This window comes from Ipomoea nil, unplaced genomic scaffold, assembly GCF_001879475.1.
Source record: "Ipomoea nil cultivar Tokyo-kokei standard unplaced genomic scaffold, Asagao_1.1 scaffold2833, whole genome shotgun sequence".
Taxonomy (NCBI): domain Eukaryota; kingdom Viridiplantae; phylum Streptophyta; class Magnoliopsida; order Solanales; family Convolvulaceae; genus Ipomoea; species Ipomoea nil.
Genome location: NW_017619261.1, coordinates 1,630,484 through 1,752,797, shown reverse-complemented (window position 1 = coordinate 1,752,797; position 122,314 = coordinate 1,630,484). Strand labels below are relative to the sequence as shown.

Genomic DNA, 122,314 nt, shown 5'->3' with positions numbered 1-122,314 from the left:
CACTAATACACCTGTGTCATCTTTGGATACTTTTTTGGAGGTGGAGATCGGTGTCCTGGATGGTTTACATGATTCCAGATCAAACTTCTTGACTAAATTCTTAGCGTACTTTTCTTGTGAGATAAAGTACCCTTCAGGACTTTGCTTAACTTGCAGTCCTAGGAAATACGTCAGTTGACCAACCATGGACATCTCAAATTCTTCCTTCATGACTTTTACTAACTCATCTGTGTATTTCTGTAAAGTTGATCCAAACACAATGTCATCCACGTAGATCTGAGCAATGGTGACATGACTTCCAGTGGTTTTTACGAACAATGTTTTGTTAACACTTCCTCGTTTATAACCATGCTGTAGCAGATACTGTGCCAGGCGTTCATACCATGCCTGTGGGGCTTGTTTAAGGCCACAGAGAGCTTTTCTGAGCTTGTAGACATGTGATGGATGATCTGGATCTTCAAATCCCTTAGATTGTGCCACATAGATATCTTCATGCAGATATCCATTCAAAAACGATGTCTTAACATCCATCTGAAACAGTGTGAATCCCAGAATGCATGCAACAGCTAACAGAATTCTGATTGACTCTAGTCTCGCCACAGGACCAAGCGTTTCATCATAGTCAATTCCTTCTATCTGAGTGTATCCTTGTGCCACTAACCGAGCTTTGTTCCTTGCAATATTCCCAGCTTCATCAATTTTATTTTTGAAGATCCACTTTGTTCCAATTATGTTGACACGATCAGGTCTTGGTACTAGATCCCAAACATGATTTCGGTCAAACTGATGTAGCTCCTCTTGCATTGCCTTGATCCACAGATCATCCTGTAAAGCTTCTTTTACATTCCTTGGTTCTATCTTTGAGGTATAGCAAGCAGACCCAGATATTTCTATCAGGTTATTTCTTATTCTGCCCCTGGTTTTCATCCCGTCTATTGGATCACCAATGATGTTATCTGATGGATGATTTTTCTGAGTTCTGGTGGGTTTGTCTTTACCTGTATCATTTATAAGAGTTGTCTCATGTTCAGAACTTTCTTGATCTTCATCTGAGGATTCTTGTGATTTGGGCGGACTGTTGTTGTCTGCAGTATTCAGATCACCGAGAGGAACCTCAGTCACTGGATCAGTCATTGTTGTTTCCACTGATTCGTCTGGACTGTCGTCTATAATAACATTTACTGATTCCATTACAGATTGAGTTCTCTTGTTGTAGACTCTGTAGGCACGACTATTTGGAGAGTACCCAAGAAAGATGCTCTCATCACTCTTAGGTTCAAACTTCCCTCTTTGTTCCCTATCAACCAGCACATAACACTTCGTCCCAAACACATGAAAATACTTCAGGTTTGGTTTCTTTCCCTTCCAGATCTCATATGGTGTTTTGGTCGTTCCTGGTCTAAGATAGACTCTATTCACTGTATGACAAGCTGTGTGAACTGCTTCAGCCCAGAAGCGCTGCGGCAGATGAGAATCATGTAACATAACTCTAGCCATTTCTTGTAAGGTTTGATTCTTTCTTTCCACCACACCATTCTGTTGAGCTGTTCTAGGAGCTGAGAAATCTGAGTATAGTGAATTCTCAAATTCTTTTCCATGATCACTTCTCAGTCTCTGAATTTTTATTATAGGTTCGTTCTTTTCCTTTTGAACCCTTATGCACAAGGTTTTAAAGGCCTTGAAGGCTTCAGATTTTTCTCTTAGAAAGTACACCTAGCTGTATCGAGAGAAATCATCTACACACACAAATATGTATTTCTTTCCCCCAATGCTTTCAGTCTGTGTTGGCCCCATGAGGTCTATGTGAACAAGCTCTAGACATTTCTCAGTAGTGATAACTCTTACGGCTTTGTGCGGAGTTCTAATTTGTTTCCCAATGGCACATGCACCACAAACTCTCTCCAGTTCTATTCTGATCTTAGGTACTCCTCTCACAGCTTCTAGTTTGATCAGCTTATCCATATCTCTGAAGTTTATGTGACCCAGTCGTCTATGCCAGAGTTTTGATTCATCAGTTTTAGATAGGTGACAAGCATTTTCGTTTGCCAAGACATAACAATTGTCTGAGGATCGTGTTCCTTCCATGACAAGTTGATCTGCTTTGTCACTAACTCTGCAGCAGTTACGATTGAAGCACACATTCCAATTTTGATCACACAACTAACTGATGCTGATCAGATTTACTTTCAAACCACTGACTAACAGAACCTCTTCTAGGTGAGGTAAACCTGGTACATTCAGGGTACCTTTCCCAACTATTTTCCCTTTTTGCCCGTTGCCATATGTAACAGATCCATTGCTTGGTTGAACAACCATGAGACACTTTACATTTCCAGTCATATGTCTGGAACAACCACTGTCGAAATACCATCTAGCTTCAGTCGTAGATGCAGTCAGAACTATAGTGGGGTAGCATATAACTTCTGACTTTCTGACCCAAACCTGTCTAGTGAATGGTGTAATAGTCTTGTTTTGATATTTTTCCTTCCTTTGATCTCTGTAGAAAAAATAACACTCAGGTCGAGTGTGACCTTTTTGTTTGACAGTAGTGGCAGATGGGAGTGTATTGTCTAACTCTGACAAACTTATTTTTGAACCTTGAATAATGAGATTGATGAGTTACTTTGCCAAAGTCAGTATCTACAGTTCGATCATATATCTTTCTCTTATCATTTTTCTGAACTGATCGGGATGACTGTCCTTGTTCAAAACTGTGAGCTGCTGTGGCCTTAGACATACCCTCTTTGACAAACATAGGAGCATTATTCGAAGATTCACCTCGTTCAAATCCTAGACCCTTTTTATCATTAGGATTTCTGCCAGAGTCCAGAATTTTGTCTAATGTTGATGTGGTGTCCATCATCTGGATATTTTTCTTCAGACCTTCCAATTCCTTTATCAGTTTTCCTTCTCTGGATCTTATCTGAGTGATAAGATCTTCTTTTATGACAAGATCTGTATTTAGTTTTTTTAGAAGATCATCCCTTTGCTTCAGCTCGTCATTTAGATTTTTATTGACTTTCACTAGTTGTTCCCAGCTTGCAACAAGTTTAGCAAATTCCATTTCAAGTTGAGTATGCCTCTCTTCAAAATCATCTATTGATATATAAGATTCTCCATCTGATTCATTTCCGTCTGACTGAATCTCTGTAGCTGTAAAGAAAGCTACAAAGTTTCCCACATTATCATTTGACTGATCATTAGATGCTTCCTCCTCATCATCACTTAGTGTAGCCACTGACATAGCCTTTTTCCTCTTGAGATACGTTGCACATTCTGCCTGTATGTGTCCATAACCTTCACACTCTCTACACTGCACTGACCGGTTGAGAGACCTCCCTGTATCTGTGGAACTATTTCTGTTCTGTCTTGTTCGGCCAGTTTGGGGTTGATTGTTCTGTGAAAAAGGTGTTGTTTCGGCTTTTTGATATGATGAGTTATTGCCTTTGTATTGTGTCCTGGTGGGCTGACCTTGACTCTTTTTGTTAAATCCTTTCAATATTTTCTTAAAATTCTTGGTTAGAAGTGCCAAGGTTTCATCATCTATGTCGTCTGTGTCAGATTCTCGATCAGCTTCAGCCACAAAAGCCACTGACTTTCCTTTTCTGTTGCCAGCAAGATCATCATCAGCAAGCACTTCAAGTTCATATGTGTGTAAACTTCCCATAAATTCTCCTACAGTCTTCTTTTCCCAGCCTGTGTGTTCCTGAATAGCAGTAACTTTCATCCGGAAGCGTTTAGGTAAAGATCGAAGGATCTTTTTGACTACTCTCTCATCAGTGAATGGTTCACCAAGAATTGAGGCTCTGTTCATCAGATTCTGAACCCGACTGTGAAAGGCTGAAATGGTTTCCTCTTCATTCATTCTAAGGGCTTCAAATTCTGATAACACCATTTGTAGCTTTGACTGCTTGACATCACTAGTTCCCTCAAACCTGGTTTCAAGAATTTTCCATACACGTTTAGCTTCTTTTACCCCTGTGACTAGGGTAAAGACAGATTCATGCAGAGATCCTACAATAGAGTTCAACGCTTTGTTGTTTAGATCAGAGGCATTCATTTCATCGTCTGTCCAAGTCTCCATGGGCTTATCCCCAGTGGTTTCATCAGCATTCTGAACAGTTGGACGACTCCACCCAGATAGGACAGTACGATAAACCCTGGTACCTTGTGCTTGGAGATAGATCTCCATACGAGCTTTCCAGAAGGAATAGTTGTGACCATCTAGTTCTGGTGGTTTCATACTTGCATCCATCCTGAACAAAGACAACCAGCCAACGAACACACAGAGGCACTTCCAAAAGACAGAGAACAATGCAAAACTAAAAACCCGTACGGATCAAGTCACTATGTAGACTTAAAAGCTTTGATACCACATGTAATTTTGCATTTCCTCATTTTTAATCAGATTAACTGGATTAACCAACTGATGAAATGGACTGACTGATTCAGCGATGAAGTCAGTCAGTAAAAACAAATCATAGAGATGTTTAAAGAAAGAGATAACAGCACAAAGCAAAACACACGATGTTTACCCAGTTCGATACAGTGTGTATCTACGTCTGGGGGACGATCACATAGGCGTCCAATCCACTAAATCATAATCCAATGTACAAAGGTAGAGAAACAATAATCTCACCCAAGTGTCCCACACAAGGTACGTACCCAGTCTACACAGGTTTAGTGGATTGTTGAAGGTGGAGAGCCATGCATACAGAAGTCCAATGAAATCCCTTCACTTGGAGAACCAACTCTGATGCAGTCCACTTCAATGACGCTCTTTACGGTTGTTCCCACAACAGTGTGATCACAGTGTCCTTTCGTTTAAGCAGCAGTGATTCTTCTCAAGTTCTTCATCTTAATCACCATGAACATGTTGTATTGAGAAGAGGCATAGTAATCAAAGATCTGATCTCATAAAACTGATAAGGAGTGTTTCTTCTCTCTTGAAAAGCGTAACCCTAATTCTCGTCGAATGAGGATACTTATAGTTCCATAGTTAGAACACTCTCTCCATAGATATCTTTGATTGTAGATGGTAGGACAATATTTGAAGAATGTAATCTTAAGGATTCGGTCCATACCTTTCCAAAGCAGATACGCTGATCTTCTTTCCAAATCTGTCTTCTGTAAAACCGCGTACAGCTTTTAAGTAAACAGCTTCCTAAAACAGATCTTCAGTGTCAGTCCCTCTGTTGTTGTATCTGATTGATCAGTCCTCTGTAAAACAAAACTGACACTAAGCTAATCCTATCTTAGTATGCCATAGTAATATTGCCAATTATAAGTTGGGGTTTTTGAGCAATTGAAACACTAACAGATTGCATATGAGTATATTTATAATATTGCACGAGATTGCATGTGAGTAGAGTATTGCTTGAGATTGCATAATGAGAATGTTGATTTAAGATTGTATATCGAGCATGATTGTTTAGTTACATTTGAAGTCTCGTATATCCGGTTACATGATGAGAACTTGAGAGCATGAGAATAACTTTCGTATGGTTTATTAGTGTGATATTACTTGTAAGCATGAGTTACTTGATAAGTTTGTTGTGACGTTTACACGTTGAAATATCTATGTTGTTAAGTCTTTCGTCTTGAAGCATGCCTGTTGATATTATAGGTTGCAAGTATATAGAAAGTATGTAGCGTGATTATAGTTACGTTGCCTATGAGATGAGATTGTTGTATACGAATGTTATCCAATGTTTTTCCAAAGTATATTCTATAGTACTTTACAGGGTTGAGTGTAGTTATACTTAGCTTCGTGCTAACGAGTGTTTTCCTATTTGTCTATGTGTTGCTTGTAAAACCCCTTTCAGGTGGGCCCAGCAATGAGAAGTGATCGAGTTAGACTAGTCTTTTAGTTTGAGATGTCTAAACTCTTTATGTCTTGTTTATGTTTTTATCTATCGGATTTTAGACCTATGATGTTTGGGTGTGTTTTGATGATGTAGACATTGCGGTGTGTTTATTCCCCTTATGCTTTATTTAAGTTGATGGATGATTAGTTATTTGTATTTTGATAGTACAAATTGTAGAATAAATTGTATAGAGTCCGTATGAATCTAGAAAGAAAAAGCCAGAAATCAGCTCAAGAATCCTCTTTTATTCCCATCTTGTAGAGAGAGTTGAGAGGAATTATTCTAGTCTTGTCTAGGGAGAGAAGAAAAGAGAGGCCCCCATAAAGAAGGGCTAGGGCCCTTTATATAGGGACCTGATCGTACTCTGATGTGAGCTTAATTGTGCATATTTCTAGTGTTAATTTGAATCATAGTGCATATTTTAGTGCATCTTCCCTTGTTTTCCAATTAAGATATGATTTACACTTGTTTTGAATGTTTTATGGTGTTTGTTAGCGTTTTGGAACCATTGTAGGTCAATTCTAAAAGCAATGGAAGTTCTAGGACAAGTTTGGAGCAAAAGTGGACACTAGGTGATTAAATACTTGAATCCCAAAAATCTCATTCTCTCCTTATTGTTTTCACAAACCTGCATACTTTGTTTTAATTAGGTTTTGTCATTGCTCAATCATGTCTTTCATTAGGATTAGCTTCATAAGAATAAATTAATAGCTAGTGCTTAATATGTCTCACTTCCCTGTGGATCGATAACTCGTTTACTCCGAGAAATTATTTGTTTGAGAAATATACTACAACCATACTCGATACCGAATATGTATAGAAAATACGTAGGGCGGTATACTCAGGGTATATTCCCTATCAAGTAGCCCCAGTTCATGCCCTGACGTCAAGCTAACAAGGAAGGGTTTGGGCTGGAAGATCCGAGTACACAGTCCATGACGAGTAGGAGTGTTAGCGAACAGAGCTTTCGGCAAACTACTCGTGTTCGTGTTCGGTAAGCGTTCGTTTATGTTCGTTTGTTAAGGTAAACGAACATTAACAAACAAAATTTAGAGCTCGGTTAATAAACGAATAGAGCTTGAACAGTTTTAATCTCGTTTGCTAAGAGATCGTGAACAAGATCGTTTGTGTTCGTTTACTAATGTTCGTGAACAAGCTCGTTTATGTTTTTTTAATAATGTTCATGAACAAGCTCGTTTGTCTTCGTTTAATAATGTTCGCGAACATGTTCACAAACATATATATTATATTATATTATATTATATTATATATTATATTAGTTTTGTAGTTGTGTTGTTTGTTTGATTATTGTTCGTGAACGTAGATGATTTATTGTTCACGAACGAATTGTGATCATGAACATGTGCATGTGTTTGTTTATTAAGTGTTCATGAACGTAAATGAATATGTTCGTGAACGTGGTTGTTAAGGAACATGTTTGTGAACGTGTTTGTTAACGTTAATGAACACGTTTGCGAACGTGTTCACGAACGTTAACAAACACGTTCGCGAACATGTTCGTTAACGTTAACGAACACGTTCGTGAACATGTTCGCGAACGTTAACGAACACTAACAAACGCTTAACAAACGAACACGAACATGATTTTCAAAAACCTTAACAAACGAACACGAACACGAACACGATCACTCCAAATTCCTTAACAAACGAACACGAACAACCTCCGTTCGTTTATGTTCGGTTCGTTAACAGCCCTAATGACGAGCTCATCGAGTCTGAGTTGAGCATATGGGCACGATTTGCATTGGTTGCTTCGTTAAAAAACCTTAAACTATGAAAAACCCAATGGGAAAAAAACTTAGCTAAGGGAAAAAGATTACAACCGCAAGTGCAATCTTTCGGACTATCGAGGGATTGAACTAACTGCGATCTAGAGATCCAATTTTGCCAATTAAGGGATTTGATTTACTCACAATTTAGGGATCGAATTTTAGCATGACTAAGAGATCAAGTTTTAGCGATCTAGGGATCGGGTTTTACCAACCAGGAGATTGAATTTTTGGTGAGATCTAGTGATCAAGTCTTACCAATCAAGAGATTGGATTTATTCACGGTCTAGGGACCTCTACTGATCTTACCGTTCACAAGCGGGAACACTTTTCCCAATGCCCTTTACTTGGGCTAACCGGTCGCAACTAGTTTGTACTTGATCAAACTTTGACCCAGATTACCTGATTTTAAGATCGTTATTAGTCGATCACGTGTGGTTAGTTTTGATTACCACGTTAATCATTATGACGGGTTTTTGAAAACCAAAATCATTTGAACGGGACATTTTCCCCCTTCAATTGCACTTTTTTGCCATTACTTTTAATTTTAATTTCCCCATTGTGAATATCTTCTTTCCATCTTGAATCACTGCAAATTTTACATGAACCAAACTCATCATCATCTTCCCAATACAACATACAATTATTAACACATGCATCTATTTTTTCATAAGAGAGACCAAGATCTCTAATAATTTTTTTGGCATCATAATATGTTCCTGGCAAAGATGAACTTGATGGGATTATGTATTTTTGTTGGAAATTTCATTGGTAAAAACCCAAATAATAATCCTACGAGAAGATTATTATTTTATGGAAAAGTTGGGAAGGAAAGAGTGAAGAGAAATGGGTCGGGTTTGGTGTAGGTTATTAACACGAGTCGAACGAATCACTCTTTCCTTAAAACCTTATTTGCTACCTCCCACAAGTGCTAGAAGCGTTGTAGTCTAAGTTTCCCAGGATAAGACGTGCTACGGTTCAACGTTTGAGCACCCAAACTTTGAACCCGACGAACAAGAGCAATGCTTATAACACAGTAGGCTAAAGAAATTAAAGGAGTAGAACTGTAGAAGCCGAAATTTTGGAGCTGAAAACTATGTTTTCTTGTTCTTATGTAAATGTTGCTGCTCTATCCCTTCTTATATAGGGTTGAAGGAGTGAATAGCTCCATTATGACATTTAAAAATGACATAAAGCCAAATTTTTGTAACACCTGAAACAACAGCCCACTAACTGAGATTAAATTCAAAATTTAAAATTGGAATTAATGCAAAATTAATTCCGTAATGGATGAATTTAATCTCACAACAGTCCAGAATGATTTTGGTTGGCCGAGCCAACAAATGGCTCGTGGTGTTTCAGCTCTCGTGCTCCAGTTTTGGCCTCCTAAGGCTGAGCCATGAGCACGAGAGTTCAGTTCGGCCCTAGGCCGAACTCGCTTGCTGGCTCCAGTCAGATTCGGCATCATAAGACCGAACCATCAGCACCGAGAGTGAACTCTCGTGCTGGTCAGATTCGAATCTAGTGGCTGTGTTTGAAAATGATACCGAAGTTTGGCATAACTTAGCCCGCAAGGCTTGCCAATTTCCGTTCCGAACGACATTCGTGACCGTAGGTGCCGGTGTACACGACTTCTAGTGGCTCTGTTGGAAAATGATACCGAAGTTTGGCATAACTTAACCGAGTAAACTCTCGGTTCTGGCTCCAGTTAGATTCAACCTTATACGTGCCGGCAGGTGCCGAAGTGCCCACGAGTTCAAGATTGCACCACCTTGTGCGCGAAAGAAAGCCTTTATGCTATACAATTCAATAAGCTTTAGAAGAGCTCTTGTATAAATAGTGGCGCAAATCCACTTCCCAAACCAATGTGGGACAAAAGCTACTCCCAAGCTTTTTCCCTTCACTTTTCCAACTCAAATGGGTCTACTTTGAGAATCAATATCTCATTCACCCATTATCCGTTTTGAGTGTACAATATATCAGTCTCTTCGTCTCACTACGAAGAACCCGAATCCACTTTGACCCGACCCAAATCGGAAGTGGACTCCACTAATAATTGTACCACAAAATAGCCACTTAATATGCCATTTTAAGCTATTTTCTAACACTTTTAACATTTGTAGCAACATATCAAATGATTCATTACTCCATCGACAATGCTCTTGATATATAGCAATTTGACAATGATAGATAACTTAGAGGTATCACAACCTGGGTAAACCGGTTGCTCAAAGTCCTTTAACAGCCTGTAAAATGCATTTGCTTCCTCATTTGGTTCCTCTCTATGCTCAATATGACTTGAAGTACCAATATTAGACCCACCCTTACCAAAGTTATAATAATCAGGATATACATCTTGTAATAATTCATGAATCTCCTCATCATTTTCACTTTCTTCTTCTTCTTCTTCTTCTTCTTCTTCTTCTTCTTCTTCTTCTTCTTCTTCATTATCAGATTGTGGTTCACCACGCCTTTCACCATGGTGTACCAGAATGTATAATTTGGCAAAATTCCATACACATATAGATGCATTTCAACCACTTCACGAGATCTATAACCACTATTCTTACACTTGACACATAGACATCGTATTTTATGCTCTTCACCAATCTTGAGAAATGCATAATTCAGAAATTTTTTAACACCAACTTTATATTGTTCATTCAACCGATCATTGAAAACACTCATCAATTTCTTGCTAGGTGCCATTATAAATAGAATAATGGAAGTTTTATAGCAAAAATTGAAACCTAAATTTAATATAAATGATATTTTATTAACTATAAAATTATATATATATATATATATATATATATATATATATATATATATATATATATATATATATATATATATATATATATAAAGTATTCTAAAAAAATAATGTAATATATCCAAATCTACATGATTTTCAAGAATTAAATTGTCTTCTTTTATATACCTTTCTTCAACCAAATTCCCATGAATTAGTTTTTTTTTTTTCAAGATACATACAAGAAAACAAAGAACTTTATGATTTAATTAAAAATTAAATTATATGTTCCTAAATATATAATGCATAATTACAATTTAGAAAATTCCTCATAAAATTCACCCAAAACTAGAATATCCTCAAAGAGAAAACAAAGCCCACGTACATTCAAACTAGATAAATTCTGTTTCATTCAAGCATATCATAGAGAGTAAGGAGAGAGTACTTATTTACCGACCAAAACGAAATGAAAGATTCAAAGGCGAGTTGCTATAGTATATTCTCACATATGCACTAAACACTAAATCTTGTCATGGCTAACACTAACAATTTCTCTGTATTTTGTTTAATTTGTCATAGTTAACAATTTAACACTAACAAGAAAAACTAATGTGATTAAAAATATAAGTTTAACCAAATTTCTAGTAGTGTTGCTTTTGTATAACTAAAGGTTCCCATCACCTTTACACTCTCCTCACACACTTCAATGAGATCAAAGTGCACATTTAGAAGTTGAACCAAATAATTACTAGTATTATAAAATTTATCAATTGCTTAAGAATGTCAGTGTACTATTGTTATGGTAAAAGTATAAAAACTCAATCTCATAAAACATCAGCATAATCTAGTGATCATCCAGTAAGATCTTTTAATACTTGTACAGAATAAATAATTTATAGAAAGTCAACTTAAATATACAGATAAATACATTTACCGATACAATTCATAAAGATTTGTATATACAAATCTAAATAATAACCAGTGCTACATATTTAGATCAAGATAGTCAAAAATTATAAATCAAAACACAAATATCAATTTACCCAACCGAAACAGATAAAAAATTTCAAAAAAAAATTAGTGAAATTGAAAACTAACACTTTATAATAATGCTATTTTTTCCTTGTTGGCTGGGCTATAGGGTTCTCAAAGGTTTTCTCAATAGCAAGAACCTTACTAGAGTTTTGGTAATAGGAAAAGCTCTATGGACTATTAGCTATAGCCCTACCATGTAAGATAGAAATCTAGCCCAAAGGTACATCTCTTTTTCTTCCGAACCTACAATCTAGTTCGAATTCTGAAGAAAAGATATCTCTTAGCGTCAACCTATAGCCAGTCCAGTATGAAATCCAAAGGCCTATGAGACTCTTAATTTGTATGGGTTTAAGCACAAAGGCTTTTTGAGCCCTAACATCAAGATAATAGAGAAATACTGCAAAAAAAAAAAAAAAAAAAAAAAAAAAAAAAAAAAAAAAACCTAAGAAATTACCTTGTGACTATTTGGTGATGATATTTGAGAAAACTCACAATGACTTATTGGTGAAGTGAAGGGAAGTAGAGAGTGAAGAGAATAGAGAGATAGGGAGATATTGTACAGAGATGGTGAGTGCTAGTGAGATGCAAGTAGGTGGAAAGAGAAGAGAACTAGATTACTAGAAGAAGGTGTCTGGTGGCTGTAAATTATATTTAGTAAAATAATTAGATTTTAGAGGGAAGAGATGTAAGGCGCTAATAAAAAAAGTTTTGGTGGGAACAATTTTTGACTAAAACAATTTTCATGCATCAATAGCGAGAGTAACAAAATTTTTCATACCAATAACGAGAGTATAATTTAAAATTAAATATAAAATCAAAATTTAATCAAAAATCTTTAGCTATAGTAATTTTTAACCCTCACAAAAAAATATGTAAATAACACATTTAGTGAGGGGTTTCTCTAGCTGTCACTAATTTTTGTCTTTTTTTTTTTTTTTTTTGGCTTAAGTGTCAATCCGCACCATGAACTATAAGCGATTATTCATCCCGGACCCTGAACTTTTATAAGTGCTGATTCGATACACAAACCAATTTTTTTTCCATCTAGCCTTTTTTTATAGGTTGCAATCAGGTAGCCTTTACAAGTTGCTGATGTGGAGGTGCTTAGGCGTTGACGTGGAGAATTATTTGAGGTGGCAGCCATTTCATCAATTGGTTTTCAAATAACCCCTAAATTGACAATTGAAATCAAACCCTAAATTAACTAAGAACGCAAAGTGAAATAGCGGAGGAAGTAGCAGGAGAGTAAACCCAATCGAAAATCCCAAAAATCCGACGAATAGACGACATCCCTACATCCCAGAAGAGTCGACGGTGAACAAAAAGAACACTGGGCGACATCCCTACATCCCAGAAGAGTGCACGGTGAAGGAAAAGAACACTGGGCGACATCCCTACATCCCTCTGCAGTGGACGAGTAAGGTATTCAAATTTATTTATGTATATGTAGATTGTAGAACAATGCAAATGCTCCTAGTGTAGGGATTTCTTATGAAAGCATCATCCACTTTCACCCTCTGCCCAGTGTAATATTTGAACAATGTATATGCGAATGGTTATAGTAAGGTGGGGTACACTGTGCTTTGAATATGATGTGGTGTGGTCTTGATACACTGTGCTTTTGCTTTTATTTTGTATTGGATAGTTGCTTTGTGTATAAATATGTATAAACGTGGGGTACACTGTGCTTTTAAAGGTGGGGTACAATGCTTCTTTGTGTATAAATGTGCATTGAATTTCTGACAGCAGCTTTGTGCTTTGTGTACTGCATTTTTGTTTGAATATGCTTATATAAAGTGTGGTCCTGCATTTCATTATTCTTGTTTTTGACATTTGCTTTGTCTATAAATGATTAAATGTGCATTGAATTTCTGACAGTACTTTGTGCTTTGTGTTTAAATTTGTGCCTTTAATTTTTTGTTTGTGTCAGGATGAATGAAAGAGTAGAATTAATTATTCATCATGGTGGTAATTTTGTGCAAAAACCTAGGTTCAAGTATTTGAATGGTGAGACAGCAGTAGTGGATGTGGACCCTGACTTAATATGTTATCCCCACTTAGTGAAGTATATAGCAGACCAAAGGTATGGGAAAATAGCCTCACTGACATATAAGTTGACCAATGAACCCTTTACAACTTTAAAACTACTTCATAATGATGCTAGTAGTCTCCACTTTATTACAATGATAAGTACACTAAGTACAATCCTAAATCGGATCCACCCTTTATTGAAATAGGTATGTACTTTGATGACAATGTGCAATTCAAGATGGCTATGATTAGTTATGTTGTACACACAAAGAGGGATCTATTTTGGAAAAAGAATGGTTTAAAGTATGTTAGGGTTGAGTGTCTTGGAAAGGGTTGTGATTTTCATGTTAGTGCAGGGTGGGAAGAAAGAACAAGGTGTTTTCAGGTGAAGGCAATCTTGTTGGAACATAAATGCAATAATCAATTTACCTTAGGGATAGTTAGTCAGAAATGGTTGGAATGGAAATTTGAAGAAAAGGTGAGGCAAAATCCAACTATTGGTTATTCAGAGTTGAGCAAAGACATAAAATCTGAAATGAACTTGAATGTTACTGTTAGTATGTGTAGAAGGGCAATAACAGGGATATTGAAGAACTTGGATATTGGGTATGAAAGTCAGTTCAAAAGACTTAGGGATTATGCTCAAGAGTGCTTGAATTCAAATTTGGGTTCCACAGTGAAGATACATACAACCAGCACAGTGGAAAACTCACCATTGGTGTTTCAGAGGATATATGTGTGTTTTAATGCCATGAAGAAGGGTTTTGTAGAGGGTTGCAGGAGGTTTATTGGACTAGATGGATGTTTTTTAAAAGGAAAACTGAAGGGTGAAATACTGACTGCTGTGGGTAGAGATGAGAACAATCAAATGTACCCAATTGCTTGGGTTGTAGTAGAGATTGAAAATAACTCATCATGGAAATGGTTTCTGGAACTTTTAAAGTCAGATTTGGGAATTCTGGATAACACTCAATGGACCTTAATGAGTGATCAACAGAAGGTAAATCCACTTGAATTGTTTACTTAATTAAATATGTTATTAGTTTACAGAAATTGTCAAAGAACATATTGTTATTTAATTAACTTGAATTTTATTGCGCAGGGGTTAGCTAATGTCATACAGGAGCTATTTCCTGGAGTTGAGCATAGAAATTGTGCAAGGCATGTCCATGCCAACTGGAGTAAGAATCACAGAGGGAAGGTACTGAAGGCTCACTTTTGGCAGATTGCAAAGACACCTACTCAAGAACTACTTGCAGAGAAGTTGAAAGCTTTGGAAAAGGTTGATGCTACAGCACTTCATGATCTTAACAAGTATCCAATGCAGTTCTGGTGCAAAGCATTCTTCAAAGAAGAAGTTAAATGTGACTTGGTGGACAACAATCTTAGTGAGGCAAGGTCCAAAAACATTATTCCAATGCTAGAAGATATAAGACTTTTTGTGATGAAGAGGGTTGCAAAGAAGAAAGCATTTGCTGAAAGATGGAATGGGACTTATGGGCCATGTGTGATGAAGAAATTGAATGAGAACATACTTGGCAGTGCTAGTTGGGAGGTTATCTACAATGGAGCTGATGGATATGAGGTTAAAAAGGGTAGATTCCAATTTAAGATCAATTTAGAGTTGAAGACATGTTCTTGTAGACTATGACAGTTGACTGGTTTGTCATGTTCTCATTCCATTTGTGCTATATTTCACAAGGGGCATCAGCCAGATTAGTACATCTATCAATGTTACAGTAATGACATGTACTTGAAGACTTATGAGCATGCAATAGAGCCAATGAATGGAGAAATGTTTTGGCCAAGAACTCAAGGAGATGAGATACATGCCCCAGTGCCAAGGAAGATGACTGGTAGGCCCAAGAAAAAAAGAAATCTTGAAGATGATGAAAAAAACAAGGATAAAAACATATTGAGTTTACAGGTTAGAAAGCTATCAAGGAAAGGAAGAATAATGACCTGTCAACTGTGCAAGGGGAAGGGGCATAACCAGAGATTTTGTCCTACCCAACAAGGACAATCTGGTACTTCTACTGGTGTTAGAGGAAGAGGAAGGGCTCCTACTGGTGTTAGAGGAAGAGGAAGGTCAGCTACAAGGATAATATTAACTCAAGAAAGCACTCTTGGGACCTCAGGTAATTAGATTAAGCTAACAATATCTATAGTGGTTCTAGGACTGTTGGATTATGATAATAAAGTTTCATTAATGTTTGTAGATTGCACACAACATTGAAGAGTTAGAAGATGGTTGGATGAAGGGTTACAGTACAAGACTTTTTGGGAGCACTATTTCCAGCATTTGGCTACTGTTAATTGGCAGCAATTGGCTACACTTTTTGTGCATGTATATTGGCAGCCCTGTTAATGTACTCTAGGAAGTTTGGATATTTAGTTTTGGCTACTGAATTTATGTGCTAATGTTTTGGCACTGTCTAAGGTGAATGCAAACTGAAATTGGCAGTGAAGTTTAATATGTATTTTGACAATGTCTTAAGGTTAATGCAAACTGATTTTAGCAATTTTTGTTTCAAGTTTATGCATGTGGTTTATGTTGATTCTGGAATATGTATGTGGTTTATGTTGATTCTGGAAAATTGGGACTAAGTAGCCAATTATCATTCTGCAACACTAAATGATCTGTCATTCTGATCTGCAACACTAAATTGGGGTTTCAGTAGCCATTCTGATCTGCCAATAAATGATCTGCAACTCTAAATTGGGGTTGCAGTAGCCATTCTGATCTGCCAGTAGCCAAAATTGGGGCTCAGTGGCCAATTAAATTAAATAGCCAAAATTAAATGCAAACTGGATTTCATTCTGTAACACTAAATATTTCATTCTTCAACACTAAATGCAAAAAGCAAAATGTAACATGGAATCTCAAACTACAAACTGGTCATTTTCATTACAAGGTCAAAAAACGATTACAATTTCTGACTACAAATTTTGGATACAAGCACCACAATAACAATTAACAGAACAGCATAGCCCCTCCTCAACACTTCATTTTGTTTTTTCATAGTACTGTTGTGACACCCCGTAATCCAAATTCAATTAAGGGATTAATTGAGTAATTAATCCTAATCCAATTGATAATTTAATCCCTTAAATTCCTGAAAATTCAATAGTCGGGGACTAGTATTGACTAGTCAACCCAAAGTCAAGTGTTGTACCTAAAGCTTTGTGAATTGTTCCCTTGTTCCCTTACACCTCTTCATTTTAGTAAGGGTAAATTGGACATTTCATTTGTGATTGCATTCCAAGCTAACCTAGAAGATATCTTTCATTTCTATCCTTACACTTTCAAAGCAAAGAGCTCTTTCTTCTCTCTAAAAACCTAACTAGCTTTCTCTCCAAGCTAAGTTTAGACTTTCCAAGATCTTCAAAGTTTGTCTCCAAGATTCCACCTTTCCTACCTTTGAGCATCTAGGAGGGTAAGATCTATGTTTCTTTTGTGTTTTTAGTATTTTCTAAGGTGTCTTTTCTTAAAGGTGAAATCTTTATGATCTTTTGGTGTGTTCTTGAAGTGGGTGTGGAAGGTGAACCTTGTTAGGGGCTTTGAGAAGTGTTAAGTGAAGGCTTTTGTCTACAAGAGGTAACCCATGCTCTACAAAATCTATTTTGCTTACCTATATGATGATTTATTGGATTCTACATGTGATTTTGCTATGAAATGTGAGTGTTGATGCATTGTCTTGTGAAAATGCATATCTAGAGCTTGTTATTAGGGTTCATGTATGCCATTGTTTGGCTATTCCTTTGGTTCAAGTCATTTTGTTGTATTTGGTGAGATTTGGCATGTTTTGGACTTGAATTTGAGCTTGGAGTTGAAAATCTCCGAAGGGATTATTTGGTACAGGGTTGTGTACCCGCGGGCGGAACGGCGGGTAGGGGTTCACCCGCCGCCCCACCCGCGGGGTACGTGGGTTGTGGAACTTGGTTCCCGCGGGCAGAACCACGGGTGGGGGTCCACCCGTGGGCCCACCGGCGGGGTATATATGTGGCTTGTGAGGGGATTTGTTCCCCGTGATTCTTTTGACTCGGTAATTGATGTTTTGACTTCCCGATGTTCTTTTGTTGGGCTTTTGAGTGTCTTCTTAATGTTTCGTATGTCTAGAACTATATGGTAGGATTCCATGTAGGTTTTGGTGTCTTGAATCGTGCTAAGTGTTCAACCTTGTGATTCGTTGAACCATGATGAGTCTTGTGTGTTCTTCGGAACTGCTTTCGGTTTACCCGTTTGATAAGCATGCTAGTTCGGTGTTTAAATGCTAGTGTGCATGTTGTTTGTCCCTTCCTATTGTGGATGATGACTTGTGTTAATCATCGTTGTTGTCGGATTGTGATCCATTCCTTGATTGATTATGGTTTCATATCTTCGTTGTGATCCGTTGATTGATTCCTATTGTGGTGTGGTGTGTGTGGCTGTACCTGGATTGCACAATTAATGGTGATTCGAACCTGGTTTGCCCGATCTTCTCTTCACACTATGACTAAAATAATCTTTCAGAACAGTTTTTTAGGCTAGGTGAAATCTGATTAAAAGGTTTAATTTAGGCTGGGTATAAGGGTTTGTTTTTGTGGTTTTTGATAAGTCCTCGGCCACACTGGGTTATAAGGTGATACGTAGGATTTGGAATGACGCCACAAGTGAGGTTTCACACTTGATAAGTCAGGATCACCATGACTTGATCATGGTTGAACTCTCCCGAGTTCTAGAAAACACTCAGTTTCCTATCTCAAAAATTCTCAACTCTATATTTCATTTAGAATGCAATGACCTTAAATAGCCATTAACAACCAAATTACAACCACATGAATAGGATAGTTATTAAGAATAGGATAAACTAATCCTGACCAACCAACTAAGATAAACATTAATAATAATATAATACTAACAAATTTAAATCTAAGATAATTTTAAGATAATCATCCTAATTAAATAATAAAACTAATTCTAAAATATTCTAATATTCTAACAATCAATTGTTGATTCCCGTGCCCACAACAAAAGGTATGGGACATTAGTCACCAAGGTACGACAGTGGTCCTCGTGGTGGCCATGACGTGATTATGGAGGATGTGACCCGAGTGATGGATTCACGTGTTCTGGAGAGGCATGTGTGCCATGTGCGTGATTTGTACCCTCGTGTACTGTGAATTGGTGGAATTTCGTTGGTGGTTTGTTGGTGGATGGGGACGAGGGTCCTCGGAGGGAAAAGGTTGGACTTGGTGTACAGGGGTCCTGGAGGTAAATGTTGTATAGGTGGGGGGTAGCCATAAGGTTGAAACCGGGCATAAGGAAGTCATCTCAATTCGTGATGGGTGATGTCACGAAGGCATGTGTTGCCATTGTTGTGTATTTCTCTATTTGTGACATGTGTTGTCATAAAGGCATGTGTTGCCAATGGTTGTGTCCTTATTCTCTTGTGTTATGCATGTCGGGTGTTATTCTACTAAGTGATGGTAGAATACGCCTTGAGCCGTTCTTATGAGTCGTTATTGCTTCTTGATGTCTTGGGATGTGTTCCCTTATCTTTGTTGTGAGTGCATAAAGTCTTGTATTTGACTTCTACTCTTGGCTTTGAACTTATATATATACTATATCCCGTTTCGCAAATGATTTTGTATATATATATATATATATATATATATATATATATATATATATATATATATATATATATATATATATATATATATATCCTATCTATGTATGATATTTCACATGTATTGGTGGGTTACCAGCATCATTCGCTGACCGGGCGTCGTCCCATATATTTATGTGTTTCTTTCAGGTGCTGAGTAGAGGCGAGTGCGGTCTAGAGACAGATAGTATAGATCCCTCGAACCTTGTAATGGTTTTGGTCTGTGTGCCTTTGTTAGACTTTAGACTTGTTGTCGTTGGCTTTGTTCTTGGATAGACAGATTATGTTGATGTGGTTTACGCCTGTGTGTTCACCGTTGTGTGGGCGTGGCATAACACTCTACGTTTTCCATCTATTTCATATTTAGTCTTCCGTTGTGTCTGCTTTTATGGTTAGATTATCTGCATGATTAAGCTTTAAATTAGTATGGAAATCGGGGGTGTTACAACTATAGTCATTAACAATTAGTTCTCTCACACTTTCAATTTCACACTTCAAAGACACCAACAACTTCTTTAGGTCTTCTTGCTCACTTTCGCCCCTCCTTGCACTGTGATCCTTCCAAAGGAAAAAGCCACAACTATTTCCATCCTATAAAACTCAATTACAATATATGTATATATATATATATATATATATATATATATATATATATATATATATATATATATATATATATTACAAATAAAAAACAAAAAAAAAAAAAGCGAAAAAATTCCAGAAAATGAACAAACCCTAAATTTAATTTTAAAGAAATTGAAAACTCAAATTCAAAATTCATAAATCCATACCTTCCATCTTTGACATCCGAAGAATTACTTTCCCGAGTCTCTACTTGTGCAAATAGGAGCTTTCAACCCACAATTACAATAAACACTAGGCTCGTACTCCATGTTTACTCTCATTCGTAATGAATTCGAGGAAGATGACATCTTGTACCCTTAGTGCGTCGTCGGAATTGGTTGTGCGTCGTCGGAATTGGTTGTGCGTTGTCGTCAAAATTGCTTTGCGAAAGGGAGAAGGGAGAGCAGTGGAGTGGGTCGTGCACAATTTGTGAAATGGAGAAGGGAATAGAATATTAATACTTAAAATTAGGAGGATATATTACAACTAGGCGCCACATAAGCTTATAACCGGGAACATATCATTAGGTTTACCGGACAACCTGTAAAAAAGGCTAGATGGAAAAAAAAAAATTGATTCGTGTATCGAATCAGCACTTATAAAAGTTCAGGGTGCGGGATGAATAATCGCTTATAGTTCGTGGTGCGGATTGACACTTGAGCCTTTTTTTTTGAATGCTACTGACTCTATTACATTGTAGTATATGGCTCGATCTCATAACCTTTCACATGGGAGAGGTCATTACATGCCATTTGAGCACAAGGTGCTTGGCTCGGAATACTATTTCTAAAAATAAAAGAATTATTAAACAATGACATATACCTATTCCGGGATGTTATTCCATTTTCCACCAATTTCATAAATCAAATATGCTTTGATTGTCAAAATGCAAAATGTGATGAACTATAGAAATTAGAAAGTAAAATATCACTAGTGTAGTGTGAAAATTATGTTTAAAATGAACAAATTCCTTTTGCGTATTAATATTGGGAGAAGTAGAAAGTAAAATACTCCGTATCAATTTTAAAAGAGTTTTTTTTTCCAAAATGGTCCCTCGACTATCGCTTATTCACAATTTTGCATTTCGACTTTTAATTGCACCCAATGTGGTCCCTTGACTTTGAAAAACTCCTCCAAATTGGTTCTCCGTTAGAAATTCCATCTATTGAGTGTTAAAATGAAGGGCATTTTCGTTCATTCACCTATTATATGCCTAATATACTCTGAAAAATAATCGAGAGACCATTTTGGGAATAGTCAAGGGATCATTTTGAGAAAAACCCATTTATTTATTTCTATTTTTTAACACTATCAAATTAGAATTTCTATACATTTTTTTCTTACAAATATAAATAGTTAAAATCCACAATCAAATCTCAAAATTGTAAACGTTCTCTACAATTCTTTTTTTCCTTTTGTCTAAACGTACAAATTTTTCCCCTATCCCTATCAAGTTTTACAATAAATTTCGCAACATATATATATATATATATATATATATATATATATATATATATATATATATATATATATATATATATATATATATATAAAAAATCATATAATCATATTAAAACTTCAAAAGACAATCAATCACTATGTATTACATTAAATATTATTTTTATAGTTAAAATAAAATTATTATTTTTTTACGTACTATGGTAAACAAGTTTAAGTTTCAAATTTAAGTTTATTAACATTCATATTTCATATATAAAATACAAACAAACTTCAAAATGACAAGAACTTGTAATATTGGTAAATGATGAGACTTTAGGTTTAGAATTGTTTGTTTTGTGCTAATTATTTTTGCATTTGGTTTATTTTACTTGTCCTTTAAGACATAAAATTGATAGCCATAGTTCTAGACTCTCTTTAGCATGATGTACTTCTGGGTAGATAGGCATTTGGAAATGGTAGCTATGGTTTGTACTAACTTTGGAATGAAACTAATGGCCTTACAGGCTAAGTTAAGCCAACTTTCCAAAAATATTTTCTAAAATTTTGTCATTGACCGAGAAGTGACGCGTACTTCTCAGTTCGAAGAAGTGCCAGAGCATAGCGATTGATTGTAAAAATAATAATTTTATTTTCAAAATAATAATTTTGACCGAGAAGTGACGCGTACTTCTCAGTTCGAAGAAGTGCCAGAGCATAGCGATTGATTGTAAAAATAATAATTTTATTTTCAAAAGGCATTGTGACCGAGAAGTGAAGAGTACATTTTGGGTGTCTAAACAGATAAAAATAGTAATGTTATTTTCAATGGTAAAAATAATATTTAATATGATACATAGTGATTGATTGTCTATTGAAGTTTTAGTATGTGTGTGTGTGTGAACATAAAAAGTATATGAGTATTATATTTTTGAAATTTACAGAACTTATTGTAAAACTTGATAGGCTTAGAGGAAAAGTTTGTATGTTTAGACAGAAGGAACAAATTTGTATAGAAAGTTTAAAATTTTGAGGTTTGATTGTGGATTTTAACTATCTATATTTGTAAAAAAAAAAAAAAAAAAAGTATAGAAACTCTAATTTGATAGTCTTACAAAAATGGAAATAAACAAAAATGAAATAAATAAATGAGTTTTTCTCAAAATGATCCCTCGACTATTCCCAAAATGGTCCCTTGACTATTTTCAGAGTATATTAGGCATATAATAGGTAAATGGACGAAAATGCCCTTCATTTTAACACTCAATAGACGAAATTTCTAACGGAGGACCAATTTGGGAGAGTTTTTAAAAGTCAAGGGACCACATTAGGTGCAATTAAAAGTCGAAATGCAAAATTGAGAATGAGCAATAGTCGAGGGACCATTTTGGAAAAAACTCATTTTAAAACGACAGAACACAACCGTTCTTCAAATTCTCGATTTTACCACCACAATCCTCGATTTTGTACTTCGACCCTTCTGAGTGTCAGCGAGTGCGAAGCGCGGGAAATTTGAACTTCACACCTCTACTCGAGAGAGTGAGTGAGAGAGACTATGGACGATTCAGGTGCGATTCTCTGTCAGATCTCTCAGCTCAAGGATATGCTTGACAAGGTACCTCTATATATAAACATATGTATGTATGAATATATATAGGATGTCAGGGAATTTGGTTGAATTTGCCGTTTTCAGGTGAACGAGGAAATCGAGGCGAACATTCAGATCACCAGAGAAATCGAATCGGAACTCGTCAAGTGTACGGAAACCGAGGTCGGATTGCTGGCTCGAGAATCGGAGCTGATGAAAGCATCGTACACGCTACAGTTCGAAATTAACGGCTTGATGGCAGCCACTGGTAATAAAACCGTGAAATTAAGACAATAGAATTTTGATTCCTCTGAAATCAGTGTACATTTAACTGGAAATTTCTTTTTCTTTTTTCTTTTTTCTTTCATCAATTCGTGATAAGAAATCAAGTTGAACTAAAATGGAATAATCATTTTGACAGAGGAGCTAGAATAATTGGAACAGTAACAATAAATGCAATAATTCACTTCCATAATATCGTTTTTCACATTCCCTTGTCTATAACTCATTCATGAATGGCCTTTCTATAATATTGAATAGGATCAATATCAATGTATCACCGAGTATTTTTTTTTTCTAATAAAATAAATTTTAAAATTTTTTTGGGGTATCTTTTCTTGTATGATAATTTTGTTTTGACCTAAAATTTGAAATTGTTGGTTTGTAAGTATATGTTTGATATATTTTAATAACATTTTAGATTTATTCTTATATGTGATTGTTCTCTATACTGTAGTGCTCTCAATTCTTCTCTTTTCTGTTCTAGCTGATTCAGAAACATCGTGCAAATCCTTGGAGGAAGAGTTACAGTGTCTAGAAAGGAAGAGGGATGAGATACTGACTCGAATGAACAGCAAACGGTACTGATCATAACTCTTTGAATTCTGTATTGATAATAATATAGCTGAAAACAAATTTTTGCAATAAGAAATCTGGAAATTTCACATTAAACATCGTTTAGGCAAAAGAGAAAGGCTAATGGCTTTTAGGATCATTGTTAACATTCCATTTTAAGTATTTTCGTCGTGGGAAAAATATATATTTTCTTTTAACAGATTCCTCTTTAGTTAAGCTTAGACTGACGAATATCACTACTAATGTGTGTTTATAATCAGGCTAGATTGATTTATGATGATCTACAGACTTCAGTGTGTTTCAAATGAGAAATACAGTGTGATTCTTGTTCAAAGAAATTTCCATGTTTTGAGTTGCACAGCAAGAATTAAATACAGTGTATATGGTCCTTAACATGTCCTACCTGGAGAATTAATTTTTTCTTGTTAATATTTTTAGTTTAAGTTCCAATATGAAAATCAAATTTATGAATAACTAAGATTGTTACAGTTATAAATAAAACCTGAGTGTTGTCCTTGAAGTCAAGAACTATGATGCTTTCTCATAAAAATAATACTTCCAAAACCAAAGTAGGCAAAAGCAATTAATTATTCTTGTACAGGGAAGGATTCCTGAGATCTTGCTTGGATTTTCAAAATAACATTGGTAAAAAAGGTAACGATGAAGTTGCAGCTTTGCTCGTGGAGAAAGAGCTTCTAGAAAATGAAGTTCATTCCTTAAACAACAGAAATACTGTTCTACAGAACTCAACAGCTGCATTTGTGGAAGAGGTTCTTGAAGATCTTCATAATTCTATCTATGGTACTTTGCTACTACCAAAATCATCATATTACTTTTCCTTCCATTTGTGGAATAACATGTACTAGCAAGGTCAAGATATTGAGTGGCTTATTTGCTATTGAGCACTCGTTTCCTTTTCCTGAAAAAAGTATTTTGGTAGTCTCATTTTTGTATAGTTCTGTTTTTTTTTCTTTTGCTTTTTAAAATTTTTATTATTGCAGACGCTTTGATATTTTACTATTCTTTACCATCATCTGGTGCTTTTCATGAGAAGAAAAAAAATTTGGAAGGTTATTTGCTAGTAAAAATCTTCTTTTGGTCATGACTGTATCCTATTGTGATTAAGCTCCTATGTTTTTGAGCATATTCTGAATGTACCATGGACAATGTGGATAAGCTCAATAACTTAGCTATAGATTAGTGTAAGGTTAAGGCAGAGTGTACAATGTAAGGAGTAAGTCTTGAGTAAATCTTAAGGTTTGCTGTACTATGGAAGTTTTAGTACCTGGCAAAGTCTGGGAAATTCATTTAGAGTAATTCATGGTATGATTTATGTATGTATGGCTATTTTAACCTTTGCGCTTGCTCTTTTCCTTCATTCTTTTCCTAGATTACTTCAAATGCTTTTTCTATATTTTATGCTGCTCTTAGTTCTTTCTAAGTGTATTACATTGCTATCCTTAATTTGGTTTTGAATATAGAACTAGATGAGACATTCTGTTGGTTGTTGGTATTTTCTGAAGCTTTGAACTTATTTTATTGAATATACAACAATAAAAACATTTACTGAAAACTTTTGCCAATTCTAAATTGTAACTTATTGTGAAATGCAGCTCTAGACGTTGACATAAGAATTCGAAATATTGAGAATGAGAAATTGATGAAGGATATTGATGAATTGAAGAAGACATTACTTTCAACTATGTCTATTGGATAAAATTTATGGTAAGTCTGTACACTTTTAATTTTGAATGGCATTTCCCAATGGGTGTGTTATGATTAATTTTAATTAATATATTTTGATGATGCTAATTAAAATGTCTTAAGAAGTTAGATTCCCAAAATTAGTGTTGAAACACAAAAGTTGTGTCCGTAGAAATATGTCTATTGAGTTGTGTCTGTAGGATTGTGTCCATTGAGTCTGTATATATTTGCTTGTTGTCTCTCCATTGAGTCTGTATATATTTGCTTGTTGTCTCTCCAGTTAGTAAAATTCATTCTCAAAGTGAACCTTTCGGATTTTATAATTCGCAAAACTACTGAGTCTAAGAATAAAAATAATTGGGGACTAAAATTCCTAAGATATTAAGTATCATCAAAATTTAATTTACACTTGTTCCTAATAGAACGTCAAAATGCCAAAATGAATTTTGCTTTTGCTTATTAGCTTACTTGCTTCTAAATATGTGAATTTCAGTTAAACTCCTGTTATTTATTGCCTTATTGGAGATTTTATATTTATTTATACTTGCTTACTTAATTACTTTTTGACCCCCTTAAGACAAAATCCTGGCTCTGCCATTGTAGCTCTATTTTGAAAATATGCCTTTGTTGTGTTAATCCGAAGTGTGCCATTGGTTTTTATGTTTTTATTTGTATTTTTTTTAACTGAATATAACTTCAACTTGAAAACATATTACCTTGACCTAGAAAGGGTTACAAAATTAAGCCTAACAATGGCAAGGACTGCTGAACTCATGAAGGTGTATTTCCTTCCACATTATTGAGTTTGTTTGTACAAAAGCCCTCTCAGTTATGTTCATTGAACTAAGATTTCCTCTCCAGCAGTATCCTTGGTGTAGGCCATTAACATAATTGACACATGTGGAGAAGACTGTCTGAATGGATTTGACACATGGCACCATATATGAATTCTTGTGCTTTTTGAGCTCCTCCTTAGTTGTCACTCTAGCTCTCTAAGGCCTCATCAATGGGCTTTGGAGAATTCATACCCCATGTTTGATTGAATTTCTCATTCATATTTCATACATCTAATCAATGTAATTTCAAATCAATGAATTACTTGTTCATTCATAAAATGATTAACGAAAATGATATAATATTGCTGTTTTCATAGAGCAATGTTACATGTTAGCTATTCTTCACAAAACAGAACTATTTTTACAGATTAGAGAATTAGCAGAGCAACATTTAGTAGCATAATCATATTAGTGTTTCTTGCCTTCTTTGTTATCCGCCTTTGAAAATATCATAAAGTGGGTTTCAGGCCAGGACTTATTTACTATAGCAAAATTTATAGAAACAAGAACTACCTCACTGTTGTAATGAAAATTTAAAGAACTTGCATTCCAGAGTGATAGAGACAATAGAGGCAGGGTTGATGTGGAGTCTCTGGGGCAACAGTTCTAGTTAATTAGATGTGATGTAAAGTGCAATGACCAGTTGGCCACTAGGTTCTTTCTCTTTTTGTCTGGATCATCTATACTTTAGAGGCTATACTTCATTCATTAGAGTGCAATGACCAATAGGTTCTTTCTCTTTTTGTTTGGATCATCAATCCTTAGAGGCTATATTTCATTTAGAATCTGTGGATAAAAAAAATTAGTCATTTTGCTATTTTGGGATGGCAAGAGAGAATTTCCTGGTAATGATAGAACAATGAATAGATGATATGTGTTAATGCTTTACAAATAATAAGAGGATGTGGTTGAGAGGCATTTAATGAACAAAGGTTGTCTTGCTAGCTACAGACATAGACCATGTATGTCTTGTGATCTTCACATGCTCTCTAATCTTTTTGTTGCTTGTAAGTCAGGTCCTTTTCTATTACTACATGGAAAATAAAAAGTCACCATAGGACCCGCCTGCATAATTGAGTTATTTAGTGCAATTAACCTGACTTCCTTCCATTCCTAAATTTAGATGCATGATTACTTAATCATTATACTTTTGAACTAGAATAAAATCTTAATGTGCTTTCCCTGCTTCTATTTCGATATCTGTATAAATATAGTTTGCACAAAGATGTCCTGTAAAATTTACGTTTTTTTATCTGATCAACTTTGACAGTGACAAATCAATTCCACTCCAGTTTTTCTGTTACTTTGCTCCTTTAATTTGGGTTTGGCATGTAGACTTGCACTTTTCAAGTATTGCAAATAAGTTTGTTCAAGGGTAGTAGAAATGATTGTACCCGTGTTTTAAATTTGGTCCATAAATGAATTTGTTCCCTAGTATAGACAGAAGGCGAGTGTGGGGAATAAATATTGGGACCCAAAAACACAGTGCCTGGCTAGCCAGGGTGCCAGGCTGGGGATCCTGGGGACAACCTGATGTCTCTCGATTGTGATAGTTTGGCCTTTATTGACTCTGTTGCAGGAACCAGGTGAGAGTGGTCCATATCCATATAGCTTATCTTCTATTCTCTCCTATAAGTAAGAAGGGCATCTCGTGATTCAATCATTGCCACAAATCTCGAGTCTCGACCACAGTTGCTCAGAGATATGAAGAAGATGATGCAGAGGGATTCTGAGTCCATGGGAGGGGTTAAGAAGAAGGTGTTGTCTAATAAGAGTGTTGGAGTGTATTTTAAAGAGCAAAAAGGTAGGCTGTTTATAATTACAAGATGCATTGTTATGCTCATCTGCTGGCAGGACTAGAGATAGAGAGACAATTATATGTTCTGACTTGTGTGTTTTCTTCACTGTAAATATCAGAGAGCTCAAATGAGAATTGAGTTTTGTTTTATTATTATTACGGAGTATTATTTTTACATTTGTCGCTGTTCATCTGTTCTTTCCCCTTTACCCTTTTCAGAGTGGTTTAAATATTTCGTTAAACAAGATTGATTGGAGGTTTGCTCATCAAATGTTTGGATCCATAGTAGGGGCCAGGGGGAGTAATGGAGCAACAATTCGAGTAGAGCAGTTTCAACAGTTTTAGCAATTACGGAGGGATGGTGTTGGTAGTGAAATCATAAATTTATTTTATGATGGATATGTGTTACACAAAAATGTTGGAGGGGAAATATTATAATAATGTAACATACAAGAATTCGATGAAGTGATGAAACAATATTTTAAAATATTGTAATTAAACACATCAATTTGTTAGGTTGGTACAATTAAATCAAATAGTCAATTATTTAATGGTAACTAATATTGTATGGAGTAATCAATCTCTAGGTCAGTTATCTCATTCAATGGAAGTACTTACTGATGGATATATTGAAAATGACCCAATAATAATAGGGACTCGGGGTTCGAAAATGTATAACCCGAGTAGTCCAAGAAGAGTCTCAAGTCCGGAGACTATATTTGGGCCCAGAATGGTGGGCTTCAACTTAGTCTTGTGGCCCATCGTATGAGGCTGATTTAGTCTCATGGCCCACCACGAATTTAGCCTAAGTGGTTGTGATTCAGTTGTTATATCATAGACCGCGGTGCATAATCGATTATGCACCGCGGCCCAGATACGGCGCCGTTTCATTAATTAGATGAAACGGCGCCCTTTAACGCCGTCGATTACCTTTCAGCGCATCGTTTCCCTTTTCTTTCTTTTATTATTATTATTATTATTATTATTATTATTATTATTATTATTATTATTATTAATTAATTTTAAAATATAAAAACGAAAAAGGGAAGTCTTGTCTCCATTTTCTTCCCAAACAAGCCACACTTACCATCGGCACGTTCTCCTAGCTAGAACTTCAATCGTCATTTTTTACCTCTCGTCTCTATCGTTGTTCTTCTTCGTTTTTCTGCAGATTTCAGTTCGTAACTTCAACAAGAAGGTAATAATACTGTTGTATATAATGCGACGTTCTATTTACCTACAAAAAAAAATATGTTCTACAGTACATTTTAGGTTTTTTTTTTTCAGACATTCCGAAAGCAAACATTCATGTTTTGCATCACAAACATGCATTGAGAAACACATGCAGTCAAAAAAACTAAAATATTATTGTAAACGCTAAATAAGAAACACATGTTTGTCTTTTTCATATAATGTGGTCCCAGATATTTGTGTATAAAATAAAACTGCAAAGTGTGTTTAATAATACGGATTGTGTGGTCCCATATATTCCATATGAAACTACTAGATCCAAATGAAACTCTATTTCTTCTTAAATTAAACTGTAGTTATCCTCAACTGAAAGTGTAATGCATTTCAACTGAAAGTGTAATGCATTTCAACTGAAAGTGTATTGTATATGAACTGAAAGTGCTTATATGTGTCGCGTTTTGTTTTAAAAAATGTTCACACTTTAATATTATTTCAACTGAAAGCGTAGTGTATAAGAACTGAAAGTGTAATGCATTTCAACTGAAAGTGTATAGTATATGAACTGAAAGTGCTTATATGGGTGTCGCATTTTGTTTTAAAAAATGTTCATTGACACTATAATATTACTTCAACTGAAAGCGTAGTGTATAAGAACTGAAAGTGTAATGCATTTCAACTGAAAGTGTATTGTATATGAACTGAAAGTGCTTATATGTGTGTCACATTTTGTTTTAAAAAATGTTCACTAACACTATAATATTATTTCAACTGAAAGCGTAGTGTATAAGAACTGAAAGTGTAATGCATTTCAACTGAAAGTGTATTGTATATGAACTGAAAGTGCTTATATGTGTGTTGCATTTCGTTTTAAAAAATGTTCATCATTAATACTTATGATATTGTTGTACACCATACCTATACAAATGAAGAAAGCCACGAGAAAAAAAAAAAAAACCAAGGCCGTCTTGGACTCACAAGCAGCCAAACCAACGCCACCAGCTCAACCAGCACCTGCTGCAGAAAAAACAGCAAAGAAGAGTAAAGCCACAAAACAACCTGCAAATAAACCACCAATACCTGAAAATGAACCAACAATTCCATCTGAACCAGAACCAACTGTGCAAGAAGAAAAGGGACATGAAAAAGGAGCAGCTGAAAATGAACCAGAACCAACTGTTCCGGGAGAAGAGGGACAGAAAAAAAAGAGCACTCAAACGCAAAGCAACAGCAAAATCACCAAAGAAAGCTAAAGCCGCCAAACAATCTGCTCCTGACGCAAACCCAACTGCACCAAAACCAGCTGCTCAAGGATCAAAAGACCAGGGACCAGCATCGCCCAAACGCAAAGCAACAACAAGCCCCCTTGCTGATAAGAAAATGCACAAGAGGATAAAGAAATCTGCAAAGAAGAGTGAAATAAGTAAAATGCAATATCTACAAACCAGGATGTCACCATAGTATTTTCGGACCCTCATTTCATCTCTATCACCAGATCAACGCAAAGCAGTTGCAGATATTGGGTTTGCTGATATGTTAAACTTGACAATATTTGACTGGGATAGCAGGCTAACTAGGTATCTTGTTGAAAGGTTTGATGTCTATGAATGCATACTGATGTTGGAAAATAATGACATGCAACTGTCAGAGGATGATGTACACAGCACAATGAACCTTCCCCAAGGAAAAATTCCTGTGATTGAGGCTCCCTCTGAGAATGAATCTGGTGAATATAAAAAACTGTTGGCAGCTTGGAGACAGAGGTGGGGAATAACAAAAGGTTCTCCGGTGACAAATACAATGCCAACTGCCATTATTGAGAGAGGAGACAGTGGAGATATGTTCAAAAGAGACTTCGTTGTGCTGCTTGTATCCAGCTTGATAAAAGGCAACCAGAGCACAAAAGCAACATACAAGATTTTATACTCCATGCTTGATGTTTCAAAGCTGAAGGACTTGAATTGGTGTCAATACACATTCAGATCTTTGGTAACTTCTGTTCAACCTTGGAAGAATAACAAAGAAAGCTTTTTCACTGGTCCTTCACTGTTCTTGTTGGTAATATTTTCATATGCACTTATAATAATTTTCTCATTAATCTATACGCTACTACAATTACTGATAAAATAATTGCTAATTATAGTTTTTATTCTTTCAAAAACAGTTAACATACATTGACAGAGTACAATACAAGGGTGAGAAGATTCAAAGGGATTACCCTGCAATAACTACTTGGACTGAAGAAGCAGTTAAACAAAGAATCAAAGCAGAAATATTGTCTGGAAGATTTGGACGGGGAAAAGTACTTGACAGATTTCAAAGGCAAGAACGTTTGACCAGAGAAGAAAACATACCTGAGATGAGCGGTGGTCCTGTGGAAGGCAGTCAATCAAATGAATCACTGGGAAGGATTACATCTGTACTGAATAGGATGGCTGACACGGTTGTTGAGTTTGCTGGTGTGATGGCTGATATAGGAAACACACGGACTGGAGGAGAAATAATTAAGATCACTTTCGGGAACATTGCTGACATGATTACTTCAGTCTCTTCTTCACAACCAGAACGAGATGAGACTTTATTGTATGATGATGAGCTTTACAATCATCGAAGTTTCCTTGATGCAGTCAATGCCCTTGAACAAGCATTCTACCAAACAACCAAAGACTACCCAACTCAAGCTCCTGCTAGATCACAAACACCACATCCGCTTCAAACACCAAGTTTTGATCTTGGAATTAGCCCTAGACAATCATCACAGCCTCAACATATCCCTGAAAAAATGAATGATAAGCAAGCACAAAATGCTACTGAAATCCAGAACATTGCACGTGATATTCAAGAGGACAGTGAGAGGACAGACTCTGATGAACCACAATTGGAAACCCCACCACCTGAAACTGAAAACAATATGTTTGATAGGTATGCTCCAACCTATTATATCTACATTGCTTCCACACATTTTCAATTGAAATGTAATCTTTAATAAATGAAACTGTAATATTTATGAAGTGACACTATATTGTATGCAAACAGACACTGATCAGCATGCCTGACATATATATATATATATATATATATATATATATATATATATATATATATATATATATATATATATATATATATATATATATATATATATATATATATATATATATATATATTTGTTGTATTTTATGAACTGAAACTGTAGTTATAATTAACTGAAACTGTAGATATAGATAACTGAAACTGTAGTGTTTATCAAGTGATACTGCATTATGTGAACTGTATCTCTATGTGCTAATACATGCATGATCCTCCCTAAAACTGCAGTTTGATTGCTGAGCCTGACATTGATGATAACAATGAGGATGTTATAATTGATAAGACCAGGAGAATCAGAAACCTGCCGTTGCGCCTAAGGTCCCCATACTGGACAACAAATGTTGAAAAACTGAAGAATGTCGGTCCAAAGGAAAAGTTGATTTCAGACTATGTTTTTCTTGACCCAACAGAAGAACAACCATTAAGGTATAAAACACACTTAACACACACTCTATTATACAATTTTGAATGCTGACTACTTTATTTATATACATTTTCAAATATGACAACGAACCATTGTTTGGCCATGAGGGATACTACATCAATAGAGAGCAATTCCAAACCTTAAGAAGTGCTGAGATTGAGAGTATATTCTTAGATGTTTGGTGTCTAAGACTGAATATGTTGGATCCAAGCCGTGAGATTGATAAACCAAAGAGAACATTCTTCACGACACAATCTTTCATAAGCAAACACCATTACTATTTTTACATTATGCATATTTACTTATGAATAACATCCTCTAATGTAAAATGTATACTCTACAGCTCCAACTTGACAGTCCAACAGATTGGGCACCGCAACACCAATCACATAGACAAGATGACTTTGAGCAGTGTCTAACCACTGAAATAAAGAACATGGGGAATGTTGATATTAGTGATGCAAAATTGGTAATCATTTCTTTTTCAAATATTATATTTACAGTTAAACATACTACTAATGTTTTTTATTTTTTTTTCTTTAAAAAAACATTAAAAAATCAATACAGGTGTTTTTTCCCATTTACCGGCATCATCACTTCTTTGTCGTGTGCTTCAATTTCATTACATCAAAGCTTGAAATCATTGACAACCTGCCACTCCTCAAAAGTCTGAAAATTCCAGCAAGTATGGTGAATGTCCACAGTTGCTTGTAAGTTATCTAATTACTTACTTCAGTATTCAAAACCAATGCACCTATAATGCATATCTAATTACTTCTGACTTGCAGCAAAATGCATTTGCACTATTCCTTGAAAAAAATGGAATGAAAGATATGCAAGCAAATGTGAAAAAACTGACTGTTGACCTGGTTAAGATGGGTTGGAGATCATCAGCTAACAAGATTGACTATGGTTTGTATGCAATGAGACATATGGAAACCTACCTGGGGGATCAAAACTGGAAATGTGGATTTGTTCCAAAGAAACAGAATCAAAATGTATGTACATATAATACTTTAGATATTTGTACTACTCAAATTCTCTGACACAAAACAGAGTTAACTAATGTGTACCAACAAACTGCAGGATCTCTACTTGATGTCTCTACGGGCAACATATGCAGCAAGAATTATCATGATGCCAACCAATCAATACAAGGAGGAAGTCCTGAAGAACGCCAAGGCAGTGTTTGAAGGCAACAAATAGATGACTATGATAAACGGAAAAGCTAAAAAATGTGCATGTTTGTTTTGATATGACAAGAACAAAAATCACTTAAAAAGTGACAATATTTTTGGGAACCAAATGACAGGTTCCATTGATATTTTGGGTAGATGTGCATCTTATTTAAAAGTTTGTTGATTGAAGACAATGTTGGTTGGTTGTAAAGTTTGCTCACTGAACACAATGATGGTTCTTAACTTGAAGTTTTTTTATTAATCAATATAATGATGCAATTCCATTTGAATGTTTTTTTAGTTTCAGTATATTACACGTACACTTTCAGTCCGTAACCAATACAGTATCATTTCATTACACTTATAGTTTCATTTACAAAGATATGAAAATATTAAAGACATTCTATTTAGTTTCCTTTTGCATAAACTAGAGTTTCATTTATTAAACACTACAGTATCAGTTCATTACACTTACAGTTACATTGTAATATGGATGAAAATATTAGAGACATGCTGTTTAGTTTCATTTTTCATACACTGTAGTATCATTCTATATACACTACAGTATCATTTAAAAATAACTAGGACTTCATTTAAAAACATAAAAAATAATATGTCAAACGTGCATCTCAATTTCATACTGCAAAAAACTATGCTACCATAACAACACACAGACTATCTAAGATCCAATCCAATCCAATATTACAATTATTGGAATTCACCTATCAACTAGATTTAACCAGACCTAACTCATAACTGCCGCTAGAAGGATGAACAAAATACCCACTGCCAACAATATTAGCAACAACTCCTTCAACAGATGCCTGCACTGCAGCCTTTGTACTCATTTCAGCAACCTTGACACCCAACTTCCGCCCTCTCACTTGGTTATACTTTTTTTCGATTGTGCTAATATGCCTCCTATTGCGTTCACCTTTCGCCCTATTACGTGCTGGATTTTGAATTATACCAGCTGTCCGTTGTTCACCATCTTCAATGACAAGAGGACCAATTTCACCTTCAACCTTCCTTCTAGCATTCTCAAAAGCATTTTCACACTTCCCGAGCCTTGCAATTTGCTTGACTAGATAAAACTAACTGCTGAAACTTCATACCCATTTGAATAACCCAAACAGATGACGCAATGCTAAAAATATTCGAGGAACAATCACTGCTTATGATTCATCTTCAATAACCTTTTTAGTCCATATTTTGATAATGTACTTATCCGGTATTGCTGCAACACAGTGAACATTAAAAATGCGTAAAGAATGGGAGCATAAAATACCCATCTCTGAAAACAACTTACAGCTACAAGATATATCCAAATCATCCACTTTGAAACACACTTCGTGACGAATGAGATCAACGTCAGGATGCCACACATGATACTTTATCTCGTTACCACTTTCCCCAACAGATTCTTGATGGCATGAAGTCCCTTTCACAAACTGTTCCTCAAAAAGATAATATATCTCAATAGTGTATATGTCTCTAGCATGTGAAAGGAGCTTCACATAATTCATCGCCATAGGTGCCAACCCTTGTGAACAACGCACGTTTTCACCATTTTCCCTACTTCTCCACTCAGAAACTACACTAACAAATGAATTATAAAAATCACACAACTCAGCTGTTTTTGATAATCTTCTAGATATTGAATGATTCGTAGACTCACTCCTTTGAGATGATAGAATATTACCAAAGAAATATTCTTTACTAAATGCAGGACACCATTTCTCCCTATTAGAATATAGCTTATTTAACCAAACATTTTTATGGCACCCATATTATGTCATCATCCTGAAAAAAATATAAAGAAAAAAAAAACATGAATTTAAACCTATACTCTATATTTCTAAATTGATGATCATATTTCTAAGTAGAGGGGATAAGGGGAATGCCGAATAAATCCAGCTGAGCTCTACAAACAAATACAATCATCAACTATTAAACACTGACACAATATCATTTCATCACATAAGCAGTATAATTTCATAACACCTATAATATCATTTAATAGATAAGGTATTGTCAATCAAAATACAGAAACAATTCAACAAAAATATAAAACACTAACATAATATCATTGTGAACAATCAGTAAAAATACCTTGTCCAATAAAATTCAAATTCAGCTTCGGTGTCAGTGTACTTCAACAGAAAATTGAAAAGCTCTAAGAAACCCTTTTTATTTCTCAGACCTTTTATGTGCTTCTTCGAATTCTCCCCGATGTGCCATATACACAGCCTATGATTTGAATTCGAAAATACTTGTGCGATTGCAGCAGCCATGTCAGCACACTGATCAGTCATTATTGTTTGAGTATGCTTACCACCCATTGATCGTACAAATACGTTGAACAACCAGACAAACGACTCTATCCTCTCATTGAGTAAAAACCCACAACCAAACATCACATTCATGCAATGATGATTCATGCCTACAAAAGGGGCACATATCATATCATACCTATTTGTACGGTATGTTGTATCATGTACAACTAAATCACCAAACAAATCATAATCAGCCTTCATTTGACCATCCCTCCAAAAAAAGTTACACAGCCTTGCATCCTCATCAAGTTCAAATTCAAAATAGAAATCAGATTCATCCATTTGTCTCCTTCTAAATATCTCAATCAAACTATTAGAATCAGTACCATCTAAATGCTTTACCGAATCTGAAGATATCATGTTATACACATCCCTAGGAGTAAATCCAACAAACGGTGACCCTCCTGACTGACGTTTTAAAAAGCGAATACCATCCGATAAGGGGACACCACTCCTCTTCATGTTTTTTAAACATGTCAACTGATTCTCGAACACTTTCCTATGCGACCTAAGCATATAACTTGATGAAGCCGGACACAGGTCATGGTTATGCTCCTTCACATGTTTAGTAACAACCCAATTCCCATTTGAATCTATATCAAACTGACAGATTGCATTACATCCAGATCTAGTAACTATCTTTGAGTAACACTTATTAGGAGTACCTGGTATTATTCTAAAACCAGACTTAGAACAACAAAACATTTTCGTCTTCAAAATCCGAGTTCCAGTAACATAATATTGTTTGCCCTTTCTAGCACTAAATCCCATACGAAACGCATAATCATTGTATATGACAAATGCATCTTCTATTGATCCAACAGAAAGTCCCAACAATTCTTCATTATCTGTGATTTTATTAAAACAACCCTTTAATATTTCTAATGAAACTATAGATACTACATTGTTATTCTAATGAAACTAATGTGCATTAAGAATGAAACTGACTACCATGATTTTGAAAACACAACAAATTCAAAATCAGTTAAGAATCGAACTAAACATATAACCTGGAATAGCTGACTCTTCAACAATAACATGTTCAGATGTACCATCAACACCAATCGAATGGTCAAAATCATCCGCAACAAAATAAAAAATATAAATTGATACTTCAGGTCACTAAAACTGAAACTATATTGTTCCATAAACGAAACTACTGTGATGTCAACATCAAGCTGAATACCATGAGCCTGAATAATGTATAACTCAAATAAGAACATGAACAAGAACATTAATACAGTTAATACTTGTAATATACTCATTATCGTCGACAACATTTGTACACGGAACATCAAATGCAATCGGCGAAATCCATTCACCGGCGACCGGAATATCATCTTTACCTGCAACACAAAAAAAAACCATAACATATATACCAATTACACTCAAACAATATACATAATAAGATGATATACACCTGGAATTACTGAACTGTTCTCATCAACGATCTTTGAATTCGAATCAATCTCATCAATCCTATTTGTAACTACTATCACATTCATGTTTCCGAATATAGAGAACAATACAATAATTCGAACGATACCAAAACTATAGCAATTCGAACGAATCGAAAAAGGAACAGATCGAAGAATCTGAAGAAAAAGAAAAAGAAAAAGGAAAGAACGACAAATCTGATAAAAGGAAAGAAATACGAATTCAAAATAAGGAAATAACGACGAATGATAGGAATTAGCCGTCCGGAAACAATTAACGGCGAAGTCTGAAACGCGCCCTAATTAATGATAAAACGACGTCGTTTCATACCCTCGGTGCATAATCGATCATGCACCGCGGTGCATGATATAATTTGCCGTTGTGATTCCTTTGTATAAATACGCATTATACGATTATTACAACGTCTCATCTTCACTATGTTCACCTTATTCTACTCACTATTGTCCTAATCAAGCGTTGTAATAGCTTATTAGCGATATTCAATACAATATTAGGTCCCCGCGACCTTGCAACGACATCGTTTTCCTATCTATCTATTTATTATATACATTCTTATTGGGTTTAGTAATTCGGGTTCATCCCGGATAATTAAATCCATCATTGGTGCTCTTATTGAGAGCGGCTGTATAAGCTCGAGCCTGCTTCTATTTTAATAGCGAGGTTCAACTCTCGCGATTCCTATAACAAACGTATTACCTCGCTTCACCCTCAAGTAATCACCACCATAACCACCTTCCCGTCGACCATATCCGCGTCTGCCTCTGCCATCACGGCGACCACCATGGTACCCAACCGGTCTCGTCACATCATAATTTCGCGCTACAGATTCATGAAATTGAAATCCAACATGTTTCTCAATTCTGCTTGCCATCTCTATCAATCATTAAGAGCTGCTGTACCAGCTCAAACCTGATCCTTATTTTTCTAATCTTCAATTACAATGACTGGATCCTATTCTCGCAATTCTTCGATCGAGGAACAACCACCATACTCGTAACCATACGCCATCACTTTCCTAGCTTCATCTAATAACTCACGGCGACGCTGGCAAACAAATCGTAACGCAACTTGTTCCGATCCCCTGCCTACGAACATCGTAGAAAGAGAGGATTATATTGCAGATAAAAATGGGTTAGTATATATTAATCCTGCCCAATGCATGCAGACAACTAGCAGACAGATCAAGATATATGTTTGAAGGAAAAACAATCGGATCGGACCCGTCCTGAAGGTGTGTGGCAGCTAGTTAATGGCGCGGTGAGGGTTTGGTTTAAGGAGGGGAGGGACAGGCAGCTTGTTGCCGCCGCCTCCGAACCTCGCGTCGATCATCTGCTTCACCGTCTGCCTAAAATTCACGGCGTTGAAGGTGAGGTACGTGGTGGTTTCACGCTCCATCGCACGAGATTTGTGTTTTATGCATGATCTACTTGTTGGAACCCACGTTCTGCCGCTACTGTACGAGCCCGTTGTCTCGTTCTCTAATCCGTTGGAAACGGCAGGCATGGGCGTGACACGTGAGGGGGTTTTGAACCGGTGTCATCGATCTCAGGCCCCATAACAAGAAGCATCATCTACGCGGGGAGGTTCTCTGATCTGCTGCCACAGCTATAACACCCCCGATTTTTCAACATTTTTAAAAACTTAATATAAAAGGTATACATCTAATCATCAAGCCAAGATTCAAGCGGAAGCTATATAGAAATCGGTAAGCGTTATGCCACACCCATAAACCATGGGTGCACAGGCTAGTCAACAACAATCTATCAAAGCAACAACGATACTAAGGCACACAGGCCAACAAAGGGTAAATGTCTAGCATGGGATCTATACTATCTAAGTCCACATCTAGCGCACTCGGCATATACTCAAAACCTGTAAAAATCAAGGGATAACACCCGGTCAGCGAATAATGCTGGTAACCCATCAATACGCGTTAAATAGCATAGTATAGATAGATATAATCAAAATCATTTGGAACGGGAATACAATATATATCATTTTAAAACCAAAGAGAGAAGTCAACACCAAAGACTCATCAATCACTCTCAAAAGAAACGAGGATCATCATCCTCACAATAACCACAAGACCACAAACATGAAAGACAACACAACTCAGGATGCATCCTACTGATCACAAAGTAGATTACATCAAGACATGCTCATAAGCAAGGAAATCACATTCACACGGTGACAACTACATGTCACAAGTTTCATAGTTCCAACCTTATGGCTACCCCCGACCTTATTTCGGTTCCAATCATTACCTCCTAGTGCCACCCTGTACTTCTGAGTCCAACCTTTTGCCTCCGGGAACCGTCGTTCCCCCACCTGCACCGCTTGCTTTTCCGCCGAACTCTCAGTACACGAGGGTACCATTAAATTCATAATCACAAAACCGCCGAACTCGTGAGCAAAGCTCAAGTAACAAACCACCAATCTCAATCATAGTCACACAAGGTCATCATCATTACCAAGAGGACTAAGACTCAACAATAGTCTTAATCAAGTATCAACAAATGGTACAACGATTTACATACGATCATATCATAGGAATCAATCAAGAGATCACAATAAAGACATGAGACCATACTCAACAATCATAGGGTCACAACCCAACACCAAATGATTGTGAACACAAGTTGCCAATCTCAATACGAAGGAACAAACCACACATACTAGCATATCAACATCAAACTAGCATGCTTGTCAAACGGGTAAACCAAAATTAGTTCCAAAGAACATTCAAGACTCACATTAGCCCAACGAATCACAAAGTTGGACCCTTAGCACGATTCAAAACACCAAATCCTACATGGATTCCTAACACACCGTTCTAGACATACGAAACATCAAGAAGACTCACAAATAGCCCAATAAAACAACATTGAGAGGTCAAAGCATCAATACCGAGACGAAAGAATCACGGGGAACAAATCCCCGGCCAACAACCACAGTGTACCCCGCGGGTGGACCACCACCCGTGGTTCCGCCCGCGGGTACATGCACCCACGAGACCACGTACCCCGCGAGTGGGGCGTAGGGCCCTTCCCGCCGTTCCGCCCGCGGGTACAACCTGTACTCCAACAATTCCATTCGGGGAAAATCAACAACAAGGCCAAGTTCAAGTCCAAAACACCCAAAATCTCACACACAACAATAATATGACTTGAACCCAAGAAATATCCAAGCAATGACATTCAAGAACCCTAAGAACAAGCTTTAAACATGCATTACCACAAGATCATGCATCAAATCTCACAAATCAACATAAGAATCACAAATAGAAGCCAAGAATCATCATATAAGTAAGAAAATAGGTTTTGTAAAGCATGGGTTACCTTTGTAGCCTAACAACTTCCTCTTTTCACCCTTAAAAGCCTTTCCTAGAGCTCCTCTTCCACACCAACTTCTTACACACAACAAAACACAACAAAGATCCTAACTTTATAAAAAGACACCTAAAAGAAGATTAAAAACACCAAAAAGCTAAGGTCCTTACCATTTCCTATGCTCAAGATGAAGAAAGTAAGAATCTTGGAAGAAAATCTTGCAAGGCTTGGATTGAGAATTTCTAGCTTGGAGAAGAAGCTAAATCATTTTAGAGGGAGGCTAGAGTTTTTGAGTTTTAGGTTGAAGGGTGAATGAAATGAGAGAGTCTTACTAGGTTAGCTTGAATCACAAATCTTAGGTAGAAAGACATTCCTACCCTTACTAATGTTGGAAAGACAAGGGAACAAGGGCATCACTCAAGAAGCACAAGGTACAACCTTTTAATTTAAGTGACTAGTCAAAATCTAGTCCCTCGACTATTAAATTTCAGGATTTTTAGAAATAGATTAACAAGAAAACTTGGATTAATTCTTCAATTAATCCTCAATTAGTGTTTGGATTTACGGGGTGTCACATCCTCTCCCCTTAATAAAACTAGTAAAAACTAAGTGGAAAGCATAGGTGCGAACTTATATAGATAGCTTTTCTAATTTAGTAGTAAAGTAGTGTCAATAAATGTGTTTTTGAATTTAGAAGATTTTTTTTTTTTTAAAGGTGTTTTCCGAATCCCTTTGCTAAATTAAAAAGAAAACTATTTTAAAATGAAAAAAATAAAAAATAATGTAAAAATATACATTTTAAAAATTTGATGGTTTCTACTTTTTCGAGAAAAAAAAAAAACAGGTACTAAATGCACCCCAAGTCTTTCAAGTGATAGTATACCCGGCAAATTATATCTTGCACCAGGGCGCACAATGTATTGTGCACCCTGGTCTAAAATGATATCGTTTTGTCTTTTTTTTTTTTTTTTTTTTTTTTTTTGAAAATTATGTTTCTCGTGTCTGCTGTTAATTTCTTAAAAAATATACTCATGTTTCTGATGTACATAATTGTGTAATAGAATTTACATAATTGTATATAATAGAATGTACATAATTGTATAACAGAATACACATAATCTTTTGTGAAAGGATAATACACATAATCTAACATAATACATAATACACATAAACTCTTAAAATAATACACATAAAATCTTAACATCATACACTTAAATTCTTAACTCTGAAAAAAATCCTCTGTTTCGAATTGACATAATTGTATAATAGAATGTACATAATTGTATAACAGAATACACATAATCTTCGTCGCGTCAACTCTCCACACAACTTAACAAAACGACGTCGTTTTGGACAGGACGGGACGCACAATGCATTGTGCGCCGTGCTGCACGATATAACGATTGAGTATAGCCGTATAGGGCCGAGGAGGTTGGGCCAGAGAAGCTAGAGGCATTCCCTGGTGACTGGGTACCCAATAACTGAAATGGGAAGCTTTAAATATGCAAGGACAAAAATAGGAAGTTAAAAAAAAATGTATAATATTGAGAAAAAATCATTTGGGACATGCGTTTATTGTTAGGAACGCATCTCCCAAATGAGGTTTAGAAAAAATTTTAAACCATTTTTTTTGTTCAAAAAAATACGTCAATTGTAAGTGGCACTTGCGTCTCACATATTATACGATCTCAGGCATATATATACGAAGATGAAAATGTAACACCCCCAATTTTTACAACACAGAAAGCCAAACGAAATTACGGAAGCGAATTCAAACTTTAAACTCAATGGGGTGTTATGCCACACTTAGGTTATTCTAAACCCAAATGCACAGGCTACAAAGGTTTTCTACTCAAATTCAAATACAAAGCTTTTATCTAATACAAATGTTCTATCTAATCAACTATACCATAATCGGGGTACAAATTCTACGTCACACTCTCGACTAGCCACAAGATCCAGATCCTGAAATCACATTTTACAAAATTAGCAAATAATGCTAAGTAAACCTACTCCAACACGTAAAACTACGTACATATACTTTTATATCCAAAATAAGTTTTGCAACGGTATGACTATATATATATATATATATATATATATATATATATATATATATATATATATATATATATATATATATATATATAGATTTTGGTTCCTGTGAGGTCAGGTCTTCCCGTGCGGTCAGTGCGACATACACCATTAGGAATGCATAAATGCACCATACAGTGTTCGAAAATACACCATAATGAAATGCCAAAAAATGCACCACAAAAAAAAAAAAAAAATACACCACACATATAGTGTATTTACAAACACTGTGTGGTGCATTTATGCATACCTAATGGTGTATGCCGCACTGACCGCACGGGAAGACCTAACCTCACAGGAACCTAACCCATATATATATATATATATATATATATATATATATATATATATATATATATATATATATATATATATATATATATATATATATATATATATATATATAGAACGGGGTAGGCAAAGAATAATTTTATTATCCGGGGCGCTAGGCCCAAAATAATACTAATAAATGAAATAAAATTAAATATGTTACCAATAAGACTCGAACCCAGGTGTGATAGATGAAACAAAACTAAATATATTACCAATAGGACTCGAATCCTAGTGTGAGGGAAGGGTGCCTATTTATATTTTTGAGGGATTTACGGATGGTTGACAAATGGACGACATCTGACACCTTCATTCTGAACCACACTACCTTGCTTTCAGCACACTCCCATGCATAAGTGGAGCTTCCGTCCCATACCCCATAATAATAATATTTTATTCCAAGCTTCCTTCTTTTCTTAGTCCAATAAAATTTCATTATTCTTATTAGGCCAATACCTCACCCACAAAGATGGACACCCAGACGATTGGACCAAAACTTTTCCAATAAAATGGACCCCTAAGATCGCATATTTCCATCAGTAACAGAGTCCATAATACTTAAAAAAAAAAAAAAAATAACAAAGGTAAAAATATAAAATAATCATGCCAACTCATTTTTTCTTCCCACTCTGGTTGAAAACAAAATCACATATTCACATATCGATCCTATCTAGGATTTTGTGTTTCCTCAAATGTAAGAATGAAAAATGAATTTCATAAAACAAATGCCAAACAACATTTTTTTCCACTTTTAAGAAAATATTTTCCTTTGAAAAAACACATCCCCTAAAATAGGAAAGAAACTTCCTTAGCTGAGGTAAGTAAGCGAGCAGCTCCTAAGATGGCGGAATGGGCAATGCTACACACCCAATGCAAAAGCAAATAACCGGAAGACGTACAATTTCACATTTCATACCAAACCAACAATATAATCTATCTATCTATGCATAAATAATAACAAAACTTAAAACTGCCATTGTCTTCTCTAATGAATGTGCAGAGCTCCAAGCCTTCCCATCTATCTTCTCAGGTTCGTTTCCCCCTTCCTCATAAAGTTTCGTTCCTTTTGTTCAAAACGCTGTCTTTCTTGCAGGATTTTGAAGAATTTCATTTGTAGGTATGCTTTATTTGCTCTGCATGATATCAATGATCATGTTACCGTTCTTGATTTTGAACTTCTGCATGTGGGTTTGCTCTTCATGCGCAAATTTGGGCTTTCAGGATTCTTGTGATTATGAATGTTTGTAAGCTTGATATGAGTTTTCTAATTGGAAATTGAGGTGACTTTAATTGTGGATGCATTCAATTTGCCTGATAGTAGCAAGTATATATGTATACTTAAGGATATTAATTTCGCATAAAGTTATCAATTTCCTTTGAATCCCACAAATTTTCTCTTAAAGCAAGAACCTGGATTTGAAAGTTCTATTATTTTGTTTTGTTTTATTTTTTTTCCATTTATGAATTTATATAACTCTTCTCTGGACTTTTTTCATGTTTTTCTGTTCAATGAAGTTCATCTTTCTATTTAGCATTGCTCCTGCTTTTGGGTTGTCCTATACAGATGTACACTAGTTTTCCACCATGAACTCTGTAGCAACTCCCCTGATCAAAGACTATGGAAGACTCAATGACTCAAATATATCTATTAGCTGTCGTGTATTTGAGCCCTCTTCAAGTAGTAATGGTGAGCTCAAATGTGCAAAGCACCATAGTTTCTTTTTAATATAATCTCTTGATTAGACTAAGTTTCTTCTTCTTCTTCTTTTTCCCCTATTCCCTCTTAATGCAGCAAAGCAACGAGCCGCGGTGGTGGAATGGATAAACGATACTCTTCTTCATTTGAATTTGCCGGTGAATGCTTCTGACGAGGAACTTCGAGTATTCTTAATTGATGGTAGTGTTTTGTGTCAACTACTGAATAAATTGGAGCCCAATTTGGTGATAGAGGTAATAAAAGAAAATTTGCCGATTTATACAAGGATGTTTAGGAGATGGGTTTGTTTTAGAATGGTCCAATGATACCCTTTTCTTGCCTTCTCGTCTAGGATGGTGGCTCTAGTCATTCCTGGGAATCATGCTCAGGAAACATTGGAAGGTTCTTATCCGGTATGGATAAATTGGGATTGTCCAGGTTTCATCCATCAGATTTAGAATATGTAAGTAGCACTATGATAAAATTTTTAGCTATCTTCACGAGGTAGTTTAGTTGAATATGAACTTGTGAATTTGACAAGGCTCTATTTATGCCCAATAAGAACATTTTGTTCTGCTTCCTTTCTGCGATGGTTAATGTTATTTGCTTTCAACATTTCATCTCTAAAAGTGCTACATGTTCCAGGGGTGTATGAAAATCGTTGTTGATTGCCTTTTAACACTTAAAACACATTATATGCCAAATGTTGGAGCATACAAGAATTTGAATATGCATATATCCAATCTCTCTGGAAATGCTTCTAATATAAGATGGAAGGAAGCGGGAGAACATTTTGGATGCGGTGATGCTCCTCAAAGACAACAATCTTCTCAATCTCATTCTTCATTATCTTCTAGAGAAGAGAGGCAGAACTTAGACTCAAAGTTTAAGCGCACATTGCATACTCCAGTAATGGCCGGTACTGTTAGTTTATATACCTCCCTTTAATTTTCATATCTTCTCATTCAATGTAGTGATCCAATTGTTGTGAATTACATATTTCTAACAGCTCACAAGATGTACTTTGTATCTGTGAAGAGAATAAGTTTCTGCAACTCATGGCCAGTAAAAATTTTGTTTGGCATATATTTTATTTCAATTAATACTTCTTAAATTACTTGAATTCGAGGGTTCCACCAACACTATCATATGTTGATTATTTCCTAGTAGCTACAAAGTACTTTTTTATTATTAATTTCTTCGATTTGCTTATCACTCCTTGGCTCATTTGGCTTTTTTAGATCCATCAGCTGCATCGGGGCATCATGTTGGGCATAGATTCCAGCAAGTATTTCAGGTTAAACAAGGAAGTTATGCTGACCTGCTACCTACAAAAGTTTCAGAAGCGGTGAAATCAAACCGTTTGGATGTGAGTTTAAGACAGCCATTTTGCTGTTGATGAACCTTGTTCTTTTTGGGGTGATGAGGGAAACCCGCAACCAATACCCGAGGGTGTGCACTGGGTAAACCCCGCCTTGTGATCCTAGCCGACAAAGGACCACAAGGAGGTAAACCAGCCTAGGTTGCCCATAGCTGACCGGCTCAAACCAAGAGGGCTGGGATACGAACTCGTGACCTTGTTCTTTTTTGGCACATCTTGATAGGGGATGGAGTGAGGACTTGGGGATTCAAGCCCAATCCTAATGCTTGGAAAGGGGCTTGCTTATCATAAGGCTAAATCTTGAACCCTAGTGATGGAACTTATTTGATCAATTCATTAAAGGTCTACACATGGTTTTTTCAATCAATGACTTTTATCTCATTTACGATCTTGTTTTCAGAATGCTCCAACACACTCTCTTTTAAGTGTTGTGAATGGAATTCTAGATGAAAGCACTGAACGAAAAAATGGAGGAGTGCCAGAAGTATGGAATTTGATATGCGTGTTGATTCCGAGCACTGTGTTTTGTTATATTGTGTTCACAAGTATCATAAAATATAAACTCTTAACACTTTTAGTTGCTTCCATCATCAGCGCGTAGCCTGCCTGTTGAGAAAGGTAATTCAAGAGATAGAAATGCGGATATCTACACAAGCAGAACACTTGAGAATGGTAAACTACTCCATGCTATTTGGCTTTGACCTAATATAAATTCTATATGGAGTTGGAGTTTAACACAAACTTAGTATACTGTTCATTTTTGCTTGAAGCAAAGTGATCTGTTCAAGGCTCGTGAAGATAAATACCAGTCAAGAATTAGAGATCTTGAAGCCCTTGCAACAGGGACGAGAGAAGAGACAGAGGCAGTAAGGAACTTCTCATGTTTCATTAGAGCTAACATACTTTCAAGTCTGTCTGTGTTTCCTTCACAGCTTCCACCCTTCCTTTGCCTAATAAGAAGTTCTTTAATGCAGATATTCATGAACCCAGTTCGGCATATTAAGGTGTGATTTTGTATTTCAGATAACAAAATTAACTGTGTCAAAACAGTAGAGGGAAGAGGAAGAAATGATACTTTATTTCATTCTTGATATATGCTAAGTTCTCCATATTACAACCATATATATAGGCATAAAGAAAAGCTTTTGAAAGGGCATAATAAAAGTTGAAAACTACTCATCTTCTCAAGACAACAACTTCCTAGAGCAGAGTAAATATGACTGCCTATTTCCAACATTTCCAACACTCCTCCTCAAGCTGGAGCATATAAATCAAATGCTCCAAGCTTGTTACAAATGTATTCAATTCTAGGTCCGCGAAGAGGTTTAGTGAGAACATCAGCAAGTTGGTCATTTGATCCAACAAATGTGGTAATGATGTCTCTAGGCAACCTTTTCTCGTATAAAGTGACAATCAACCTCAATATGTTTGGTTCTTTCATGATAGACAGGATTGGAGGCAATATGCAAAGCTGCTTGATTATCACAAATCAATTTCATAGGACCAAGTTTATAGAAATTGAATTCTGTGAGAAGCTGTTTAATCCAAATTAGCTCACATGTTCCAAGTGCCATTGCTCGGTATTTTGCTTTTGCGCTTGAGCGGGCAATAACATTTTGTTTTTTTCTTTTCCAAGAAACGAGATTACCACCAAAAAGAATACAGTATCCTGAAGTTGGTCTTCTATCCCAAGGGCATCCAGCCCAATCTGCATCTGTATATCCAACAACTTCTGTATGTCCATGATCCTTATAAAGTAATCCTATACCTGGAGATCTTTTCAAATATCTTAAGATTCTAATATCTGTAGAAATTGGCTAACTACACTTACAACAAATGAGATATCTGGACGGGTGATCGTCAAGTATAGTAGCTTGCCAACTAATCTTCGGTATCTACATGGATTGAATAGAGGCTCCCCCTGTCTTGGAAGAAGCTTGACATTTGGATCCATGGGTGTGTCAACTGGCTTGCAGTCTATTATACTTGTTTCATCAAGAATATCTAAAAGACTAAAACATATTTCCGTTGGGACACATAGATACCTTTTCTAGATTGAGCAACTTCAATACCAAGAAAATATTTTAATTTCCCAAGGTCTTTTGTCTCAAAATGTTGACACAAATATTTCTTGAGTTGTTCTATTCCTTCTGTATGATCTCCTGTGATGACGATGTCGTCAACATAAACCACAAGATATATGCTTTTTCCAGAAAGTGTTTATAGAAGACAGAATGGTCGGCCTTGCTTTGGATCATGCCAAACTGTTTGACCACATCACTAAATCTCCCAAACCAAGCACGTGGAGATTGCTTCAACCCATAGAGAGACCGTTTGAGACGACAAACAAGATTTGCTCCCGTCTTAGCCACAAAGCCAGGGGGTTGCTCCATATACACTTCCTCCTTCAAATCACCATGCAAGAAAGCATTTTTGATATCCAATTGATATAATGGCCAATGACGATTGGCTGCCATTGAGAGGAAGAGGCGGATAGAAGTGATTTTGGCGACAGGTGAAAGTGTCTATGTAGTCAATGCCAAATACCTGTGTGTATCCTTTAGCAGCGAGTCGAGCTTTAAGTCTATTAACTTGTCCATCTGGACCAACCTTCACATTATACACCCATTTACAACCAACCACAGTTTTACCTGGAGGTAAAGGAACTAACTCCCAAGTTCCAGAAGAATCAAGTGCCTCCATTTCATCAATCATTGCTTGCTTCCATCCTGGATGAGTTAATGCCTCCTTGACAATCTTTGGAACAGAAACAATAGACAAACTAGTAATAAAAGCACAATACGATGGAGAGAGTCGTTTTTGTGTGAGGAAATTGTAGATAGGATAAGGATTCCTAGTGGATCTTTTACCTATCCGACTGGCAATGGGAGAGTCTGTTTCTGTTATGGTTTGGGCCGCGTTAATGGGAAGCAAACATGTAGAACATGAATCAATCTGATTTCCATCCTCTTGGGAGTTTTGACGATTGCGTCGTTGATTGGTGTACATAAATGGTGAAACATGTCATTCCTCTTGAATGGTTAGATTTGGTATAGTTCTTTCAGGAACAGTGTGAGATATAAGCTCTAAAAAAGTAGGCACAGGGAGAATTTCTGTTACCTCAGTTGGTTCTCCTAGGAAGTCAGACTCAATGGAGGTGGAAGAGAAAAAAGGTGCTGTTTCAAAGAATGTAACATCAAAGGAAGTATAGAAACGGTATGTTTTAGGGCAATAACACCTAAAACCTTTTTGGAGGCGAGAATATCCAATGAAAACACACTTTATAGCCTTAGCATCAAGTTTATCACGTCCTGGGGAAGAGTCATGAACGAAACAAGTACACCTAAAGATCCGTAATGGGAGCTTATGGAGAGGTTCCAATGGGCGCAAGATGTGAAGAAGAATTTTTCCTTGCAAAACAAAAGAAGGCATTCGATTTATAAGATAGCAAGAGTGAAGTATAGCATGCCTCAAAAATTCTTAGGAACTTTGTTATGAATAAGCAAAGTACGGGCTGTTTCAACAAGATGACAAATTTTTCGTTCAGCAACTCCATTTTGCTGAGGAGTTCTAGCACATGAAGATTCATGAAGTATTTCATGTGATGAAAAGAGGAATTAAAAAAGTCAGAAAAATACTCTCTTGCATTATCATTGCGTAAGATTTTGAGAGATACCCCAAATTGATTCACAATTTCATTGTAGAATTTCTTAAACACATCAAATAATTCAAAACGGTTCTTCATTAAAAAGACCCAAGTGCACCGAGAGAAATCATCAATGAAGAGAACAAAATATGAGAAACCCAAAGTGGATGAAACCCGACATGGTCCCCAAACATCGGAATGAACTAGAGAGAATGGGGTATTAGCCCTCCTATTCACTCTACTAGGATATGATGCTCTTGAGTGTTTTCCAAGTTGACATGACTCACACTCTATGGCTTTTAGACTTGACAAACTTGGAACAAGTTGTTTTAATTTATTGAGATCAGGATGTCCTAAGCGACAATGGTTAAAAGAGAGGTCAAACAGTAGTAGTGCAAGCTATTTTGGTATTGGTAGGACATAAAAGGGGGTAGAGACCTCGTGATTCATTTCCTACTCCAATTGTCTCCTTTGTTTGACGGTTCTGGATAATTACAGAATCGGAGGAAAAGGTAACTAAACAGTTAAGAGAGTGAGTAAGTTGATTAATTGAGATCAAATTGAAGGGACACCAGGGAATGTAAAGGACATTAGATAAAAATAAAGAATGAACGGTGACTTTTCCAATTCCTATAGCCTTTCCTTTTGACCCATCACCAAATGTAACAGTAGGAAGAGACTGAGAAATTAATATGGGAGAAAAAAGAAGGGTTACCAGAGATGTGATCAGTGGCTCCAGAATCTAAGACCCAAACTGATTCAGATCTTAATGCAAGGGCAGTATGAGAGACAGTGATACTAGCAGCCTTCAATGTATTGTTCAAAATTTTATGTTCTGCCATAATCATCAGAAAAATATGAGAATAACACTTTAGGGTCGCAGAAAGGAAACAAACTGATCTGGAAAATTTGGCCGGAAAAAGCCTCACGCGCCGGCGCGTGGAGGTGCATGGCGTCAAAGGTCAGCCTGCAAGGTGGCGCGTGAGCGCGCGTGTGGCGACGATAGGCGGCCGGAAAAGATGGGCAAGGTCGCCGGAGTTCCTGTTGGAGAGTTGTGGTACCACTTTTGTGAACAAAGCTCCCAATATTGAATAATATAGAAAAAGGAATGATGAATCTGGAGTCTATCCCTGATAGGAAAATCACGGTTCATCCGTGAGAATTTAGCCCGAGTGGCTCTGATACCATTTCATTCTTGATATATGCTAAGTTCTCCATATTACAACCATATATATATGCATAAAGAAAAGCTTTTGAAAGGGCATAATAAAAGCTGAAAACTACTCATCTTCTCAAGACTACAACTTCCTAGAGCAGAGTAAATATGGCTGCCTATTTCCAACATTTCCAACAAACTGAAATAGAGAGATTTACGTTTTAGATCTAATTTCTTGCAGAAATCAACATTCACCTTTGATTGAGGAAGTTTTTACCTACTAGGTACATCTAAGAGACTAAGATCTAACATCCATACCATACAATTAACTATTTTCTTCTCAAGGTGATTACAACCTTCCAATGTTGTTAGAGGCAGCAGCAAATTTCATTTCAAAGTTCTCGATAACATCATTAAATTCTGTTTTCCTGTTTTACATTCTTTTAAAGAATATGTATTTCATTTTTATTAAATCACATTACAGAATGAGAAGAGCAACATACAGGAGAAAATGAAAAGTGGAGAACAAGAGATTCCAGTTTTAAAACAAGAACCGGAAGCAGCTCCAGTAGCTTATGAACTACACTGCTGGCAAATGAGAACAGATGAACATGATGTGGTTCCATTGATGAAGGAAAGGGACGAGGCCAATCAAAAGATTGCAATTTTGCAGCACGAACTCGAAGCATTTCGAAAAGCTTTTGAGAAACACTGCTCACAAATTAAAATCAATGAAGATGATGTGGCTAGATTAATGAAGGAAAACGATGATGCCAGTAAAATGATTGCAATTTTGAAGCTAGAACTTGAAACAGCTCGAAATATGTATGAGCAACAGTTCTCACAAATGAAAACGGATGAACATAGCGTGGTTAAATTGGTGAAGGAAAAAGATGACGTGAATCGAGAGATTGCAGTTTTGAAGGAAGAACTTGAAGCAACTCGAAAAACTTCAGAACACTACTCGGAAATGAATTCAGATGATGATGATCTGGATAGGTTGATGAAAGAAAAGAATGATGCCATGCAAGAGATTGCAGTTCTGAAGAAAGAACTTGAAGCAGTTCAAAACTCATCTGAACAACAATGCTTGGTGATGAAAACAGAAGAGCATGATGTGACTAGGTCGATGAAAGAAAAGAATGATGCCATTCAAGAGATTGCAGTTCTGAAGAAAGAACTCGAAGCACATCAAAACTCATATGAACAACAATGCTTGCTGCTGAAAACAGAAGAGCATGATGTGACTAGGTTGATGAAAGAAAAGAATGATGCCATTCAAGAAATTGCAGCTCTGAAGAAAGAACTTGAAGCAGTTCAAAACTCATCTGAACAACAATGCTTGGTGATGAAAACAGAAGAGCATGATGTGACTAAGTTGATGAAAGAAAAGAATGACGCCATTCAAGAGATTGCAGATCTGAAGAAAGAACTTGAAGCAGTTCAAAAATCATATGAACAACAATGCTTGCAGATGAAAACAGAAAAGCATGATGTGACTAGGTCGATGAAAGAAAATAATGATGCCATTCAAGAGATTACGGTTCTGAAGAAAGAACTTGAAGCAGTTCAAAACTCATCTGAACAACAACGCTTGCTGATGAAAACAGAAGAGCATGATGTGACTAGGTTGATGAAAGAAAAGAATGATGACATTCAAGAGATTGCAGTTCTGAAGAAAGAACTTGAAGCAGTTCAAAACTCATATGAACAACAATGCTTGCTGATGAAAACAGAAGAGCGTGATGTGACTAAGTTGATGAAAGAAAAGAATGATGCCATTCAAGAGATTGCAGATCTGAAGAAAGAACTTGAAGCAGTTCAAAACTCATATGAACAACAATGCTTGGTGATGAAAACAGAAGAGCATGATGTGACTAGGTTGATGAAAGAAAAGAATGATGCCATTCAAGAGATTGCAGATCTGAAGAAAGAACTTGAAGCAGTTCAAAAATCATATGAACAACAATGCTTGCAGATGAAAACAGAAGAACATAATATGGCTAGATTGATGAAAGAAAAGGGTGATGCAGATCAAGAAATTTCCGTTTTGAAACAAGAATTCGAAGAGGCTAAAAAAACTTACGAACAGAACTGCTTGCAAATGAAAACAGAGACCAGTGAAGTTCAACGAAGTCTAGAAGAAAGGTTAAAGGAAATTACGAGCCTTGAGGAAAGATTAAAGGAAGTTTCAAACCATTTTACAGAATCAAGAAATAGGGTACAGGAACTTGAAGAATTTTCAGCAGCAAAGTCTCAGCAGTGGAGCAAGATACAACACATCTACCAAATATTTACAGAATTCCAGCTTGGAGCACTACGTGTATGCTTTGACAATTTTTTCTTCATCTTATATTAACATCTTGCCTATCATTTTCAATTTAAACCTTTTATTGTGCTCAGGAACTAAGGTTTTCATCCCAATCAATAAGGCAAGAAGTTTCTAAAACACAAAAGATCTACTCAGAGGAATTTAATCAGTTAGGTAAATACTGCTGCATGGCATGCTATTGTTAAATTCATTATAACAGGAATTTTTAATTTGTAAGTTACAAGTTATCCATTGCTCTTATGAAAATATATTTCAATGTAGGTGTGAAAATGAGGTCATTAGAAGATGCAGCTGCAAACTATCCTGTAGTTCTTGCTGAAAATAGGAAGCTGCACAATGAGGTCCAGGAGTTAAAAGGTACTACTCTATGTTTCCTTTATAAGTTAACATATATGTGACCCGGAATATTTCTTTTTTGTCCTTTTAATTGATTGTGGTGTATTTCTCTCATAGCTCTTTGATAATTTAGGAAATATTAGAGTATACTGCCGGGTAAGGCCATTTCTTCCTAAACAAAAGGATAAGCAAACAATTGTTGAATATGTTGGCGACAATGGGGAGCTAATTGTTATGAATCCTTCCAAACAAGCAAAAGAAGGCCGCCGGTCATTCAAGTTTAACAGGGTCTATGGTCCATCTGCAACACAAGGTTTTGAAACAAATTTCAATATTGTGTACTAGATTTTTAGTCACTCTTGACTTTTATCATCCCATTTATTTTTAACTGAACTCTTCCACATTATTATCATTGACAGACTTGATGTATGTTCAAAAATTTTGCAGCTCAAGTATTTGCAGATATACAGCCATTGATACAATCAGTTTTGGATGGATATAATGTATGTATATTTGCATATGGCCAGACTGGTTCAGGGAAAACGTACACAATGGTAAGAAATCCATTATATATGATTTTCGTTTTTTTACTCTGTATTTTAAGTATGATGGGGATACTCTACAGACTGGCCCTGACGGAGCAACGGAAGAGAATTGGGGAGTCAATTATCGTGCTTTAAATGATCTTTTCCGAATTTCACAGACGAGAGGAAGTGCTTTCTCATATGAAGTAATAGTTCAAATGGTGGAAATATATAATGAACAAGTTCGTGACTTACTTTCAAGTGATGGCTCTCAGAAAAGATATCCACAAATGAATTATAACCTCTTATGTGGCTAAATTAAAAGCATCAATTAATCACAACAATCTTAGTTCTCTGGCACTAGCTTTTTGTCCTGGTTTTGCACTAGAATTCCACATTTCTATCATTTCCTGGTATTTATATTATGCCTTTTTTTCGGCTTTCCTAATTTTTTTTCAAGTTAACTCTGTAGTATCTCTCAGGTTTACAGTTAAATCATTTATTTTCCTTGATTTGCACACACTTGGGATTTTGAATACCTCCCAACCCAATGGGTTAGCTGTCCCAGATGCTAGCATGTTTCCAGTTAACAAGCCCTCTGACGTGTTGGACCTAATGAATATCGGATTAAAGAGCAGAGCAAAAAGCTCAACTTCCATGAATGAAAGAAGCAGTCGTTCACACAGGTTTCACAATCGAATATTAAGATCTCATCATTCTTAAAGTTCCATGCTGCAATTGTATATTAAGCTAATTGCTAAACTTCCAAACAGCATTTTAACTATTCATGTTCGAGGGATGGATAAGAAAAGTGGTTCATCCATGAACGGCAGCCTTCATTTAGTGGATCTTGCAGGAAGTGAAAGAATAGATCGCTCAGAGGTAACAGGTGACAGATTGAAAGAGGCACAACATATAAACAAGTCTTTAGCCGCCCTTGGAGATGTCATTTCTGCTTTGTCAACAAAAAGTCCTCATGTCCCATACAGAAATAGCAAGCTTACTCAGGTTCTTCAGAGCTCCTTAGGTATATCATTTCCCAAGTATACATCCATACCCCATAAATTTGAATTTCACAGATAGTGTTGATTGGGCTCAGCTAAGTAAGCCTAGTGCTCAATGTTAACTCTTAGATCATGCATTCAAACTCTAAGAAACCTCTTTAAAGGAGATGCCTGCATATCTGTTCCTACTATAACTGTATGATACAAGAGCCCATCATGTGGTTGTTGTTATAGCTAAATGTTGGCTACAAGGTCTATGTTAAGAGTCCCACATCTATAAAATAAGAGAGAACATATGGGTTTATAAGGCCATGGGTTAGACTAGCTAATGGGTTGGATTCAATCTTTTAGTGTGGTTTGGCCCATGTGCTTATAGCCCAGTTGAGTGACCATGGCCTAATCTTAAATTATAACAGTCTACAAGTGAAGAACTGAGTTTGGCTTACTAAGAATTTTCCATTATTTTATTATTACACCTTTTAGCCATTGTTGCTAATTGGAAATTTTCAATTGGAAAAAAATTTAGCAATTTTAAGATTATTTTAAAGCTCTTGGACATGAATTTGAAAATAAACTTTTTCATCCATCTGTTATCATCATTTTATTTTTATTGTATTTTATCTTGATATAGGTGGTCAAGCAAAGACCCTCATGTTTGTGCAGCTGAATCCCGATCATATTTCATTTTCTGAATCCCTAAGCACATTAAAATTTGCTGAAAGGGCATATGGAGTAGAGCTAGGGGCTGCTAAGAGCAGCAAAGATGGCAAGGATGTTAGGGAATTGATGGAGCAGGTATTCTATAATCACTTGACAAATTTTGCAAATCTCGAACTTTTGAGCATTGACCAGTTTGGTAACACTTATAATTTTGTAGTATGTGTTGAGTGCTCGTGCCTCTTGGTATTATGCATATGTTTAATGTATGTCCTTTAATATTTCGTAAGTGTGTGAACAGGTTGATATAACTTATGTGGGTGATATACGCTAGGTTAGCCTATGGGTATATATATGTTTAGTCTTTGTGTGATCCAAGAGTGTGTTCAAGCCATGGCATAAACAAAACCTTTCCAGTTTATTCAACTTGTTATCAGAACCACTCTTGTGGCCTGATTGTTTTTTTATGGCGAAGCTCCGGTGAACCACATGGTCTGTTTTTAGGCTGCTCCCTTTCTACTTCCCACTCTAGTGTACTTTTCCAATTAAAATACTACTTCAATTCTCCTCAGAATAGAAAATCCAGCTGACCCATAATTTCCCAGCCACCAGTTACCACCGTATGCGCCACCCACACTTCGATGACCCCGCTGTCACATGTCTCTGACAGCTTTTTCTAGCAAAACATTCCAATTTCCAGGTTTGCTTACAACCCTCTGGCGACCTTCCGGTGATTTTTCCATATTTTCCTGTCAACCATGGCTGGAAGTGGTGTTGACGATAGTGAAAAGACACCCTCTATTGAATACCCATCATCTGCATTTGTGCCCAATCTGTCTCGTAATCCGTCTATTATTAGTAGTAAATTAGTAGGATCTCAGAATTATTAAGATTGGGTTTGTTTGTTGAAATATGGTTTATGGGCCAAGGAGTTGAAGATCATTTGACTAAGGAAGCTACTGAAATTCAGTATGAACAAGATGTTTGGAAAAAAGGGTAGATGCCAAGTTATGCAGTTTGTTTTGGCAGTCCATTTCACAAGAATTAATACCCATATTTCACCCATTCCAAACTTGTTTTTCAGTATGGAAAGAAGCCAAGTTCCTTTATACAAATGACATCTCTCAATTTTATTCAGTTGTAGATGAGATGCAAAATATTAGAAAATCAGAAATATCAATGGAAACTTTCTTTTGGAAAATCCGAGGGTTGATGATTGAATATCACACCCTCATGCCCATTGATGGATCAGCTGAGCAGCTAGCTCAGTGAGACAAATATTGGGTGGTCTTTACACTTTCCATGCTTGTATCAAAATACAAAGAAATCCAGAATAAAATACTCAATGAAGGAATGACACCAAATACTACAGAAGTCTTCAAACGTCTTCTTCAGATGTCTACAACTCCTAAAGAAATCACCACTTAACATTTAGCTCTTGCTTCCCAATCTCATGGTAGCCATGGAAGGCCAAGGAAGAGATATGTGTTGTATTTTCGATTTCTGTATAAATAGGGGCATGCACGGGAACAATGTTGGGATTTGTATGGAATTGATGGAAAGCCAACTTGTGGTGTCTGCAAAAAAACAAATCCTCAGATGATTCAAAGCTCTCGCATTATCTCAAAAGTTGAGTATGAGGAATTTCTTTGTCTTAATGGTGCTACGACTTCTATCCCTGAAAATTCTACTACAGCTCTTTTCTCACAGTCAAATTCTGTGTGGGCTCTTGACTTAGATTATGTTTACAAAAGATGATTGGTAGGAGGTATAATTATTCGCGTTCAATTGTGTTTAAGTGTTCGTGTTCAAGTGTCTCTATTCACGGGTGCCTGTGTGTAGCAAGCTTGGAGCACATGATGCTCCAACTTGAGGGCGGGGGGTATTGAGTTTACTGCTTGTGCCTCTTGGTATTATGCATGTGTTTAATGTGTGTTCTTTGATATTTCCTGTGTGTTCTTATTATTATTATTATTATTTTTTTGAAACATTAATGATTCTTTACAAAGTAGTATATGTTTTATACTTTCTCAATCTTTTTCAGCCAACAGAATCAATCCCTCACCACCAGGGTTCGATCCTGTGAAATGGTAACAAAGGTGTCATCACACTATATAGTAGTTGGCACAGATTATTTAAATAAGCAAAAAAGTGTTGTATAATACACAATTTGTAATCTTTAACAAACACTACTAGTATTATAGAATTAGAAGCTTCACAATTTTGTGGTCATTTGCTATTCTTATTGAAATTTACAGCCAGTTCTTGAATGAGTAAATAAGCTGGAAAGAAATTTTTTATTTCTACATTCTGATTTTATTTAATTTTGCAGGTCACATCTCTCAGGGACACAATAGCTGCAAAAGATGAAGAGATTGAGAAATTGCAGCAAGATGCCAAAGTCACCAAAGTGTGAAGGGTTAATTTCACTTTGCTCCTCATAATTAGAGGTTGGTATTATTATTGCTTTACCCCTTAAACCTTTAAATTAATATTGCATCAATAAATTATTTTATAGAAGTCTCCTTTTTAAATATAGAAATAAGTATTAAGGAAATTAATTGTTTCTTGTTCTTTCTCCTCTGCACTATCCATAAAGCCACACGGTGGAACTGGATACCCAATAAAGGAACTAAACACTAATGCCTGATTTGTACAAGGCGAGAATCGAACTCCTGACCTCACTTTAACCTGTTAGGCCTAGAGGTAATTGACATATCTTCTTCTTGCTGATTACAATCCACTGGTGACCTGGGGTGTGTTTGGTTCGAACATGGGAATCGGAATCAGATACTTGGTAATTGGAATGGGTTTTGGTTAAAGTATTTTGCATGTTTGGTAGTAGCGTGGAATTGGAATGATTACCTATATTGATGTTTGGTTATTTATGAACCTATAATCAGAATAAAGATTTTAAAAATACAAAAAAAAAAAAAAAAAACAAAAAATCAAGGGAATTGATCTTAAGAGTGGCGATGAGGTGAGTAGGCAATGCAGTGAGGAAGTCAATGAACTAAGGAAACGATGAAATGAGGAGTGATAAGGCTGAATTAGTGGAATGATACCTGATTTCAATTAGGTAATGAGTTTTGTAATTATACGGGTAATCAAATCCTATACTTGTGTTTTAAAAAGTTGTCAACCAAACAGCGTTTTCATTCTCATTCCTTGGGTCTAACCAAACACACCCTTGGTTTCCATTACCCTCATTAATTTTGTATCTATTAAACTGATACAATTTCAGGATTGGTTCATTTTCATCTTACAGACCTAAAAGCAAACCTGAAATTCCCAACTGGTAAGAAGAATTAGTATGTTTGATGATATGTACAGGGGCTGGGGGCATATCTTCAAGTTCTTCATGCAATAATGCAATCCTTTTCCCATTTTATTTTCAGGAATGAGATTCTGCCCAGCAGAACCAATCCAAAGATGAGAACTAGGAAGTAGTGTTAACATGTAGCTCTATCATTTTATTATTTTCTTCTTAAATTTCCTTGTGTAAAACTATTTGGGCTGCCAGGAAATTCTGTCATTTGATTAATTTAATTTATTCAATCTCCTCCCCTTACTGATCCAAGTGCATAATTAATTATCTTTCTTGGTTTATTTTGAGGGGTTGAATGGACACATTTTGCGGTTTAAGATGTCCTCCTGCCGTGTACAAGGATACACTGTTCAATTTTTGTATAGAGTGCTGTTATATCCCAGGGAGCTAATCAAAAATTTAAGGAAAATACGAGATGGGTTGAATACGCAAGAATTAGGAATTAGAGCATTTCGATTTTTTTTTTTTTTTTTTTGGTACAAAATGGGTAATCCCGTTATATTTATATTTTTATTATTTTGTTTGAAAAAATTCCTATTTGAAAACAGAAATGTTATTGTTTTTAACATCATTTCAACGTTTTTGTTGACGGAAAATAAAAAAATGTTCATGTCACAATAATACTGGATCAAAGGGATGTTTTGAAAAAAAAATTAAAAAAAATCTAAAAGTGAACTGCCAGTCTCACCTATAAATCTTCTCATAATTATTACTTAGTGAAAAAAGAAAAAAAAAAAAAAAAACCTAAAAGTGAACTGCCAGTCTCACCTATAAATCTTCTCATAATTATTACTTAGTTTATATTTAATTGAGGAGTTTGTTAATTTTTTGGATTATCGTAGAAAATTTGTGCACTGAATGTATTTGCTTTTCTCTCAATTTCTTCTCCTTTCAATTCTTTGCTCAATCTATAGCAATCCTTAACAAAATGTTGATTTAGAGAAATAGCGAGGGTGTGACACAAATTCTGCTTTAACGGACTAATTTGCCTAAAGGGGAGGATTACTATCACATTAAGAAGCAATTTTCTAGTGGTTTTTTTTTTAGATCACAAGGTGTTCTGAGCTTTTAAACCCGTATCATACTCAGACTAATTTTCGTTTGCACCGGACCGACCCAATTAAGGGCAAAATGCTGACCAAATTAATTTTTCTATACGAAAGGGGGTTTGAACTTCCAATTTCTCTTAAGCATGCAATTAATGAACAAAGAGGAGAGAGAACAGAGTGAATTAAAAGTTAAAACACAAGTGGGGGCATCATTCTTTGATGGTGAGCTGGATTTGGCTTGTAGAGTTGTGTTCTCCATTGATGATCATGATAGGAGACTTAAAGTGACAGCCACCTCACAAACAAAGAGATAAATCAATTGCCAGGGGAGTTTAAACCAAAGGCCATTTTGCAAAGCAGACCCATTCTCCATACTGATTGTGTACCAAACTGTGGTGCCCAACCATGCAGCATATTGCAACTTGCAAGCTTCAGACAGTAAATGTTTTTAGGGGTGGTGTTGGTTTTACGGCGTTTGGTAGCCGTTCGGCGGGTCAACACTACCGTAAAATATTTAGGGTGTTTTGTGAGTGAAAGACTCAGTGAAGCTGAGAGAATAATGTGATATTATTTTGCTAGAGCTTCGGCCGTTCGACCCTTTACATGGTGATCTCGGGGGATATTTATACAATAGTATAAGATTCCTACGAAGAAAGTAGGGCTGACGTGGAGCCAAATCAGTTAAGGAATCCGGCTTCTTTAATGTCATAAATGTCTAAGTTAATAAAGGAAGCTACTCGTATTAAATGAGGAAAGAGATCTCTGTGAAATCTGCTTGTAATCGCCTCTAGGCGAGCACCCAGCCGAGGATGCCCTGACTGCCTAGGAAATGGCTCGAGGAGGGGTTGCGATATTCGCGCGAGGACACCCTGACCGCTGAGCCTAGTCGCCCAGCTGGATTCCCGAGCAGTACTTGGTCGAGGACACGCCGCCCGCGGAGCTTGATCGCCCATCCGGATCCTGGGAGGGTATCCGGTCGGGGACACGCCGACTACCGAGGCTGGTCACCCAACCGAGTTTCATATGCGAACCCAGCCGAGGACACACCGGCTACTGAGCCTAATCGCTTTACCCGAGCCAGCCGAGCTGACCAACCTCCATCTGGGTATGCGTCTATCTTCTGCGCACATAATTATTTATTTATTTTAACTAATATTTTAAATTTGAAAATCTAAACAACAAGTCCACAATGCATATTTCAAATTTCTTAATGACTCGCAGAGAAAAAATTAGGAACAAAGAACAATTGTGAAAATTTAGATTAAGAAATTAAGGATTTAGTACATATATTTGGATAAATTTATAAATAGAGAAAATGGTCAAATAGACCCCTAAACTTTACCCCAAAGGTCAATTAGCCACCTAAACTTTACAAAAGTACAATTAAACCCTCAAACATGTCAAATTGGGTTAATAAAGCCCAAAAACCAGTAAATAACCTGTTATTACAGGTCATTTCAATTCCGACAACGAATTCTGGCGACGAATTTCGGCGACCGGCGAAAAAAATCCGGCCGTCCGGTCGTCTTTCACTGGAGAAGACGACCGGACGGGCGCCTTCTCCAATGGAGAAGAACGACCATCTTCTCCATTGGAGAAGAACGGCCAGATCTGGTCGGTCTTCTCCAATGGAGAAGACGGCCGTCTGGTTGGTCTTCTCCATTGGAGAAGAGCGGCCGTCTTCTCCGGAAGACGACCGGACGACCGAATTTTGTCGTCGGTGACCGGATTTTTTCGTCGATGGCCAGAATTCCTCGCCGGTTGCCGGAATCTGTCGCCGGAATTGAAATGACCTGTAATAACAAGTTATTTACCAATGAAGACGACCGGACGGCCGAATTTTGTCGCCGGTGACCGGATTTTTTCGTCGGTGGCCGGAATTCCTCTCCGATCGCCGAAATTGAAATGACCTGTAATAACAAGTTATTTATCAATTTTTGGGCTTCATTGGACTAATTTGACATGTTTGAGGGTTTAATTGTACTTTTATAAAGTTTAGGGGTTAATTGACATTTGAGTTAAAGTTTAGGGGCCTATTTGACCATTTTTCTCTTATAAATATAAAAACATTTGAATGCAGATAAAATATATACGGTTTTCAAATATAAATATATATTAAAAAACATTCGATTTTTTGGTACAGTTCAATTTTTAACTACCTAACTGTTCAATTCTGTTTCAATTCGACTCAGATAATCCAAATCGAAATGTCCACCCCTCCATGCTTCCATTTTGTAAATAACCTATCAAAGATATTGCGAACTATCTGAGTTGAACCTAAATTTTTTGAATGAAAAGAAAAAGGATGTTACGAACTCAAATTAAACCTTTCAATTCCATCAAACATGGAAACATAGAATCCAAACCCCACTACCACCAAAAAAAATAGAGAACAAAATTTTATCCTAAAAGTTAAAAGAAGAGTGCAACATAAGAAAACCAATCCATCCATGGATTCGACACCTGCTTCCCAATTACTTTAGTTTTCTGCCTAAAACAAATTTGGCATCTTATGCACTTCCAAATAATGCAAACACTACCAAGTGGATATTGACACACCAAAGTGAATAGAAACTCCAGCAACATATATTCTTTAAATAATAGATCATCCATCATCTCCTCTCTTCAAATTCCAATTACAAGTGAGAGGACAGTTCAGAAATATAAAGTTCACAACTCATATTGACTAAGGCAAATACCTAAACAATCCAAAGGGCAGAGATTTCTTTCCCCTTTCTGGCTACGTCTCTTTATTGTGCAGGACTCTTAACATTCCCTGAATCCATCATGCCACAGAAATATACACACAGCATGATTGATTCATTAGAGAAAAACAATGCTCATAACAAGACCCTCATTTTCAGACTTGTTGTCACACTATATACAGAGATAAACAAATTGGTTTAGTTTTCAGGTCGGTTTGCCCCTCGACCAAAAATCTCTATTTCCTGATGTGGTTTTAATCTACATTTCAGCGTCTTCAGGGGCCATTGCAAACTCAAGATTAGTTCTAGGAGACAGCTGAGATGCTGTAATTTTGGCGGCAGTTAAACCCTTCAATTCGCACCTGAGCTGGCTTTTGCCCATACCTCATTCCGCATCCTCCTCCATTCATGCGAGTAGGGGAAGGAGTCAGAGGTGGTGATGGCAATGGCAGCACTACTGTTCGAAGCGGTGATGGGATTGCAACAAAATCATCATGCCCAAAATGTAAATCTTGAATCAGGGGATTCATAGCCCTGCTTGGTGGCGACCCACTGAAAAAAGGTGGCGATGAAGCCATCTGCAAATTGGGGGTTCCAACATGACAGCTCCCCTGTTAACACACAAATAAATATTATTCATTGAACAAACTAGAGAAGTATCAAAAATTGAGTTAATACCGAATTTGGTCCCTTGACTAATAGGACTTCACACCTCGACTTCCAACCTTGCTCAATTTCATCCCCAACTATGCAATTGTTAACCAAAATGTCCTAATCCAGACTATTTTAGGTAAAAATTGCATAATTGGAGATGAAATTGAGCAAGTTTGAGTCGAGGGACCAAATGGATATTAATTCATGAAAAATTCATCATACATTCATACAAACATCAAAAAATCACTAAATCTGATGAAAATTGATCAGTCATAAACACAGACACAGACTACTAGTGACCATCAGCAGTATTTCTAGCATTTAAAGAGAAGAAATTAATTATATTCCATCCATAAACAAAAGAGTATAATTTTATTTTATTTTTTTGCACCCAAAGAGTTTAAAAAAAAAAAAATTTAACCCATTCATGTTGATCAGAAAACACATAAACATACATAAAGAGGAAAATAGGTTTTAAAAATCCCAAATTCCTCCTGATAGGCTTCCTTCAAGTAGAAACCCATAAAAAACCAGGAAGAATTTTTAATCGAACCAAGATCAACAACTAATACAAGAAAGATAGTATTTTTCTAAGAGAAACTTTCATATCTTTTCAGAATTTATTAAGAAACAGAGAACACAATCAACACCAAAAATTCAAAACAGATATTACCTTACTAAGGATGAGTTCCAAAAGCTCAATTCCAGCTTCCGAATCACAAGGCTCCGTCTGTTGACTGCCAATAAAACCCCAAAAAGTTTTAGAAAAACAAAATACACAAATTCCATAGTGGAAAGAGGTATAACCTGATTTAATTTCATAGAGACGAGTTTACAGTGGGAAAACAAAACCTGAACCGCGGCAAGCAAGAAGGCCTGGTGAGTTCATCGACGAGGCCACCAACTCTACGCGGCTTTGGGCAAGCGATGCTGTTGCTCATCGTCATCATCATCCAATTTTCTCTATCCCCCTCCATCTCGCCCTATGTCTTCACAGATCCGACGCCTGCAACAACACGAAACCTATTTCAGATATACGCAACATAACGTATGCATATACGTACCGGTATACAAAACGTATTTGGTAAACAGACATGAGAAGCAGAGAGAGTGTAGAGTGTAGACCTAGGTTTTAGGTGCCGGTATGCGAAAAACTGAGAAGAGAGAGAAAGGGGAAAGATTATAGGGATGAAGAAGAAGAAGAGTGTGAGAGTTAGGAGTGTGGTGGGGATGATATTTCATCGGATTCGGAGGAAAAGAAAGTTTGGAATTTGCAAGTTTGGCCCGGCTGGAATTTGGGTGCAACCCGGTTGGCGTGATGCGCGTGTATTCGGAATTATCGGAGAGTTTTTAAGCATCCAAATAAGGAGATTATGCACAGATTTTAAGAGAAAATTGTCAACATAAAAAGATAATAATAAGGAAAGAGAAGGTTACAATTGGTACTACAAATGTGGAGATTTTGTCGAAAAAGTGGGACCCACCCATTTTAATAATTTTCGAGAAAGGACGTGTGAAGGCCACAAATAGTGCCAAGTGACCGCGTGCAGTGTATGCGCTTGCTGGGCGCGTTAATGACCGTTTTTTTTTTAAATCAACATTTTTTTTTATTTTTTATTTTTCACTTTTCTACCATTTTCTTTTTCCTAATCACACTTACAAAAACTCTTCAAAACCCACACCAAAATCCCTACTAATGAGGATGCCTTTAGTGAGTTAACTGTCATACTCTACAAGAAGCCCGACATTGTGTTCATTATTGAGACTATGGTTGTTGCTAGTAGGTTAGAGCCCATTAAAAATAAGTTGTGTTTTGAAGGCATGTTTGCAGTTGATAGTAGAGGTCAAAGTGGTGGGCTTGTTTGCTTTTGGAAAAAAGGCCCAATGGTCACAATTAAAACTTATTCCAGTAGACACATTGATATGGTCATTGCCAGGAACAACCGGGGCGATGATTGGAGACTTACTGGCTTTTACGGTGTTCCAGACAGGAGTCAAATACACGTGGGGTAGAATCTGCTTAAAACTCTGGCCGTCTCTTCCTTGGGCAGTGATTGGCGATTTCAACGATATCCTTCAACCTTCAGAGAAAAAAGGTGGTAACCCACAACCAAGATGGCTGATAGAAGGGTTTCGAGATGTAGTCGATCAAAGTGAGTTCTCTGATTTCTCCTTCGAGGGGCACCAATACACGTGGGAAGCCAAATTGGATCCAAGCTAAACTCGACAGAGTATTGGTTTCGGATGAATGACGTGACCGCGTGAGAAGTTCGGGGGAGCTAGGCGCAATCCTTTGTATCCTCTAGAAGCGATCATATTCCGTTGTTGTTACAGGTGATTCGGGATCAAGTTCGACAGCTTCCGCAGCGCTTTAAATTTGAAAATCTTTGGTTACAAGAAGCAAGGTGCCGGGAGGTTGTAATTGAAAGTTGGAATTCGTCAATCGGGATGGATTTAATTGACCGAATTGGGTAGTGCATGATTGCGATTTGGAGATGGGGAAAAATTTTCACAAAGAATTTCAGAAGGAGAATTCAATTTTGGGAGAGACGTATGGAGTTGTTGAAGAGAAGAGCAGACATGCATGTGTGTCTTATGTTTCGTGAAGCACAAATTCAGCATCAAAGAGTTATTGAACACCAGAATAGCTACTGGAAACAGAGGGCCAAAGAATTCTGGCTGAAAGATGGGGATCAAAACACAACCTTTTTCTATAATTCAGTCCGGAAGAGGCGACTCAATAACCAAATTTTCAGGCTTAAGAACGAGCAAGGCAAGTGGGAGGAGAAGGGGACTGCTTTGAACAGCCTTATCATAAGGTATTTTCAAAATTTATTCTCTGACCAGGATGGAGAGCCCCATCTAGTAATGGGTTGTCTAGAGTCTAAGATTAACCATGCTCAGAATGAGAGGTTACTTAGAAAATTTTCTAATGAGGAGCTCAGAGTAGCTCTCTTTGATATGAAGCCTGATAAGTCACCTGGCCCCGACGGGCTTCCTCCCGATTTTTTCCAAAACTATTGGGACATTGTTGGGGAGGATGTAGTGTCGTTCTGTAAGAGAGCTAGATTAACCAAAAGATTACCTGATGGTAGTAACTCCACCCATTTTGTTTTGATACAAAAAAATTCCAAACCAACCTCCATGGGAGATTTGAGGCCTATAGCACTGTGTAATGTGCTTTATAAAATATTTGCAAAAGCCCTGGCTAAATGATATCATCTCTGAAGCTCAATGTGCTTTTGTCCCGGGTAGATTGATAACTGATAACCGGCGGAAGCAGCAACGGATTGGCGAAGCGGATCTGTCCTCCCTCTCCCCGGCGACGTCGTCGATCTTCGATCGCCGTTCACGGAAACACACGGCAGGGGCAACGAAAAACGAGAAAAAAAATTAAACAACCAACAATTATATTTGCAGATACTCGATGCTTTAATCTCATGCTTTAGAAATTGAATCAAATAGTAAAAATTAAACAAAATAATCCATGGATTCATATTTGCAGATATGTGCAGATTCATATTAAAAAAATAGGGAGTAATCATATGATATGGTATTTTTTAAAAAACTAAAAATAAAAATTCACAGATTCACGTGGATCAGATTGAAACAGATTCATATTACCGTTCACCGAAGATTTATGTAGAGAAAAAGTGCTGATAACGTGTTGTATTGCAAGTTTGTTTACAGGCCTTTAGCTCGCAAGATCAGTAAAAACAGGAAGAAGAAAATAAAGAACAGAGGAAAGAGATTTCTTATTCATTCATAAACTCTGTACATCACTACATCAATATATATAACAGCTATTACAAGATCATACCATAAATATAAAGCCAACGAACAATTTCCCTATCAATTTTCTTGCAAATTGAATAGTGTTCTTGTGACACCCCGAAATCCAAATTCGGTTAAGGGATTAATTAAGTAATTAATCCTATCTCAATTTGTAATTTAATTCCTTAAATTCCTGAAATTTAATAGTCGTGGACTAGTAATTGACTAGTCAACCCCAAAGTCAAAGTTGTACCTTAAGCTTTGTAAGGAGTTCCCTTATTCTTTACACCTTTCCATGTTAGTAAGGGTATTCTTGACCTTTCACCTTGTGTTAGTATTGTAACCTAACCTTGTGAGAACACCTCATTTCTATCCTTACACTTTCCAAAATCCTAGCTCCATCTTCTCTCTAAAAAGGTGGGTAGCTTTTCTTCCAAGCCAAGTTGAAACCTTGTCAAGACTTCAAGAGTTGCTTCCAAGATTCAACCTTTCATATATTTGGGCATCTAGGAGGGTAAGATCCATATTCATCTTGTGTTTTTAGTGTTATCTTAGGTGTCTTTTCTTAAAGATAGGATCTTTATGATCTTTTGGTGTGTTTTTGAAGTGGGTTTGGAAGGTGGGCTTTGATAGGAGCTTGGTGTGGTGTTAAGTGAAGGTTTTTGGTCTACAAGAGGTAACCCATGCTCTACAAAATCTATTTTGCTTACCTATATGAATATTTCTTGGATTCTACATGTGTTTTGCTATGAAATGTGAGTGTTGATGCATGATCTTGTGAAAATGCATATCTAGAGCTTGTGTTTAGGGTTCTTGTATGTCATTGCTTGGCTATTCCTTTGGTTCAAGTCACTTTGTTGTATTTGGTGAATTTTGACATGTTTTGGACTTGAATTTGAGTTTGGAGATGAAAATCCGCGAAGTGATTTATTGTGGTACAGGAGTGTACCCACGGGCGGAACGGCGGGTAGGGGTCCAACCCGCCGCCCACCTGCGGGGTACATGTTGTGGAAAGGCTTGTACCCGCGGGCAGGACCACGGGTAGGGGCCTACCCGTGGGTCCACCCGCGGGGTACGTTTTGTGGTTGTTTGGGGGATTTGTTCCCCGTGATTCTTTTGACTCGGTATTTGGTCTTTTGACTTCCCGTTGTTCTTTTGTGGAACTATTTGAGTGTCTTCTTGATGTTTCGTATGTCTAGAACTATGTGGTAGGTATCCATGTAGGTTTTGGTGTCGTGAATCGTGCTAAGTGTTCAACATTGTGTTTCGTTGAACCGTGATGAGTCTTGTGTGTTCTTCGGAACTACGTTTGGTTTACCCGTTTGATAAGCATGCTAGTTCGGTATTTAAATGCTAGCTTGTGTGTTGTTTGTACATTCCTATTGGTTGATGATAACTTGTGTTATTCATCGTTGTTGTTGTTGGGCTGTGACCCATTCCTTGATTGAGTATGGTTTCATATCTTCGTTGTGATCTGTTGATTGATTCCTGTTGTGGTGTGCTGCGTGTGTGGCTTTACCTGGATTGCACGATTAGTGGTATGGGACAGTAGTCACCAAGGTATTGCAGTGGTCCTCGTGGTGGCCATGACGTGATTATGGAGTTTGTGGCCTGAGTGATGGGTCCACGTATTTCTTGGGTGGCATGTGTTGCCGTGTGTGTGAACGGTACCCTCGTGTACTATGAAATTGGTGGTCTTGTTGGTAGTTTGTTGGTGGGGGACGACGGTCCTAGGAGGGGAAAAAGGTTGGACTAAGAAGTACAGGGGTCCTGGAGGTAATGGTTGGAAGAAGATACAAGGTTGGGGGTAGCCATAAGGTTGGAACCGGGCATGTAACACCCCCATTTTCCATTAACCAAAATAACTTATAGAAATGAATTTATTTTATTAAAACCAATTTTTAGTTGCGGAAGCTAAACAAAACAAAAGGAAAAAGGGATGCTACCGCCACGTTTAGATAACAACCTATATCCAAACGCACAGGCTAAAAACAATACTACTAAAAACAACCCATAATTTGTTCTATTACAACGCATTAAATACAATTTTCTAAGAATTCACTTCTAGATTTTTCTAAAATAATATAAAACTTCAAAGTTCTAAAAGATGATTCACTCTCATGCTCCAGATACTCGTGCCACATTACCTGCAAAATAACTAAAGGGGGAACAAATTCAGCATACAACAGCTGGTAAAACTTACTCCACCCTGTAAAACATTTTTCATATAACACGTAACACCTTGGAGCACATAATTCCACATTAACCCCTTACTCATATTATATTTGCAATATTCCTTCATACCACTTCTTCACATTTAATTACCAATTATCAATTCAACCACATAATAAATCTAATTTATAATTTCACTTAACATTTCATAATTTACCATAACATCAATTAATTTAACATAAAATACCATAACTTCCACGTTTGACCACTTTTCTCAATATTAGGATTTAATCCTTTATTTACCACCAAGTCAATGAGGAGGAGAAATACAAGGCAAGGACCATTACTTCGGCCCCAGTGACCAAAACCAACCAACCAGACACCAACCCAGTTGGCTCGAGATCAATCCCTTAAGTATGCATACCCCCATTGAGAGACCAACCCCAATAGGTAGAACGAACTCGATTGTGAGAGACCAACCCCACAAGGTATATAATAATATTCCAGAATCAAATGTGAGAGACCAACCCCACAAGATCCATAACCAAAAGTGAGAGACCAACCTCACAATAAAAAATCCAAGTACAAATCCTCCATGACCAAAGTTAATTAAATGTAAGTTTTTATACCAAATATTTCACAAGCAAGCAACTTCTCAATATCTCAAATAAGAAACTGACAAAATTTTTCAGAAACTATGACCTGAATTGCAGAATTTACTGAGAAAAATCGGTAACATATTTTCATATGAAATTCTCCAGATAAGTAGTACAAAGAGTCTAGACTACACACAAAAGGTTTCGAGCCAATCCAAGGCCTAGAAGTATTTTTCCCGAAATATTTCCCAACACTGCGCCAAACAGAAATTAAACTGGCAATACACTGCCTCAACTTTACGAAATTTTTCTGGAAAAACCGAAACATATTTTTAACCAAAACTTTTTATAAACATCAAATATAACAAGTCTAGGTTCTCCATAAAAATTTTCAAGCAAAAAGAAGTTTAGGAAACAATTTTCACGAATTTTTCTTTCCAGCTGTGCCAGTCAGAATTTTCTCAGGCAATAATCAGATTGAGTACAATTTTTCCTTTTTAATCACCACAAAATCACCATATCACATATGCAGGGATTTCAAAACATCTAAACTCATATATCTACTCGCATAATATGATCAAATAACTTACAATACTAAATATCACAAATTCATTAAAATCATGAATCACATAAACACATAGAAAAAGTGATTTTTCTTTGGGGTAAATACATTTTAAGTAGACATAAATCTTACCTCTAATGAAGCTCAATATCTACCACACTCCAACTGCTTTGATTAAAGAATCCTTGACTATTGATGAGAGACCAGATGATGAAGCTAGGGTTTTATTTTACTTTAGGAGAAAAGGAATGGCGATAGTGCAGAGGGGGAAAATATATAGAGTTGGGGTTATATTAGGATAACATATATATATATATATATATATATATATATATATATATATATATATATTTAAGAATAATGTATGTAATTTTTGTGGAATAATATAATAGGACTAGGAAAATATTAAATAATCATATATATATATATATATATATATATATATATATATATATATACACACTAGTACTGACGTGCGCATCTAACTTATATGTTGCTAGTCGGATTAAGAAGATTTTGAGGAAATAACTAATAACATACATATACATATGTTACTTAGAAAACCGCAAAGCACTTTACATAAATATCTACTATCTACTATATCTATCTACTATATATATATATATATATATATATATATATATATATATATATATACACTAATATAAGAGCCCAAGAGAGTTAGGGCTATAATGGGTAGAAAAAATGGCGGTCACATATTTTAATCAAATGTATGGCTCAGATTGATTAAAAGATTGATCAGATTTAAATTATACACTAAAATTTCTTAAAATACCTACACACCGTTACTAATTCCGTTAAAATTTTAAGAATTGCCGTTAGTTCACCGTTAACTTACTCATTGATTTCAATAAAAAAAAAGGTCTTAGATTCGAACCTCATCTCAATCAAAGTTGGCATAATTAGTACTCTATTTTACTCTTATTAAATTATATAAATAATAATTTAGTAGTTACAACGAAAAATAATACATATGCATTTCTTTAATTTAGAATTATGTGTCCACAATGTCTTTATTCAAAAAAAAAAAATATTCATTATCAATAAATTAAATAAGAGAAATAATTTTATTAGTTATATTGTCTTTATTTTTCTTCAATATAAAAATTCTTTATATTCAAATTTATTAATTGATTATATTCGCTACATTATCCTTACAATGTCTTTATTCAGTGAAAAAAAATTATTAATTATCAATAAATTAATTAAAATAAATATTTTCATTAGTTATATTGTCTTTATTTTTCTCAAATGTAAAAATTTTTACATTCAAATTCATCAATTGATTATATTCACTACATTATCTATTATCTTTTTGTGCACTATTTTTCTAATTAAATATCAAAGTTATAATACAAAATAATGCTATATATTTATATACCAAGTATTTTATTAATACCATGAAATTTTTTTTAAAAAATATAATTAATAAAGCCAACCATATTAACTACTTGAGAGATTTTGTGACAAAGAAAGTATTCAAATCACACAACAAATTGAAGTGAGAACTACCTCGCAATGTCCTTGTTTGACAATCAACAATTAGCGGTTAGCGTTAGCGGATTTGACCAGCGAATTTATTTAATTATTAACATTGGGTAGAAAAAATGACCTCTAAATTATTAAATCAAATGAATGGTTCATATTCTTCAGGTTTTAATTTTTTTCTTTTAAGATTTTATAATTTATCCTTAATTATATGATTATCCATTTAACTTTTCCGTTAATTCACCGTTAGTCTAATTCTAATATTAAAGTCTAATATAAAATTATAACTACACCATTAATCTAATTCTAATATTAAAGTCTTAATAGAACTTAACCACAAATCCTAATGTCGGAATCTCCTCAAACAATATTAGTATATATTTAATATTTTATGCCCTAATTTTTATTTGTTTTCCCTTATGTCCCGTATTTGGTTTCAACCATACCTATACAATTATTTTATTGACAATTATAATCAATCTTGACTATATTATCTTGCATTTGTAAACTTAGAATTACCTATTTAACCCGCACGGGCTTAGCTCAATGATTTAGTGGGTAGTATTTGGGAGAAGAGACCAAGGTTTGAACCTCGGCAGCGGCAGTGCGGGAATTATGTCCAAAGTGGGCAAATTCCTTGTGCGTGTCAGCATTTGGCCCTGTCTGCTGAACCATTGAGTCACCGTGATTTACAACTTCCCACAATGCTCTGTCGGGTCGGAGTGTGGGGGGCCCTTGGGGTTGGGGACTCAACCTTTGGGAGAAGAATTACCTATTTAAATATGCAAATTCAACCTTCAATTATCTATGCATGAACAATTTCAATATAATCCTGCCTTAATATACTTTAAAGTACTTATTTAAAAAAAAAAAAAGCATTGGGCATTATCCCAATCGCGCAATGCGCATAAAAAACTAGTATAAGATATAAGGAAGATGATGAGGGTGAGTAAATATACATATGTAAGGAGTCCGTGTGCTCATATACATATACTACGAACAAATAATATTAGGCTCAATATAATAATAGAGTTTAGAAAGATATTAGGTCAGACTTAGAGTCCAAGAAATAAAATAAAATTAGGAAATATAGATACAATGCCCAAAAATTTGGGGTGTCACAGGGCATAAGGAAGGCATATCAACTCGTGATGGGTGATGCCACGAGGGCTTGTGTAGCCGTTGTTGTGAGTTCTCTTCTTGTGACGTGTGTAGTCACAAGGGCATGTATTGCCTTGGCATGTGTTGCCATTTGTCGTGTCTTATTCCTTTGAGTTATGCATGTCGGGTGTTGGTCTATTGTGTGATGATAGACCAAACCTTGAGACTTCTTGTGAGTTGTTGTTGCTCTTTGTGGTCTTGGGATGTGTTCCCGTGTTCTTGTTGAGAGTGTTGAGTCTTGTGTTAACTATTACTCTTGGTTTTTGACTTATATATATGTATTCCGTTACAAATGATTTTACAAATGTATATCTTACCTATGTATGATATTTCACATGTATTGGTGGGTTACCAGCATTATTTGTTGACCGGGCGTCGTCCCATGTTTATTGTGTTCTTTCAGGTGATATCTAGACGAGTGCGCAGTCTAGTGCTTGCTAGTATAGCTTCTCCCTTACGTTTTGTGGCCTGTGAGCCAGCTTAGATGTAGAACAATGAAACATTTGGTTTAGATTTAAACATTGCAGATGTTGCCTGTGCGTCCATCTCTTTGGTGAACGTGGCATAGCACCCCGTATTCCAGTTTATTTATATCTATCTATCTTTCAGTCTTCCGCTGTGTTAGCTGTTTGGTTTAGTTATCTGCATGTTTAAGGTTTTAAATTAGCATGTTTTTTTTGGGTGTTACAGTTCTATTTATTTTATTTTAATTTAAGAGCATATTAAAAAAATATAATACTAATAAATATTAAAAGGAGAAATCAATATTTCGGTCCCTCAATTGTTTCTCAACTATCAATGCAGTTTCTAATTTTCAATTTCAACTAATTTGATGCTCGAATTGTTTAAAATTTCGTCAATTAACCCTTCGAGAATCAAATTGACGAAATTTTAAAAATGAGAAAATCACCATTTTGGTTACTTATAAGGATTTAATTGACAAAACTTTGAATAATTCGATGATCAAATTATTTAAAATTGAAAATTACGGACTATATTGACAATTAAAAAATAATTGAGGAACCAACTGGTGATTTTCCTATATTAAAATATCACAAACTATTAAAATTGATGATAAAGTATTCAAAGATTCAAATACATATATTTAGTCAATAAATCAAAATATTAAATTCAAATACATCTTAGCCAATGATGCAAAGTATTCAAAAATTATCTAGAGTACTCAAATATTCAAACAGTTCCAAACATGTGATGAAACAATCAACGAGGGGATGACTGCTGAGTAGATGAGCAAGCACTCAATCTTTCATTAATCAAAACACGAAGCTGATCCTACGAATTCTAACTAACATCATTTATTTGTTGTTGCTCTTCTACAATCTGTTGTAACTTTTTAATCTCGGCTTGTAAATGATCAGTATCAAAATTCTGAGTCTGTCGTGCCCAAGTATAAGTTTCAAAAGAGTTATTGAAATTCTAATTACAAATATAGGAATTGAATTATCATATGAGCGAAGTCCATACAATTTTCTCTTTTGGTCTTACCTGTTAGATCTAAATATAGTCTAATCATACAAAGTATAATCTATAAGAAATCTAACCTCGTAGTAGCAGAAGCGGAAGTAGTGTATTGATCTCCAGCCATAGTTGATACCTTGTTATTTTGATAGTTAGACATACTAAAATAATAAAATACACCTTCCAAAATCAATTTGAAATTTGGTTCAAAAGATACATTTTAATTAGTCTTGGAATCCAAAAAGGTATATCATATCACATAACTTACTATCGTTATTAGTCCAAATAACCAAGTTTCGAGAAACAATTAATAAAGGTGGTAAATTTTGGTAAGTAAATAAATCCATGTAACACCCCCAATTTTACCAACACTTTTAAAACTTAAAAGGCAAGATAAGTAAACTAATCATTCAATAAACATTAAGTGGAAGCAAGTATAAACGGGGATATTATGCCACATCTTAAAGTACTAAAGATGCACAGGCGAAACATAACAACTAATCCAACATTCAGAGTCTACGGCTCACAGGCCAAGCAACAACTAAGAAAAGGTAAAGCTACACTAGCTAAGAGTCTTCACTAGCGCGCTCGTCATCTACTCAAAACCTGTAAAAGATAAGGGATAACACCCGGTCAGCGAATAAAGCTGGTAACCCACCAATACGCGTTAAGTATCAATATAATTACGTAGTTATAAACAAAACCATTTGGAACTGAGGAATACAGTATATAGCATTTGAAAACCATGAGGGGAGACAACAATCAATCATAACACACTCTCAACAAGGATCAAGACCCACAACTCAATCAAATCAATAGAGACCACAAACTCAAGCGACATACCACAACTCTAGATGCAACCTACCATTCATAAGGTAGAGTTCATCATAGACATGCACATACGCAAGGAAATGCATCAATCACATGATGACAAGTTTATGTTCCAACCTTATACCTTATGTGACACCCCGTAAATCCAAACACTAATCAGGGATTAATTAGAGAATTAATCCAAGTCTCTTTGCTAATATATTCCTAAAAATCCTGAAATTTAATAGTCGAGGGACTAGATTTTGACTAGTTACTTAAGTCAAAGGGTGGTGGTACCTTGTGCTTCTTGAGTTGTGTCTTTGTTCCCTTGTTTTTCCAACATTAGTAAGGGTAGGAATGTCTTGCTACCTAAGGTTTGTGATTCAAGCTAACCTAGCAATACCCTTTCATTTCATTCACCCTTCAATCTAAACACAAAAACCTCTAGCCTCTCTCTAAAAAGGTTTAGCTTCTTCTCCAAGTTAGGATTTGAGCATCCAAGTCTTGCAAGTTTGTCTTCCAAGATTCATACTTTTTTCATCTTGAGCATAGGTGAGGGTAAGATCCTTGGTCCTTTGGTGTTTTTAACCTTCTTTTAGGTGTCTTTTTCTAAAGATAGGATCTTTGTTGTGTTTTGGTTTGTGTATGAAGTTGGTGTGGAAGAGGAGCTTTAGGAAAGGCTTTCTAAGGGTGAAAAGAGGAAGTTATTAGGCTACAAAGGTAACTCATGCTTTACAAAACCTATTTTATTACTTATATGATGATTCTTGGCTTCTACTTGTGATTCTTGTGTTGATTTGTGAGATTTGATGCATTGTCTTGTGGTGATGCATGTTTAGAGCTTGTTCTTAGGGTTCTTGAATGCCATTGCTTGACTATTTCTTGGGTTCAAGTCATATTGTTGTTGTGTGTGAGATTTTGGGTGTTTTGGACTTGAACTTGACATTTTTGTTGAAAATCCCCGAAGGGATAATTTTGGTGTACAGGGTGTACCCGCGGGCGGAACGGCGGGCAGGGCCCTACCCGTCGCCCCACCCGCGGGGAACAAGTGGTCTCGTGGGTATGTACCCGCGGGCGGAACCGCGGGTGGTTGTCCACCCGTGGCCCCACCCGCGGGGAACGTGTATGGTGGTTGGTGGGGATTTGTTCCCCGTGATTCTTTTGACTCGGTATTTATGTCTTGACCTCCCGATGTTGTTTTATTGGGCTATTTGTGAGTCTTCTTGATGTTTTGTATGTCTAGAATGGTGTGTTAGGAATCCATGTAGGATTTGGTGTCTTGAATCGTGCTAAGAGTCCAACTTTGTGTTTCGTTGGGCTAATTGTGAGTCTTGAATTTTCTTTGGAACTACTTTTGGTTTACCCATTGTTAAGATTGCTAGTTTGATGTTGAAATGCTAGTATGTGTGGTTTGTTCCTTCTTATTGTGATTGGCAACTTGTGTTGACAATCATTTGGTGTTGGATTGTAATCCTTTGTTGATTGAGTATGGGCTCATGTCTTCATTGTGATCTCTTGATTGATTCCTATGATGTGAACGTATACAAATCGTTGTACCCTTTTGTTGATACTTGATTGAGGCTATTGTTGAGCCTTAGTCATCTTGGTAATGATGATGACTTGTGTGACTATAATTTAAATGTGGGTGGTTGTTACTTGAGCTTTGCTCACATGTAGGTGGTTGTGTGAAATGAATATTACCCTCGTGTACTGATATGTAGGTGGAAATGTTGGTGGATGTTGGTGGGGGGGACGACGTTCCCCGGAGGCATAAGGTTGGACTCAGAAGTACAGGGGTTACTCGGAGGTAATGGTTGGAACTGAAATAAGGCCGGGGGTAGCCATAAGGTTGGAACAGGGCATAAGGTTGGAACTATGCAACTTGTGACATGTAGTTGTCACCGTGTGAAAGTGAATTCCTTGCTTTTGAGCATGTCTTGATGTACTCTACTTTGTGATCAGTAGAATGCATCCTGAGTTGTTTGTCTTTCATGTTTGATGTCTTATCGTTGTTGTGAGGATGGTAATTCCCTTTTTGTTGAGAGTGTTTGATGAGTCTTTGAAGTTGACTTCTCTTTATGGTTTTGAAATGCTATATACCGTATTCCGTTTCGAAATGGTTTTGCATATACTTATCTATATATGTTATTTAACGCGTATTGATGGGTTACCAGCAATATTCGCTGACCGGATGTTATCCCCATGTTTTTCCCTTGTTCTACAGGTTAAGAGTAGATGTCCGAGAGCGCTAGACTTGGATCGCTAGTTAGATTAGCTGTCCTGTGTAGACGTTATGTTTTGGTTGGCCTGTGAGCCTAGTTAGCGGCCTGTGTGCCTTGACTCTTTATGTTCTGTTTGAATTTATAGTTTTTCCCGCCAGTGCACCTATGTCTGAGATAGGTGTGGCATAATATACCCTGATTTTATATAGCTTCCGTTGCTTTATGTCTTGATGATTAGATGTTTTCCTGTGCATTTAAGTTTTAAAAATGTGGTAAAAATCGGGGGTGTTACACCTTAGTACCACCCTTATGGCTACCCCCAACCTTATCACAGTTCCAACCTGTACCTCCGAGTGCCACCCTGTACTTCTGAGTCCAACCTTTTCCCGGTATGGGACCGTCGTCCCCCACCAATCTACACCACCAATCAGAATACCACTGATCTCAAGTACACGAGGGTACTGTTCAATTCATAGTAACATACCACTGATCTCATGAGCAAAACTCGAGTAACAAAACCACCATACTCATTCATATTCCCACACAGTCATCATCATCAAAAGGACTAAGGCTCATCAATAGCCCCAATCAAGTATCAACAAAGGGTACACCGATTTGTACAAGATAACTTCATAAGAATCAATCAAGAGATCTCAACAAAGACATGAGTAATACTTAACAACAAAGGACTACCATCCAACATCAAGATGATTGGCAACACGAGTTGCCAATCTTCAACAAGAAGGAACAAACCATAGATACTAGCATAACAACATCAAACTAGCATGCTCATCAAAACTGGTAAACCAAAATGGTTCCAACGGACCTTCAAGACTCACATTAGCCCAACGAATCACAATGTTAGACGATTAGCACGATTCAACACACCAAACCCTAACATGGATTCCTAACTCATCGTTCTAGACATACGAAACATCAAGAAGACTCACAAAGAGCTCAATAATTCAACAACGAAAGGTCAAAACATCAAATACCAAGAAGAAAAGGATCACGGGTACAAATCCCCGCAACCCACATATGTTCCCCGCGGGTGGGGCCACGGGTAGGCCCCCACTCGTGGGCCTGCCCGCGGGGTACAACCCGAGAAGAACCACGTTCCCCGCGGGTGGGGCGGCGGGTAGGCCACTGCCCGCCGTTCCGCCCGCGGGGTACACCTCCTGTACACATTTTTCCCTTCGGGGAAATTCATCAACAAAGCTAAGTTCAAGTCCAAAACACCCAAAATCTCATGCATAACAAAGATATGACTTGAACCCAAGAATAAGCCAAGCAATGGCATTCAAGAAACCTAAATACAAGCTCTACACATGCATCATCACAAGATCATGCATCAAATCTCACAAATCACATCAAGAACATCAATAGAAGCCAAGAAATATCAATAGCAAGCATAAAATAGGTTTTGTAGAGCATGGCTTACCTTTTTAGACTACAACTTCTTCCTTTTCACTCTCCTAAGCCTCCTCTTGGAGTTCTTCTTCTCCACCAACTTCTTACACAAGCCAAAACACAAGAAAGATTCTAACTTAGATAAAGACACCCAAAAGATGGTTAAAAACACTAAATATCTATGAATCTTACCCTTTCCTATGCTTGGGAAGAAGAAAGTAGGAATCTTGGGGTGTGATCTTGCAAAGCTAGCAGGTCCTCCTTTTCGCTTGAAGAATAAGCAAGGTTTCTTTTTAGAGAAATGATGGAGTGTTTGGAACTGTGGCTAGCATGAGAAATGAATGGAATGTCTTGCTAGGGATAGCTTGAACAACAAAACATGTGAGGAAAGGTCAAATTTACCCTTACTAAGGTTGGAAAGACAAAAGGGTTGAGGTACAAAACATAAGGCAAAAGGTACACTTGGTTGACTAAAGAGACTAGTCAAATTCTAGTCTCTCAACTATTAAATTTCATGATTTTTAGAAAGAAATTATCAAAGGAAAGCTAGGATTAATTCCTCAATTAATCACAATTAGGAGTTAGATTTATGGGGTGTCACATCCTCTCCCCCTAACAATAAGCTTTGTCCCCGAAGCTTGGGCACAACGAGTTATCAAAAAGGATAGCAATGATCAAAGGTGTGACAAGAGAAAGCAAAGAGTGGCAAACAAGAGTTCCAAAAATATATCAAGAGCAAAGGCAAGGCTTCAAAGCAACGGAGATTTCTCCCAAGCAACTTAACAACTAACAAAACTTAAGATTAACATCCAACCGTCTACGCTAGGCCTAAACTTTACTAGGCTAAGCACCAAGCAAACAAACAACTAAGCGAACAATTACCAACGAGCCAACTACCAAACGAGCAAGGAACACACTCACAAAACAACTACGCAAACAACTACCAACGAGCCAACAACCAAAACAAGCAAGGGACGCAACGGGGTTACCTCAAACTCCAGCCTAGGAGGAATCATCCTCCGCATCCTCAGTATCCTCGTCAGAAGCTTCCTCGGCTCCACCCCGACTAGAGCTAGCTTCCAGCATATCCAACCTTTGATTCACGGTGACCAACTGAGCCTTCATGAAGGAAAAGCCTTCTTCGATCATCTGGTTTTGCTGTCGAAGAAGGGCCACCACACGCTCCTCGTGGGTCATGGCATCGTGCTCTTTCTTCATCCTCAACTCTTTTCTTCTCAAGCTCTCCTCGCTCTCGGGGTCACTTTCTTCTGCCTCTTCTCCTTCCTCTTCTTCTTCCTCTTCTTCTTCTTCTTCATGTCCTCCCAAACTTTGCACTACCTGATTCAACTTCCTAACAGGAATCTCAAGCTGATCAACCAAAGAGCTCCTCTCGGCAGGGGATTTCTTTGCTACTTCCTCCAAGGTGATGTAGTCATTATTTTCCAGCTGAAACAGATTGCAACTCCGGAGATTCACGGCATCCAAAACCATCTTGCCAACAGGCTTGGGCACATAGTCATCCACTTTCACCCCTTTCCTCAAGAAAATCCAACTCAAAATCATACCATATGGGAGGCTTTTATGGTCATGATCTCTACAATAATCCATGTGCTGCAACATCAGGGAGGGCAAATTAAAATTCACTTTGTTCTTTAGGCAGAAGGCAAAAGTGCACTCCAATTTTCCCAACAGGTTACTCTTGTTGTTGTTAGGCAGCAAGCAATCAGAGACAAGCATCACCAAAATCTTCTACTCAGCAGAGAGCCACTTCCTTTATGGCCTCATGGCCTGGGTAAAACCACTTGTCCTACTTGGCAAGAAACTAAAATAATTCTGATAGCCCATATTATCCATCTCAATCCAAGAATCACCATTGTATTGTGAGACCCCGGTGGTCGTCAAACTCAAAAGCTGAGCTAATCGTTTCTCGGTCAAGGAAATCTTTACACCTCCCACTTTCGAGGTGATTTCCAATTTCCCTCCATCCTTAGTCACACTCATGTGACGCTAGAACTCTTTTACCAAGCTCGGGTAGGTCTCGGTTCTAACCGCAAGATACCCATCTAACAAGCCTTGATAATTCAACAAATCCAACATAGAACTTGAAAAAGATTCGGGGTCAAAAGCTTTACCTTCCAAAACTGAGTAATGGGCATCCACCCATTCCATTCTTCTCGCGGTTTTTGACCTTTTAGGCACGGTGCAAGATGTCCAAGGTGAGGTAGACCCAAAGCTTCTTCCTTTTCCCTATTCTTTTCCCTTTTCTTCTTTTTTCCCCCTTTCTTCTTCTTTTCCTCTTTCTTCTTCTTGACAACGCTTCTTCGGCGATGCAGCGGCGAAGGGACGGCGACGGCTGGCGGCTGGCGGGACATCGCTGGCACGGCGACGGGCGGTGACCGGTGGGCGTCTGGAGGTCGACAGGCAGAGGAGATGCGACAGGTAGGGGGGTTTTCTCTTCAGCTGCTGCGTATGGGTGAAAGAAAAGAAAGAGAAGAAAGAGAAGGGAGGGTTTGGGGAAAAATTGGGAAAAAGGAGAATTTAATTTGGGGATTTTAGGATAGGTTTAGAGGAAAAAGGTTAAAAGGAATTTAGTTGGGAAAAGGTTTGAGAAATATAATTGGTCTAGATGGTTTAAGGGATAGCTTAGAGACTTTGAGGCTTGAGTTTGAATCTCACTAACTATAATTCAAATTTTCCTAGGCTTTTTAAGCTTATCTTTTAAGGGATTTCCTAAAAATTAACCCATTCTAAGCTTTTAAGATGAAGGAATAGGCTTTAGGTGACACAAAATGGTGAAGTCCTAATTATATATACATTTTAAAACCCCAGCAACTATAAACTAAGGTTGACAACACGAAAAAGGAACAATCAAACCACCAAGGTAATTTCACTCAAAGAAAGGTAACAATGGAAACACACGAAAAAGGGTACAACTCAAAGGTAAAGAGGTTTGCTTAAGAATGATACCTGCAGCCTCCTCCTCCAATATGCCCTCACCTCAGCTTGCGACCTGCTCATCACAAACACACTGCCCGAAGACTTCGTCCCTCCCGAGCCACGACTTGAACTCCCTCTTGGTGGTCCCCCGAGTCTGGTGCTAGATGGTAGAGCTCCGTGGTCAGACTGGAGGTGGCACTCATAAGCTTTGTGGCCTCTCCTTCCACCCTTGAAGCACTGGAGCAGATTACCTTGACAATCCTTCCCGATGTGTTCCTTTCCACATCTCCTACATTTGAAGGATTTCCCTTTCTCTCCACTATCGGCCCGAGCCGATCCCTGAGTCTGAGGAGGAGCGGGTCTTGCCCTAAAATCTTGTCTCGGTCTCTTGAAACTTTGCGGCCCACCCCCTTCACTTCTCTTCCTAGCCAACTCATTGGATCCTCTTTGAAGCTGCTGCACTCGGTACAAATCCGCCGCACTCAGATAGGCTTCATTGAGCGTTCTTGGCTTGATCACCGTCAGGGCCTTCCTGGCTTCGTAGTTGAGCCCCGCAACGAACTTCTCCACCTTAGCCAACTCGGTGGGGACCAACATCCGCGCGAAGCGAGCCAACTCGAGGACACGTTTGTGGTATTCCACCACCGTTGATGCCCCTTGCTGAAGGTGAAGGAACTCTTCGTACATGGCTGCCCTCACGTGAGACGGGTATAACCTTTCTCGCAGCTTATCCTTCAACGCCAACCAATCAAACCCTGGTTCCTCGAGGTACGCCGGGCCTTCATGCACCCACCAAAGATCCGCCTCATGGCTGAAGTAGAACGTAGTCCACTCGACACGGCAGTCTTCAGGGCAACCAACCACCGCGAAATCTTGTCCAAAGATCGGATCCATTCCTCAAGAAGGACGGGGTCTTCTTCCCCAGCGAAGACGGGCAGTCTATGACCTGAAACTAGGCGGCCCACGTCACGGTCCCCAACAGGTGGCGGCGGAGGGTTGTTATTGTTGTGCAAGAGGGCGTTGCTTAACGTCTGCATCGTCTGAGTCAGGTGCTGCAGGTTCTGGGCCAGCTGCTCATTTGTAGGCGTCTCAGGCATCCGAGCACGGTGGCGAGGCGGTGTCATTACAAGATTCTACAGAAACAACACAGTTACGGCAAAACACGAGGAAGTTGCGCACCCTTACCCGGCGCTAAAAACGAAAAACTAAGGCTAAACAAGAACAACAAGGTAAACACAACAAACGATAAAGAAACTCACATCTCACCACGCGTCCTAAGCACCTTAAGTCCTAGCACTAAGCACTTAGAGGTCAACATAGCGTCTTAAATCACACTTAGCTTCTTAAGGCTCAACTCTTAACATCCTAGGCTCAAACCTAGGCTCTGATACCAACTGTAACACCCCCGATTTTAACAACATTTTTAAAACTTAAAAGGCAAGATAAGTAAACTAATCATTCAATAAACATTAAGAGGAATCAAGTCTAAACGGGGATATTATGCCACATCTTAAAGTACTAAAGATGCACAGGCGAAACATAACAACTAATCCAACATTCAGAGTCTACGGCTCACAGGCCAAGCAACAACTAAGAAAAGGTAAAGCTACACTAGCTAAGAGTCTTCACTAGCGCGCTCGCCATCTACTCAAAACCTGTAAAAGATAAGGGATAACACCCGGTCAGCGAATAAAGCTGGTAACCCACCAATACACGTTAAGTATCAATATAATTCCGTAGTTATAAACAAAACAATTTGGAACTGAGGAATACAGTATATAGCATTTGAAAACCATGAGGCGAAACAACAATCAATCATAACACACTCTCATGAGTCTACACGTCATGAGCAAAGCTCGAGTGACAAAACCACCAATCTCATTCATATTCACACACAGTCATCATCATCAAGAGGACTAAGACTCATCAATAGCCCCAATCAAGTATCAACAAAAGGGTACACCGATTTGTACAAGATAACTTCATTAGAATCAATCAAGAGATCTCAACAAAGACATGAGCAATACTCAACAACAAAGGACTACCATCCAACATCAAGATGATTGGCAACACGAGTTGCCAATCTTCAACAAGAAGGAACAAACCATACATACTAGCATGACAACATCAAACTAGCATGCTCATCAAAACTGGTAAACAAAAATGGTTCCAACGAACCTTCAAGACTCACATTAGCCCAACGAATCACAATGTTGGACGATTAGCACGATTCAACACACCAAACCCTAACATGGATTCCTAACTCATCGTTCTAGACATACGAAACATCAAGAAGACTCACAAAGAGCTCAATAATTCAACAACGAAAGGTCAAAACATCAAATACCAAGAAGAAAAGGATCACGGGTACAAATCCCTGCAACCCACATATGTTCCCCGCGGGTGGGGCCACGGGTAGGCTGTGACACCCCGTAAATTTAAATACTAATTGAGGAATAATTGAAGAATTAATCCAAGCTTTCTTTGCTAATCCATTTCTAAAAATCCTGAAATTTAATAGTCGAGGGACTAGATTTTGACTAGTCACTTAAATCTATTGAGTGTACCTTGTGCTTCATGAGTTGTGCCCTTGTCCCTTGTCTTTCCAACCTTAGTAAGGGTAAAAGAGGCTTTTCACCCATGAATTGTTGTTCAAGCTACCCTAGCAAGACATTTCATTTCATTCATTCATCATTCAAGCCTAAGTCTAAAAAACTCTAGTCTCTCTCTAAAATAGCCTAGCTTATTCTTCAAGCAAGAAGGTGAACCTCCAAGCCTTGCAAGATCTTTCACCAAGATTCCTACTTTCTTCTTCTTGAGCATAGGAAAGGGTAAGATTCTTAGCTTTTTGGTGTTTTTAGCCATCTTTTGGGTGTCTTTATCTAAGTTAGAACCTTTCTTGTGTTTTGGCTTGTGTAAGAAGTTGGTGTGGAAGAAGAGCTCTAGGAGAAGGCTTAAGAGAGTGAAAAGGAGAAGTTGTTAGACTACAAAGGTAACCCATGCTATACAAAACCTATTTTCGTACTTAAATGATGATTATTGGCTTCTATTTGATGTTCTTGATGTGATTTGTGAGATTTGATGCATGATCTTGTGATGATGCATGTTTAGAGCTTGTATTTAGGTTTCTTGAATGCCATTGCTTGGCTATTTCTTGGGTTCAAGTCATATCTTTGTTGTGTGTGAGATTTTGGGTGTTTTGGACTTGAACTTGATCTTGATGATGAATTTCCCCGAAGGGAAAATTGGTGTACACGTAGTGTACACTGCGGGCGGAACGGCGGGCAGTGGCCTACCCGTCACCCCACCCGCGGGGAACGTGTGGCTGGTGTGTTGTACCCCGCGGGCAGGCCCACGGGTGGGGGCCTACCTGTAGCCCCACCCGCGGGGAACACTTGTGGTTGATGCGGGGATTTGTTCCCCGTGATTCTTTTCTTCTTGGTATTGATGTTTTGACCTCCCGTTGTTGAATTATTGAGCTATTTGTGTGTCTTCTTGATGTTTCGTATGTCTAGAACGGTGTGTTAGGAATCCATGTTAGGATTTGGTGTCTTGAATCGTGCTAAGGGTCCAGCTTTGTGATTCGTTGGGCTAATATGAGTCTTGAAGGTTCGTTGGAGCCGTTTTGGTTTACCCGCTTGTTGAACATGCTAGTTTGATGTTGTTATGCTAGTATATGTGGTTTGTTCCTTCTTATTGGGGTTGGCAACTTGTGTTGTCAATCATTTGACGTTGGATTGTATCCTTCGTTGTTGAGTATTGTCTCATGTCTTTGTTGTGATCTCTTGATTGATTCTTATGGTATGATCTTGTACAAATCGTTGTACCTTTGTTGATACTTTTTTGGGGCCATTGATGGGCCTTAGTGTAACACCCCTAAAATTTAAAACTTTGAATACTTATGAAATAAAGGAAATACTATCATTAATCCCGAAACAGAGCATTACTAAACATAAGTGTTTGGGGTGCTATGCCACATCTGAGCTGGAGAACTCAGATGCACAGGCTATACTATCTAAATATCCTCAAAACAGTGTCATTACATCATCATGGCACACAGGCCGATAGGGGAACTAACTAACTAAACTTCGGGTCCTCTAGCGCGCTCCGGAGCTATTCGTCTGTGCCTGAAAGTCAAATATATCTGTTCAGTGAATAATGCTGGTAACCCACTCCAACGCGTTAAAATACGATAAAGGTATATATATATATATATATATATATATATATATATATATATATATATATATATATATATATATATATATATATATATATATATATATATATATATATATATATATATATATATATATATATATGAAAACCATTTTGAAGCCGGAAGATATATATACTTAGGAGACTCTAATTTAAAAACGAGAATAGACTCAACAAGTAAGGATAAGCACATTCATCAGTTATAATCACGCATATAAGATACTAGCATACACCCTAAGGTCACAAGATTATTCCACATCCAACACATCAGTATTCAATCATTATCTCAACACATAAGCACACTTTGGTGGTGCCGCAGGACCAATCGCATGCCCATACATGAGGGTCAGCGCATATAGCGCTAACACGGCCCCGAAGCACCCTGCCTCGTACCGCAGCACGAAGAGATTGATCGCAACCAACCGATGAACCGCAGCTCATTTATAATGTTTGATCGCAACCAAACGGTGGACCGCAGCCCGAATAGTGTGTATTTCTGATCGCAACCAGATTATGAACCGCAGCTCATTTATAACGTTTGATCACAACCAAACGGTGGACCGCGGCCCTATATATATTTATATACCTGACCGATGCAACCGGCCTGGTTAACAGCCGATGGTTCTCAACCCATCCAACTGCCCGTATAGCCAATTGATCGCAACCAATTGGGGTATCATGCACACATTACACATAGCAATCACATGCAACCCACATTAGCACATAGGGAGGGGGAAACATATAAATAAAACTTATGCGTGGTCAACCACATTACTAGGAATACGCCTAAGGGGTTCATACATCTTTCACTTAGGCCAACGGGATACCAATTCAACTAGCATGCAATACCTAAGACTCTTTTATCTTACGAACGGTACCCGAAACATCAGGCTAGACTCAGGCACGACAAACGGGGTCCAATGGGACACCACGGGACACGGGGAAACATCAAACGGGAAAAACCACCAAGTCCCACTTTGGGAAAACCAGCGGGTGGACCGTCGGCGGCCCTATTTGGGGCAACGGGTAGGTGGCGGGTTCCCCTGCCCCCCACCTACCCCCCACTGACTCTTTTGTAATAATTTGGTCCCGGGATCTTTTGTAACACCCCCCAAACAAGACCTATATAAAAGCCTTAACACATGCAGTTTAAACAACAAAACTAGCACAGCGGAAGATAAAACGAGACTGGATAAAAGAAATCCAACGGGGTGTCACGCCACGTCTTCCAAACACGGTAAACGCTACGGCAAACAATCTGCAAGTGTATACATCTATCCCAAAACATCAGTCTAACTACATTGGCGCACAGGCCACAAAAGCAAGGATAAAGGTGCTAAGCTACCAGGCTCTAGACATCGCGCTCGTCTAAACATCACCTGAAAGATACAAAGATAAACATTGGGACGACGCCCGGTCAGCGAATAATACTGGTAGCCCACCAATACCATTAAGTATCATAAATAGATAGATATAAGTCATAAAAACCATTTTCGAAACGGAATACATATATATAAGTCAAAACCAAGATTAACTGTCAACACAAGACTCATCACTCTCAAGGATAACACGGGAACACATCCCAAACCACAAAGGTTAACCACACGCAAGGATAAAGACTCACCCAACGGCAACACATGCCAAAACAACACAAGCCTCCGTGACTACACACGTCACGAGAGAAGATCACACAACGACGGCTTTACAAGCCCTCGCAATATCACCCATCACGAGTTGGTATGCCTTCCTTATGCCCTGTTCCAACCTTATGGCTACCCCCAACCTTGTACCTTCTTTCCAACCATTACCTCCAGGACCCCTGTACTTCTTAGTCCAACCTTATTCCCCCGGGACCGTCGTCCCCCACCAACAACCACCAACGAAAACCACCAATCATGGCAACACATGCCCGGATAACACATGTTATCCCCCAAAGACGTGGACCCATCACTCAGGCCACAACTCCATAATCACGTCACGGCCACCACAAGGACCGCTGCAATACCTTGGTGACTAGTGTCCCATACCACTAATCGTGCAATCTAGGTAGAGCCACACACGCACCACAACTCAACAAGAATCAAACAACGGATCACAACGAAGGTATGAAACATACTCAATCAAGGAACGGGTCACAGCCCAACGACAACAGCGATGGATAACACAAGTTATCATCAACCAAACGGAAGGTACAAACAACACACACGCTAGCATTAAGATAACAAACTAGCATGCTTATCAACGAGGAAACTCAAGATAGTTCCGAGGAACACACAAGACACCTCTTGGTCCAACGAAACACAATGTTGAACACTTAGCATGATTCAAGACACCAAAGTCCTACATGGATACCTACCATATAGTTCTAGACATACGAAACATCAAGAAGACACTCAAATAGTTCCACAAAAGAACAACGGGAAGCCAAAAGACCAAATACCGAGCCAAACAAATCACGGGGAACAAATCCCGAACGAACACCACCGTGTTCCCCGCGGGCGGGACCGCGGGTAGGCCGGCAGGTGGTGCCCCGCCCGCCGTTTTGCCCGCGGGAACATCCCAGTTCCACAACAAATCCCTTCGGGGATTTTCTTCTCCAAACACAAATTCAAGTCCAAAACATGCCAAATCTCACCAAACACAACAAAATGACTTGAACCATTGAAAATGCCAAGCAATGGCACAAAGGAACCCTAAACACAAGCTCTAGATATGCAATATCACAAGACAAATGCATAAACCCTCACATTTCATAGCAAAACACAAGTAGAATCCAAGAAATCACATATAGGTAAGCAAAATAGGTTTTGTAGAGCATGAGTTACCTCTTGAAGACCAAAAGACTTCACTTTACACCACAAAAAGCTCTCCACAAGGCTTACTTTCCAAACCCACTTCAAGATTAAACCAAAAGATCATAAAGATCCTACCTTTAAGAAAAAGACAACTAAGATGGAACCAAAAACACAAGATGAACTTAGATCTTACCCTCCTAGATGCCCAAATAGGTTAAAGGTTGAATCTTGGAAGCAAATCTTGGAATCTTGACAAGGGTCTCAACTTGGCTTGGAGAATAAGCTACACTTCTTTTCTAGAGAGAAGGTAGAACTATTTTCTAAGAATTGTAGGGAATGAAATGAAGAAGTCTTCTAGGTTAGGTTACAATACTAACTCTTGGTGAAAAGACAAGAATACCCTTACTAACCCTTAGAAAGTGTAAGGAACAAGGGAACTCCCCTCAAAGCACAAGGTACAACACAACTTAAAGGTTGACTAGTCAAATTCTAGTCCTTGAGTATTAAAAATCAGGATTTTAGGAATGAGTTCCACAAATAAAAATAGGATTAATTACTCAATTAATTCATGGATTGAATGTGGATTTTTGGGGTGTCACATCTTTCGTGGAACCCGAAACCATGTCCAAACACATTTAAACACAAACGACAACACCACGTAATCAAGTAATGGATTAAAACCACGAATCACATTAAATACATCCTAACATGACTTCTAAACATAAACAAGACTCAATACCCGAACATGCAAAATCCCACCCAAATATACCAAGAATATCATAATACGAAATGCACGATTTAACCTAGGGCTCTAATCATATTTAAAGCACAAGATCATAACTTTATCTTAAATCAAGAACACCAAGATTATCAAAATCAACACACAATTATCAAGATCTTCTCATAATCATCAAAATTATCAAGATCAACACATAAGATCATCTCATAAACATCAAGATAATATCATAATCATCATAAAAGCCTTATCAAGACACAAGCATAGAATTGCATATCAAAGGAGCCAATGAAGAAGATTATAGCAAGGAAAATAGGTTTTGTTGAGACATGGGTTACCTTTTAGCCTTAATTAGAATCTTTGGCTATTAAGGTTCTTTCTCTAAGATCTCCTCTTTCTTGATTTCTCCTACGTTTGGTGATAGGGGAATTCTTGAGAATTCTTGTGTGGTGAAATCTATTGTGGTGTGAATTCTAGGTGCCTCCTATGTCCTTATATATATCTAAGAGTCCTAATTAGGGTCTGAATGGTAGGGATTTACTAATTCTATTCCTTATAGGACTAAGGGTTTGGTTTAGGGATAAGGGTCCATGGTCTATGGTGGACCCTTCCTAATTAATTAAGGGAATTCAATTCTCTTTTAAGGGTAAGTAATTAAATAATTAGTTTGGGTTAGAGGCTGTAACACGGGGTGTTACACCACCCCCCCCCCCTTACAAGAGGCTTCGTCCCCGAAGCCTGTGCGTGGATCCATTCTTTCACCCCTGGACATCACGTATTTGGCCTCCTGAATTTAGGAAATGTGGCCCCACATGTCGTTTGCTGGGGGTAGAGTGGAGCTTGGAGAGGTAGTGTTTGGAAAGTTTGGGTCTACCTTGGTTTCCTGCTCCCGAGCTAGATGCCCCGTGCGTGCCCAGTATGGCCTCGATTGCCGCTACTCTCCGATCCAATGAGTGCGTTGCGAGGATTAGGGATGAGAACCCTTCATCCATGATTTGGTTTTGCCGGGTGAGTTGCGCGAGGATGCGCTCATTGACGGACCTTTCATCTTAGCTTTCCGGATTCCCTCTTTCTTGTACGGGTGCAGGTGGGTTAGGCTCGCCATCTTCTTCCTGTTCTTCTTGTCCCCACGCTCTTGCTTTGCCCGTCTCAGTTTCTTGTTGGAGATTTCCAACTGGTCAACCAACTCTCGCCGTTCTTCCGTGGGTTTCAGGCAAACCTCCTCGAGGGTGATGTACTGTCCCTCTCCGATATGGTAGATGTCATTGCGGCGGAGGTTCTGGGAATTGAAAATCATTCCACTTGCGGGTTTGGTTTCCGTGTGGCTTAGGTCCACCCCTTTTCTTTCCATGATCCAACTTAGGATCATCCCATTGGGTAAGCTAAGCCGGTTGCTAGACTTGCAGAATTCCATGTGTTTCAGCATAAGGGCGGGTAGATTGAACTTGACCTTGTGTTTCAGAAAATAGGCAAAGGTGCACTCTAAGCTCCCCACGTCCTTGCTCTTGTTGTTCATGGGTAACAGGCTGTCAGTTACAATCTTGACTAGAAACTTCTGTTCGGCGGTTAGCCATTTCCTATTTGGCCGGGTGGTCGAGGTGAAGCCATCTTCCTTTCCTAGTAGGTACCCGAGGTAATCCTTGTACCCCGTGCCTTGGGTACCGATCCATGCCTTTCAGTCAAAGTCTAACACACCTGTGGTGGTCAGTTTCAGGAGTTTGGCCAAGCGGCCTTCGGAGAGCACTATTTCTTTGCCCCGGACCTTGGAGGTGACTTCCAACTTGTCCCCCCGTTTGATGGCTATTAAGTGGCGATAGAATTCCTTCACCAACTCGGGTACGTATCTCCTTTGATTGTGAGATAGGTATCTAAAAGCCTTTGGAAGTTAAGCATATCGACCAACTCCGGAGAGAATTGGTCGGGTTCGAGGGCTTTACTTCCGATCACCGTGTAGTCGGCGTTGTTCCACTCCGGGGTTCGGATACCAACGGCCTTTTTTGGCATTGCGAGACTTTTCCAAGAAGTGGTATTTTTTTTTTCGGTGATGCTTCGGTGTGGTTCCGACGTGATTCGGGCGGGATTTTGGCGACGAGGCGGCGGTGTGGCTTGACTTCGGCGGCGAGGGAGCGTCGATCCTGGGCGGAGCAGGAGGCTGTGAGTGGCAGCGGGAGTCGGTCGGGCGTACGACGGTGGAGGTGAGCGTGTGGTGGTGTGCGGCTCGGTCGCGGTGGGGTGCGGTCCGGTCGCGGCGGGTGACGGCGTTGCGCTGGGGTCGTCGGTTGGTGTGATGGCGGCGACGGGTCTCCGGCGGAAGCTAGAAGGCCGAACGTCGGGTGGTGGACGGCGGTTGTGCGACGGGTGTTTCTTCGGCGATGTGGAGGGGGAAGAGAGTGAGAGAGGGAGAGATTGTGTGGGAGGAAGAAGAAGAAGGGTTTTTGATTTGGGGATTTTGTGGGTTTTAGGGATTTAGAGGGGTTTAAGAAGGGAGTGTTCCCTTAAAGTTTCAAGAAATACGTATAGCCTAGTGATTAAGGCTTTAATCTTATATGTGAGAGGTCTAAGGTTCTATTCCCATTGGTAACATTTAATCCCTTTTGTTGTACATCCCTCTGGTTTCTTTTCCTATCCTCCTTTTAACCCAAAGTGGCAAGTGGTTTGACCGGATCCCCTTGTCGGACTTTTTTGCCCCAAAGTGGCAAGTGGTTTGACCGGATCCCCTTGTCGGACTTTTTTGCCTCCACCGTGTGTTGGGTTTGTGAATCGTGGTTTTATGAGGGATGTTAATCCTCCTTCTTATGCTAATTTAATTGACTTTGTCTTTTATTTATAAAAATTTCTAAATAACTAAAATAAACAAGCGGTTTTACTAAGAGGGTGGTTTACAGGGGTTCACTGATCATCCTAAGCAGAATTCTTCTCCCTGATTTTCTTCTGATTGATTTGCGGGGTCCTCGTCTCCTGGGGCCACGTTTTCTTCGTCGAAGTTGCCCTCGTTTTCGAGATCAGCCTGAGTGCGGCTCATGACGAATACCTTTCCGGAGACACCGTAACTCCTTTGGTTGCTTGCGCCACCTTGTTGTCCCATGACTGTAGGGCGTGAGTTTGGGGGTTGAGTGCACTAGAAGGACTTGAGTCCTTCTCCTCCGCAGTTGAAGCATCGCCAGGGGTTTCCAAGACAGTCCTTGCCTCTATGGTCCTTGTTGCATCTTCGGCAAAGGAAGGGCCTTGCATTTGCTTCGTTGTTCCTCGGGGGCGGCCCTTGGCCAGCTGGGTTGCCTGGCCTTGTGTTAGCGTCGTTTCTAATCCTTTTTACAGGTGGCGCCCCACCTCCTGTGTTCCTTTTATGGATCTGCTCCTTAACTTCCCGTTGTAGTAGTTGAATTCGATAGAGGTTCGCGGCGCTGGTGTAAGCTTCATTGAGGGTTCGTGGTCTGCTCACGATTAGGGCCTTTTGGGCTTTGAAATTGAGGCCTGACACAAACTTTTCTATCTTGGTTGTCTCCGTAGGAACTAATTCGGGGGCGAAACGGGCCAACTCGAGAAATCGTTTGTGGTATTCCATGACGGTGGCCATCCCTTGTTTTTAGTGGAGGAATTCCTCGTACATGGTTACTCTTACGTCTGTGGGATAGAACCGTTCTCGCAGCCGTGTTTTTAGGCTTTCCCAGTTGAATCCCGGTTCTTGCCTATAAGTGGGTCCCTCGTGGATCCACCAAAGGTCAGCCTCGTGTCGAAAGTAGAATGAGGCTATCTCTACGCGGCGCTCTTCTGGGCATTCCACTAACCCAAGAATTTTGTCGAAGGTTCGGATCCATTCTTCGAGGATTGTGGGGTCCTCTTCCCCGGAGAAGGTGGGTGGCCGATGGTTTGAGACTTGTCGAGTGACATCCGAGTTTCCATTTGGTGGTGGTGGTGGTGGTTGGTTGTTGTTACGGAGGACTACGTTGCTCAGTGCCTGAGCGACCCGAGTTAGCTACTGTAGATTCTGAGCTAGAGGATCGTGAGTGGAGGGTTCGGGGGTCTTTGATTGCCTTCTGTTTGGTGCCATGCTGATGGTCTACAAGGCCAATGTTTATTGTAATGATGAGTTAGTGTGTTGCACCCTTACCTTGATGCAATAAGCGTAGGGGGGGGGGGGGGGTTCTTTTAAATTAAGTGCAGAATAGAGTGAGGGGAGAGTTATGTGATGATAGGTAGGCACACAATCTCACCGTGCGTCCTAAGTTTCCTGAATCCTATGTTCCAAGATACCTAGAGTTCAAGCTTAATGTCCTAAAGTCTTGTCTTAAGAGTCTTATCCTAGGGTCAAACTTAGGCTCTGATACCAACTGTAACACCCCTAAAATTTAAAACTTTGAATACTTATGAAATAAAGGCAATACTATCATTAATCCCGAAACAGAGCATTACTAAACATAAGTGTTTGGGGTGCTATGCCACATCTGAGCTGGAGAACTCAGATGCACAGGTTATACTATCTAAATATCCTCAAAATAGTGTCATTACATCATCATGGAACGCAGGCCGATAGGGGAACTAACTAACTAAACTTCGGGTCCTCTAGCGCGCTCCGGAGCTATTCGTCTGTGCGTGAAAGCCAAATATATCTGTTCAGCGAATAATTCTGGTAACCCACTCCAACGCGTTAAAATACAATATAGGTATATATATATATATATATATATATATATATATATATATATATATATATATATATATATATATATATATATATATATATATATATATATATATATATAGATATATATATAGATATATAGATATATGAAAACCATTTTGAAGCCGAAAGATATATATACTTAGGAGACTCTAATTTAAAACTGAGAATACACTCAACAAGTAAGGATAGACACATTCATCAGTTATAATCACGCATATAAGATATTAGCATACACCCTAAGGTCACAAGATTTGTCCACATCCAACACATCAGCATTCAATCATTATCTCAACACATAAGCACACTTTGGTGGTGCCGCTGGACCAATCGCATGCCCATACATGAGGGTCAGTGCATATAGCGCTAACACAGCCCCGAAGCACCCTGCCTCGTACCGCAGCAAGAAGGGATTGATCACAACCAACTGATGAACCGTAGCTCATTTATAACGTTTGATCGCAACCAAACGGTCGACCGCAGCCCGAATAGTGTGTATTTCTGATCGCAACCAGATTATGAACCGCAACTCATTTATAACCTTTGGTCGCAACCAAACGGTGGACCGCAGCCATATATATATTTATATACCTGACCGATCGCAACCGGCCTGGTTAACAGCCGATGGTTCTCAACCCATCCAACTGCCCGTATAGCCAATTGATCGCAACCAATTGGGGTATCGCGCACACATAACACATAGCAAGCACATGCAATCCACATTAGCACATAGGGAGGGGGAAACACATAAACAAAACTTATGCGTGGTCAACCACATTGCTAGGAATATGCCTAAGGGGTTCATACATATTTCGATCACCTAGGCCAGCGGGGTACCAATTCAACTAGCATGCAATACCTAAGACTCTTTTATCCTACGAATGGTACCCGAAACATCAAACTAGACTCAGGCACGACAAACGGGGTCCAATGGGACACCACGGGACATGGGGAAACATCAAACGGGAAAAACCACCAGGTCCACTCTGGGAAAACCAGAGGGTGGAGGACCACCCGCCGGCAGCGCTACAATGGGCAGCGGGTAATCAAGTAATTGGCGAAAACCAAGAATCATGTTAAATACATCCTAACATGACTTCTAAACATAAATAAGACTCAATACCCGAACATGCAAAATCCCGCCCAAATATACCAAGAATATCGTAACACAAAATCCACAATTTACCCTAGGGCTCTAATCATATTTAAAGCACAAGATCATGTTTTCATCTTTAAAATCAAGAACATCAAGATTATCAAGGTCAACACATAATTATCAAGATCACCTTATAAACATCAAGGTTATCAAGTTCACATAAACATCAAGATCATCTTATCAACATCAAAAGCCTTATAGCGATCCTAAGTTTGACCCTAGGATAAGACTCTTAACACAAGACCTTAGGACATTAAGCTTGAACTCTAGGTATTTAAGTACTTAGGACTTAAGAATCTTAGGACGCACGGTGAGGTTGTGAGTTCATTTATCGCTTTCAATTAAGTTTCCTATACCTGTTCCTTGCTCAGCTTTAGTCCTTTTAGTTAAAACACCAGGTAAGTAGGAAAATTTACCTCCGTAACCGAGTAGTGTACACTTACTCGGTAAAAACCCTCGTTCTGGTTCCCTCTAAAGACCTGACCAAGACTTAGTAAAGACTGTGACTAAGAAGAAGGAAGACTCGGATGTCTGTTAAAGCAGAGCAGTTAAGATGTGGCGTTTACATCTGGACATGCGGTCAAACCGAAGAAGATAAACTGCTTCACTTACAACCTGAATCCAATCACCACGACCCCCGATTCGAGTAAGCGGCATACATCCCACGGTAAGCTGATTTATCTCGATACGAAAAGATTACGACAGAGATGAAAAGGGAAAAGAGAACTAGGACGTCTATTGATACAAGGAAATGAAGCAACGGATGAACAGACGTTGTTGGTTAATCCTTGGAGTAAGTTGAGCCTATTCCGTCCCTTGCCTCGTTTGAACTATTAAACTCCAAATCCCATTCGCCTGATATTTCTATTTCATTAGAATCGTGTCTTATGACCCTTGGTTATTCTTGGGAAAGAACAACATCCATTATGCCTTTGCGTACCCTTCGTTGTACCCAACTCGAATTCCCTGTTGTAGAAGTTGGATACTTACCTCTCATGGGATGGTATCAGAGCCCAGGGGCCACGCATATAGCATAATGAGCTGCGGTTCAAACATACCAAGATGAACACACTTCTACGCACAATGTGATCCTAAGTTTAACCCTAGGCACAAGGGTGATCTCTTGATTGATTCTTATGGTGTGATCTTGTACAAATCGTTGTACCCTTTGTTGATATTTGATTGGGGCCATTGATGGGCCTTAGTCTTCTTGATGATGATGATGACTATGTGTGATTATGAATGAGATTGGTGGTGTGTGACTTGAGCTTTGCTCACATGATCGGTGGTGTGTGAATATGATATTTAATGGTACCCTCGTGTACTGAGAGTTCGGCGGTGAATGATTGGTGGTGTAGGTGGGGAACGACGGTCCCAGGCGGAATAAGGTTGGACTCAGAAGTACAAGGTGGCACTAGGAGGTAACGGTTGGAACTGTGATACGGCCGGGGGTTGCCATAAGGTTGGAACAGGGCATAAGGTTAGAACTATGAAATGTGAAACATGAATGTGTCATTATGTGATTGTATGATTCCCTTGCTTATGAGCATGTCCTGATGTACTCTACCTTGTGAATGGTAGGTTGCATCCTGAGTTGTGTTGTCTATGATGTTTGTGGTCTTGTTGTTGTTGTGAGGTTGATGATCCTCGTTCTTATTGAGAGTGTGATGAGTCTTTGATGTTGACTTCCTTCCTTGGTTTTAAAATGATATATACGGTATTCCTCAGTTTCAAATGACTTTGATTATATCTATCTATACTATGCTATTTAACGCGTATTGATGGGTTACCAGCATTATTCGCTGACCGGGTGTTATCCCTATGTTTTACAGGTCTTGAGTAGATGACGAGCGCGCTAGTCGTTGTGGTAGCTAGTGTAGTTCCCTCCTTTCTAGTTGCTTCGTTTCAGGCCTGTGAGCCTTTGTTAGACATGGCCTGTGTGCCTTAGACTTGATATTTTTTTGAAGGATAGTTGTAGACTTAGCCTGTGCACCCATGGTTTATGGGTGTGGCATAATGCTTCCCGGTTTTAATTAGCTTCCGCCTTTGATTGCTTGATGATTAGTTGTTTATCGTTTGAATTTAAATTTTAAAATGTTGATAAAATCGGGGATGTTACATAGGCCCCCACCCGTGGGCCTGCCCGCAGGGTACAACTCGAGAAGAACCATGTTCCCCGCGGGTGGGGCGGCGGGTAGGCCACTGCCCGCCGTTCCGCCCGCGGGGTACACCTCCTATACACATTTTCCCTTCGGGAAAATTCATCAACAAAGCCAAGTTCAAGTCCAAAACACCCAAAATCTCACACACAACAAAGATATGACTTGAACCCAAGAATAAGCCAAGCAATAGCATTCAAGAAACCTAAATACAAGCTCTACACATGCATTATCACAAGATCATGCATCAAATCTCACAAATCGCATCAAGAACATTAATAGAAGCCAAGAAATATCAATAGCAAGCATAAAATAGGTTTTGTAGAGCATGGATTACCTTTGTAGACTACAACTTCTTCCTTTTCACTCTCCTAAGCCTCCTCTTGGAGTTCTTCTTCTCCACCAACTTCTTACACAAGCCAAAACACAAGAAAGATTCTAACTTAGATAAAACACCCAAAAGATGGCTAAAACACTAAATAGCTATGAATCTTACCCTTTCCTATGCTTGGGAAGAAGAAAGTAGGAATCTTGGGGTGGGATCTTGCAAAGCTAGAAGGTCCTCTTTTTCGCTTGAAGAATAAGCAAGGATTCTTTTTAGAGAAAGGATGGAGTGTTTGGAACTTTGGCTAGCATGAGAAATGAATGGAATTTCTTGCTAGGGATAGCTTGAACAACAAAACATGTGAGGAAAGGTCAAATTTACCCTTACTAAGGTTGGAAAGACAAAAGGGTTGAGGTACAAAACATAAGGCAAAAGGTACACTTGGTTGACTAAAGAGACTAGTCAAATTCTAGTCCCTCGACTATTAAATTTCAGGATTTTTAGAAAGAAATTATCAAAGGAAAGCTAGGATTAATTCCTCAATTAATCACAATTAGGAGTTAGATATACGGGGTGTCACGATTCATGTTTTGCCAATGCAAACCATGAAACTTAGAATTATAATTGAACTAAATTTATAAATTCTCTAAGAAATTGAGATAAAATCATTATCTAATGGGTTGATAAATTTATTGACATAAAACTTGTCTGTAGACATAAGTTTTAATTCTATTAAATCCAATTAAACCCTTATGATAATATTTTATCTCAATTACTAAATGGACAGAAGAATCTAGTGACATAATACTTGCTTGTGGGCTAAAGTTTTACTCAATTAGATCCAACTGAAATTTTATGATGAAACAATTATCAAATGAGTTGAAGAATCAAGTCACATAAAATTTGGCTGTAGGCTAAAGTTTTACTCAATAAGATTGATTACAACTATTATGATAAAAACTTAAGAAATCATGTCCCTTTAATTTCCTTAATCCCTGTGGGTAAATGAAGAAATATGATCTAAAGATTACATCATAAAATTAAACTTTATGATAGATATGGAAATTATTTACAAATAAGTCAAATAACCATAAAGTAAATAAAATTGATGTATTTCTATCATCAATAAAACTACTAAACTACATTCCGATACATAATTGCCTTTGGGCTAAATTATGATCATAGTTCAGTATTTCATCCTAATTAATCATACAAATATAACGAAATTGCCTATGGGCTAAATTCCATCATATTACCTACAATTAATCACATTTGATATGTCTAAAACTTTATGTGACCCAACAACTCAATATATGATTTTAATTTATTAAGGATGCTGTGACTACTCCCCAACTAATTAAAATTATAAGATCACTAGACAATAATCATTGCCATCTTTATGTAATTTAAACTTTAGACAATTTTAGTAAATTAAAGATGATGTGGGTATTCTTTAATTAATCTAAAATTGTAATCACTTGGCAAAAGAAGAATTTAAAGCCTAACAAACAAATTAAACCAACACATGATAGACAATTATTAAGTATACTTCCAGGAAAGTTGGTCGAGATGAAGCTCGGTTAAATACCAACTCCTTAGACAGAGTAGCGTCGCAAGGGGACTAGTATCAACCAGGCTTTTAAGCTAGGGCCATAAAACTAGTATTCCTCCCAAAAAACTTCCCTAAGTCATGCGTTCTCATGTTTGAAGTAAAATCGCTTGGAAGATCTAAAGATTGTAGATTCACCTATGGATAATAAGGCTTTAAATTGATGAACTAAATTAACGGACTAAACATGCTTAAATTGATGTACCAGTATGCTGTCTTCTTCAAGGTATTGCCGGTGAGACTACCAGTCGTCCGTCTTCACACCATTGTCACCGGAAATCTAGCAACACCACCGACAGCCTTAAGGAGGGGAGAACGCGAAGGAGGAGAGGGAGAGAGAGAGAGAGAGAGAGAGAGCCAACACCAAGACAGTATTGTCGCAAATTCGTAGCGGCGAGGACGAAGGGTTCTTCCCCTTCTCCACTGCAGCCCGATGAAGAAGAAAAACAGCAACAGTTGGACCGGGATGCAACCATGGAAGCCGGCGAATAGTAGTGCCCCTCGACAACCGCCACCATGCATCTAGTGCCTCCTTCCATTGCTAGCCAGAACCACAAACCCCCATGGCGCCGTCCTTCCAACGGCGAAGCTCACAGCTCAATGGCGTCGCGTTGATGGCGATGTCCTCCCAGCAGCAAGGTTCACAACGGAGAATTCGTCAACATCACCCTCGTAGTCCATGAACCAATCGCCGTTGTCAGATGACGATCCCACGCCGTACGTAGTTCTCAACAGCAGCCATCCCACGGTGACTCGTAGAATAGCAAAAATTTTGCAACAAATTATATCCAAAAACAATGTAATTCCTGGCAAAATTTTTGAAAAAATAAATCATGTACAACTATGTACACGAAATTAAAATTGCTTAATGCCAAAAAAAAATTAAAAAAAATTTCAGCAATCCAAAAATCATATACAAAATCTTGATGTATATGAAAAAATTAATATTATTTTTAGGCAAAACAATCAACTAGACAGAGATTGATAAAGGCTCTGATACCAAATGTTAGATCTAAATATAGTCTAACCATACAGAGTATAATCTACGAGAAACCTAATCTCGTAGTAGCGAAAGCAAAAGTAGTGTATTGATCTTCAGCCATAGTTGATGCCTTGTTATGTTGCCTCTTGAACGGTAGACCTGCAGGGTGTTAGCCGTTTTGTCTCATACTTGACTCAGAACCCTAGATGGTGTACTGGTATTTTCTGAGTAGTATGAGTACCATATAATGAATAATATATCATGTATCCCATCAATACAGCAGGCTTTATATAGGCATATTGGTGGAATACAGACTTAAATCCAAACATCCAGTCCAACCAATTACTTAATGGGTCTAGTCCACTTGCACCACATAATTAAGACTCATAATATATAATATATATATTATACGGGAAGGTCTTACATTTCCCACCAACAACATCAAAACACAATTGACTATCATTTATGTGTTCTCTAGAATGAGTCAATTGCTCACAACATGACCTAATTTCTTACTATAACAATTTATTATAATTAGTATAAGATTAATATAAATTTATGTAGTCTTATGAAAGGATTGTAGTATGTGGTGTAGTGGATGGAAAATAGGTTGGGAAAGTGATTTTTCAGGGTTGTTGTTCTCACCGGATGACAAATTTGGAGGTGTAATGTGTAGCAAGATCAACAAGAAGAACTAGCTAGAATTCATGATCCAAGATGTGTACAAGTGTAAAGTGCAAAGTAGCAAGTGTTCAAGTGCAAAGAAGAACAAAGGTCAAAGCAAATCAACTAACAATGAAGATGAGGTGGGGTATGAATTAGCCTTCTGTAACACCCCCGATTTTAAACACAATTTAAAGCTTAAGTGTAAAGATAAGTCTAATCATTAAATTAAAACTTAGCGAAAGCTAACAGTAAAGTACGAGGGAGTTATGCCACATTTATCTAACTATAGATGCACAGGTTAGAATCTAAGACCAAAATCCAACATAAGTTAATATTCAATAATTCTAGGCTCACATGCCACAAGTCTAGAGTAAACAATAAGGGGAAGCTACGCTATCTATGCCTTCAACTAGCGCGCTCTCAACGATCTACTCATCACCTGAAAAACAAGGGTAGCACCCGTCAGCGGATAATGCTGGTAACCCACCAATACGCATTAAGTACCATATAATATAGATATAGAGAAAACATTTGAGACTTGGAATACAATATATAATCCTTTAAAACGAGGGTGAGATACAAAGGAATCTCTCTCAATCAAAGATCATCTTCAACAATTACTCAATAAGGATAACAGAAGCAACAAGCTTAACAATAAGGGACATCGTACGATAATCAATCAATGAATAACATTAATCATACTCATAAACCATGAGAGACAAGATTCACATTCAATGATACGTTTCAAGTTCCAACCTTATACCCTGTTCCAACCTTATGGCTACCCCCAACCTTATCTCAGTTCCAACAATTTCCTCCTAGTGCCACCCTGTACACCAAGTCCAACCTTATCCCTCCGAAGCCTTTACATTGCTCCCCGCCTGCATCTGCCAGCTTGCCATCGAACGTAGACATTCACAATGTCATTAATCATTTAGTACTAATCACGTGATAGTAATACCGCCAACATGTGAGCAAAACTCAATAACATTACCACCAATCTCATAACGTTCACATAGTCATTGTCATAGAGGATTGGGGCTCATCAATAGCCCAATCAAGTATCAATAAACGGGTACATCATATGTACAAGATCATATCAAAGAATTCAATCGATAGATTTCAATGAAAGACATGAATCAACAATCAAGACAACGATACAACAACGATAGACTTTAATCTTAAGATTACCATGATTGGCAACACAAGTTGCCAATCCTCATTGGGAACAAATGAACAACACATTCTAGCATCAATAACATCATAACTAGCATATACATCAAAAGGATAAACATAACGGTTGAATCGTACATTGACAACTTCACATTAGTCCAAAGAATCACAAGGTTGGACCTTAAGCACGATTCAAAACTCATAATCCTATCATGGATACTTAGGACACCGTTCTAGACGTACGAAATATCAAAGGAGACACACAATTGCACAACAACCCAACACAACGGAGGCCAAAGCATCACGTACCAGTGGGCGGAACGGTGGGTGGACAACCACCCGCCAACCCCCTTACAATGTACCAGCAGGTGGAACCACAGGTGGACCTCCACCCGCGGCTCCACCCACCGGTCCATCTCCTTCCACCCGCGGGTGGAACGGCGGGTGGACAGCCACCCGCTGTTCCGCCCGTGAGTACACACCTGTACCCTCAAAATTCCCTTCGGGGGAAAACATCAACATTGCCAAGTTCAAGTCCAAAACACCCAAAACCTCACATTCAACAAGGAAATTACTTGAACACATGAATAGCTCAAAGAATAGCAGTTATGAACCCTAGATACAAGCTCTAACATGCATAAACACAAGATTATGCATCGAATCACTCAAGAACAACAAGAACATCAATAGAGCATCAAGAATCATCATAGCAAGTGTAAATAGGTTTTGTAAAGCATGGGTTACCTTTGTAGTCCAAAATACTTCTTCCTCAACTCCTAGACTTCTTCTTGAAGCTCCTCCTCAACAAGGTCTTCCCAAAACAACCCAACCACACAAAAACCACAACTTAGATAAAGATTAGGCGGAACCAACTAAAAATACTATCTAAGCTAAGATCTTACCTTTTCTAGAGTCTTGGTGGAGGAAAGGTGAAATCTTGGAGGACTTCTTGCAAGGATGAAGGAAGATTTGTTTTGGCTTGGAGAGTAAGCTAACTTCTAGAGAGAAGGTAGAGAGTCTAGTATTTCTTGCCAAATGTGGGAAATGAAATGTGTTCTTGTTAGGGTAAAGGCTTGAATAACAAGTAAGGGTGAAAAGTCTAGGATATCCTCCCTTACTCTAAAAAGGCTAGGAAGACATCAAAAGGCTAGGTACAACCTATAAAACTCAAGGTCTTCTTCTTTGACTAATCCAATTGACCAAGGAGTTGGTCAATTTAAGTCCTCCGACTATTCATTTAGGAAATTGGAAGGAGAACTCACAAGGAAGGTTTAGAATTAATTACATAATTAATTCCATTCAAAGAATTGGATTTTTCGGGTGTCACACCTTCCTTTGTATTAGTGATTCTAGTGTCTAAGCTAGAAATTATAAATTGTGCTTATAGGACTTCAAGTTAGGTATGTTCTATTGCCATATCCACTTATGTCGTTATGGCCTATCATGGTGTAAAAGAGCACCTAAGGGTGACAATGTTACGCCTATGAGTCATTTCATCAAACACTTTGCCTACACCTCATTTCAAACTTTTCCCTCTCGAATCTAATGCGGGAAATGCAAGTGAAATTTATGCTTTAGCATGTAGTAATCTCGAGTTAATTCCAGATGTCCTTTGTCTTTGGTGGCAATTTCAAATTTAGTCCCAGACTATCGTTTTTGCCATTTAACATCCCTGACTATTATTTTTTGGATACTTTTTAGTCCTTCTCATGACTTTTCTTATTTTTAGTAGGGGCATTGTTGTCTCTTCATATTTTTCTTTTGTTATTTTTCTGGTTCCAACCGGTTTAGGACTTTACTAAAAACCAGTTGAAAAATGGTTAATAAAAATCATAGGCTACCTAAAGTTCTAAACCAATTTGATAAGTGTCAAAGACACTTACTTCTTAGGGTCATTTTTGGGTCGTTTTGTACTTAGGGTGTGTGTGGTTTGCACACGGAAATCGAAATCGGAATGGTATCAAATACTTGGTAATGGTAATGGGTTTTAGTGAAAGTATTTTGCATGTTTGGTAGTAGGGTGGATTGAGAATGATTATCAATAATGTTGTTTGGTTATGTATGATCCTATAATGAGAATAAAGATTTTAAAAATACAAGAACACAAAATCAAGACAATTGATTCTAATATAAAGACATTCAAAACACCAATATGAACAAAAAATATAAAAACAAAAATCTAAACGCACTAATCAAAGGTGATGAGAAGGAATAGGGGAATAAAGAAAGGGGATGATACCCTTATTTTATTTGGGTATGAATTTTTCAATTAAGAGTTATTTATTTATTTATTTATTTATTTATTTTTTTAACAAGCCCAAGTCTCCTCATTAGGAATTAAATTCCCAATCAGCAATTAAGAGTTATTTGAAACTCATAGTAGTGTTTCAACCAAACACTAGAATCAGGCATTCACTTTGATACACATTCCTTAATGCTAAAGTTGTCAACCTGTTTGGTTCATGGGTTTACATACTAGGAATGTAAATCAAAATCATAGTTAATGTTTAGTTGACAACTCGATCTTTAAAACATAACTAATGGGGTTTGATTACCCCTTCAATTAAAAATTTCATTCCTTTTTTTTTTTTAAACAATTCTTAGGGCGTGTTTGGCTCATGGGTTTAGCTATCAGGAATGAGAATCAAAATCATTATTATTGTTTGGTTGACAGGTATCTAGAGCACTACTATGAGATTTGATTACCCCCTTAATTAGAAAACCAATTCCCTAAATCCCTAATAAAATAAGAGTTTCATTCCATTATTCCCCCACCTAATTGGTAATTTGATTTTTAAGTTTGGATTAATGCTTTTAGATTTTTTTTTTTTTTTTTTTTTTTGTTCATATTGGTGCTTTGGATGTCTTTATTTTTGAAATATATGTGGTACTTCATTAGAAATAAGCTGAAATAATGTCAGGTGGGAGAAGATCCCAGTACATAGCAGCAGGTTGCTGGTAAGCCGAAGTAACTAAAGCATGAGCTAAATAATTGTTTAGTTTAGTAATAAAATTAAACGAACAAGACTGAAATAAAGATGCAGCTGCTCTGTAGCTGTCAATGGCATAGCCGACGTAAGAGCGAAATGCAACAGGTGGTGTAGTAAGATAGCGATGTAGTGTCAAACAATCTGTATATACCTCGATGTTTTGTTCTCCCCGATCCTTCAACCATGACAAGGCTTCCTTGCATGCCAACGCCTCGGCCATAAGCGGTGAGAAGCAATCCGGGAGAGGCGCACTAAAGGCCGAGACATATCCTCCATTCATGTCGAGGAGAATTGCCCCAACTGTGGCCTTTCCCGTGTCGTGTATATATCCGGCGTCGACTCGACAAAGTCTTTGGGGAGGTGCGGACTGTACAGCAGCGTGAGGGCCGACCTCCCTTTGCGGCTGTGGCGATGTGGGCGGCAGAGCGTGGCCTCGGGCAGCAGTCGGCGGGCGCACCCGTATCCATGCATGCATAATAGCAGCCGTAGCCGCGAGCAAGGACGATGGCCGCGGTAGGAATGCGTCCCAAACCGCCCCGTTTCGTGCTCTCCAAATATTGTATAGAATTGATGCTGCATATAATACCCCATCAAAGTCTAAAACATTTAGGAGTTCACCAAACCAAATATGAAAAATATTTGTCACAATATTGGGGATTGGAAGGTTGGATTGTTCCCATATGTTCTTTGCAAATTCGCACAACACTAAGGCATGCATAGTATCCTCCTGAGATATTCCACACATGGCACAATGTAGATCCACATCAACCCTCTTTATAAGCAAGTTTGTAGTGGTAGGCAAAATATCACAAATGGCTCTCCAAAGGAACATTTTCCATTTTGGGGGGATTTTGAGTTTCCATAGGGTCAACCACTTTGTAAAGGTCCCATTACCACTCTCATAATTTCCAACTATTAACCTGTACCCACACTTCACAGAATAAATTCCTCTCGGGTCTCCATTCCAATACCAAGTATCATCACATTCCGGGGAAACTGGTATTTTTAAAATATTTGCCACATCATTAGGTTGAAATAAATCAGTTAGAATTGAATGGTCCCATGTACCAGTCTGTTGATCTATCAAACCCACCACTTTGGCACCTTCTAATTGTATTGGCATCTCCGTTTGTATCATGGGGTCTTGTTCATCATGTATCCAGGGATGAGTCCATATGAGTGTAGATTTCCCGTTTCCAATTCTGCGTCTTACCCCACTACGAATTATACTCTTGGCTGCTATAATGCTCTGCCAACAGAAACTGAGGTTAGTCCCTATCTGTGCATCAAAAAATGAACCTTTGGCATAATATCGGGCCTTATAGACACGAGCCACTAGGGACTCAGGCTTAGTAAGCATTCGCCATGTCTGCTTCCCTAACATAGCTAGGTTAAAAGCACGCAAATCCTTAAAACCCAACCCTCCATATTTCTTAGGGACACACAACTTATCTCATGCCTTCCAATGTATCCGCCTATCAGTTCCAGAGTCCCACCAGTAGCGATTCATAGTTTTTCAATCGTTGTGCACACAGACATTGGCAGCAGAAAGACACTCATTGAGAAGGTAGGCATATATTGTGCTACACTTTTCAATAAAATTTCTTTACCTACTTGTGATAGTAATCTCTTGTTCCATGACCCAATTCTTTGCCGGATTTTATCCTCAATATATGAGAAAGCTGCTTTTTTGTTACTTCCAACAAAAGAGGGAAGTCACAAACACTTGCCAAAATTAGGAGCCTGCCCTACTCCCAAAACTTGCGCCACAACTTCCCTGTCTGTGTTATTTGTATTTCTTCTATAACATATGCTTGACTTGTGGTAATTAACCACTTGCCCAGATAAATCCTCATAAACTGATAGGCATCTCTTTATCTCATTGGCCTCCTCCACATTAGCCTTAAAAAATAAAAGACTATCATCAGCAAAAAACAAATGAAAGATTGGGGGAGCACCTCTTGCTACTCTGCAGCCATGAATCGACCCCGTATTGTGCGCCTGCTGTAATAATAGGGAAAGACCCTCTGCACAAATAATAAATAGATATGGGGATAATGGATCCCCTTTCCTTAAACCACGCGTGGGTATAATGGGGTCACTTCGAGAGCCATTCACCAATAAATTATACGAGACTGTAGTTACACATTTCATGATTAACTCCACCCATCTATCATCAAAACCCAGAGCCAACATCATGCTTCTAAGAAAAGACCACTCCATCCGGTCATAGGCCTTTGCCATGTCTAGCTTGAGAGCACTCCACCCCACCGTACCACACTGTTTTCTGTTCAAAAAATGTCCCACTTCCGCAGCTAATAAAATATTATCCGTTATTAGTCTATCTAGGATAAAGGCACTCTGTGACTCCGATATTATTTCTTCCATTAGCGGTTTCATTCTATTAGTTATCATCTTAGCCATAATCCTATAGACCACATTACTGAGAGCTATAGGACGCAAATTAGTGACTAATTCAGGGGTATTCTTCCGGGATCAAAACAACATCCGTACTATTCAAACCAGGTGGTAAATTGCGAGAGTCAAGGCAACCTATTACAAAACTCGCGACATCCCCCCTACCACATCCCAAAAATGCTGATAGAAGCCCGGATTCATTCCATTCGGGCCCGGTGCCTTGTCAGGAAACATTGCAAACAGTGTCGTTTTAACCTCCTCTAATTCAAAAGTCCGTAATGATGATTCATTCTGTGCCTGAGTAACCCGCGGGACAATCCCTTCAAAGAAACCCTCCCCAGATCCCGGATTTCCAGAGCAAAAAATATGATTGAAATATTCCAAAATAACATTTTTCATGGGCTCCCCTTCCACCCAATCCCCATTATCATTCATTAGTCTAGATATAGTATTCTTCGTTTTACGATGAGAAGCATACCTGTGAAAGAACTTTGTATTGGCATCGACCTCCTTCAGCCAGTGTTGCTTGCCTCTCTGCCTCCAGTAGGCATCCTATTGGGCTTCAGTGCGGCTTAGAAGTTGTTCTAAGTGCTGAAACTCTGCAAGCGAGGTCGGGCCAGTGCACCCCCTCAATCGTTGCTGATCCTTCTTTAGGTCTATAATCTGTTTACCATACTTATGGTACCAATCTCTACCTCATCGTGTTAACCGGCTACCGCAGTACTCAATACAGGTTTGCAAACCTTGCCCCCTTCCTTCCTACCACGACTGCTCAACCACTCCTCTACACCCCTCCTCATATAACCATGCCATCTCAAAACGAAATCCCCTATTTCCAGCCCCACTCCTCCCTAAGGATTCATGGATTCCCAGAAAGATAGTCGAATGATAAGATTTTCGGGTTCTCAAATTCGTCACCCTGGCCCTCGCCACCATATTGCGCCACTCATCTGTTACTAGGACCTTATCGAGCTTCTCCTCAATCCAATTAACTGTTCCCTTCCCCTTTTCCCAAGTATACGGATATCCAGCTTTGGATGTCTTTATAATAGAATAATATTTTTGATTTTTTGTTCTTGTATTTTTTAAACCTTTATTCCCATTATATAGGATCATACATAACCAAACAGCAATATTGGTAATCCTTTCAATTTCACCATGCATAATACTAAACATGCAAAATACTTTCACCAAAGCTCATTACCATTACTAAGTATTTGATTCAATTCACATTCCGATTCCGATTCCGATTCCCATGTGCGAACCAAACACATTCTTAATTTTACCAACTATTATATAGTGTGATAACATCTCTATTACCATTCCAAATGAGATACTACATTATATTGTAAAGAATCATCATTAGTATTTCACCCAAAAAACATTTAATTTTCTGGGCAATAACTAAAAGTTAACATTTAAATTTTGTCAATAAAAATATCAAAAATTATACTTAACATAGGATTTTTCTATGATTCCCATCGATAATATTAAATAGAATCATATATGATATATTTACTTCATATTATTGACACTATAAAAAGAAAAAAGTTGTATACGTATAATTACATAACATAATCATATATATCTTTTTAGTGCATATTAATCATCAATTATATAGATGCATAAATAAGAATAGCAATATCTACTATCTATCTATCTACTATACTAATAAAGCCCAAGAGAGTTAGGTCTATAATGAGTAGAAAAAATGGCGGTTAAATTTTTTAATCAAATAAATGGCAATGAATGGCTCAGATTGATCAGATTTTAATATTTCCTTAAGATTTCCTAATTTATCCTTAATGAATATTGTTAGGAATATAGCGGAATAATGCGGAAGCGAAGAATCGAAAATTGAGAATTATAGAAGTTGAATAATAGGAAAATATATAAATGACAAAAGTAGGAAATTAATAAATTGGGAAAATATAATATATATATATATATATATATATATATATATATATATATATATATATATATATATTAAACTCTAAAAGAGTATAAAGAAAACAAATATATATATATAAATATATATGTATTCTACGTGGGGACAAAAAGAAAGAAGAAGGAATTCAATAGTATTGATGTAAGAATGAGTACATTGAAAACAAGGAAATTAAGGCTATTTATACATTGAAAGAAGAGTAAATAGCGCATGCAAACAAGGGAAAATGGAAGAACATGTCATGATGTGCGCAGTTCGTGAACACTGGAGTGCAACGTGGTGAGAGGAAGACGCGAACATAGTCAAATGGTCCATGTGTAAATATTTGAGCCACACAATCTCAACAATCTCCACCTTGGATCAAATTCATTGTAGAATTAACAACTGGAACAGCCGACTAAACACAAGTACTGCTTGAACTTAGCAACAGGAAGAGCCTCATAATAGCAGGATGGATCACCATCAACTTCCTGTGTGACTGAAAGTGCATAAGCAACCATATTGGTTTCATCGTCACTAGCGTACCTAGCAGGTTTTTTAATTGTCCTCCTAGAACGATCCATAGCAATGGAATACTCTCGTTGTGGCTCGACGAGAGGTGCGGTGCTAGTAGATGCATCATCCTTAGTATTACCATCAGCAGTAGTAACACTATCAATAGGCCTGAACTCAAACTCCACCTTCTCACCAGTACTTTGCGTCTCACCTGTACTGGGAACTTTTACAGAAGAAAGTAGTGCATTTTCATCAAAAGTGATATCTCGACTCAGAATGATTTTCCGAGAATCAGGAGACCATAGACGATACCCTTTTGACTCAGAAGCATAACCAAGGAAAATGCATTTGACAGCTCTCGGGTTTAATTTACCCGTACTGGAATGAGCATAAGCAGGACATCCAAAAACTCTTAAGATAGAGTAGTCAACAGGATTACCTGACCACACTTCCTCTGGAATTTTGAAATCAAGGGATGAATGTGGAGATCTATTTACCAAATAGCAAGCAGTAGAAACGGCCTCGGCCCAAAAATCACGCCGTTTCCATAACCCAGCATTAGAGAGCATACAACGAGCTCTTTCCAATAGAGTCCTGTTCAAACGTTCGGCAACACCATTCTGTTGGGGTTTACCAGGCAAGGTCTTGTGCCTGGCAATTCCATTTGCCGCGCAAAAGTCATTGAAATCTGACTCACAGAACTCAAGCCATTGTCTGTCCTGAGCTTCTTGACTTTTTTACCTGTCTGAGTCTCAACAAGTATTTTCCACTTCTTGAAAATAGAAAATGCCTGATTTTTGTGTTTCAGGAAATAGACCCAGACTTTGCGAGAAAAGTCATCAATAATAGACATAAAATATCTACAGCCTCCCAGGGACTGGAATTTAGTTGGTCCCCATAAATCGGAATGTATATATTCCAAAACATCTTTGGTACGGTGTGTAGCAGTAGAGAAACTAACCCTCTTTTGTTTCCCAAAAATACAATGCTCACAAAATTGTAATTTACCCGTACCTGAACCACCAAGGAGGCCTTTTTTGCTCAGGAGATGCATGCCTTTCTCACTCATATGCCCAGACGCATATGCCATAATTGAGTGAGATCCGCATCAGACATCGATGAGGATACCGCTACTGAACCCGTCACAGTACTGCCATGCAAGACATACAAGCTTCCAGAACGAGAAGCTTTCATAAGAATAAGAGAGCCTTTTATGACCTTCAAAACTCCACCTTCAGCTGTGTACTTGCACCCCAGAGATTCCAAGGTGCCCAATGATATCAGATTGCGTTTCAAATCAGGAATATACCGAACATTGGTAAGAGTCCTGACAACGTTATCATGAGTTTTAATCTGAACACTTCCAATTCCACTAACCCTGCATTGGGTATCATTACCCAGCAAGACAACTCCACCATCAACCGGTTCCAGAGAGATGAACCAATCTTTGTGGGGACACATGTGGAATGTACAACCAGAGTCCAAAATCCACTCGGTTTCACTCCGTTTCTCACCGGAGCTAACAGATAACAACACATCACCATCTGAATCACTTTCAACAACACTAGCTTCAGCGGACTTCTTTTCTCTCTCTTGCTTGTTTTTCAACTTGAAGCATTCAGTCACATCATGACCATGCTTCTTGCAGTACTTACAGGATTTGTTGGACTTATGTCCTTTGGACTTGGATCTGGAATTTTTATTGCTACTCCCTGATTCAAGTGAACGACCCCTTACAGTCAAGCCTTCACCTTTGTCCTCAGACTTAATTTCAAAGTCAAACTTTTCTTTGGACAATAGGTTTGACTTAACACTGTCGAAAGTAAGGGTATCACTACTATTACCATACAACATAATTTCTTTGAAATGCGTGTATGATCTAGGGAGAGAGACAAGCAATAAAACAGCGCGATCCTCATCTTCAATTATAACATCAATATTTTCCAAGTCCAATAAAATTGAATTGAATTCATCCAAGTGAGATTTAATAGAAGTACTTTCCGTCATACGGATTGTGTACAGACGCTCCTTCAGGCGTAGCGTGTTCGCCAGAGTTTTGGCCATGTAAAGCGTATCCAACTTGGACCATAAATCTGACGCAGTCGTCTCACTTAACACCTCACGTAGAACCTCTTTAGACAGGCACAAAAGAATGGTTGAACGTGCCTTGTCATCCAGATCTTCCCAATCTTCATTTGTCATTGTAGCTGGTTTCTTCTTCTTCCCAGCTAGCGCTTTCTTCAAACCGTTCTGGGTTAGAACGGCTTCCATCTGAACCTTCCAGATAGAAAAGCTAATTTTCCCGTCGAACTTCTCGATATCGAACTTGGTAACAGTTGACATCTTTGAAAATAACTCTCAATTAAACCGCTCTGATACCACTTGTTAGGAATATAGCGGAATAATGCGGAAGCGAAGAATCGAAAATTGAGAATTATAGAAGTTGAATAATAGGAAAATATATAAATGACAAAAGTAGGAAATTAATAAATTGGGAAAATATAATATATATATATATATATATTAAACTCTAAAAGAGTATAAAGAAAACAAATATATATATAAATATATATGTATTCTACGTGGGGACAAAAGAAAGAAGAAGGAATTCAATAGTATTGATGTAAGAATGAGTACATTGAAAACAAGGAAATTAAGGCTATTTATACATTGAAAGAAGAGTAAATAGCGCATGCAAACAAGGGAAAATGGAAGAACATGTCATGATGTGCGCAGTTCGTGAACACTGGAGTGCAACATGGTGAGAGGAAGACGCGAACATAGTCAAATGGTCCATGTGTAAATATTTGAGCCACACAATCTCAACAAATATGATTATCCGTTAACTTTTCCGTTAAATATTATCTTTTTCGTTAATTTATGTTAGTTCACCGTTAACTTACTCATTGATTTCAATAAGAAATCTTAGGTTCGAACCACATCCCAATCAAAGTTGGCATAATTAGTACTCTATTTTACTCTTATTAAATTACTAGTTTTTTTACGCGCTTTGTGCGAATGAGGTAATTCCCAATGATTATTTTTAAATAAGTATTTCAAAGTATATCAATGCAATATTATGTATGAGATGTTCATGCATAGATAAATAATTATTAATTTTTTTTTATTTAAATCGATAATTTAGAGTATATAAATGCAAGATAATATATGAGAGATTGATTATAATGTCACTAAAATAAATGTTTGCAACTTTGTAATAACGCTAGTTTAAATACTTAGTATAAAAGCGATAGTCTAAAAAATACTACTTTTAGTTTAAATTTCTCTAATTATTCTTAGTTCTCTTTTGGGTAATTTCTCTAATTCTTCTTAGTTCTATTTTGGGTAGCATTGTCATTGTCTTTATCTTCGGTACATGTCCTTTTTTTTATTGGTAGTGTGTCATGTGCACTTGGGTTACTGGCGGTAGGGGATTCATCATGCAATGAGATTATGGTGTAGGAATCTTTAGATTTGTCTTGCTGTGTATATGATTGAAATTTTAGTTGTAATATGCACTCTTTATCTTACAAGCACATGTTGATATTTGGTAGTAGAAATTTTAGATATGTGTCGTAGATTATCATGTGAAAGTATTGAACAAAATATTAATATTTATTATATTTGTATAAAATACTTGATAAATTAATATATATATATATATATATATATATATATATATATATATATATATATATATATATAACATATTTTGTATTATAACTTTGATATTTAATTACAATATAATGAAAAAAAGATCAGAAGACAATGGACAATGTAGTATATATAATAAATTTAAAGGTAATGAATTTTTGAATTGTAAAAAATAAAGATAATATAACTAATGAAATTATATCTTTTTAAAATTTTTTATAATGAATAATTTTTTTAAAAAAATAATGGCATTATAGACATCTAATTCTAAATTAATTAAATGCATATGTATTATTTTTTTGTTGTAGCTACTAATTTATTTAATTTAATAAGAGTAATAAAGTGACGTACATACTCTTCATCCACAATAATGAAATCATTAATCATTAATTTTTTAAATTTCCATTCGTTGTTGATACATATTGTTTTGAGAGTTTGTCAATGACAATTGCTACAATTGCTGTCAATAGAGAATGATAATAAATAATTCAAAATATATGGTTACAATAGATATTGTTATAATGATATAGTAAAAATTAACATACAAATTTCTTTAGAAGTTTTCATGCATTAATAAAATATTGATGTGTAAACTTGTTCAATTGGAGCCACTGGAATGTCAATGTTGTCAATTCTTTGGAAAATGGTTCTACCGTTTTATAGTCCATGTGTAATTATATTTATGATCAACAACTTTGTAGTTATATCGCGCATATCTAACAATGATGTAAGAACAATTTTGTTCGATAAAAAAAGAAATAGTATAATATTTGCAAAGTAATGTACAATTGTACCATTATAAAATGCATACAAAAAATATTAATACCATAATACCTAAATCATTCCAATAATGAAAAAACATAATTGAAATATTAAGTTTTGTTCTAAATAATAAAAAAAGATTAAGTAAACGAAAAAAAATAAACCTAAATTTGTGTTTTTTTTTTAACGCAAGAAAATCAAATGATTTTCAACGAAAAAAAAATTAAACTTAAATTTAATTTTTTTTAATGCAAGAAAATCAAATGATTTTCAAAGTTCCTGATGATTTATAATATTTGATGCTCAATTTTGAATGCTATGTATTTAGTCGAGCTAATTATTTGTCTAAAGTTTATGTTAAATATTATATTATATTTTTAATACATTTTTAAAAAATTGTAGTATATGTTTAATAATTATTCCAACTCTAATTGGGATGTGGTTCGAACCAAAGACCTTTAATTTCTTATAGAAATTAATAAGTTAAGAATAATAAATATTGGAATAAGGGTCAAATAGGCCATCCAACTACACATAAAAATGCAACTAGGTCATCGAACTCAAAAAAACTATAATTAGGTCCCTGAACTACGAAAATTAATGCAATTTCACCAAAAATGACTTATTTACATGTTGCGTCGGTTTCAAAATTAAAAATACTTTTTAAACTTTTATTTTAAAAATTTTAAATAATTAATTATTTTAAATTTAAAATAATAATAATAATAATTCGTCGGAGACGAAACCTTCGTCTCCGGCCAGCTATGGAGAACCCTTCGTCTCCATGGCTAGCCGGATCCCCTTCATCTCCTGGCTGGCCGGAGACGAAGGGAGCCCTTCGACTCCGGCGGATTGTTTTTGTTTTTTTTTTTTTTGTTTTTTTTTTTAAATTTTAAAATAATTTATTATTTCAAATTATTAAAATAAAAGTTAAAAAATTATTTTTTAATTTGGTAACCGACACGTCAGCGTATGAATAGGTAAACAAGTCATTTTTTTATGAGATTGAATGAATTTTTGTAGTTCAGGGTCCTAATTGTTACTTTTTTTGAGTTGGGTGGCCTAATTGCATGTTGGTGTGCAGTTGGATGGCCTATTTGAACCTTATTCCATAAATATTTAACGGAATATTCCGTTACTAAAGTTTATACTAACGGAATTTAGGGTTATTTAAGGAAAAAAATATATAATAGAGGGTAAATAAGGAAAATTATTAAAAAAATACTAAAATCAAAATAATATGAACCATTCATTGTAAAATGGAATCTTATTAGATTTGTATAAATAATAATTTAGTAGCTACAACAAAAAATTATACATATGCATTTATTTAATTTAGAATTATGTGTCTACAACGTCTTTATTCAAAAAAAAAATATTCATTATCAATAAATTAAATAAGAGAAATAATTTCATTAGTTATATTGTATTTATTTTTCTCCAATATAAAAATTCTTTACATCCAAATTCATCAATTGATTATATTCGCTACATTGTCCCTACAATTTCTTTATTAAAAAAAAAAGTATTCATTATCAATAAATTAATTAAGAAAAATAATTTTATTAGTTATACTGTCATTATATTTCTCCAATGTAAAAATTATTTACATTCAAATTCATCAATTGATTATATTCACTACATTGTCTATTATCTTTTTTTGTGCACTATTTTTTAATTAAATTCAAAGTTATAATACAAAATAATGCTATATATTTATTTACCAAGTATTTTATTAATACCATGAAAAATTTTAAAAAATATATATAAAAATAAAGTCAATCATATTAACTACTTGAGGGATTTGTTGACAAAGAGAGTATTCAAATCACACAACAAATTGAAGTGAGAACTATGGTGAGCTGTCGTAGGCTCCCAAATTAAAACCTTACAAATGTAGTAGCGGGAGTAAGGGTCGATCCCACGAGGAGTAACTAGTTTAACGTATGTGCTCAAATTAAAGGAAAGGGGGGTTTGGTATGAAAGTGATAATCAAAGTAAATAACCAAATAAAGCAATGCAGACAATATATTGAAAACACTCAGAATAGAAAACCTTGGTTAGTAAAGATCCACCACCGGAATTTAACGCTGATCATTGATTCAAAAAGGTAATTGATATGCAATTGAATATTTGTCATGAAATTATTTCATTTATGTTTTCCCTTAGTTGTAGATAACTAAAGCACATGCGGTTTAATTACCCCTAACTACTAAATAATCTAAGACAAGCACTGTAGATTTAATTTAATAGCAGCAATAGGAATTAGGAAAACCGACAAACTAAATAACACAAGCACAAGCAGTTGCATTTAATTTAGGAAAATATTCTACCCGAGACCAATTATCACTAAGCCGTCAATAATTAACCTCAGTTGCTACTGAATATTAGAATAATTTGTAGCACAACATTAACTAATATAGCAAATAATTATATTAAATAAATAACTTAGAAGAATATTTAATACCCAAATGCATAAAAATTATATCATAAAAATAAATAAATAATCTTACAGCATAATCAATTCCGGGGCTTCAATTCACTAAACCAAGCTAACGAAATTAGCAACGAATGGACATTGATAACAACTTTGAAGAATAATCGAGAAGGGAATAATGAACATTTTACAAAAGAATTTCACTACTATTTATAAACCCTCCAAAATATACTAGAACCATTCTTCACCATTCATTTTCCTTTTTTTGCGCCAAGTCTTGTACAACAGAGTCTGCCGCTATTTGTCCGTACGTGATATGCGTTGCTAATGAAGAAGTCTTCACGTAATGTACGTTGGGAGGAAACCAAAATATAAAACTTTATTTGTTTGCATGCTAAGGAATATATAGATATATATATAATGCATATATATATATATATATATATATATATATATATATATAGTACGTAATAAATATATGTATATATTAGTATAGTACGTAATATGTATTATATATTATATATATTATATATTATATATTAAAAAGAACTAATTATAAGATAATATTAAATAACTATTGCAAAATTATTATAAAGATGTACCTAAAATATGAGTGTAAAATATGCCTATCAAATTTCCCCACACTAAAACATTTGTTTGTCCCAAAGCAAAAATATTATTGGCGAAGTAAATTGAAATGAAATCCTAAAACTCATAACATATCATGAACAATAATCTGAAGCACCCTACAATTAATAAGTTAGCACTCCTATTTGAAAATGGAGAGAACTAAATAAGTAAGTCCTCACAGGAATATCACTCATCACTCAAGTGTTTGATGGGTATAGATTTCACTCATGTTCATTCCTATAAAATTGCTCTATCATAGGCTTGCATATCTTCTCAATCACCACTACAAGAGTCATGCATGACACAAATCATAAGGATTTTTCACAGGTTGTAATGGGGCTAGGGTTAAGGTAGGGAACATTTTAGGAAAGTAGCTTAAACAGAACCTTCAAACTAGAGGAGCAAATAAATACATAGAATCCAACACCCTTGCTCAACACCCTCAGTTTTTCATTCAAAGCATTTCCTATTGATATTTCAACCCAATTATCATTCTCAGAAATATAAAATTCTTCCTCAAAATTACAAGAACTTCCCCTTGCTTCATTTATTTAGGAGTAGCTTCAACTCAAAACTAATTGCAGATTCTTTCTCATTTTTCTCATAAATTTCAGCAACATTTTTTTTTTTCAACATACATTCATCATTTCTCCCATTTCTTCATTTTTTTCAATTTCAATATTTTTTGGAATCATGAATTTTCTTCGTTTTCTTTTTCATAGAAGACCAGTGACAAATCGGCAATGAAGATACAACCCACCTCATTCTCAATCATATTAACACAAGAAAGTGACCTCCCCACACTTCTTCCTCACAACCTCACGTAGATTACAAAAATAATCCAAAATTTGCTCCACTAGTTATTCAGCTGGGTGAATGCACTATTTTTAGATATAAAAGGCTTGTAATGTGGTTCAAAATAAAGAAAAGAATGGACATAAAGCTCAAAGTGGTTAACAAGGGGAAATAAATCATAGGACAAACCGGTTATTTGGCTAGTGAGGCTCAAGATCAAATAACGGCCTTAATCACACTTGAATCATGCATGGTCTAATTAGCTTTAAAAGAGAATCAATGCAAGTTCTAGAGAAACAAAATTATGGAAGAAAGCGCACAATAGACAGAAATTAAGACCGAAGTGTCGGTCAATGGCTCAAAATCTCACAGGCTTATTGCTTACTTAATATAGCCACTACATATCAAACAGGAAATGCTAACAAACTAATCACAACTTGGCAAACTATTTATTCAATCACGTTATGAATTTCAAAGAAGAGAAAAATATAATTTTTTTTCAAAATAATACTTATTTTGCATAAAATACTACTAAAATATTTATGGATTTTTTTTTTTTGAAATTTTTGACATAAGCAAACAAACAATAAAACTAAATTCCCTCCCCCACACTTATTATCAACGTTGTCCCCAATGTTGAATAAAAACATGTAGAATAAGGGTTATTGAATGAGAATAGGGAATAAAAGAAAAAGAATGGAACAAACACACCTTAGGTTGCCTCCTAAGCAGCGCCTTTGTTTATCGTCGTTGGCTCGACTTATGACATTTCTTTAAATTTCCATCGTCTTTTTGAGTACCTTCGATTATTATGAGTATTCAAAGAAACAGTTCCTTCATGCAGATTAGTACTCAAAGACGATTTATTATTTTTTTCTTTTTCATTCGAAGCAATTTCATCAAATGTAACAAAGTTCAAAGAATCAACAAAAATTGCAAAATTATCATCACTAGGAGATTTCATGGTATCATAAATATTAAAAGTCACAAGTTTACCATTAGACTCCATAGTAAGCATACCACTATGAATATCAATTTTTGTTTTTGCAGTTTTTAAGAATGGCCTTCCTAACAAAATATGATTATTATTTTCCATATCAAGCACATAAAAATCAGCAGGAAAAACCAAGTTATTAACTTCAACAATCAAATCCTCAATCACACCCCTAGGATATGTAGTAGATCCATTAGCCAATTGAATAATTATACTAGATTTATTCAGGGGTCCAAGATTTAAAGAAGCATAAACAGAATATGGCATGATATTAATAGAAGCTCCTAAATCTAACATAGCATTTTCAAATTTCACCCCACTTATCATGCATGGAATAGTAAACATACCTGGGTCTTTGCACTTTTCAGGAAGATTGCTTTGACTAGCCATAGAGACATTCTCTTGCACTTTCACTTCCTCAGTTCTTTCATTATTTCGTTTCTTTTTCATAGTGCGTACCTCTTTTAGAAAATTTGCATAGCGAGGTACTTTTTTCATAGAATCTAAAAATGGGTTATTGCTCTCACATTCACGAAAGGTCTCATATAAATCGTTATTTGAGTTTCCTCTTATTGGTTCTAAAAGAGCTTGAGGAAATGGGGGTATTGGTTCATAATCAGAAAAAGAAGAAAGCTTACCTTGGGACTTCTCTTTATTGTTAGCAATGATTCCTGCACTTATTTCCTTATGTAAATCAACATTCTTTTCCTGCGACATACTTTCAACACTAATTGCACTTACATTCTCTTTAGGATTAACAATCGTTTGAGAGGGTAATTTGCTAGAACTCGGTGCTTCCAACCGACTTACCGTAGGTGCTAGTTGGCCCATTTGTCTTTCCAAGTTTTGAATACTAGCCTTTGTTTCTTGAATACTAGCTCTTGTCTCTTGTTGGAATAGTTGTGTTTCTTGTTGAAACTGCAAAGTGTTAGTAGCAAGAGATTTAACAATATCTTCTAGATTCATACCTGAGCTAGAGCTTTGGGCTGGCTGTTGTCTTGCAGGAAATGATTGTCTATACTGTTGAAAATTAGAACGATTCTGAACAAACTGGTTCCCTTGTGAGTTCTCATTGCTAAGGTTTGGGTGATCCCTCCATCCAGGATTATATGTATTAGAAAATGGATCATACTTACCTCGAGGTTGTCCAGGAAAACCTCCAACCATATTAACATGTTCAATAGGTTCTTCTTGAAGAGTTGGGCAGGCATCAGTTTGGTGCCCAACTACCGAGCAAATTCTACATTCTTTTACAGTTTGCATATTGCCTAGTGCTAATTGACGAACAAGAGTAGTTAAACCAGAAATTTGTTGTTCAAGAGCAGAAATATTTACCTCATTCACTTGCTTAGACGGTTGGACAAGTCTATTGCCAAACTGTTGAGAATTTGCAGCCATGTTTGCAATTAGAGTTCTTGCATCGTCTAGTGTCTTGTCAACTAAAGCACCACCGCTTGCGGCATCAATCATGCTTCTATCCATTGAAAAAAGTCCTTCATAAAAGTATTGAATGAGAAATTGATCACTAATTTGATGGTGTGGGCAACTTGCACATAGTTTCTTGAAACGCTCCAATATTCATACAGGGACTCTCCATTGTTTTGCCTTATACCACATATTTCCTTTCTGATGTTGGCCGCCCTTGAAGCTGGGAAATATTTTTCAAGGAACATTGTCTTCAAGTTATTCCATGTGGTGATGCTCCCAGAAGGTAGATAGTATAGCCAATCCTTCGCTGAATCTTTTAAAGAAAATGGGAAGGCTCTTAACTTGATTTGTTCTTCAGTAGCCCTTGTGGGTTTCATACTTGAACACACCACATGGAATTCCTTTAAGTGCTTGTGAGGATCTTCACCTGCAAGTCCATGAAAAGAAGGCAAAAGATGAATTAATCCAGACTTTAGTTCGAATTGCACATTGGCATCCAGAGCAGGGAAAGTGATGCATAATGGTTGTTGATCTAGATTTGGAGCTCCAAGCTCTTTTAAAGTCCGATTTTGAGCCATGGGTTCCCCTTCTAAATCAGAATTGGTAGAATCGGTAGCCAGATCACTAAACTCCAATTTTCTCAAAGCTTGTTTCTTCCACCTGCGTACAGTTTTTTCAATTTCCGGATAGTACGGCAAGATTTTTTTATTAGCAGATCGAGTTATAGGCATAAAAAAGGAGAAAATATATTGCAGCATTTATGTGAAA

The 122,314-nt window shown here is 37.2% G+C and overlaps 5 protein-coding genes and 2 long non-coding RNA genes across 11 annotated transcripts; 4 read left to right on the top strand and 3 right to left on the bottom strand.

Moving 5' to 3' along the window:
- The first annotated feature begins 13,713 nt into the window (after positions 1 to 13,713).
- On the top strand, positions 13,714 to 15,719 carry LOC109159546. Its single transcript, XM_019307646.1, has 4 exons — positions 13,714 to 14,475; positions 14,578 to 15,060; positions 15,235 to 15,563; positions 15,695 to 15,719. The coding sequence occupies exons 1-4, from the start codon at positions 13,714 to 13,716 to the stop codon at positions 15,717 to 15,719; spliced, it is 1,599 nt and encodes a 532-aa protein (XP_019163191.1).
- A 3,924-nt stretch (positions 15,720 to 19,643) lies between these two features.
- Positions 19,644 to 20,044, bottom strand: LOC109159565. Its single transcript, XR_002050606.1, has 2 exons — positions 19,918 to 20,044; positions 19,644 to 19,717 (listed from the first exon to the last, which is right to left on the bottom strand). It is a non-coding gene; the product is annotated as an uncharacterized LOC109159565 (long non-coding RNA).
- A 2,549-nt stretch (positions 20,045 to 22,593) lies between these two features.
- LOC109159586 (CAP-Gly domain-containing linker protein 1-like) lies at positions 22,594 to 28,436 on the top strand. Of its 2 annotated transcripts, XR_002050618.1 has the most exons (7): positions 22,594 to 22,802; positions 22,881 to 23,043; positions 23,542 to 23,635; positions 24,232 to 24,431; positions 25,244 to 25,355; positions 27,750 to 27,974; positions 28,188 to 28,436. XR_002050618.1 is itself a non-coding variant. In XM_019307694.1 (6 exons), the coding sequence occupies exons 1-5, from the start codon at positions 22,743 to 22,745 to the stop codon at positions 25,345 to 25,347; spliced, it is 621 nt and encodes a 206-aa protein (XP_019163239.1). In that variant the 5' UTR covers positions 22,594 to 22,742; the 3' UTR covers positions 25,348 to 25,355; positions 27,750 to 28,121. The 2 variants fall into 2 exon arrangements, 1 of the variants encoding a protein (XP_019163239.1); XM_019307694.1 differs by lacking the exon at positions 28,188 to 28,436 and having other exon boundaries at positions 27,750 to 28,121.
- A 14,295-nt stretch (positions 28,437 to 42,731) lies between these two features.
- Positions 42,732 to 51,427, bottom strand: LOC109159589. Its single transcript, XR_002050619.1, has 3 exons — positions 51,418 to 51,427; positions 48,203 to 48,204; positions 42,732 to 42,822 (listed from the first exon to the last, which is right to left on the bottom strand). It is a non-coding gene; the product is annotated as an uncharacterized LOC109159589 (long non-coding RNA).
- LOC109159585 (kinesin-like protein KIN-14P) lies at positions 44,234 to 59,688 on the top strand. Of its 3 annotated transcripts, none has more exons than XM_019307690.1 (23): positions 44,234 to 44,425; positions 44,960 to 45,082; positions 45,188 to 45,345; positions 45,444 to 45,554; positions 45,737 to 46,010; positions 46,333 to 46,460; positions 46,873 to 46,956; positions 47,067 to 47,144; positions 47,243 to 47,338; positions 47,447 to 47,476; positions 51,759 to 53,597; positions 53,678 to 53,759; positions 53,868 to 53,963; positions 54,076 to 54,255; positions 54,390 to 54,496; positions 54,568 to 54,746; positions 54,988 to 55,152; positions 55,240 to 55,493; positions 56,102 to 56,265; positions 58,460 to 58,577; positions 58,727 to 58,833; positions 59,372 to 59,425; positions 59,526 to 59,688. In XM_019307690.1, the coding sequence occupies exons 2-20, from the start codon at positions 44,980 to 44,982 to the stop codon at positions 58,541 to 58,543; spliced, it is 4,212 nt and encodes a 1,403-aa protein (XP_019163235.1). In that variant the 5' UTR covers positions 44,234 to 44,425; positions 44,960 to 44,979; the 3' UTR covers positions 58,544 to 58,577; positions 58,727 to 58,833; positions 59,372 to 59,425; positions 59,526 to 59,688. The 3 variants fall into 3 exon arrangements, with proteins under 3 accessions (XP_019163235.1, XP_019163236.1, XP_019163237.1); XM_019307691.1 differs by having other exon boundaries at positions 44,911 to 45,082; XM_019307692.1 differs by lacking the exon at positions 56,102 to 56,265.
- A 3,380-nt stretch (positions 59,689 to 63,068) lies between these two features.
- Positions 63,069 to 65,109, bottom strand: LOC109159587. The gene is made up of 4 exons (XM_019307695.1): positions 64,989 to 65,109; positions 64,716 to 64,869; positions 64,537 to 64,600; positions 63,069 to 63,820 (listed from the first exon to the last, which is right to left on the bottom strand). Exons 2-4 carry the CDS (start codon positions 64,838 to 64,840, stop codon positions 63,515 to 63,517), a joined length of 495 nt encoding a protein of 164 aa, XP_019163240.1. The 5' UTR covers positions 64,841 to 64,869; positions 64,989 to 65,109; the 3' UTR covers positions 63,069 to 63,514.
- Positions 65,110 to 65,906: 797 nt separating this feature from the next.
- Positions 65,907 to 67,680, top strand: LOC109159588. 2 transcript variants are annotated; one of them, XM_019307697.1, is made up of 2 exons: positions 65,907 to 66,682; positions 67,554 to 67,680. In XM_019307697.1, the coding sequence occupies exons 1-2, from the start codon at positions 66,342 to 66,344 to the stop codon at positions 67,630 to 67,632; spliced, it is 420 nt and encodes a 139-aa protein (XP_019163242.1). In that variant the 5' UTR covers positions 65,907 to 66,341; the 3' UTR covers positions 67,633 to 67,680. The 2 variants fall into 2 exon arrangements, with proteins under 2 accessions (XP_019163242.1, XP_019163241.1); XM_019307696.1 differs by lacking the exon at positions 67,554 to 67,680 and adding an exon at positions 67,119 to 67,274.
- The last annotated feature ends 54,634 nt before the right edge of the window (positions 67,681 to 122,314 follow it).

Coding starts and splice junctions, on each gene's coding strand:
- LOC109159586 (XM_019307694.1), top strand. CDS start 22,743: ATGGACGATTCAGGTGCGATTCTCTGTCAGATCTCTCAGCTCAAGGAT. Junction 23,044..23,541: donor CGGCTTGATGGCAGCCACTG/GTAATAAAACCG, acceptor TTTCTGTTCTAG/CTGATTCAGAAACATCGTGC. Junction 24,432..25,243: donor TCTTCATAATTCTATCTATG/GTACTTTGCTAC, acceptor TGTGAAATGCAG/CTCTAGACGTTGACATAAGA.
- LOC109159587 (XM_019307695.1), bottom strand. CDS start 64,840: ATGGAGGGGGATAGAGAAAATTGGATGATGATGACGATGAGCAACAGC. Junction 64,601..64,715: donor TCTTGCTTGCCGCGGTTCAG/GTTTTGTTTTCC, acceptor TTTTATTGGCAG/TCAACAGACGGAGCCTTGTG. Junction 63,821..64,536: donor TGGAACTCATCCTTAGTAAG/GTAATATCTGTT, acceptor GTGTGTTAACAG/GGGAGCTGTCATGTTGGAAC.
- LOC109159585 (XM_019307690.1), top strand. CDS start 44,980: ATGAACTCTGTAGCAACTCCCCTGATCAAAGACTATGGAAGACTCAAT. Junction 46,011..46,332: donor GCATACTCCAGTAATGGCCG/GTACTGTTAGTT, acceptor TGGCTTTTTTAG/ATCCATCAGCTGCATCGGGG. Junction 53,964..54,075: donor TGAGGTCCAGGAGTTAAAAG/GTACTACTCTAT, acceptor TTGATAATTTAG/GAAATATTAGAGTATACTGC.
- LOC109159588 (XM_019307696.1), top strand. CDS start 66,342: ATGATTGCGATTTGGAGATGGGGAAAAATTTTCACAAAGAATTTCAGA. Junction 66,683..67,118: donor TTGAACAGCCTTATCATAAG/GTATTTTCAAAA, acceptor TGTCCCGGGTAG/ATTGATAACTGATAACCGGC.
- LOC109159546 (XM_019307646.1), top strand. CDS start 13,714: ATGGCTATGATTAGTTATGTTGTACACACAAAGAGGGATCTATTTTGG. Junction 15,061..15,234: donor ATGGAGCTGATGGATATGAG/GTTAAAAAGGGT, acceptor ATGTACTTGAAG/ACTTATGAGCATGCAATAGA. Junction 15,564..15,694: donor GGTGTTAGAGGAAGAGGAAG/GTCAGCTACAAG, acceptor TAATGTTTGTAG/ATTGCACACAACATTGAAGA.